The 142,085-nt window shown below is 53.1% G+C and overlaps 1 protein-coding gene and 3 long non-coding RNA genes across 6 annotated transcripts; 2 read left to right on the top strand and 2 right to left on the bottom strand.

Annotated features, from left to right (window-relative positions):
• Positions 1–43,592: 43,592 nt before the first annotated feature.
• On the bottom strand, positions 43,593–87,391 carry Wnt7b (Wnt family member 7B). Of its 3 annotated transcripts, none has more exons than XM_005067058.4 (4): positions 87,073–87,391; positions 65,228–65,454; positions 51,456–51,727; positions 43,593–46,000 (listed from the first exon to the last, which is right to left on the bottom strand). In XM_005067058.4, the coding sequence occupies exons 1-4, from the start codon at positions 87,141–87,143 to the stop codon at positions 45,521–45,523; spliced, it is 1,050 nt and encodes a 349-aa protein (XP_005067115.1). In that variant the 5' UTR covers positions 87,144–87,391; the 3' UTR covers positions 43,593–45,520. The 3 variants fall into 3 exon arrangements, with proteins under 3 accessions (XP_005067115.1, XP_040609964.1, XP_040609965.1); XM_040754030.1 differs by lacking the exon at positions 87,073–87,391 and adding an exon at positions 83,033–84,899; XM_040754031.1 differs by lacking the exon at positions 87,073–87,391 and adding an exon at positions 79,034–80,057.
• Positions 78,607–79,481, top strand: LOC121142919. Its single transcript, XR_005880081.1, has 2 exons — positions 78,607–78,729; positions 78,830–79,481. It is a non-coding gene; the product is annotated as an uncharacterized LOC121142919 (long non-coding RNA).
• An 18,608-nt stretch (positions 87,392–105,999) lies between the features above and the next one.
• Positions 106,000–135,094, bottom strand: LOC121142918. Its single transcript, XR_005880080.1, has 7 exons — positions 134,825–135,094; positions 131,378–131,533; positions 130,449–130,596; positions 117,745–117,921; positions 111,324–111,558; positions 108,386–108,516; positions 106,000–106,428 (listed from the first exon to the last, which is right to left on the bottom strand). It is a non-coding gene; the product is annotated as an uncharacterized LOC121142918 (long non-coding RNA).
• Positions 115,136–128,001, top strand: LOC121142917. The gene is made up of 3 exons (XR_005880079.1): positions 115,136–115,734; positions 122,025–125,518; positions 126,001–128,001. It is a non-coding gene; the product is annotated as an uncharacterized LOC121142917 (long non-coding RNA).
• Positions 135,095–142,085: the final 6,991 nt, after the last annotated feature.

Below are 142,085 nucleotides of genomic sequence, written 5' to 3'. Positions count from 1 at the left end.
AAAGAATTCTAGGTCAGGCAGTGGTGGCACACACCTTTAATCCCAGCACTTGGAAGGCAGAGGCAGGTGGATCTCTGTGAGTTCGAGACTAGCCTGGTCAGCAAAAGCTAGTTCCAGGACAGGCTCCAAAACCACCAAGAAACTCTGTCTCAACCCCCCCCCAAAATTCTACATAAGTCCTCAAAATATGAAAGAAAAATGTATTTCTTAGCTTATTCCATGACACAAAACCATGACAAGAAAAGTAAAGAACGAATTCACTAAGGAACATAAATGAAAAAGTCCTAAAGGAACTTCAGCAAGTTGAACCCAACAGTGTGTAAATGCGATAATGACCAAGTGGAATTTATTTCCAGAATGCAAGGTTGGTTCTCCACTAGAAAATTAATCATGTAATCTTCTATATTTATAAACCTAAGACATACGATCATCTCAAGAGTCACTGAAAAATCATTTGACAAAATCCAACATCCATTTTTTATAAATACTGCCATGAACATATAGCTAGCTATAAGGACGCTTCCTCAGCCTGAGAAGAAGTCTATACTCTGTGGCTAACATCACAATTAAAGGAGAAGATCAGGAACTGGGCAAGGGCATCCACACTGCAATCCACCATCATATTGGAGCCTCTATCCAGGCAAGTCAGACAAGATGGGAAAGTAGAAGGAATCCAGACCAAAAAGAAGTGAAATGTATGTTACTTACTTACAGATGACATAATCATTCTGCAATAAAGCTACAAAAGATCATCTAAACTAACCACAGAATTGAACAAGGTCAAAAGACTGTGGTATTGAAGATAAGTAGATTGCTGAAAAAGACAGGCCCCAAACAGTCACACATCTTTTTTACAAAGACAATTTAAACTACAGTGTGACAACTTAACAATTGTGCCTTCAAATATTTGCATGCAAAATGCTAAAGAGCAAACTTCAAATTATACCTAGCCCCATGGCCAAAAATTAACTCACAGTGGACTCTCAACCTCAATTAGAACCTAAAACTGTTGTGGTTTTTGATCTTGGTTTAAATGGTTTCTTAGGAGTTTGTGCTTTGTTGTTTTAAGGTGTGCGTGCATGCATGCATGCATGGGCACACGTGCGCACGTGCGTGCCTCTGTGTGTGTGTGTGTGTGTGTGTGTGTGTGTGTGTGTGTGTGTAAGTATGTGCAGTATATGCTCAAAGACACAAGAAGAGGGTGTTGGATCCCATTGGAGCTGGAGACATTGGAAACTGGGCGCTGATCCTCCGCCGAGCAGCAAGCACACTTAGTCAACTGAGCCATCTCTCCAACCTCTGGTTTCTTAGTTTTGACACCAAATTCGAAATTTAGGAAGGAGTAAACTAACAAATTTGACCTCATCAAAATGAAACATTTCCATGGCTTGAAAGCCATTGCTAAGAGAAGGAAAGGATATACCACCACCATGGAAGAAACTAATTTTGAAGCATACATCTAGTGATGTCAGATAAAGGACCTGTATCCAGAACATATAAAGAATCTTCAAAGTCCAATTTTTTAAAGTAAACTATTTGACTAATGTCACAGAAGAAAACACACAAAGAGCCAATGAGGGCATAGAAAGATACTCAATAGCACTAGTCATTGTGGTAATGAAATGGACCTGTCTGTCCATTTATTAACAGCTCCACGTCGAGCTGACAAATGGCAAGTGCTGTCAGGGCACGGAGGGACTCGAACTCACCACTGACAGTGAGTACAAATGTAAAGGAGTAAGGACACGTGGAAATCTGCTTGGAAGGTGTGTTAAAAGTTAAACATACACTGGCCATATGATGCAGGTATTCTAACCTTATATTTACTCAAGAGAAAGAGCACCAGGTGTCCCTACAGAGACTGGGACATGAATATTCATACCAGCTTTATGGGTAACCAAATACTGAAACAGCCTTAATGTCTAAGAACCTGAACATCTGTCTTCTATGTAAGGGGGAAAATAAACTGCAGCATAGCCTCAGGATTGTACACAGCCCTAAAGCTACACAATAGACACACTGCAGTGTAGCACACACCAGACACAAGGCACACACTGGTGTCATAATGAAGTAGACATACCATGATATAACCATGTCCACTGGACAGCGAGAAGGCTACACTGGAGGCTAGGGAGAGACTCAGTGGGTAAGAACGTTTGCAGTACAAGCATGAACACTTAAATTCAGATCGTTTGCAGTACAAGCATGAACACTTAAATTCAGATCCCAGAACCCACACAAAAAGCCAGACCTGGCTTCGCATGGACCTGTAACCCCAGTGCTGTGGGGAACAGGGACAGGAGGATCCCTGGGCCTCCCTAGCTCCAGGCTCAGTGAGAGACCCTATCTCAAAGAAACAGGTGGAGAGTGATAAATTAGGATACCCAGTATCCTCCTCTGACCTCTGTTAGCATGCACACCTTCATACGCATGTGCACATGCGTCACACTAAGAGAATGGAGGTTGGTTGGGAGGGAGGGTAAGGAAATCGCTGATACACTCTAGGACATGATCTAGAAATAATTGTTCTAGGTGGGAAAACTAGGATTTACTGAAAATCTAAGGAACTACAAACTCCGGTGTGGCAGAAAGCAGGTAGATGGTTGCTTAGAGACAACGAGGGGCAGGACGGTAGGAGTGGGGGTTGTCACAAAGGGCCCCTGTGGGAAGACGAACCGCTCATTATCCTGAGTTAGTGCTGGTGGCTTCAGGGATGCATACGTGTCAAGACTTATCAAATGGTACACCTTAAAATGCACGGTAATTGCTTGGCGATTGTACTTAAATTAAGCTGCTTTTAAAGACGAGCAAGAGGAATGTTCCAGAAGTGAGGACTCCCGTCTTGCACAGGCTTTAGCACAGCCCGGACACAGGGAAAGGGGTGGGGATGGTCCTTAAGGAATGACTGCTCTTCCGGGTCTGTTTCCCTGTCTACAGGGTCACTGGAATCCAGGAACTCCGGGCTGAGCTCTAACTAAGTGAGTCCCCCTGAACCAGGTGGTATGGGAGGACCCTGCCCGCATGGAAGCCCCTGGGACTGGGAGGAAAGTCACTTAGAGCCCAAAGGGTGTGCTCAGGAGCTTGCTGCAGGTGCCGGGCTACCGCCTGGGAAGGGGACTCCAAGCTGGTCACAGCCATGTGCCCGGCAGACGCCTGAAGCACACACCGCTCCTCTGTGTCTGGATAAAGACACCCAGGCAATGTCCTGAGCAGCTCCATTGACCAGGCCCAGGCACCTGGGGCACATGGTGATGAGGCCCAACATGGAAGGCCTCACAGATGCCTCACAGTAAGGCAGGGCCTGGACTAGAATATCTGCCCTCAGGCTCCCTGGCTTCCTTGAGTGGGTGATTCCCTTTCACCTATCATCAGGAACATCAAGGTCCCTGGTTATATATGCACATAGTGCACATTACACACGGTGGGCTGAGCCTCTGGGAACAGTTGTGGGGAGGTGGCGACACTGATGTCACTGGCACCAGGAGTCCAGAAATGGAATGACTGACAGATCCCAAGGGGAGAGGACATGGTGACAGGTTGAGTGCTCCCTTGCAGTGCGGACATATGCTATGTGCCTTTTATGTTGGTAATGGCCACATGACCACAACCTCCCTCAGATGGGAGAGGAAGTTGTCATCATGGTTCCCTCAGCAGAGGCTGTGGCTCTAATGGACAGTCCATTTTAGTCACTGAGTTTATAACCAGTCCTCCCTCACCCAGAGGCCCTTCATAGCTTTGCCATTTTGCCAGGAGATATCCCACAGTACCATTTTTAAGAAAAAGAAAAAAGAAAAAACTTCAAGCCCACCAGAGATCAAATCAGAGAAGCCAGGATGCTGCCCTGAGAGAGGCCTATTTGATTGCCACTGATTCCCTGAGACAGCTTGGTGGGGAGAGCAGAAGTACACCTTCCAAAAGGACACTAGAGACCCACTAGCAGGATGGGCAGTAGAGGTGACGTCTCTGAGGCCACTTGGTCCCGTGGTGGTACGTTTTTATGCTTAAAGGGTTCATCTGTGGGCGGGGGTAGGGGGACAAGGCCTTTCTGTGAGCATTCCTGAAAAGGAAGGCTCCATCCCCAGCCCGCCAAGCACCCAGGAAGCTGGCTCCCTTGCAAGGCTACCCAGGTCTAACAGTGCCCATGGGTCAGGGCTGCTGGCTGGGGCCCCCTCACAGGAGGGTGGAGAGAGCAGATACACCTCACTCCTCATGCCTGCCCAATCTACACAGAATGGGAGCTGAGGCTAAAAGGCCATGCCTCACTGCAGCGATGTTCCGTCGTTCCTCACCTGAACCGGGGAGAGGTGTTGGAAGAACAGGGACAGCCCAGGGGTCAGGCCATGCTCTTTGACAGCAGGGCTGGGGCAGCTGTGAGACACATAGATGATGCTTGGCTCCATGCAAAGCCTGACCTGGTCCTGACCACCCAGGAGAGAGGCACTCAGAACAACTGTCTCTCAGGCCCATCAGACCCTCCTTGCAGCTTTGTCGTAGGCACCGAGCCTGTTCTGATCAGGGGACTGCTTGATGGCTTGTCCCCCTTCCCCACATGCTCCTGTGCACTACAGAGCAGGGCCCGTGAGGTCCTGAGTCTCTTATGTTTTGAAAAAGAATAGTAAGGAAAGCAGAGAAAGATGGGCCAGTTCTGGTGGCCAGCCAGTGCAAGCCTGCCCAGTTGTGCTGGCCTGTCCCTGCTCCCGCTGGCCATGGGGTCTCGGCTGGCAGGAGGTAGCCCCTGACACCATGCTTGGTGAGGGCTCTTTGCAGTTGCTATGGGCACTTCCCTCCCTGAGGATCCCGCCATAATGTTGGTTGTAAAGTACTACAGTTGGCTGAGCACAAATGGGATAGTTCCCCCTTTTGTCTAAATTATTTTAATAATTTTATGGGTTTCATTATGTTTTCATATATAATTTTATGTTCATAGTATTATACTTTGCTTATATTCACTCCCAAAGCCTTCTCCTGCCCCATCTGGTTCTATTTCTCCCCCAGACAGTCCCCCTTCCATTTTCATGTCACACACATGCACATGCGTGCATGCTCACACACACACACACACACACACACACACACACACATACACACACACACACAAAATCCAACTTGGAAGAGTAAAGGATTCTTTTTGGCTCATTCTTCATAGTTCATAACTGAGCGAAGCTGAGGCAGGAAGCCAGGGCAGGAACCTAGATACAGGAACTGATGCAGGGACCCCAGCAACCTTTCTTACACAGCACTAGGACCACTCATCCAGGAGCGGCACCACCTACAGTGACCTGAGCCCTTCCATGTCAGTCATTAATCAAGAAAATGCGCCCCCAACTTCACGTTCTTTCTCCCTCTTAAAAAACAAAACAGGCTGTACGCCTTTAATCTCAGCACTTGGGAGACAGACGCAGGCAGGATCTCTGAGTTCAAGGCCAGCCTGGTCTAAGAGTGAGTTCTAGGACATCCAGGGCTACATGGAGAAGCCCTGTCTCAAAAAATAATAAGATGAACAATAAAAAAAGACAATGCAAAAAAAAAGGAAAAAAGACACTCCACCATAGGTAGGCATGTCTGAGGAGGCAACTCCTCGGTTGAGGTCTCTTCTTCCAGGTGACTGACCGTAGAAACTGACGAGAACTAACCAGCACACTGCACAAGGTGGGGGGAGCTGTGGCATCTGTCTCCCTGAGTCTGACTTAGTTCACTGATACAATCTCCACTTTCACCAATTTGCCTGTAAATGACATGATTTCGTTCTTTATGGCTGAATAAAACCACTATAGATGTATAGGCCCCCATCTTCTTTGCTCATTGGTTTGCTTGTTTATTTGGTTGATGTTTTGAGACTGGGGTCTCATGTAGACGTAAAGTCTTGTAGACCTGAGGTCACTATGTAGCTAAGGACGGCTTCGAGCTCCTTGATTCTGCTTCTGCCTCCCCAGTGCTAGGCTTTCTGCACATCTGTGGATGGAAACCAGATTCCGCATCTTGCCTATTAGAAACAGATCACTTCTTCTGGCTTTTGGTCAAGGTGAGTCCCTTTCCCTTGCTGACTCTCAGTTCCCTTCACCAAAGTAGAGTGTGTTTGGCCTGCAAGCCACCAAAGAACTCAGCGGGCTTGGCGTCCACGTCTGCCTGGTCACTGTACTCCCCGCCTTTGCTCACTCATGGTGCTGGGACACCACTATAGTCTTCAGCCATGACAGACTTTCTCACCTCTGTTACCAGCTCTGCCTCTTCCTGGTCCCCTTGTAGCCCCCAGCACATTTCTTACGCTCTCCAAGCTTCAGTATTCCTACTTGACATGTCAAGATGGTGTCGCTGACTCCCAGAGCTCACAGCTAAGTTTGGAACAGCCTGTGTGGGCACATTTCCCACCTTGGTGGCTTAGGCTGTGAGCTCAGGAAACCTGGGCCAGGCCTCTAGGGGAGTCAGTTGAGCTGAGGCCTCGCCCACTGTCTGCTATGGGACAGAGACTGGGTTCCAACGTACCTCTGTCAATTCCAGTTCCTTCTCCAACCCTCCAGAAGCCTGGGCAGGTCTGTGGCTGCCTGCCCTGGAGTGGGTCCCAGGCTGAGGGAGGGAATGGGTGAGGCAGAAAGGATTCAGGGTGCTTCCTTCTGTCCTTCGCACCCTAATAGAATCCCTTTCCAATCAGGAGGCGTTCCCATGGCAACGCTGTTGGGCCTCTCTGCCTGCATAGCTCCTTTGGTGTATGCTGCAAAGGAAGAAGCCATCGCTGGCCTTGCCACCATCCCTCCTCACCTCGCCTGGCTTTCCAAGGCGTGAATGTCTCTTTTCCCCTTAGAATACAAGAACACGTTTGAACAGGGACATACCCCAAGCCCGCACAGAGACACCCATCCCCCAAAGCTACCTACTCGCTGCTTGCTTCAGGACTGGTCCCCGCCTGCCCCAGCAGGACAGATTGCCTTGGCAAGGCGATTTGATTATAATTAGCACTCATTAGCACCTCAGCAATCTGCGAGACAAGTCACCTGTCGCCAAGTCCCCTTCTCAGGAGCTGAAATGATCCCTGTCAGTGATTCCTATGGGCTCAGAACATCAAAGGGAGATGAGCTGAGCCAACCACCCTCTGCAGAAAGCCATCCAGGCAGTGTCCTTTGTGTGTGTCCTCCACCCTTCCTGCCCGCGCACTGGAAAGTTCTGCTTGTAGAACACCACGAGGCAGAGAGGTTGCAGGAACGCTCAGGCACATCACTCTCCATGGGCCCACAGGCAACCCCGGCACCAGTTCCATGTGCAAAGGAAAGCTGGGCTGCGGGCTCTGCTGAGGGACACCTGCCACCGGACAAGACGGCCAGCTCTGAACAGGCCCAGGAACCTATGGCTGGTTCCAGTAGAGAGAACCGTCCATCACCTGGGAGTTCAGAGCCTATGAGAGAAGCAGAGTGGTCCCTTGCAGGCTGAACACACTCCCTTCAGCACCTCTAGGAAAAGAATTGTGAGGGCTGAGGCCTGGAAAGACTGGCCAGTGGCCCCAAGCAGGGGAAAAAACCAAACCAAAACAAAACAAAAACCCCAGCACATACAAAGGCCACCAGCAGGTAGAGAGGTATTGTCTCCCAACAACTGACTCCCTCTCTCCTTCATGAGACCTGGTGGGTGAAAATAGAGTCACTTTAGAGACAAGTGTGCTTGATCACCAATGCTGTGGGTTTTAGGCCCAACCAGCCCATTTCCCAGATAGGAAAGTTTTGCGAATGTCAGAGTGGCCCCTAACTCCCCAGCCTGTGATCTGGTATGTGGCCTCTGCCGAGGACCAAGCTCAGAGAGCTAAGCTAGTTTTGTTTCCCTTCTGGCCTCTGCTGACACTCTGGGGTTGAAAAGCTCCACCGGCTCCACACACAGTGAGCCATTTAGAGCTACGACAAACAGGACAGTCATGAAAAGAGACCCGAGGAGGAAGGAGAAGGACCTTGGGCTCTCCTAGCTTCTTTGGGTGGCAGTTACTGCTGCAGAATGGGACAGGAGCTGTCCTGAAAGGAGGGCAGGTCAAGGAGCCTCACCTCAGCCTCGGATGCAGCCTGAGCTGCCTGTACCTGTTTAAGAGTAAGCAGCTCAGCCCTTGGGGCTCTGAGGACAGACGGAAAAGGGCTGCCTGCCTTGGACTCAACCGTCCATGGTGATTTCCTATGTAATAACAATAATAATAATAATAACAATAATAATAAATAGAATAGAATCTGGAGCTTTAAATCTGGGCTCTCAAGTCCATGCACTCAGTGCCACTCACCCTGCCCAGCTCCCAAGCTTCTCTCCTGATTCCTCACCCCTGCCTGCCATTCCTGGGTGTCTGTCTGTCACCCATCACTGCTCTATAGCGGGAAGCCCCCGCAGAGAGGGGTTATCCTACTTAGAATTACTATTGCTATGATGAAACAGCACTGCCAAAAGCGACTCAGGAAGGGAAGGGTTAATGTGGCCTATGCTTCCACATCTCTCATCAAGGTCAGGACAGGAACTCAAGCAGGCCAGGAACCTGGAGGCTGGAGCCAATGCAGAGGCTATGGAGGGGAGCTGCTTACTGGCTTGCTCAGCCTGCTTTCTTATAGAATCCAGGACCAGCCAGGGATGGCATCACCCACAATGGGCTGGGCAATCCACCATCAATCGATAATTAAGAAAATGCCCCTAAAGACCTGCTTACAACTCAATCTTTGTTTATTTATTTATTTTTATTTTGTTTTGTTTGAGACAGGGCTGTTCTGTGTATCCCTGGCTGTCCTGGAACTCATGGAGCTCCTGCTGCCTCTGCCACCCAAGCACTGGGATCAAAGGCATGTGACATCATGCACAGCATAAACATTTTTTTCTTAATCAAGGTTCCCTCCTCTCTGATGTCTTCAGCTTGTTGTCAAATTAACATAAAACTATGCAGCACAGGGGTCCAGTCCATTCTTTTCCTTACAGCTTTGTGTGACTCTATGGAAGTTAGTCAACCTCTCCATCAGTGACAGCAAGGCCATCTTCCTAGGGTAGTTGGTAACCAGGTGACTCCATGGGTACTCAGGCCAGCACTGACAAACCTAGTCAGGCTGGTGCTAGGGAACCCCCTGAGGTAGGTTTTCTGATATGTTACCTAGGCTAACACAGGGTCACAGGTGAATAGACAGCAAGCCAGCCAGACGTAGGATCCTTTCTCCTTGGGCCCCCAAGGGACAGGCCCCAAGGACTGGAGGGAGTGTGTGATCCTTTCTCATACTGGTTCAACTTCAGGGTGCAGCCTGAGTTAGTAGGGCCAGGAGAGGCATGGAGCTGCCTGCAGGAAGCCAGTCACCACCCTAGCTGCAAAGGACTGTCTACATGAGTCCATGCTCATGTCTTGAGTGGTCTTGGCCAACGTGATTTTCACAGGGCATATCCTCAGTAAGGGACACCAGACACTAGGGACCTATGTCTCTGGGGGAGGGCCCTCCACCAGCCACAGGCCCCTTGAAGGGCCTGAAGCTCAGCAACACGGTCCTTACTCTTTTCACCCAAGGAGCCTTCACATGGGCGGGTCTCTAAGACACCAGAAAGATCCTGTAAGACTCTGTGGACATGGAAGCTGGTGGCTCGGCCTCTCCTAGACACTGTAACCTCATCAAAGCCTCAGACACTAAAGACACCCATGAGCTGCTATGAGCACAGGCTGTCAATCACTGCTGTCTCTGCTGGTGCAACCAGAGTGCTAAGGCCTGGACACTCCATGACTTGCCAAAAGCTATCTTCAAACTGCCTCCTGGCGGGCTCCTGGAAGCCACCAGCAGTCAAGTTTAAGCAAAAAGCTCCCTTCTTGCTTCACTGGCTTTGGTGACAAAAGCCCAAAAGAAGATGCCCCTCCCATGAGGGCCTCTGTCAGTAGAATCATCTGACTCACTCTGGGACATCTGTAGCCTCCCAGGCAGAGGACTCAGAGAGAACAAGGGCCATGCACTGAATAGGTATTCATGCCCAGTCGTCCACATTCATCAGGGTCCCACAGCCAGCTTCTTTTGGGCACCACCCCCTGGACCCCTACTACCTTCCACATTCTTCCCCCAGGGGGTGGTCCCCAGCTCTCCATATCCAGTGCCTGACACTGCCCTGGAGGCCTCGGGAATTGTCCTGGGGACACCTGCCCCATGCTGGCCAGCTGCAGGCATACAGGGTCATGGCTACTGCAGTTTATTCACACAGGCCTGAAAGGAGGCCCTTCGGGAGGTTGCCCCTGGCCTCTCCCCCTTCTCTGGACTGCACGGAGGAGGGGCTGGCCCAGTCAAACAGTATTTTTTCTGTTCTCTCCTGAACAAATAGAATTCAATTAGGAAAGAAGAAACCCAAGCCCAATCAAACAGAAAAACCCCTGCAAGAAAGCAACATCCTTTCGCATCCAGAAAGTTAGTGGGATGGGTGGTCCCTGCGTGGTGTCCTCCCTTCCTCCCTCCCTCCCTCCCTCCCTCCCTCCCTCCCTCCCTCCCTCCCTCCCTCCTTCCCTCCCCCTTTCCTCTTTCCTTCCAGTCACACACGGGGCACCCAAGGGCAGGCAGTGGAGAGAACCCATGACTGAAAGCAGTTCACTCTATTGCTCACTTTATTCCTGCCCCTCAGAGGACAAGATTGCCTCAGAGACCAGGCGGCCAGAAGAGGAAGCCGAGCCCAGGCTCCTCCTGCAGGCCCTGCAGGGTCAGTGAGCATCTCTGAGTCCTGCTTCTCCCCACAGCCTTGGGCACCTCTATCAGGCTCATTCTGTCCGCTTCTCCTTGGAGACCTGGTTTACTGCCCAGAGCTATCAGGATTAGATGCTGGTGACCCTGGCTGGGCTGGACCTCACTATCTAGACCAGACTCTAGTCATACCTAGAAAGATCTGCCTACCTGTGCCTCCTGAGTGCTGAAATTAGAGGCATGCACCACTACACCCAGTGCTGGCTACAGAGTACTTGTGTTAAAGAGGGGTGGAGCCTTCTGTGGTCTGGAAAGAGCATCTCACGAGCATTAGTGTGCATGGAACTGGTCATGGGATGCTGGGAATGGGATGCTTCTCATCTCCACCTTCCAATTATAATGCCGAGTGGACACTGGATTCTGTGGTGCCCTTGCCCTTCAGGTGAGTCACCCACACTCAGTGGATGTGAAGATGTAAAGGGAACCTCAACACTGATGGCTGGTGTTTGCAGTGAGCACACAGTTTGTGTATTGGAGCCACTCAGATGTGGCCCCGAGAGCCTGACTCAGACACCCAGATGTTCTCTGCGAGTGCCAGGCACAGTGCTTAGTGAGTAGGCTCCTCCCCAGGCCTCACTCCTCACCGTAACTGAGAGCCCAAGTGCTACTACTACCCTTATTGTAGACAAGAGTGTGGCATTGCTGATAGTCTCTGGCACCATTTTGGGGTGTCATACCCCGGCCTGCCTCTGGGCTACAAGGCACGGGGCCTGGGCTTGCTACCTGCTGCCCTCCACTCCTTTTCACAGCTCCCAGGGGTACGTGTGCAAGTGAGCTGGGCGTGTTTCATACGTTCTTGCTATTGCTTGTAGCAACCCTACCCCCGTCTTACAAATGATAAGACAAGGTACAGAGGGGCTAAGAGACCTCTGGTCCTCAGGTGGTCCTAAACACCTGTCCTTTCCCTGGAAGGCAACACAAGAGTCCCTCCCCATGCAACAGCCCCTCCTGGGCTGAGTGGCTCAGTCTCACTGAACACTTCCTCACCCAGCTGTGGACACTGGTCAGGCTGGGGACAGTGCTCTGTAATTTCCCATGTAGCTGGGCATGTGTGTGTGTTATCGGGTGATACTTAAATGGTAACCTTTTCCAAGGCAAACCCGAGTAAGTACGTGTTTGGGAGCTGTAATTCCAAGCTTGGAGGCCTCCCTCGGGCAGACGGGGAGTGTGGCGAACCAGTCCCTCCTCGGCTTTGGTTTACAGCGTGCAGCTGGGAGGTGGCCGCCTGGGGCCCACACCAGGGTCTGTGGCCCTCCTCCTGCCCATGCCGCTTGACGGGATTTCTAAGGTGCCTGATGTCCATCCCAAAGCAGGGCCTCAGCTGTGGTCACAGAGCTAGACACCAGGCCCAGGACTCCCCCCCTCTGGGGGGGGGCACAGACTTCATCCTTGGTGAGGCTTCAAGAAGGGAAGGCTCAGCCACATTAAGCATAGGGACAGGGAGCTATGGGAGGCATTTGAGGGAGGGGAGCGGGCATGTTTATAGATGGGCTGGAGGGGAGCGGGCATGTTTATAGATGGGCTGGCCAGTGGACCCGATGGATAAAGTGCTTACTCTGCCAGCATGAGAACCTGAGCTCTGATTCCCAGGCCCCCTGTAAAAAGCTGAGTGCGGTGGCAGAGCCTGAAATCCCAGCAATGGGAAGGCAGAGACAGTAGGACTCGAGAGCCAGCGCAGCCAATCAGCAAGCTACAGGTTCAGTGAGAGACTGTCTCAGAGAACAAGGTGCAAGTTTATAGACAAAGACATCTGATGTTATCCTCTGGCCTAAACACACACACACACACACACACACACACACACACACACACACACACACGCACACGCGCACATGCACACGCACACACGCACATGCACACACGCACACGCACACACACATGCTTGTGCACACCTAAACACAGAGAGGGAGGCAGGGAGGGCGGGAGGAGGGGGGGAAGAGAAAAAGAGAAATGGGATGATCTCAAAGAAATGCTTTCTGTTTGGCCCCCTGCTCAATGACAGACGATGTTCTAGGGGTGGCAGGAGGAGGAGTCTTTGTGGCCACACCGACGGGCTTAGGGCTTAGGAGCCAGCTGAGATTAGAACAGGTCATAGAATCACAAAGGAGCAGTGAGGAGAAGGCAGAGTATTGACCCAGAGCACAAGAAATCTTAGAGAAAAAAACTGAGCTGGATTCAAATGTGTGTGGTATGAAGGGATTCACAAAACTAACTCAAAATGGATCACTGACTAAAATGAAAGAACTAAAAGTTTTAGTTAGAAGAAATCTTCGTGGTATTGGATTTGGCAAAGATTTCCTAAATTGTACAAAAAAAACACATTGAAGTATAAATACATCAGTACACTGATCGAAACATCACCAACACTTGAAACAGGAGTGGAGCATGGTGGCACACAACCCTTAATCCCAGCACTCAGGAGAGGCAGAGGCAGGCTGGTCTCTGTGTGTTTGCGACCAGTCTGGTCTACATAGTGAGTTATGAGTCATCCAGGGGTACAAAGTGAGACCCTGCCTAAGGTTTAAAGTTGGGCTGGCCAGATGGCTTATCAGGTAAGGGTACTTGCTGTCAAGCCTGATGGCCAGAGTTCAATCCCTGAACCCTACATGGAGAGGTTGTCCTTTGGCTTCCACGGGCACCCACAGACACACACATACAAGACCCACTTGCATGGACACATACACAGACATACATTTCAGCTTTTCTCTCAAAAAATAAGGTTGAAATTGACTGACAAAAACGTTACCCTCTGCTCTCGTACACACACACACACACACACACACACACACACACACACACACAGAGCACCTTTGAAGGTTAGCATATACTATCTACACAAACCATTGGGTGCTTTCAGATGTCCCCAGCTCATCCAGTTACAGGCACCTTAGAGCACGTTCACAGGCCTGGCTGCTGAACCACGGGATGAGGGTGGGGCAAGCTATGGGACCTCAAGGGTCTCAGTGACGTTTGCTGTACAGAGTGACAAGGGGAGCCTACTTACGACAGGTCAGTTGGGAAACAGCATCCATGGGAATTATGGGGACCAAGTGAGGGACAACAACTATCCTGCCCAGGAGGCCAGGGGGAACAGAGACACCTGAGTTCCCTAGTGTGTGTTGAGGGGGCACCGGAAGGCAGTGGGGTAGCGATGGAGGGTGATGGGATGGCCTGACTCCTTCCTGTGTCTTACTCCCAGCTGTCTCCCTGCTAACTGACTAACAGGTACGTGTTTGAACCGCAATTTCTGGGAAGACTGTTGAACGCCATGGCCTCTGAAGAGGAACCAGCACATACCATTCCTACACGTGGGGAAATGGAGACCCCACAGGAGTCCCACTGCCTCTTCACCGTCTGACACAAGGCTGCCCTTTCCAGGAAGCCATCTTGCCTCCATTTACCTTCTATCCCATCCCATGCTTCATGCAGTATTCTGGTCCACCTCCACAGACCTCTTGCATTCTTTCTAGACCAGTCTTTGGCCCTTCGCAGGATCCCATGTTCTTGGAATCACCCAAGGGACCAACAATGGGTGGCACCTGTGAGCTGCTGGCAGAAGTATGGTACCCAGCTTGGGGTGAGCACTTCCCAGCTAGCTACCAGTTGGCACCCCATTCCCACAGGGGCAGCACAGGCCGCTCTTCCCAAAGGGGACTTGTGGTCTAAGGGATAGAGGCTATGACAACATGGTATGTTCATCCTGCTATGACAACCCCACCCTGTTATCTCTGTTCCCCACATTCCCTCCTCTGTTTCACATGCTCAGCTACCGGGAGTCCCTGACTGTACCACTGCCTGCCTTGCGACCCCGGTCATCATGACGCTCCCCCTCCCCCACTACCACGAGGGTTTCTCTGTCTGTTGTAAGCCAGATACCAACCTGGGACCAAGTGGCCGACCTCTTCCTGTGCTGGGAGGTGGGGCATAATGCCCTCCAGCCCGAATGGGGCCTGCCATGGCAATGGCAGAATCTAATTCTGCTGACTGTGGTGACATCACGTGACATTCAGACTACAGTGCCCGGAGGCCCGGAAAGAACAAAGGCTGTGAGCAGTGGTGACCATCAGTGACTGAGCATTGCAGGCCGCTCAACTGCTCTTTCCAAACACATTAGAGAGCTTTGGAGACTGTGGCTCCCTCTGGTTTCATTACATGTGACATAAATGCCATTCCCAGGTGGCAGCAGGCTAGAATGTCTACCACCTGGGTGGCACCTGCCCTCAGCCCTGGGAGCCACCCTGTGTGTCTGGAAGGGGCAGAAAGGGCCCAACACATCATTCAAACAGCCCAGCAACCCCTCTCTGAGCCTAGCATCTCAGCTTCCAACTTGTAGGGACCAATCTATCTACCGAGCCACCTACCATGGACCGCTGGTGGTGACAAGAGCAGCTCTGTGTTGGGTTCTGAGGAGGAAGGCCACGGAGGACCCAGTGTGCCCTGCCTTGGGGTTTTCTGGCCCTCCTTCCTGTCACCACCTAGCTCAGGTCATTCCACTGCATGAAGACACTGCCCTGGGCCACTCTTGCCTCTGCTGGATGACACAGACTTTGTTCATACATTCAGGTCAAGTATATCTTCCTCCATGAAGGCTTCCCTGACTGAATCCCAGTTCAGCAAGCCTAGAGACACATCAAACTTGGAAGTAAGGTCAGCTACCACACAAAAGAACATTAACCTGTGCTCCCAAAGGGCAGGGACATTTCTCTTGTCATCTTGGGACCCTAGGCTTATGGTGGGACCATGGGAGATGTTTGGTGAATCTGTAAAGAATGTGGGAACCTGGGATTGGGAGATAGCTCAGTTGGTAAAGTGTTTACCTGGTAACAAAGAAGCCCTGAGTTCAGGAGTTCAGTCCCCAGAACCCAGTGAAAAAGCAAGCACAGACTGGAGAGATGCTCACTGGTTAGAGCACTTGCTGCTCTTGCAAGGGAGTGGAGTTCTGGTTCTAGAACCTGAAATGGACAGTCCATAACTACCTGTGGCTCAAGCTTCAGGGAATCTGAAGCCCTCTTCTGGCCTAAATGCCTACACACACACACACACACACACACACACACACTCTCTCTCTCTCTCTCTCTCTCTCTCTCTCTCATATACACAGATACACACTTGTACATGTGCACACATGCACAGACACATGCACACACTCATACACACTCATATACACAGATACACACTTGCACACACTCATACACACACACATGCACAGACAGACAGACAGACACACACACACATCAATCTTTTAAAAAAGCACCTACATGGTGACTCAGCACCTACATGGTGACTCACAGCTATCTGTAGTTCCAATCCCAGGACATTCTGATGCCTTCTTCTGACATCTAGGGATGCTGCATGCACAGACATGCATGCAGGCAAAAGAATACCCATACATATTAAATAAATTAATATAAATTAATAAAGTACTCAGGAAGCAGAGGCAGGGAGTTCTCAGTGAATTCCTGGCTAGATTAGTCTGCATAGAGAGTTCCAGACCACCTATGGCTCCATAGTGAGACCCTGTCTTGAAGAGGGTGGGGTAGCAGATAGGTGTGATAATGAACCCTTGTAATCCCAGCACTGAAGAGCTGGAGACAGGTAGATCTTTGGAGGCTCCCTGGTCAGCTATCCTAACTATTCAGTTACTCAAGTTAAGAACCAGTGAAAGATCCTGTCTGAGAAAAAAAATGGGTGGTGTCTGAAGTTGTCCTGTGGTCTCCACAGGCGTGTGCACGTCTTTGCACCACACACACAAAGACCCTGAGACTTGTATGTAAGTTTACACCAAGCGACATCATATGAGCATCTCAGGAGAGCAAGGGGGAGTCTCAGGGTGAGCTGTGGGCGAGGTCAGTCCAAGTGGCTGCCTGACAGCTGAGCACGCCCTGATCCAGTACTCTGGGGTCCTGTGTCCGTTCCTCTGGGTGTATGTGGCACAGTAGCGGCTGGCAGTGTTTATAGCTTCCACAGCCAGGTTCCTGGAGGGTCCTGGTTCCTGGAGATGGGGGTGAGTTGCTATGTATTGAGCAACTGTTATGGCCTAAGGGCTCTGGAGGATCTGTGTGGTAGCAGCAGCATCACCCACCCCGGAGAGCCAGGGAGCGAGCAGTTCAGAAAGAGCAAACACCTGACTCCTGGCCAGAGTGTCACCCTTCTCCTCCCTGTACACACATGCGCTCAAATGCCTGAGCTTCTGGGTGCCCTAGCACCCCAGCCTGGCAGCTGCCCCCAAGGCAGCCCACAGGCCTTTCCTGGACTTTAGTCATATCCTGATAGAAGCCAGAACAGGGTGGTGGGGGCCGGGCAGCCTTCTCAGCACCATCTGATGGGAGCTGGATGGCCGAGCTGCCTCCTCATCAGAATTGCCCTCCCTGCTGGGCCGAAGCCAGGCCTGTCGGCAGCTGCCGGCCCCTGCGGCTGTTTTTCCTGCTCCCACGGACACCGCATACTCTTGGCCAAAGGCGAAGCTGATGGGACCCAGATGGAAGCTGGGGCAGCCTGAGAGGGCGGGCAGGGCTTGGTGAGCCTGGGGGCTCCACCTTCTGGTTTTGGGGCCCTGATCTGACCAAGGATAAATGACGCCAACCCTGGCTGTTGTCCAGGTACCTCCCGGTGGTCAAGTACTGGCTCCAGAACGAGCCATCGGTCCCTATACAACTCTATGTTGAGGGTCAGAGTGAGTGTCCTGGCTTGAGCAAGGGAAGGTCTCAGGATCATTTGTAAACAAGTTGTCAGAATGGCTCACTACCACTGAGGGCAGAGAGCATCCTGGTGTGGTACTCTGGGTTGGGGGACGGGTCTCTCCGTGCCTCAGTTTCCCTGGATGTAACTGTCACAGCACCCCCTAGCTGGTAGCTTTATGAATAAGATGGGATGATTATGGTATATGAACAGGCTGTCCCAGGCCTGGTAGGCAAAGCCCTTGACCCCAGGGCTCTCTCTTCTGATGTGTGGAATGTGTGCCAATCCGCTGGTCCCTGGCCTCCACCTTAATAAATATTAAGTCTCCGGATATACACAGAAGTCACCCCCGCAGGTCACCCTGGCTAGGCTCAGGCACTTTGGTGTCAGTCTGATCTTAAGACAACTACAAGCAAGGCCTAAATACCAACCGAGCTGACCCCTCCCTCCCCACTGCCTTCACCACGCCCCTTGTGCATTTCCCACGCAGGTGACCCCGCCCTAGCAATGTCTACTGAGGCAAAGGCCGTGTTCTCACAAGGCAGCCTTGCAGCTCCGAGTCCCACAGCCTGAGAAGGAACAGGGCACTCATCTTGATGTTCCTTGTCACTGGCCCAAGGGTTTCTATTAGCAAGACTTTCCTTCTCCTCCTCCTTCACAGACTTCAGGTACAGACCCAGGGACCACTTCCCGGGACTGAGCGTAGGGCTCAAACTACATCTCTGACCCTCAGATAACCCCGGAGCCTGAAGGTCAGGACAGGCCTGAAGCAGCTTGGAGTCAGCTAGACCTCCTGCCTGGTCCGGCCGGCGTGGCAAGCTGGCTCTGCTCAGAACCCCTTTCTTGCACGGGGGGGGGGGGTCTCCTCATCCCTCCCTCAGCCCTTCCCTGTTTGTCAGACCTCAGGCTGACCAAAGCAGAGGCAACCTGAAAAAGACCTGGCCCGCACCCAGCCTGTAGTTTCTCCTACCCATGCCATGCCCCAGGGCTGTGCTGACAACTCGTGCATGCGTAAACACACACACACACACACACACACACACACACGGTGTTAGCCCTTGCTATCTGGACTCTTAGAAGTACGGCTGGTCATCAGGAGGTCTTGCCCGCCAGCATGGTGACACCAGCTAGATAGAAGTCTGGACTGAGTGGCAACCATGTGCTGTCCCAGTTGGCGCTGATGGTGAAAGTCTCTTTGAAGGATGGTCACCCTGAGGACAGGTGGCTCTCGTGGGTGTGTGTCCTCGAGGGCAGAGGGTTCATGGACAAGTCTGTTCCACCACAGCTTGTCCCCCCTCCTGGCCGGATGCTCTGGTGGGGCCCCTCGGTCTTCTCGTGGGCCGTGACTAAATCAGAGCCCCCTGGCCCGCCCCACCGACGCGGCTTTGTGTGCCAGGCCATTCTTTCTCTGCGGACCATGGAAAAGGCCGCGTCAGCGTCCGCTTTGTCTGCCCTGTCCGCCGCCGCTGTTCTCAGGGCGGACAAAGCCGGGCCGTTCACAGCCGCCCGGGCGGACGGAGCGATTCACTGTTTGGATAATTCGACCACAAAACCCATGTGGCCCTTTCGCCTCCATCAGCTGGGCTGGGCACCCCGCCCCCTACGGCTTTTCAGGGCTCTCAGGAGAGAAAATTCCCACAGGCCCCAGGGCAGACGCAGCCCTGCACAAACAGCAGCTCAGGCCTGGGACAGCACAGAGTCTCATGGTTGCCTGGGGCCGGGCGCCCAGCCCAGCTGCAGCCAGGTACCTGCTACCCAGACCAGGACCCTGGGTCCTGGAAGGCATTCCTGGCAGATTCCTGTTGGCCCATGCTGCCTCACTCTGGCCTTATTTTCTGCACCTGGAAGCTTTGTGGGTAAACCAGGTCACGCATCCCAGAAGCCCAAGGACTGATGCTTTCACAGCTAAGGAACGAGCAAGGCTCTCCTCCTCTACCTTGCTGTGTTTCCAGATGACTCCACCGAGGACTAGGAGTTGGGGAGGTGCAGGGGTCATTGGCTATCACCACACAACACAGATGCCCACCTGCTGGGGCCCGAGGGCTAGAGGCCACCCTATCCCCAAGGGCCCTTTTGGACCTATGCACAATCACTGGCCCTCATTTTCCTGGAAAAGACCTTTCCGGACAACTTGCCTCTCCTGTCCCTGCTCTGATCCCAGGCACCCCCTCCCACTCTTCTGCCTCCGTTCTCCCCAGGCTCAGCCCCAGCCCTGCCTCTGCCCTGCCTCCTCCCTCCACCCTTAGTCCACCCACCAGCAGATCCTGTTAGCTCAACCCTCCCGAGGCAACTCCCTGTTTACAATTGCGACTCCTACCTCTGGTCCCATCCACTTCTCCTCTTCTGATGGCCAAGTGACCCTGCTTCCTCCCTGGTGCCCCAGGATACCCCTCCCCCAACCTCTGCTGCGGGCAGGTTTTACACCACTTGTACCCCTTTGCCTGGCCTCATCTGTCCACTCCCACGTCTTAAAATGTGTCTTGGGACTCCACACAGAGCCCTTACATAAAAGGTAGCAACTGTGAAAATTTGGGCAATAGAGAAGGTGTCTTCCCATTAGTTAATTGTAATTAATTCAAAATCAAACACATGATGGATTCAGGGTGCTTCTGTTGGTGTCTGCCGGTGTTGAACTATGTGACTTCACTATAGCCTTGTTTCTGAATGTACAGCATGGTCTTTTTTGCACAGTGCATGCAACCAGACTGTGCAACACTGCCTGAGACACCTTGTGTGTTAGGAACTGTGGTGTCTTTTACTGTTCATGAAAAGTTCTTATTGTTGAGTTACAGAAAACAATACCTTTACATTTTTATTCTTAATTACACATGCATGTGCTGGGGCAGGTGGTAATGTGCATGTGGGTGTATGTGCCATCTGAGGCCAGCAGGGGGCGTTGGATCCTCTGGAACTGGAATTAGAAATGGTTGTGAGCTGTAGTGTGGCTTCTGAGGACTGAATTTAGGTTCACTGCAAGAGCAGCCAGTGCTCTTAATGGCTGCACCATCTCCCCATTCCCAGAAAACAGACTCGATATTTTGCTACCGTCATTCCTCACCATAGAAGTAGCAAGTCAGTATCTTGGACTATTGTGTAAAATGGTGACTTTTGAAAATGATGTTTGTAGGGATGGAGAGACAGCAGCTAAGAGCTAGTACTGCTCTTCCAGAGAACCCAGTTCTCCAGAACCAGTTCAGTCTCCAGCATGATGCTGGGCAGCCTGTCACTCCAGCTCCATCAGATCCAACAGGCTCTCCCCATCTCTGTGGACACCAGCATACACATGGTAGACATACACACAGACATCTACACAGCTAATTAATTAATTTTAATTTAAAATTGGTGTTTGAATTAATAACTTGTTTCATTTACAAAACACTTTAACTTGGGATTAAGGCAGAATCTCCAACAATATCTGAAATGTCCATAAATACAGTTATGTCAATATAAAGCAAGTAGTCTTGGCATAGACAATTATAAAATCAAATATTAATCAGCTTGGGAAAGTTTTAGAAGTGCTCAGTGTCATGCAGAACCAAATAGTTAGCCAGATTTCATTCTTTATGTAATATCCATTTTATTATGACCCAGATTTGCTTTGTCATTAGTAAATGGCAAAATAAATTTCTCTATGGTTTATTACTAGCAAATGTTTAGTTCATATACCTGCTTTATAAATCCATGTACCAGGGGACTCGTTAAAATGTCTTGAACAGAGTTGGAGGGATGGCTCAGTGGTTAAGAGCACTGGCTGCTCTTGAAGAGGACCCTGGTTCAGACTCCAGCAGCCACATGGCAGATCTCAACTGTAACTCCAGCTCCAAGAAGTCCAACACCCTCTTATGAGCTAAATAGGCACCAGGCACACAAGGGATTCACAGATATACATGCAAGCAAAACACTCACACTCATAAAATCTGACAAATCAATTAATAACTAATTAAGATTTAGAAGGCCATGATCAGAAAAGCTCTAAGCTGACTGGTTAGCACCACACAGCTAGCTGGCTGTGTCAGGTCCTGTTGTCCTCTATTGCGCCTCACACACCCTGACTGACACCCATGATTCTCCTTCAGATCTCAGCTAAGCAGCCTTCCCAGTGAGCTCCACCTCATTCCCAGCCCCCGCCGCTGTGACACCCTCACCCTGTGGCATCCTCAGTCTCCCACTCTCTCATCTCTGCACTGGAGCAGTCAGCCTGGGAAACGTGCTGACTGGTTTATTCTGGTCACCACAGTGTCCCCGCACAAGGCACTATAGTGTGTGGCACATGCTAGCACCCAGTCCTAGCTCAGGAATGGGCTGAACGTCACCAGGTCCCAGAGGTCCTCGCCTCATGTCCTGAGAGGTCCCCCAGCACAGTCCATTCTCTGGTTACTCAGCCTGTGTATGTATGTGTAGTGGTGTGTGTGTGTGTGTGTGTGTGTGTGTGTGTGTGTGTGTACATACTCTCTACTTGAGGCTGCTGTCTGTCCTACATCACTCTAGGCATCTTGGAGATCCTTCAAATGCATTGCCATCAAATGAATGGGTGAGCACGCGGATCTCAAGGGCTCTTCATGAGCCCTGGCTTGTGGCTGGAGATAGCCCATGAGCCCAAACAACCTCACTGAGGACAGTACCAGAGGTAGGGGAACTTGGAATGCCTCCAGGCCTGCTCTGTTTGTAGCTGCTCCTTGGTTTTCTTCCTTGTGAAATGGACGATGATCCCTTCTCGGTACCTCCTTACCCAGCCTCTGGACCTGCATCTGTCATTGTTTTGCTTCTTTTTTAATTCTTTGGGCCCTCCACCTAGCTCCCAAATAAATGCATGGAGACTTATTCTTACTTATGTGTGCCCTCCCTTAGCTTGGCTTGTTTCTAGCCGGCTTTTCTAACTTGAATTATTCCATTTCTCTCCAACTATGTTTTACCTCCGGGCTTTTTACCTCTCATTATTATATATAGCTTTCTTTCCTTCTTGCTCTGCGGCTGGCATCCTCCTCTCCTCCTTTTCTCTCTCCTTGCCCTTCTCCCTATATGTCTCCTCCTATTTATTCTCTCTGCCCTCCAACCCCACCTATTTCTCTCTCCTGCCTAGCTATTGGTCATTCAGCTCTTTATTAGACCAATCAGCTGTTTTAGGCAGGCAAAGTAACACAGCTTCACAGAGTTAAGTGAAGCATTAAAGAATGCAACACATTTTTGCATCATTAAACAAATATTCCACAGCTTAAAGGAATGTAACACATCTTAAACTAGTATTTCACAGCACACATCCTTGCACTTTTGGCAGTGGCCAACAAATTCAGGGCCATCCAGACAGCACTTGGAGACAGCAATTCTTAAGCACCAGCCTGAGCCCCAGAGGAGGGATTGGCTGACCCAGGACCTCTGTGGCAACATAGCAGTCTCTTCAAAGCTTACAGTAGCATGTGGTTCGCACAGTCCAGGTCCTTCACAGACTGGGGCTCTATATATGAGGGGTCTACTGCTAAGGGGCTCCAAAGACCAGGTACTCCATAGGCCGGGGTCTCCATGGACCAGGGAGGTAGCATAGACTAGGGGGCCTTATAGACTGGGGGGGGCTCCATGCCTCGGGGCTCTGCCCCCACCCCAATGCTCTACTCTCATGACTAATTGTGTAGAGGTGTCTACACAGAGGGGAACTGTCTCTAAGCCACCAGGTCCAACCTGTACTCTTCCTTTGCAGCTGGATCTTGGGCAGGCAGGCCTCTGCAGGAGGCCTTAGCATCCTTGGCCTTGGGGCATGGTCTGGTTGGAAGATACACACACAGACACACACACACACACACATACAGACACACACACACACACATACTAGGGAGTAGAAACAAGTAGAACTCCTTAAATTTCTTACCCATCCCTTCCTGCCCCAAGGTTCTGGGCAAGTTCAGCCTCCTCATTGTGTAAGTAGGGAAATGGAGGCAGAGTGCTGTTTTTGAAGGCTGAAGATGAAGCAGTCCCTACTGCACCAGACCATGGCAGCCCCTGGAAACTGGCTCTCCAGCAATACTTAATGCAATACGTTCCAGAGAGTCCCAAACTGTGTCCATAGAACCCCACAGCTGCCAAGTGCTCAACTACAGAAGAAGGGCTCTCGGCTGAAGAGGGTCAGAGACACGGCAGGAAGCATCAAGTCCTCATCTGAAGTCACAACAGCTTGGCAGGGGATGTGACTTCCTGAGTAAGCCACCACCTCCCTTCAGGACCCTGCTGGCCACCTGTGTGCTGTAGCAAGCCACGCACCCTGTGTGACCCTTCCTTCCTGGTTGGATGAGGTGCCTGTTAGGAAGACTAAGTTTCACTCGCCTTCTTGAATCTGTGGTGAGCTGACAGAAAGCATAGTTGTCACGATGGCTCCTACTCGGAGCGTCTGGCCCTCAGTGCCTCCACAGCCCAGCGTCTGGACATGGTGTCACAGGACTTCAGCCTAGAACTGATAGTGGCAAATCCCAACAGCAGTGAGGTCCATTACCCATTCTGTCCAGGGTGACTGTCTTAGTTAAGGTTTCTATTGTTGTGATGAAACACCATGACCAAAAAGCAAGTTGGGGGAGGAAAGAGTTTATTTGGCTTATGCTTCCACATCATAGTCCATCATTGGAGGAAGGCAGGGCTGGACCCTGGAAGCAGATGCTGAGGCAGAGGCCATGGAGAGGCACTGCTCACTGGCTTGCTTCTGTTGGCTTGCCCAGGCATGGCCCCACCTACCATGGGCTGGGCCCTCCCCCATTGATCACTAAGTGAGAAAATGCCTTACAGCTGGATCTCATGGAGGCATTTCCTCAGCTGAGGCTCCTTCCTCTCTGTGTGTCAAGTTGGCACACAAAACCAGCCAGTACAGCAGCTTAGCCAAGTGGGTTGCAAATGCACCACACAGCAACAAAGATGGCGACAGAGGTGCTATGGGGAGCAGATCTCTGACTAGAGGTAGAAGACGGTGTGATGTGTATATGCGTGATTGTGTATATGTGGTATGTATATGTGTGTGTGCGGTGTGTATGTGTGTATATAGTGTGTAGGGTGTATGTGTGTTACCTTTGATGTGTGTGTGGGTGTCTATGTGTGGTGTGTGTATGTGCATGTTATGTTTGGTGTGTAGTGTGGTTTTGTGTGTGTGTGTGTGTGTGTGAGGTGTGTGGGTAGTGCCTAACATTCATGTGTAGATGTGTGTGTGTATGCCTGTGTGTGTATGTGGTGTGTGGGTAGTGCCTAACATTCATGTGTAGATGTGTATGCATGTGTATGCCTGTGTGTGTATGTATGTGGTGTATGTGTAGTGCCTGCACATTCATGTATAGGTGTGTGTGTGTGTGTATAGTTCCTGCACATTCACATGTATGTGGATGCCTGTGTGTATGATGCATATGTGTGTGTATACATGTGGAGGGCAGAGGTTAAGTGAGTGTCGCCTTAGACACTTCCACTGTTTACGTTGAAGTGGGATCTCTCACTTCAGCTCAGAGCTCACCAATCCAGCTCTCTGGCTAACCAGCTTGCTCTAGAAATTCTCTGTCCCTGCCTCCCAAGCACTGGTGGACAAGCACCTCCCCCATGCAACCACTTACCCCTACAGCTTTCTCAGAGTCCCCTAGGTGTTCCAGTACCCGTGAAAGGAGCTGACAGCCACACGTCTGCACATACAGCACACACCTGCCATTCTTGCACCTAGAGACGCCAGAGCCTATGCGGATCCAGCCAAGAGACTTCGGCGATGGATGTGGAAAGTGGGAATTTTAATAGAAATCCCATTTAAAGAATTGATCAGGGAGCCTGGGGAGATGATCCAGTGGGTAAAAATGAAGACTTCAGTTTGGATCCCAGGACCCACATAAAAAGCCAGGTGTGTCTACGTGTGCCCAGGACCCCAGTATTGGGTTACAGAGACAGGCCGATCACAGGAGTTCAATGACTGCCCAGCCTAGTCAATAGGGTCTGGCTCAGCGAGAGACCTTGTCTCCAGGAACAAGGCAGATATCTGCAGAGAAATACATCCAACACCCTCCCCCTGGTCTCTGCATGTACACAAATGTGTGTGCCATGGCATGCAGCAACACACAATAACATCATAATAATAACCATTATAACAATATTAATAATTGGTTAGGGAGTGCAGGATGGTTGCACAGCATGCACAAGATCCTGGGTTCCATTCCTAGCACTGATTTAAAAAGAAAAAAAATCAATGAGAACACTTTCCTCATCGTAAGACAGGTTGTCACTGAGGCTGGCCTCAAACTCATGGCCATCCTCCAGACCGAACCTCCTTAGTGCTGGGACCAAAGGTGTGAGCTACCATACCTGACCTTGTTTTGAAGCCTTTAATTCGTGTTTAAAGCAATCCCATACCCCAAACTGCCAGCACTGGGGGTTTTCTGCAGCATCTCAGAACAGACACTGAAATCCATTCTTCTGTAGCCCACAACAAAATGGGGTGAGACAGGGGTGGGGGGGACCACAACAGCAGAATGTACCTTGAGGAGCCATGGGAAAGAGTCCTCAGCAGGGACGATTCTCTCCACAAGGTTTGTACAAATATTTGTTGACTGAATAGAGGCCAAAGTCAGGATGTGCAGGGAGATCTGGGCTGAGATATTCACTCCAGCCCTGTGGAGAGAGGGCTCATCTTACTTCCATTCTGTCCCTGGTGAATCGAGCCCAGAGCCTCTTCACATACTCTAGGCAGGTGCTTAAAACAAATTTTGTGCATGCACGTGTGCATGCATGTGTGTACCTGTGTGCATGATGTGTATGCATATAGCTATGAGCTCATGCAGAGGACAGAAGAGTGTCGTGTTCTCACTCTTCACCGTGTCCCCTGAGACAGGGTCTCTCACTGACCCTGGAGGTGGCGGGAGGCCAGCAAATCTCCGTGACCTTCCTGTCTCCGCCTCTCATGGTGGGACGATTTGCAAGGATGCCGGTGACCTCGCCTGGATTTTTATGAGGTTGTTGGAGATTTGAACTCGGGTCCTCAAGCTTTCTCAGCAACTGCTTTTACCTGTTAGCACACTCCCTGCCTTCTAAGATGAGTCTGTGGAAGACAGCAGCAGATCCACAGTCAAAATGCAACTTTGGAGAACACTCAGGAAGATAGATGGGAATAAAAACCTCCAAGGTAGAGGGACCATATGGAAGTCACTGTGCAGAAGTGCCAGGGACATGTGGAGGCTCCAACATGTGTGCGATTAAGAATCCAGACTGTGCCGGTGACTGTGTTATGTTCAGATAATAGGTAGAAGAAGTGTGCTCTGACTCAGTTCATTTAAATTCCCTTAGAATAATTGCTTTATTGTGATAGCTGTTCAGTTTGCTTGAGTTTGAGACAGAGTCTTGTTCTGACAGCCCAAGCTGGTCTCCTCCTGCCTTGGTTTCCCAAGTGCCAAGATCACATCTATGTATCACCACACCTGGTTTTATTATAAAGATTTCATATAGCATGACTTTTATAAGTTCACCAATGTGATAAAAGTACCTTTTGGATGATGAATAAATATTCAAACAACTAGACAAATTATCTTTCAGGTCTCTGATCCTTTCTTTAAAAATTGTCCTTGTTTGGATGGCAAATATTTGTTGAGGCCACACGTGGGCCCGCCACTGCTTCCTGCTCTGCCTCCAGTGGCTTCTTGGTCCTTCTGCTGTTCTTCCTCACTCCATGAGGTGCCTGGCGCCTCCATCACTTCCTTCTCTACTCCATGTCCCCAGGAGGGGACCCAGAGCCTCCAATGCCCCCCTCCGCCATCCCTTCATGTCTCCAATCTTGCCCTCTCCACCCTCCTGGGTCTCTAGGCTTCCCCTCCCTTCTCCACCACTCCGGTCTTGCCCACTCTCTTCTGTCTGTCCCTCCAGGTCTCCCCTCTCCCACGTATCTCCATCCTTCTTCCTGGCCCTTCATCCATTCTCTAGTGCAGACCTGGGACTCTGGGGTTTGTGTACTGGGGCCAACACAGGACCAGATGGGTCTTTGGAGTATCATAATGCCCTAGGTGACAATACAAGGAAATCCAAATGACCTTGCTGCCCCTAGTCCCCTGTGATCAATGAAGAAGTTTTCCTAGCTCAGTGTCACTACGCTGGGCCCCGTGGCACCCCATCCTGGTGCTTGGGTACCATCCCTGGCTTACTAACATTCTCCTAGGGTAGAGGGCATGGAAAGTCTGAGTGGCATGCCCTAGGGTCCAACTGGAGGAAGGAGCTAAGCCCCACCCTGCTGTGTCCAAGCCTGCCTGTCACAGACTGCTGGGGTGACCTGGCACCTGGAACTCTCTCCTTTGTTCCTTGTTTTCTCACTGCTTTGGCCAGAGCCTAGGGGCCTTTGGAGGGGACTCAGTATAGTCCCTGTCCTCAAGAATGCTGGCCTTGCTTACACCCCACCCCCACCCCGAGCTTCCTCATGGCCTCCTCCAGAAAGCTCTCCCGGCCTGACCCTCATCCTTCTTTCCAGACACAGGTCCTGAGTGGCCTTTCCAAGGGGAACAGAGCTCATCTGGCCAGGGCCCTGGGGTCACTGGAGGGTCAGGGCGTGGTGGGGCCAAGAACTACAGTGTGAATGGTACTGAGGCTGTGGGCCTTCTTCCTCCAGCCTGGCCTGTTGGAGGGCCTCACAGAGCAGAGTGAGGGGCCCCAGAATCTCCAGTCTTGGTCCCACTTCATTTCCCCCAGGATGCGGTGCTGGATCTCCAGGGCCCAGGCAACATCCCCAGCTGCAGTTTGGAACCAGAGATGCTTACAGAAAAGCCCGTCCAGGTTAGTTCGATGGACAAAGCTATGAGACCGGGGTGAGGGGTGGAGGGGGCAGGGCTCATGGCAGCTTATCCATCTCACAGAGAGAATGCCTGAGGCCCCAGAGCATGGTGCCAGAGCTGCAGGCTGTGGAGAGCAGTGAGCAGAGTTCCCTGGGACTCTTGTCCTCCAGGGCTCTCTACCTTCATCCCCGTCCCCGGGGAAACCGAGACTCAGCAAGAAGTAATTGGCTTCCTGACATATCAGGAGGGCGAGTTGCTTCACAGGTAAGCCAGGTCCCTGGTCTCTAGCTACGTCTCCCATTGACTGTCCCATCCAGGAATAGGACTGGTGGGGGGATTGAGAGGCCAGAGACCAAAGTGACAGCAGCAGGCCCAGTCCCTCTGGAGAGAAGAGCAAGGAGGGGGAGGTAGGGTCCGGGCTGGCCAGACCTCCTCAGAGAAGGGAGCGTAGCTTCTTGTAAAAACTGTAGAAAAGCTGCCTTTGAACCGGTTTGGCCAGTTTTAAAGTCCTCCAGGGAACCTGAGTTCTTTCCACCCAACAGATAGCTATCCTGGACCTAGCTGGGCCTACTGTGCGCTGCGCAGCCCTCGTGGGAGGGTGGGAAGGGGAGGGTACACTGCTTTGGTCTCCATCTTCACAGCCTCTGAAAGCCCTGTGTGACTGTGTCCTAAGACCTGGACTGGACCTAAGCTCTGGAGACAGAAACCAAGAGCTCCGCTGGCCCTGCATCCCGTACCCATCAGATGCTCACTGTGCAGGGGTATGAGTAGCTTTCTCCTGGTTAAGGGAATGGGCAGCCTGGGAGGGGCTTGTAGCAGCAGAGAACCAGCCTGGACCATTTGAGTGAGCTCCCCCTTCCCCACATTCCCCCACACCCCCACTGCCTAGTGCAGGATGGCTCACCATTGCCGAGTCCAAACCCCCATGTTTCAAGCTACATCTGTTATTATTCGTCTTCTTTTCAAAAGATTTATTTTTTCTTTCTTTTTTAAAGTTATGTGTATGTGTGCGGTTATGTATACATGAGTTCAGATGTCTGCAGAAGCCAGAAGAAGGCATTGGATCAATGGGAGCTGGAGTTGCAGGCAGTTATGAGCCTATAGGGATATTTCACATCCAACTCACCCTCCTACACTGGTGCTAGGAACCGAACTCAGATCCTCTGTCATGGCAGCAATGCTCCTAGCCATTGAACCGTCTCTCCAAGCCCCATCCTTTCCTCCCTCTGTTAGTTTCTGTTGTTGTCATTACAGCACAATGAAACCTTCCCAAATAACTTAAAGGAAGAAAGGTTTATTTGGGCTCACGGTTTCACAGGGTGTTGCCCAAAGCTGCTTGTCCCTATGCTCTTGGGCAGAACATTATGGCTGCAACAACCGATGGCTAGTGAGGCTGCCCAACTTTCGTTAACAGGAAGCAGGAAGCAAAGCAGAGCCTGCAGACCCAGCGTAACCTTGGAAGGCAGCCCCGGACCCCGTGGTGACCTATTAACTCTAGCTGGGCTCCATCTCCCCAAGTTTCTAGAACCCATCAAAACCCAGGACAGTGACTGGTACCAAACTTCTAACCCATGAGCCTGTAGGGATATGTCCTATCCAAATTACACCCTTCCTCTGGCCTAGCTCGAGGATGCCCCAGGTCCCTTCTTGAAGAATAGGGGTTCTTGATTCTGGGGTGCTCAGGCTAGCATGGGAAGCCCTTGGATTTGTGCTGGATAGACTCCTGTCTTGAGATAGGGTGGCAGGTGGTCTGAACGGAGCACTTGTTCCCGGGGAGCTCAGGCCCTAAACTGGAACTCTGTGTTCATTCCTTCCCCACGTCACCTCTGATGTCATACTTGGCCACCTTCTGCAGATGGTGGACATCCTGTCTCTCCTTGAGGACTGCTACCCATTCCCAAAACAGAGTTGGCAACAAGATGGCCTGTATACAGCACCAGTGTGCTCAGGGTCAAGTTCCCTGTGGCTAGCTGAACCCTCTTCTCTACTTCCCTGGACCCAGATCCCTAGGAGTAGGAGCCATGGCTAAGCCTAATGTACCTCACTCCACAGGCCTGCCCCAGTGGTGCTACAGACAGGTTGGTGAGGCAATGTGCAGCAGGCCGGCCATGCAGGGTCACAGGGACATTGGCTATTTTTAATGACTTCTGCATGCCCCTAAGTGCAGGGGGATTCAGCTACAAAGGACAGTCACTCCCGGGCTGCAGGGGTGACATCTGGGTAGTCAGGGGGCATTCACGGGCCTGTTCAGGCTTGGGACTCTGCTACCTCTTAAGAGTCACCTGACCAGACTGGAGAGATGGTTCAGTGGTTAAGAGTACTAACTGTCCTTCCAGAGGACCTCGGTTCAATTCCAAGCACCCACATGGCAGCTAACAACTGTCCGTAACTCCAAGATCTGACACCCTCACACAGACATACATGCAGGCAAAATGCCAATGTACATCAAATAAGAATAAATAAATTATTTAAAAAAAAAAGAGTCACCTGGCCAGGGAGGGCACACTGTCCTAAGTAGGAAGGTGTTATGACATACAGAGGGATAACTGTAACATACACACACACACCACACACACACTATACAGCCACAGTTTTGTCAGTGGCTGACTGTGTATGTCACAGGCTTCCCTAAGATCACGATTGACTGGGAGAGCCCTGTCACCTAGTGATGTCATATCTCAGTACATTCGCAGTGCTTGGGGCAGCCCCATATGAACAACCCCGGTGCTGTCGGTGGGATGGAAGCTCAGTCGTGCAACACACACGGCGGGTGTGCTCAGTGCCCGTTGCACACCAGGCTGCATCCTTGTGTCACAGCTCTGAAGTCAGCCTCACCTGGCTTGTGGCTATAGCATCTCTGGGTGGCATTGAGAGTCCGTGTGGAGTAACAGAATGACGTAGCAACACCCAGGTCGGTGGGAGATGTCTGCTTCAGGGCCGACTGCCCCAGGCCTGGTGAAAAGGCTCACATTCAAACCACGGAAAGATAAGCTCAGTTTTTCTCTGTCAAAGCCATGCGTTCACCTGACCCAGGAAAGAGACTGGTCCCAAGGGAAGAAATGCATGTGTCCTGGCCACCTGACTACCCTGCTGCCCAGAGGCGGAGGCCTCCTGGGACCTAGCAAGCATCTTGGGAACTTCAAGGCTGCAGGAAACTATAGGCAGAGCCCCCCGAACCACGATAGTTTCCAAAACATGGTGTTGACCTTTTCTCATAGTTACCAAGAATGTCTCACAGGACACGCCAGACAGATGTCCCTCAGTAGGTGAACGAGTGAACAATAGTTAGAACGAGCAACACCCAAAAGCAAGACGTAAGCTAGGACTCTGTACTTCCTGCCTTGTCTTCCTGTAAAAACAGAACTGCTCTAAAGAGAAACTGATTCCAAAAAGTAAAAAAGCCTGAGATTTACCTATCCACACAGGGCAGCATTCGGGACCCTCACACAAGCGCAACGCTGGGCATCACTGACAGCAACAGGTCAGATGGGAGATAGGAAGACAGGGTCAGGAGGCCACGTCTCTCTCGTCAGGCATGGAGCCTCAAGGGGTCAGTGGCCTGAGGGTGAACGGGTGCTGTCCGCCTTCTGGGTGGACGGCTACATGGAAGACTTGGCTTCTACCTCTCTGGGCTGTCCATTTCTGCTGTGCCCCCTTCCCTGTGGGTTCCGTGTCATTAGAAATTTCCAGAAAAAAAAATAGGGTTGGTAGAAGGGAAGTGGAGATCCCAGACAGGACAAGACGTGTGTTCCTCACTTAAGAGGACTTTGTCCCTCACGGCTGAGAGCCAACTGCCGATGATATGTGGTTTCATTCACAACTCGGGTCCTGAGTCTGGCTCGGGGGAGGATCTCTGTATTCACAAAGAGAGCTGAGATCGGGGTCAGCAGCCCTCCAGGGATGAATCACACTGTCTTGGAAGGTTGCCTTCTGATTCAGGAAACACCCCCTCCACTCCGTCTCAGCTCGGCCCAGAAGTCAGGGAGACGTAGTCCTGCCGTACACTGGGGTCTCCGAAGTTAATGGCCTCAGCTGCTAGGAGGGGCAAGGGTAGGCACCTGCATTCTCCCTGAGCACCTCTTCCAGGCAGCTTTGAGCTCCCAAGGGCATGCCACATCCCTCCCTGGTGGTGACAGGGCTAGGGCTGGGCCGGGCCAGGGCAGAGCCGGTGACATCATGAAAAGAGCTTTGCCAGTACTTTCCCGACCTCGGAAACCCCAGCATCCCGCTCCAGGAACTGGCCTGCGGCACTGGCTTTGGCTGGCTGCCCCAGGAGTGTGGCAGGGAGGCCCGGAGGCCCCCCTGCTCAAGTGTCTGCTCCTTCGGTCTCTTCCATTCCGGGGCCTTCCAGGGATCCCGGGCCAGTGTGAGAACCAGCAGGGTCCGCTCCTCCATCCCACCCCTGCCCTCTCCTTTACTGCAAGAAAAACAAACAGCTGTCCTGCTGCTGGGACTGGAAACCCTGCCACAGTGTGGCCTCCGCTGAGCCCAGCTGTGGGCTGACTCATAGCCTGCCTGGGTGGGGGCAGCACACAAGGGCCCAGGGCTGCCCCAGGAGCCTCTCAGAGACCTTGGGACAGACCCAGGCCTCTGTGAGCACCACGATCTTGCCTATGCCTGGCAGGCGAGAGGAGATGTCCATTCCAGGACACCTGGGTTGAGCCACACACGCATCTTGTGTTCCCTCCAGCCAGGCCCTGACCTCCTTCCTCTCTCTCCAGTGGCATCGTGGGCTCAATCCAGAGGCCAGTGAGGCACCTCTGACTATCTACGGTGTGGTCGGGAAGGAAGGCTGGAAGAAAAGGAGCGACCGTGGCTCAGGGTCACAGCCACAGCCAGGCCTCAACGGGGCAGGAAAACAAATGAGGTACAATGACGCTTAGCAAGGGCGGAAAAGGAGCCTATGAGCCCTCGCCGTCCGGCATCAGGTGTGCTGTCTGTACTGCCATTGCTCTGGTCGTCAGTCCCTCCCCATCTCTTCTTCCTGCCTTCCTTCCTCTTCTCCACGTGCAACTTTCAGTCTCATCAGCTTGTCACCACATGGGGCAACTTTTATCCCTCGAGCCAGCCAACTCACGCGGGAGAAAGAGAAAGAGAGGGGTTTCCACTCTGCCAGAGGCGACCTGCAGCTGGCATCATTGGAGAGGTGGGCAGCCTTGGTGGAGATGACGGCACAGGACAGCATGCTTCCTTGGGACAGCGCTGCTACTCCTGTCCTGGGGGGCTGTGGGGAGCCCCAGGGCTCCCCAGCTGATGGAGGTGCTGGGGGCTCAGCAGAGGGCCCGGTAGGGCGGGGGCGAGCAGAGGGCGACAGAAGCCCCGCTGGGTTCCCACGCTGGACAGCAGGGCAGGTGTGGCCTCGGGGTCAGCGAACGGCGGGTGGTAGGGGAAAGCCCGGTGTCTGGCCTGGCGAGCAAGAGTGTCAACCAATTAACCTGTAATCGCCCAGGGAGAGGCTAAGAGGATTTGCCTTTTGTCCGGCTAATTATTCTGCACCAACACTTTCCCTTTCCTGGGAGCTCAAGCCCTCTGCAAAACTTTAATTAAAAATTAAGAAAGCCACTTTCTCAATGGCTCCCAAGGCGGAGCTGCCTGCCTCCAGCCTTTCCTGATGGTCTGAGCACCTTCTCTGAGCCCCCACCCCCAGGACTGTCTTGCCCACCCCACCCCCAATGCTGTCTGGCCCCTTAGGTCCCCTCTAGCCCTACAGCTTCCAGAATGGAACCCATCCACTAATGGCTGTCTGGTCTGATGGGGAGATGAGTTCTTAGGGGATCGATCTCCTAACAGCAGGACCATTGCTTTCTGGATACCTCAGACTTGTGGGGGAGGGCAGGTAGAATCTTCATGTTTAACAAATGATGTCGAGGTCCCGAGCAGAGCCCATAAGTCCTGGTCTCCACCAGTCCCCAGTCCTGCTGAGCACCTGGAGGACTGCATTGCTCCAGAGGGATGACACACACTTTGCTTCTTGTGATCAAAGCTGTGCTGGATTCCAAAGCCTCAGGACCTCCTGCAGCCCTGATGTTCTCCCAAAAGTTTTGCACAAGCACCCACCACTCTCCAAAGGAAAATATGGGTCCTTGTGGGTATATGCCTGTCTTCTCCATGTCCCCAACAGCTTCCCTCTGGGTTGTCAGGACTCCAGGATTGCCAGAAGCTGCTGTGATATGGGCCCCGCCCCTGCACAGGGGCTGGGGACCTATGGGAAGCTAGACTTCCAGGGCTAAAGACAGGCCTCTTGTCCATCCCTACAGGCTCCCCTGGAGATGAAGCTGGGACAACAGGAGACTTTTCCAGTCCATCTTACTAGGTTAACTGTCCTATACCCACCATTCATGAGCAGCATAGGCAGAGGTCTCCTCATGCCTCATGTTCATGAGCCTCATGCCTCCTGGGGGTCAATTCATGCAAAAGATATCCCCACTTTACAGATGAAGAAACTGAGGCTTAGAGTACTTAGAGGTGAGGGGTGACCCGGTGCTGACCTGAAGGCCACATGCTCTCGCTATGTCACCCTAAATCTCTGGGCTGTTGTTTTCAGATCCACCAGGCCAGCCTGTAGTAGCTCTTGGGGACTGAGAAGGAGGTCCTTGTTCACAGCCCTTGGAGCTCTCTCCAGGGTACCTGCTCCCTAGTTTGTCTGTAAAGCACTGGGGACTTCCTGGAGGAGGTGATGCGTCGAAATGTCTCCATGAATAAAAAGGAGTTAACTGGATGGCTACCTTGGGCCAAAGAGAGTCAGCCAGTGGATGGGGAACGTGTGTGTGTGTGTGTGTGTGTGTGTGTGTGTGTGCGCGCATGTGTGTGCACATGTATATGTATGTGTGTGAATGCTCGAGTTGTATGAGTAAGTGTGTGAATGTGTGTTGTGAGTGTATGTGTATATGTGTGTGTATGAGTGAGTTGTGAGTGTGAATGTGTGTTGTGTGAGTATGCGCACACACATGTGTGTGCACGAGTGAGTGTGTGAATGTGTGTGAGTGTGTGTGAGAGTGTGAATGTGTATTTGTGAATGTGTATGTGGGGGTACAGGTGCCATGGGGAGGCCAGAGGAAGGTGTGGGGTACCTTGCTCTGTCACTCTGCCTTCTCTTGAGGCTGGGTCTTTCACTGAACTGGAGCTGGGAGGGTCAGCAGCCTCAGTGATGTCGGGTCTCCCTCGCAGGCAGTGCTGAGGTTAGACATGCTCACATCGCATCTGGTTTTTAATTTAGGCTCTGAGGACCCTTGTGCTTACACAAGCAGCATTCTTACTGGCTGAGCCATCTCTTTAAACCGTTGGTGGTGGTTGTTTTTTGAGGCAGGCTGTAGCTACATAACTCAGGTTGACCTTGAACTCCTGGTGCTCCTCCTGCCTCAGCCTCATGAGTGTTGGGATTACAGGTGGGTGACACCACACCCAGCTCATTCTTTCACTCATTGGGAGGTCTGGGGCATTTGCTGCTGTGACCCTCTAGGAGAGACTTTCCCACAAAGGAAGCCACTAGAAGTTCTTCTTGAGGTTTGGTTTGTCCTTAAATACATTTACTTTCCCGGATCCTCTCACTGTTGAACCAATGTGTGGAAAACACCATGCTTTGGCTCAAAAATCCCACATTACTACTGAGCCTTAGGCTCTGTCTCAGCAGCAGTGATGATAAAACAGCCACCATTCCCAGTCCAGTGGAAACAATGGCTTCAAGAGCAGCCTGTGGAAAGAGGGCAGCTGCAGAGGGAGCGTCCAGGCAGAGAATGAGGGCAGGCAGGCCGGAGAAGGTCTTCTCCAGTGACAACCAAAAGGGGCAGAGGGCAAGTGCAGACCAGAAGGTGTCAGAGAGGATTCAAGGGGGTGGCTTAGCCTAGCGTCCGTGTATGGGACGTTATCACAGCCTCCCCTGCTCCATGGTGGGTGAAGAGGTCTGGCGGGGGACATGTCGCAGTCCTTGATGGAGGAAGGGAGGACCGAGCCACTAGGTGCTGCTCATACCCTTGGCCCCAACACTGTGCAACCATGATAAGCCTGGCCCGCCTCAGGGCTGTACCCTTTGCTAGTCCATAGGCCTGGAGATGTTCATCCAGCCCCGCTCTGCCCTTGCTGTGACTCTGCCCACTTACCCTCATCACTCCCCTACCACCCCACTTTCCAGGCCGTGTGGTTCAGTCATGAGCCTTGGTTTCCTCCCCAAACCCAAACTGTGGAGGCAGCAACCATGAGTGTCTGACTGGACACTCTCAGTCATTCACTAAGGGAGAACCCAGGTGGTCTGTAGGAGGCTGGGAGTCACAGCCTTCAGAGAAACACTGGGCCTGATCCCCAGACTCAGGAATGTTCCCCTGGATGGTGCTTGCAATCCTGTTCAGGATGCTGAGAGTTACCCAGCATCCTAGGTGGTTCCTGACATGATCTTAATGACTCCCATATGGAAGGCCAGAGACAGGCTAAGGGCAGGCAGTGGCGGCGGCAGTGATGTAGATGGATAAAGGGGAATGTGAGGATGTCCTTGAAGGTTGCACCAATGCAGCCACAAACAGGGACACCTTAGTTCCTGAGCTCAACAGGCAGACACACTGTTAGAGTGAACAGATTTCTGCATTGTACACAGCTTGATTTCAGACAGCTGCCCTAGGGGAACACCTGCTACTTTGAGACCCCGGATTGTGGCCATTTATCCCAGGTCTCCAGGTTCATACAAACTTCTCACACCCTTCCTGAGGCCACAGCTCCTTGGCATCTGGGGTTTGGCTAGACCCTGGTAAAGATACAGGGTGATCCTTGTTATCAAACCTCATCTGACTCTCATTTTCCTTGACTACAGCTCAGGAGATGAGCAGTGGGACAGCACTCTGATAAAGGGTGCCTGCATTCCTGTAAGGGACGATAACCATACACTGCAGGGAAGTTCCCAGCAGGCAGGCTCCTGCGGAGGAAGAGATCTGGTTATCCTTAGGGCATGGGATGCCCAGGACACAACCAGAGGAAGAGAGGCGCTGGAGCAGCAGGGGCGGGGTGGGGGCAGGGTGGGGGGCTGGGATGGGGTAAGGATAGAGGGAAAGCTTCCTGACTGCTCCAGGAAAAGTTGATCCTTCAGTGGTCTCCCACGGTCTCCCTGGAATGAGGCTGTTCCAGGCAGGCAGCCTTGGGGACAGGTGAGGCTTCTTCTAAGTCCCTGTATTTAGTCCCCAAACCAGTCATCTGCCATCCCAAGTCGTTTTAAGAATAAAAACAAATATTTGTTAGGCATGTTGTATGTGCTGGGTTGAGTTTTTTCCCCCTTGAGACTAAAAATAGAAGCATCTTGGGTCCCATCCCTGTGGGGAACCCTCCCAACCCACTGCCTGGTGCAAGGTCTGGTTTGGCCTCTGTAGCATTCCAAGCTTTGACTTCACTGTCATTGGGGGAGGGCGGGTTTTGGAAAATGGTGACAGGCTGAGGTTGCCCATCTGGGTGGTTCACAAGGGACTGTGCACACCCAGATGTGTAAGTGGCAGAGGGACTCAGGGAAGGGCTTCCACACCATATCCCAGCAAGTGATGATCTAGCAAGACCAGGAGGACAGCCTGGTAAAGGAGGGACTCTCAAAGTGTGCGGCAAAAGCCAGCGGTTATGTTGGGCTGGTGTCCGGAGGATACAAAGCCTGAGAAGTTAGGAAGCTGTGGCCAGTGGCCTACAAGGGTCTATAGCCTCAGGCTGGACACAGTGGCTCTTCCGGCTACAGCTTGGTGCATAATCCAGAGACTTCAGAGGGCCTGTGAGGGTGGGGTTACAATTGTAAACATACACTCCAACAGTTAATCCTCCTGGCGGCCCCTCTGCTGCCCTGAGTCTTAGTCTTCAGAGACAACCCTGTCCTCACTGACACCATCCAGGTCCCAGCGTCCCTCCACCATGATCTCAGCCAGGAGAAGAAATGCTAACAGAGGGAGAAATTGAGGCAAGGTGGGGCCAGTGTCACATAGTCAGCCACGATGAAGCTCTACCCCGTCCAGGGTCCCTGGTCTCAACCTGTCTTTCTCCAAAGGCCAAGTCCTGCCTTCTGCTTTGAAGGTCACAGAGGCTGAAGGAGGTCACGTGCCTACAGTCCGGGCCTCTCTCTGAGCAAGAGGCAGGCTCTCACCCTGGCTCTTCTCCATCCCCTGAAGATGATACAGACACATATCAGAGGGATAGATGGGGAACCATCAGCTTCCCTTGACTTTGTCCTCTCTGGGATCCTTCCAGAGCCTACCTATACTGCGCTTGGAAACTTCTTTGCCTGTAGAACATGCGTGGAATCCCGCTGTATCCCCTGTGGCCGCACCACACCTGAACCATTTCAGTAGACGCCACTCTTGCTGCTGTCTCACTGTCCCCTTTACCTGCAGAACAGGTCGCTTTCTTGCCCTTACAGTTCAGCCCCTGGGAGAAAAAGACCAACCCTGAGTGGGAACTTCCTGCATCTAGCTGCATCAGGAACTTCCTGCATCTAGCTGCATGTCTGCTGATTGATCCCCTCCCCCAGGCCTCAGGCCTGCCTGGTCCCCCTCCCTGGTCCCCCTGCCTGGTCCCCCTACCTGGTCCCCCTGCCTGGTCCCCCTGCCTGGTCCCTCTGCCTGGTCCCCCTGCCTGGTCCCCCTGCCTGGTCCCTCTGCCTGGTATGCCTTCTTCTCTCCTCCACGCATGTGCTCAACCCCAGCCTCGCAGTCTGCCTCCATCCCTCCCAGTTCTGCTTAATCCATCCACCCATTCAGCCCCTAGGCACCTGGCCATGCTAAAACACACTGAATGCCCCTCCTCATGCTACCCGTGCTTTCTGGGCTTCTGGCTTTATCCTGATTCCCCGTGGGATCATGGGTAAGGAGAAGAAGGCAACACCTTGCAAGGTCAGGGTCAGGGGTCATGGTCAGACTGACCTCCTCAGAGGGAAGTCAGCACTGCCTCAAGCCCTTTTCTGCCACAGGAGTGAGGCTGCTGATGCCTTGTGCTTGAGCACATAGCCTCATAGGACCTCGGAATCATACAATCAGAACACCTCTCCTTCCTGTGATTAAGCTGTGCTTGTCCCTCTAGGGATAGGGAGCCTACTCCCGCAGACTCAGCAGACATGGGAACTGTGGCCTGAGGTCATCTCCAGTCCCCTACTAGACCTCCTGGTCCATCCCAAAGTCTCCAAGATGAGAGACACCTGGTGTTACAACCCTTCCCGGTAGGATGGGACCTTACTATGGAGGGTATTTGTCATTGAGATGGAATCCATGTTTCTTGTCTGGGGAACTAGGGAGGGGATGTGGAAATGGGCCACCTTTCCACGTGTCACGGCCATTGACAGGCTGGCAGGTACCATCCTATCTTTCAGCCTGGTTGATAGCAGCTCGCAGCCTTTGACAGTGGCCTTGTTAATGTAAGGGGGCAGATAGGTCCAGCTCGGGCAGGCTGCTCAGTGCTGCACTGGGCTCAGATAGTCCTGGGGATTAATGAGATGCCCAGGGCAGGCAAAGACTCCCTTGGGCATGGAAACTGAGGCCCAAGGAGCAACATGAAGGCTACGTATAGAATGTCTTTGAGGTCCTTGGGACCCTCTAAAACCCTCAGAAGACCCCAGCCTGGCCCACAGTCCCAGGCCCACAGTCCCTCGCCCTCCAAGTCTGGTGGCTCTTAGAGGCAGGCACCATTCTTTCTCACGACAGCAGCCCATGGGCAGCCTGGGGATATAGGGCAGTGCAAAGTAAACCGCTGCCCAGAGGGTCACCAAATTGCAAGCTGCCAGGGGATGGGGCAAGCCTTTCTGGCAAATCCTAGCCCACAGGGCTCAAAGAGCCAGGTTCCTTTCTACACTTATGGAACTTTCTGGAACTTCACAAGCTCAAAGCAGCTCTCTTAACTCTCCAAACTCCACTCCCCACCTCGCCAACTCTCACTCTCAGCTCCTTATGTTCACTGTCTCCCCTCCCCCACCCTCCCTCTTTCCACCTTGGCTTCTGGTATCAGTCTCAGGAGGCCATCTCAGGGCTTCCACAGCCACAGGCTCCCCAGGCTCCCCCAGGCTCCCCTGGTGCTGTGGGAGGCTCCCCACTCTCAGGGACCACAGGGATACTCCGCCTCCCTTCCCCCAGCCTGGCACTCTCTGAGGGAAGATGCTCAACCCAGACTTAGCTCTGAGCCCTCTCAGTGGTCCACCAAGCTCCAGGTACCAAAGCCTTTGTTGACGAAGACTTGAGACAGCATGTCCCATGCTTCACAGAAAAACCTGGAGCTCATGAGCCAGAAACCAGGGAAGGGCCACGGGCAAGGCTCCTAGCCTGCTTTCTGGTACCTGGGGCGGAGCCTGCAGAGCATCCATCTAAACGTAGTTTCTGCAGGGAGCTGGGGGCTGGGCCTCAGACAGTTCATGCCAAGGGCTTCCAGGGGTTTACATAGCCCTTTACAGGGCTCATAAAAAAAATCAGGGTCTTAGGTCCCCCTTGGGCCTTAAGTGAACAGACTGTTCACCCAGGAGCTGTCTAGGAAGGACATCTGTTTCTGGCCCCTGGGGATGAGCCAGCCCAGCCGTCCTGCTGTTGAACCACTACCTATAGGTGGAGTGAGAGAGCTCTCAATCTCCTACCTGTAGCCTCCACCGGGGCTCACAAAGGTAATGGGCCAACAAAAGAGGACCCCAGGCAGCCCCCCATAACACAGGCTCCTTGTGTCCCGAGGTGGGGTAGGGCAGCCTCCAAATGAGCCCCTCACCAGTGCATTCTTCAGACAACCTGCCTCCAGGCTCTTGCTGACCCTCAGCTGCTGCATCAAGCCTATGGCTCCCTGGGACCCAGGACTCGAGTTCTATCCTGGGTCCTTCAAGTCTAAGGACCTAATGAAGGAGGACAGAGGTGTGGGTTTGGAGGCCCCCACTGGTGTCAGCTCTACGTCCTGGTTCTATGGTAGCAACTCAGGAACCTGAGTCAGGGCCTGCCACTTTGCTTGGGGAGGGACTCCTGACTTCTTGTTAGGACAGCCAGAGGCCCATCTCCATTCATTTCTCTCTCTCCCTTACCCACTGCCTCCTCGCCACTCCAGGCCCTGGAGCACAGCCCCGCCCATCCACCTAGAACACCTCTTCTTCTTCCCCTCATCAGAGAAGGTGACCCACACATACTCCCTCTTGACCTCTCCCCCGTTCACTGAGAGATCTAACCCAGATCTTGCCTGCTGCTTCTTAACCCGGCCTTTCCTGCTCTGTTCTTAGTATTTCTACTCTAAGACCTGCCTCAGCCATTCCTTTCCCGCTGTGTGGGCTTAGACGAAGTCCTTGAGCTTGCATTTCCCCGGGAAGAATATGAATTGAGAAGATCCCAGAAGAATTGGCTTTAAATCTTGGCTCTGGCTCTCCCCTAGATGCTTCCCTATAATTCCTGGGTCTTGGTTCCACCCATTTGCGTGAGTGAGAACTTGCACGGGAAGGGGTGTTGTGAGGTCTCGGGTAGCAGTAGACTCCCTAAGAAAGGCCTGGCCTGGGTGGTGGTTTCTCCATATTCAGAGGCCCCCTTATGGCTTATGAGGAATCAACCTGCAGGCTGGGGGGAAGGTCATGGTACCCCCTTGCCCACCTCTGGGGCAAGAGTGAAGACAGGGGGGTTAGCTCATTCAGGCGACCTGAGGAGGAGGCTGTGGGTGTGAGATGGGAGAGAGTAGGAGAAAGAATGTCCCGGTGGAACACGGTTGGGAAAAGGAGGCACGCAGGTAGCCCTGAGCTGGTGGGACCGCCCTGCGCGTGGTCAGGGTGTCCTCAGAGAAAGAGGGAGCCTGGGGGTTTGTACTATGGACCATTTGTCTTCTGATATGCAAGTAGGGAAGATCTGTTAGATGCCTCCCCCTCCCTGAAGGCTGCCACTATCTGTGAGCACTTCTTCCGGGGGTTCCTCCTGCCCTGGAGCTGTGGGTACCACCTGGAGTGGGGGTGGGGCACATGGCTGGAGCCCTAGGAGGTCAACTCAACCTAGCTAGGGCAGAACTACAGGTGTGAAGGAGCAGGGGCGATGGGGGCAGTGGGCTGGCTTTTACTCCAACTCCAGGCTCCCCACTGACACGGTCCCAAGTCCTTTCTGGACTCTATGTTGCTTGGAAGTCTCCGTGGTCTTGGGGTACAGAAGGCAGGCCATTGTAGGAAGGGATGTGCTAGGCATGCGAAAAGAAAGGTCCCTGGGGTGGGCTGTTCCCAGCAAGGTACAGGGTTGACTAGAACCAAGGGGAAAGGGGTGTCACTTGAAGGTTGGCAAAAAAAAAAAACTACCGGGGACACCTGGGCTGGCCCAGGTGAATGCTCTCACATTGCCTCAAGGTAGAGCCTGGGGCCAGACCCGGCAGTACGGACTCCACGCCTCAGGCAGGGCCCCCAAGGATGCGTGCCCTGGCCCTGGGAGGCCGGGTTGGGATTGAATCGCAGCCAAGAAATAAGTACAGTCTGGGCACCCGGGCCAGGGCATTCTCAGGGCTCCTTCCTCATTCCTGGTCCTGTGGGAGTAGCCGGACCCTGCGCTCTATTGCAGCCGCCACTGGGGATTTGATGACTGCCTCATGGGGACCTAGGGCTTCCTGCCAGCCTGCCCAGCCCTGGCCTGGGCCCCAGGCATGCTTCAGCCTACAGATCATCAAGCCCCAGCCTTGGGCTACCTCTTGATCTTTCCCTAATGGAGAGACTAAGGCTGTGCCTCAGGAAGGGTCATCCCAAGGCTTTCCACGCATCAGGAAAGAACAAGAATCGGATACAGGGTCCTACACACTCCCTTTTGGATAGCACATTTGGAGCCTCCTCCAGGAGACTTGGAGCTAATGTATGTTCTGTGGGTGCCTTGCAGGGCTCATGGCTGGCTGTTGGATTGGTAGTTCCACCCAATGCCAGGCTTCCCAGGACAGCGGGCAGTGGTCAAACCGGCCCCACCACATGCCTTCTGACCCTGGGTAGGAATGCCATTCACCGTAGGCAGTGCATGGTCACCACAGGCTGTGGCCAGGCAATCAGTTAGGGTTTCAAACCCCTAAGGACTCTGGGCTCAGGCCCTGCGAAAACATGAGGCCCCTAGAAGTTCACCACAAACCGCTGTGGAGACCCCAGGTCCTCAGGTCTAGGAATCTGAAGTCAGAAGGGAATGGAGGTAGAGACAGGGCCTGTACCCTCCCCCTCCAGCTGAGAGCATATTAGACCCAGCCCTGTGGTTAATTCCTGGACATCAGGCCATTAGGTCTTGAGTCCTTGCAGCCTGAACTCTTTTAGAAAAGCTTCAGGGTCTATGCATAGGCATATATCCAGGGATTCTTGCTGGCTGCTGGAGGCAGGCAAGCCTGATGGGCCCAGCTGATCCTGGCCCAGGGCCTCAAGTACAGAACGGAAGGAAGCAGGCCTCTTAGCCAATGGAGGAGGTGAAGGAAATGGGCCAAGACTAAAGGGTTCAGCCTTGGTGGGCAGTGTCTGTGCCCACCTTCAGGACAAGAATTGCAGGGGCATTCCATGGAGACTCCACACAGTCGCTTTTCTGATTCCAGCTTTTATTGGGGCCAAGTGCTCCCCTCCAGAGGAGGCAGCAACACAGCCCATCAGAAGTAGGGCACTTCAAGGACATGTGGTGCCCGGCCACCTCCACCCCAGCACACAGCATTGGGACAGCCAGTGCCCTGCCTGGGTCCACTAACCACCTCTCTCCCCTAGGCAAGGTCTGCGGCTGACCAAATGCAGGCGCAGGTGCCTGGCAGCCCAGGGACAGTGCGAATTGCCTCGGTGGCATCAGGGGCCCCCGAGGGTCTGTTTCAAGCAGAAGGAGGAGCCTGGCTTGGGGGACAGCAGCCATAGCCATCCCCCATCCCCTCCGGTACCCAGTGTAGGTCACAATAACTTAAGAGACATGACAGACGGGGAACGCTATATAACAATATAAGTTAACCAGGCTCCTCACAGGGGACACTGGGCTATGGACTTGGGCATTCCCAGGACTTAGGGTGAGGAGATGGGGCCGGGGTCAGGGTGGGACATCTCCAGCGGCCCGGAGGCTTGGAACACCCTGACATGACAGGAACACACAGCTGGATGCAAGGCAAGGGCAAACAGGGGTCACTTTCCCCAGGTCAATGTCTGGGCTGCCTGGCTTGGTGGCCACCAGACCCCACAGTCCCATGGATTTCTGTTGTGAAAATACCTTTGTCTAGGGAAGGCTGTGGGCCGCTGTGCTACTAGACCTGGCAATTCCTTACATCTGCCCCGTGCTGTGAAGGAGAGGGGGGGATAGACCCAGGTCTGAGCTCTTATGTCCCCGTCTGGAAGATCCTGAGTGTGTCAAGCCTCCCACAGACCCCTGCTTGAGGGACCCTCAAGCAGGTGTCTGTAGACAGTAGGCAGGGGGCCTGGCAGATAGCGCGCTAAATTCTGGATGCTGGTTCTCTGGCATCAGGGTCGGAATGGAAGGACAAACCACAAGACACTGGAAGAAGGTGCAGCCTCCCATCACCTTGGCTACTTCCAGAGTTTGGGCTGGATGGGGCTGAGGGATACAGTTCACAGAGCCATGGGGTCTCCTGCAAATATTCAGATTGCTCTGTGTCTGTCACGTGTGGCAACTATCCCCGACCTCTCCTGAACACGTGGGATAGTCTTGGGGATCAGGTTGGCTCCAGAATAAAGTGTGTTTGTAAACTGGGGTGGAGGCTGGCAGCGGGCAGGGAGGGTGAAGAGGCATGCCTGGAACCTGACACAAGCCACGTTTCATTTACACGACAGTTTCCAAATGGAATGGAAGATGGGCTGTCCTCTGAGGCCATCTCAGGCCTTGTAGACCCATCGAGCCCCTCCCAGGGTGCTTCCAAGGAGTCACCCCACCAGCCAGCCTTCTGGCCAACCCTGACACCCCTGGGTCTTACAAGGAGCAGAGGACCCTTGAGGGAGGGGCCGGGAGAAGTGAGTGAAAGGAGATGGTGGTGGGGCAATCTCGCAGAGAGTTAGGTCTGGCTACCTGGTTGTTAGTACTGAGTCCTCATCTGATGCTAAGAAAACATAAATAATTTTGTCAACATCCATCCACACTGCCCTGGGCCGCAGGACACAGTCCAGGAAACAGTTTTGAGTGTGACTGGTGGGTGTGGCTTTTCTGTGTCCAGCCACCAGGCAGGGAGGTGACCCTCAGAGTCTCGTGGTCACTTTGAGGTTCAATTTCCCGAAGAGAAGTAAAGGAATCTGTCTCCATTGGGTACCAGACCGTTGTGTTGGCCTTGGATGCTGGGCAGGGCAGGGCACTGCTGTGCCTCTGGAGGGGACAGAGCAGGTAGGAAGGAGCCTGGAGTACCCAGAGCTCCCCATCCCCAACTCTACCCTCCTGTGCCCACAGCTGGCAGCTCCGGAAAAAAAGAAAGATGTGCAAAATGGCGAGGGCCGCAGGGTGGGCGGGCGCCGTATGCGCCTGCACGGCAGCCTCACTTGCAGGTGAAGACCTCGGTACGCTCGCTGCATGTGTTGCACTTGACGAAGCAACACCAGTGGAATTTGCAGTTGCACTGCCACACCTTGGTGTACTGGTGCGTGTTGTAGCCGCGGCCGCAGCACATGGTGTCGCAGCCGTCGGCGCCGGGAGAGGTGCGGTTGCACAGGCGGCCCTGCGTGCCCACGCTGCCCGTGGCTGCGTCCTCCTCGCAGTAGTTGGGCGACTTCTCAATGTACACCAGGTCCGTCTCCATGGGCTTCTGGTAGCTGCGCAGCTGCTTAATGCGCAGGAAGGTGGGCTGGCGCAGACGGCTGGCGCGCACCACCTCCACCTGCACGGCGGCGTTGTATTTCTCCTTGAGCAGGTGGCCCACCTCACGGAACTTGGGCAGCGTGGTCCAGCAGGTCTTGGTGGTACACGAGCCCGACACACCGTGACACTTACATTCAAGCTTCATGCGGTCCTCCAGAACCTACAAGCAACAGAGCAGAGGCTAAGCTGGGAATGGAAGAGGCTGGGTGCACTCCAGAACTCCCTGTGTCTTCCCCATGAGCTCATCCGTTTAAGCTGCTAAAACTGGGTTCCCATGTGCACACTCAATAGAGTGTGATGTATCTGATCAGAGTTATTTGGTTAAATCCAGCCCTAACGAGGAAATGGGACCGGGGCCACTTGCAGGGCAGCAGGTAGGGACACTGTGCCGGGAGAGGCCCAATCATAGCGACAGCAGGCGATTGATAAGCACTAGCCCTCCGTGTCTCCATCTCCCTGCCACCGCCTTATGCCTGGTGCAGGGCCTGGCATGCAGTCAGGGCTTAGCAGCCAGCTGCTTAATGACAGCCTGGCGTGCCAGTGATGGAGGGAACTGGGAGGGTGAGGGCACGGGTCAGCGAGGCCCAGTCTGCCATCCTCTGGGAAGCCAGCAGCCCGGCCTAGCCAATTGTTGTTCTTTCTCCCGGATGCATGAGGACCTGGGATGGGTGCAACCCTGTGTTTTCCTTGGGCCTCCCTCTCGCCTGGGAAGGCCAGTTCCCAGAGCCAGCCCTGACCCCAGGTACTCATTTACCCAGATCGAAAGGGCCCTGCCAGCCGGCCTGATAAAAGACGGGGAATTACAGTGAGCTGCAGCCCTGTGGCTGCAGAGGGGCCATTTGTCAGCTGTCCCTGCTTCACTGGCCTCACCTCCACAGCCTGGGCCTTCCGGCATGTGGCCCCTAGCCCCACCCCCCAGGGTAGAACTCACTGTCAAGGGCACCAGTTGCCAGACCCAGCTCTACACCAGACGAGAAACCTCTGCAAATGAGCGTGTGTGGATGGATGGATGGATGGATGGATGGATGGATGGATGGATGGATGGATGGATGGACGGATGGACGGACAGACGGATGAAAACGATGAGTGAAAGCAAGAATCCCAGACTGCCTTCACCTCAGCACCTTCCGTGGACTCACAGGGGACCTCTGGGACACATGGCCCAGTGTAATAAACTGGAGGAAACACTCAGGACTCCCAGGGCCCGTGGAGCTCACAACTTTACAGGGCTCACATCGTAATCCATAACCACGAGACATAGTGAACCCTGGGGATGATGAGAGTCTTTTGAAACCTCAAAGCCTAGTGACACATCTCCTCCAATAGGGCCTCACTTTCCAACACTTCCAAACACAGTTCCACCAACTGGGGACCGATTATTCAAACACATGAACCTATGGGGCCACTCTCATACCACATCTGTGCAAAGCAAGCCAGTGTGTGCAGTTACCAAGTGGTAGCTGTGGGGGCTTCCGGGAGAAGGTGATGCTTATGGTGGGTAGGAGCGCGTGAGATAGGCAGAGGGCTGGAAGGCGCATTCCAAGAGGGCCTACGGGAAGACACCACAGTGCCGCGGAGAATTCAGGGCAACACGGGGTTCTATGCCTCTCATTGCTGGATGGACCCTGGGAGGTTATCCCCATGATTGTTCTTCAGCTAAGTGAATGATGGCCTGCAGCAAGGACCAGGGAAGCTGGTCAGGAGGAAGGGGGAAACTGAGGTAGGACTGGCCAGGTTTCATGTAGAGGGGTAGAGGAACATTGTGGGCTCCAAACTGGGTGGGCTAAAAAGGCCCTGTTCCTTACATGTTCCATCCCTCGTCCATCCTGGTGACTCTCCTGCTTTGTTTGGCTCTGCTCCCTTCTACTAATCTTCTTCAAACGAGTAAGTTCCCTGCCCAGGCCACCTGCCCACCAGCTAGCTAGACTGGCCCTCTCAGGTCCCAAGCAGGAGTAGCAGGTCACTCGGGGCCTGGTTGACAACTCTCTCCAATGACTGAGACCAGGCAGGGTCCAGGTTGGGATCGTGCAGGTCAGCAGTCAGTTACCAGTGTCGCTATGGCCTGCTGCCACCCCTCACCCGGGCCATGGCTCCTGAGACTCATTGGGGATCTGTAGCCTGCTGCTCTCCTCTGGTCCTGCCCGCCTGAGGACATCAGATCCTGTACAGCCCTGCTGGTGACAAGGGCAGATGAAGTTGATTGGGCAGGTGTTTGCAGAGTGAGGGGCCGAATCCTCGCTTGGCTGGGTCCCCTGAGCTGGAGCCTCGCCGGGAAGTGATCACAGGATTCAAGAATGTGCCGTTTCCTTCTCCAGAGCCCACACCATCAGAGTGACAGCAGCTGTGGCGCCAGGGACAGCCAGGAGCTTGGGGCACTGAGACCAGCCCAGGCACTCAGAAGGGGTTTCCTGCCTGAGGCTGACTTCTCTGCAGGCCTGGTTTCTGCCAACACATGTGAGTGTGGTGCCAACCTCACTCATGGAGGATCCAGAGCCTCAGAGTAAGCACCCCTTTTGACCAGGCTTGGGGAGTCATCAGGCTAGAGCCAAAGTCCTTTAGGAGATGTTTGGATAGCCCAGGGGACTCAACCCTCTAGCCCAGCAGGGCAGGCCTTGGTGGGGATGGTGCCTCACATTCAGTCCTGAGGTAGCTGAGGTCTTAGAGTCAGGCTGTCAGTGAAGTTCTTGTTCCCTTGTTTCCTGTGGGGGGTGGGGTGGGGGAGGCTAGCCTCTCCAGGGATCTGGGAACTGCAGGGACATGGCTTTACCTGCTGTCCTTTCTGACTCTGGGATCAGGAATGGCTGTGGGTCTTGCTGGCCTCAGAGCAGCAGCCACACTCTGGGCTTGGTGTGGATTTCCCTCCCATATCTGTACAATGGGATAATGAGCCTACCCAGAACCACTGTCAAGGACCCTTGGTCAGGACATGGTCTGTGGTCAGCTGATAGAGTGCTATCCCCCAGCTCGCAGCAACAGCTTCCAGCCTGGGTGGGTATCAATGGAAGGACCCCAGCGCTGTCCTGAGCACAGCCCTGGCCTGATATCACTATATCTGAACAGGGTAAGAAAGCATAGGTATCACCTTCTCAGGCATCCACTCCATCTGCCTATTGTCCTTGCTCCACACTATGGTGGGGACCACAAAGGGACAAAACTGTTGACCTGGCTTCCTCACATCTGAGTATCCTTTGGGAACAGTCTCTTTCTTCCCAGACACCAGGGGGCACCTCTCTCTAATGACCAGCACAGTTCATGATGTGTCTGGGGAAGGGGAGCAGGGCAGGGTTGGTGGCCACAGTAAGCTGGGCTCTGAGCTCAGCCTATATCACCCCAGCTCATCCAGGATCCCTGTCTTGAGTTCCTGAAGCCTGAGGAAAATGGGGAGTGAGACGGTTGGAGGCTGCTGCTCATGACATACCACAGGAAATCCCAGAAGGGACCTCACAGGCACGAGATAAAGGTAAAATGGAACTGTGTCCATCTAGAATAGGGTGGCCCACAAAGCAGTGAGTGTCCTCCTACGACTGCCTGCGTCTGCCTCTTGAGTGCTGGGATTAAAGGCGTATACCATCACACCTGCTGGACACTCTTTTTTGAGACAGGGTCTTATTGTTTAAAACTCACAATCCATCTCAGACTCAGTGATGTGCTGCCATGCCTGGGTACCCCTGACTCTTTACAGCCCTGTCCCATGACCTCCCTGTTCCTAACTAGCCTCCACCTATCCTGCTCTCCCACGGCCTGTTCTCCATCTTGGTTCATAGCACTGCTTTCCTTCAAACCCCTAGTATGGTGTCTGGACTGTTCATATGCCCTCATCCCTACCCCCCAACCCAGCCAACAGCTGCCAGGACTCACCCTTATCCCTCATTTGATCCCGAGTCCCACTACCAGCCTTCATCTTCCCATATCTCCAGGAGCCATTCCCGCCTCAACCCCTCCCACCCCCTTTACCAGATCTATCTCAGACCCAAGCTGGAGATAACGCTAGCTGGTCCTCAGATGGCCCTTTGCCTGGAATCCTTGTCCCCATGAACAGGGACCAGAACTCAGGCCTGAGGGGCTACTTGGCCAGCTCTGCAGCAGCCTGCCCTGGGGCTTGCTGTCCTTGAGAAGGAATGACATCTTCCTTCCAAGAGAAATAAATCTGCTAAAAAACAAGCCATTGAAGTGACTCAAGGGGCTCCTGTGAGGGTCCAGCCATGATTATCCTCCATGTTAGAGGCCCCTCTTCAGCCTCACTGGCAGGGCGGAGGGATTAATTATATGCTGTGAACTAGCCTTTGCCTGGAAATGTCTGCCTCTCTGTGAATGCGTTGGAGGCCACGGGGCCACTCTTTCCTCATCTGTTTGTCACCATAATCTAACAGTCCCCTCTGGGGGATACTCCACATCAAAGTCAACCCTCATCTTGTTCTATGCCAGCTCCTGCTTCCTTGGGTCTGACTCATCCTGCTCCTATTGGCTGGAACTGTTTACAGCGATCAGCCTTCTTGGCCTCCCCCCCCCCCCATGTCCTTCAAGACCCCACTCCTATGCCACCTCCTCCAGGAAGCTCCTGTGCCTTCCCCTGGACTCCTAGGTCCTTTATACCCTTAGGTGGTCCCAGACCCCTAGCCAGTTGGATTGCTCTCTACGGCCTGGCCCAGAAAAGGGGCAGTCTTGAGTATGAGTGAATGAGATACTGGTCTCAGCCATATTCCCTGAGCTGGAGACTCGTCAATTCTTCTTTGCCTGGAAAGGTCAGTTCATCCCAGGTCCAAGAAGCCCCCAGGCCCTGCAGGCATGGGTGCAGCCCCCGGAGTCGAGGAACCAGATCCAGTCCATGTTCTGCTCGGCTGGCTGCCCTATCTCGGGCCATCTTGCCGCCGTGGCAGCCGCTCCTCCTAGCACAGTATCTGGGGCCCTCATCTCCCTGTGGCGGCTGGGCTCACTCTGACTTCTTCCCTAGTGTGTCCTGGCCTGACTGCCTTCCATTCTTGCCCTCACGCTATCCCGCCCCTATGCAAACTTGACTATTCCTAAAGAGTCCCTGGCTGACTGTACCTGCCCATCTTGAGACTGTAATCTCCCTTCTTTCTCTGTCTTCAGTGGTCTGCGTTTTTGTTTGTTTGTTTTGGGGGACTTGAGGTTTTTTGTTTGTTTGTTTGATTAGCCTCTAGACCAGGCATTCCTGCTATTATGGCCTGTGCCTTGGCCCACCTGCAGGTCCCTAGCCAGGTCCAGCTCAGGGGGTTTTTTGTTGTTGTTTGTTTGGTTGGTTTTTGGTTTGTTTTTCGAAACAGAGTTTCTCTGTGGCTTTGGAGGCTGTCCTGGAACTAGCTCTTGTAGACCAGGCTGGTCTTGAACTCACAGAGATCCGTTTGCCTCTGCCTCCCGAGTGCTGGGATTAAAGGCATGCGCCATCAACACCTAGGGAAGCTCATGTTTATAGAAATGGTTCCACATGCCCAAATCCTAGATGTCACCCTATAGACGGGGCAAGGAGACTGCCTGGAGCAGCAGAGAGAGACAGAGGTGACACTAGGAGGATCAGGTCCAAGTACTTCTGCAGGCAGGTATCATGCCCCCGTGCCTGCCGTGCCCCCCCCATGCCCGCCACCCCAGCATGCTACCTTTCTGCCTGCCTCGTTGTTGTGGAGGTTCATGAGGCGCCTGGCGTTCTTTTTGATCTCACGAGCATCCACAAATCGTCGGGAAAAGTCAATGCCGTAGCGCACATCAGCGGAGCAGCCTCCCCACTTCCAGCCTTCCGCCTGGTTGTAGTAGCCTTGCTTCTCGCGGTCACAGCCACAGTTGCTCAGGTTGCCCTGGCTGCAGGCAGCAGTGACAGCATGTGCCACGCCTGCTGCCGTGATGGCGTATGTGAAGGCAGCCTCACGACTCCCTGTGGAGAGAGACAGCAAGCGTGGGTTGACGAGGCCTCCAAGTCTTGAGCCCGGCGGTCACAGGGCATGTAGTCCACCTACTTTGTGATCCTCGGCTCCATACTTGCCCTCTCTGAACTTGCAACTCATGAAACTGGGGCTGATGGACCCCACCCGGGAAGGGGGTAATAAGGACATTTGAGTGGCATGTGTGTCTGCAGTGACCCACCAACACATACCGCTGTCATTTTCTGTCTCCCTGTTCCCAAGGGACAGGCCATTTGTGTTCTGGGCAGAAGATGCTGTTCTGGGCTATGAGGAAGTTCATAGTCTCTGTACTCTAGTCAGGACCCCACAGAGCCCAGAGCCTACCTCCCTCTCTCTGCTCATCCTCGGTCCATTTCAAGCCTTGGCCTCCCAGATCTCCTTCTCCTTCCAGCCGCTACTCATTACTAAATGTAGTATAGTCAGGGCACCCCCTACCCCACCCCTGCCAACACCTGCTTGGCTTCCTTGGCCCTCTCCCCATCCCTTGTCAGGATGATGACTCAAGTCTTCTGGGTGTGGCTCACACCTCCTATAGATTTGCTGGTCTTTGCGGGGTAAGATTCCCTTCCCCTTTGAGGCCTGGCTCTAATGCTTCCTCCTCTGGGCAGCCTTCTCAGGATGGAAGTCCTCACTGCTCAGATGGGGACCCTCCCCACCAGGTTAGCCCTACAGAGATCCCTGGAACCTTGTAGGCTCCTCAAGTGGGCAAAGACCTGCCCTGTTTTCTTCTTTATTGACCACAGGCCCAGGCTGGGCCATCCAAGCCTTCCATCTTGGGTTCATTTTTCTCGGGTCCCTTCCTGTTTACCCGCTGTCTGTTTCCTGCAGGACTCCAGTCTCATCTGCGGACAGCAGGGCCGGTGGTCAAATATGGCTAGGGTGGAGGAAAACCCAAGACCCAGCTTAGCAAGGCCCCATGCCAGCACTTGCCTGTCCTTGGTACCAGGCTGCAGGCCCTGGTCCCAGAGGCTGTGTCTGCATTGACCCACCGCTACAGAATTAATGGTTCTGAGTCAAGTCAGGTCGACAAACCACATCAAGAACCAACCCTACGGCTGGCCTAAGTCTACCCACCTACCCACCAACCAGCTGGGGGTACATGAGGGCATCTTCCTTCCCAGGAGGTGCTTACTGGGGGGCCCTCTTCCCTCAAAGGTGAGGGCAGGGTGGAGGCCACTGTCTCAGGCCTATAGCAATCTCCACTTCACCTGCTACCCTGCTTGGTTGCACCCACCCCGTCCCACCCCACCCCCATCACCTCTCTTGCCAGAACACAGTCCCAGGGTCTGTGGGCTCTGGGCTCCAATTATGACAGGAGATAAAAGAGATGAGAGATAACCCCTAAGCTCATAGGACTCCGCACAGTCCTGTGTGGCTAGTGCTGTTCTCAGAGGCTCCAGAGCTGTCCTGTCCCTGCACTGGTGGAGGCTAGCCAGGAGCCCCAGACAGAGAAGAGATTGGAAAGGTGTAGCAATCAGTGTCCCTGGGTCACCAAGACCCTAAGGGAAGCTACCGGGTTCCCTTTTCCCTCTGATAAGGCTGGGCAAAGTCAGCTGACCAACAGTTGAGGAATGAGGAGGTGGCCAGCACAGGTGGTTCTCAGGGTGCAGGGGGACCAGATAACCACTGACCCCAGGACTGGGACTCTGCAGAGGCCGAGCTGCCTTCCTAGTGTGCACAGGTTGCAAGTGTCCAATGCTGGGGTCTAGAAATTCAAACCACTGTGCAATTTTACAATTGGGGCAGACAACACCTAGGGAAGCTCATGTTTTATAGAAATGGTTCCACATGCCCAAATCCTAGATGTCACCCTATAGACGGGGTGGGTGTTATCCACCACCCCACCCCAAGGCAGCCACCAGAGATGTTCAACCTCTTCCATTACAACCAAGAAACCTATCTGGAAGCCTCAGGCAAGCAGGCAGGTGCCCTGGCTCGCAGGTGTGTTTCGGGACGACCCGAGGCATCCCGCGTGGGTCTTGCTTCAGGCCCCAGCTCTCCTCTGCTTATGCCCACACTTGCTCTGACTCAGTTACTCAGCAGTTACTCATCAGGCTGCCACTCCTGCTAGGGCCGCTTTTATTTGGTTTTAATGAGCCAAGCCCTTCGTCTGTTGCCATGGAGACAGGGAGAGGGGGGAACAAGAGGCCAGTGGTAGTTTGTAGAGAAGAACAACCCATGTGAGCTCAAGCAAGAGGGGCTGCTTTGGGTCAAGGGTCCCTGCGACTAGCATGCCGCAATGTGTTCGCTTTCGAGTCTTGAACGAGCCCTGGATGCTGGCTCTGTGGGCTTGGTAACTTGCCCCAGGCTGTGACATGCCCAGGTGTTGAGTAGGGAGGGAGGAGTAACTCTAGGCTTCCCTATCCCTCTTGGGGCCTTGGCTGGGGCTGCCCAGGGCCCTAGCCTGCTTCCTCCAGGAGAGAACAGGGAGAACTGACTCAGAAGATCCCGACCTTTGCAGATGCAGACAGCCTGGGCTCAAGGACTTAGTTCAACAACCACTGATGGTTCCTGAGATGTCTGAGATGAATTCCAGTATCCTGGCCCAGTCCCCCAAAGTCTCCAAGGCCTGAGAGCATACTCTCCACCACCATGAGCTGCAGCCCAATGTGGTCAGGGTGAATGGTGGCCCATCTGAGGTAAGTGTAGTCACCTCAGTGCAGAGGAACTATCTGTGAAGAAAGAAACTCCCAGCTCCTTGCCTCTTGCCTGACAGGCATTGGCAACTGGGCCTTTAGTGACTCTCAGTGTCCCCATGTCACAGGCTCTGGATGCAGCTGGGATTCTCCCTGTCCCAGAGTGTTTCCTGGAGGCAGGGACAGCGTCCTCTGGGCAACAATGGGGTCATTTTTCTCACACATCTCACAACCAAGGCCCTCTCCCAAATTTCCAGACATGGGTGGATCTGGGCACTTCATTTTATCTTATCCTTCCAACAACCCCAAGGATGGGTCACATTTCTCAGATAGGAAAACTGAGCCTCCTAGTGGTAAACTATTTGCTCTAGACAGTGGCTGCTGCCTGGGCTCCGGTGGTTTCAGGCGATAGTTATGGCAGGGAGAAGGATGGAGTGAACGGTGACAGCATGAATGATCTGTCGTGCAGTCACCAGCTGTCCTGAGAGGAAACTTGGCTCATGAAGACCCAGGAGTTCTTTGGGATCCAAAACTAATCCTACACAAGCCTGCACCCTTATGCACTGGAGCCCCCAGTCTCCCTGGAAAACACCAGAGATGGGTAACTAGGGTCCCTGGATAGATATCTGAGTCTTGATGGTCCTTGGGGGACTAAGCTGGTACAGAGCCCCCTGTCCACGGTGTTTAGACACATCAAAGCAAGCACCGTAAGCTGAGGGGCCATGGCCAATAAAGGGGACAGCAATGAGGGGCATGCAGAGAGACTTGGAGTGGGGAAGGCAGAGGGACACTGGGGGTGGGGGATGGGATGGGGTAGGCAAACCACACCCCTTCTAGAAGCCTGTGGCCTTGTGGGACTAGAATGTTCTTCTCTGCCTGGAGCCAGCTCTGGGAGCAAACAGAACCAATGACACCACCCCCATCACTATGAGGGAGAAGAGGGTTGAGGCCAGTAGAGGAACCATGGGATGGCCGGCACTTCTCAGGGTTCAGTGAGGCTGGGTGTGAACACCCTCCTCCAGGGCCGATACTTTCAGCACTGCCCAGCAGTCTCCACCATCTTCATCCTAAGTAAACCCAAGCTTACGAAGGCAGCAGATTCTGAGACCACTACCACGTGGGTGAACCATGGCTGTAGAGCAGAGGCTGGCCCACTCACAGGGTGTCTGCCCAGTACAGTGCTCTCCTTTGGTTATTCAAACTCTAGTCCTCAGCGAGCACATCGGCTCCCCACCCAGCTGGCACAAGTTGGGCTCATAGGACGACAGATACGGCCCCTGCCTGCCACATGCCTACAGTGGCAGACTGGGGCTGAGTCTCAATGGCCTACTGTCCTCTCACACTGACCCCCAGAGAATACTGCTAGGCAGAGACGATGGGCCTGCTGCCCAAAGCAGAGGCAGGCCAGGGCCCCCTGCCTCAGGGCAGAGCTGGGGCTAAGCCTACCCCCAGACCTATCAGTCAAGATACCGGCCACTTCCTGGCATCAACATGGGCCATACAATACTTTTAGAACGCTATAAAAGACAAAATTGAGCTCACAGTGACCCCATGAGCTACACTGGGGAGGCTGGACGACAAAAGAGGTGTTGGAGACCAGGAGCTCAGTTCTGAGAAGGGCCTTGAAGACTTTCCAGTTACATACCTCAATCAAGGAGGCCAAGGGAGGCCTAGAAAAGATAGTATATGCCCAATATACAGCAGCTCAAGGTATGGCAGAACCAGGACTTACAGGCCAGACAGGCCAGTCACTGAAGTCAGGAGGTCAGAGGTCAGAGGTCAAAGGTCTGGAGTTACATAGGGCCTAGAGTCCTCTAGAAGTCCAGATCCTAAAACTGGCTACTTGGGTGACCCTGACCCAGACAAAGGGCCTTCCCGTATCCCTATGGCCACACACAGTCCCCCGGACAGGCTGGCCTAAGCTTTGTGCCCACATGTTACACACACAGGTCCTTTGTGATATGCACATGCTTGAGCAACCCCATGTGATTTGTGTGCATCACTGTGTCCACACACATGTATGTGGGCATGCATAAACTTTTGTTTAAACTCAGCGCTTGGGAATGCACACGAAGGTGGGTGCCTATGTGCCTGGACTCAGGACCAAGGAGGTCTCACTCATCTTTTCCCTTGCTCCCTCTTAAACAAAAAACAAACATTGTCTTCAGGTCACTAGTAAAAAAGCAACCAACCAATTAAAAATGGGCAAAGGACGGGATTTGAGCATGGCCCAGTGGCGAGCACTTGCCTAGCATGTAGTAGGTCCCAGGTTTCATTCCCAGGATTGCCAAGGAAAAAAGAAAAAGAAAAAAAAAAGACAGCAGAGGGGAGTGTGTGGGCAAAGACTCTGAAGAGACATCTCTCAAGAAGAGTATGAAAAGGGCCAAGGAACACTAGGAAAGATTCTCAGTGCCCGGTGTCCCCAGCAAATCGAAATCTCAATGAGATGTAGCTCATGCCCACCAGGGTGGCCAAAACCAAAGACCATTAATATCACACGCTGGTGAGGGCCGGAAGCCTTGGGGCCCTGGACACTGCCACTGGGGAGGTGAAACAGGAAACCACCATGGAAGTCTGGCAGGTCCTTGGAAATGTGACTGCAGAGTGCTAAGAAATGAGGTCACACCCACGGAATCACACACACACACACACACACACACACACACACACACACACACAAAGTAGAAACAGCCCAAGTACGAATCAATGACGGGTGAAGAAAGTGCAGCATACCAGGGCCACAGAGATGGTTCAGAGGTTTAGAGCCCTGACTGCTCTTGCAAAGGACCCAAGTTCGGTTCCCAGCACCCATGTTGGGCAGTACAACTGCCTGTGACTCCAGCACCAAGCTGACACCTCTGGCCTTCCTGAGCACCTGTACACACACACACACACTAAAAAGAAAAAAAGAAAGTATATCTACACAACAGACTACCATTTAGTCTTCAAAGAGAAGCAATGCTAATGCCTTGAAAACATATGAAATGAATGAAACCAGACACAAGGTCCCACGTTGCAGGAGCCCATTTGCAGGAATGTCTACAGCTAGCCAATCCACAGAGAGGAATTGGACCAGGGAACGGTAACTCAAGGCACAGACTTTCTTCTGGGGCTAAGAAAAAGTCTAAGGTTGGTAGTGGTGGGGGCCCTGCAGAGACTCCAAACCTGCAGCGCCACCCACAGAGCTGTATGGTATAGCATTTGATGTTCTAAAGGGTTCCACACACCTGGTCCTACTCAGTCCCAGTTCTCATGGGGCTCCATCAGCCTCAGCTGGGTCCTCAGCTGTCCAGTAAGACACAGAGCAAAGAAGGAGCTGGTGACTAGCGTGAGGGCACGCAGCGGATGAGTCACTGAGCTGGAGTCTGACCTGGGAACCCTGAGTTCTCAATGCCCCTGAGGTCTAAGTGCCAGACTGGAAAACCTGTACCCTCTGCCTCCCTCCTGCCTCACACTGGGACCCCATACACCTGTGTCAACCTGACATCTCACTCTCCCCATCACATACTATGTAACAGTCTGTGTTCCTACACCACCAAATACAGCCCTGCTCCTGACCAGACCACCGAGAGCCCTGGAGAGAAGTCTATAACCGCCCCCACCACCACAAAATCCGGCAAAGCTTTTCAGAAAGCCAAGTGCAGCACGGAAAAGCATGGTGGCAGGGAGTGCTGATCCAGGGCAGACAGGTTAGGTGAGGCTCCTGGGTGCTGAGGCAGAGAGCAGCATCAGCCTGTGCAGGAAGGGGTCAGCTGGAAGGCAGTGGAGGGATGAGGAGAGCCAGACAGGAGATGATGCTGAAGGTAAGTCCTAAATGGTAGAAAGGAAAGGCGAGCAAAGACACAGGGGACAGTGCCTCGGGCGGGTGGACCCTCGGTGCAGGAGTTCATCCCAAGAAAGCAGGGATGGTTCTCAGGGGCCCCACACCATCTGCTCCTTTAAAATATTCTTCAAAAGGTAGCTGTACTCTTCTGTACCTTCCAGAAGAATTCCTAGGCTGCAGTGGGCTAAGATGGTGGGCCTGGGTAGTGAGATATGGCTGGTGATCTCCTACCCAAGATCCCTTCCCTCAACCAGCCTACCAGGTCTCCAGTATCCTCCTAAGGCTAGAATTGAGCAGGGAGTATATCGTCTCCAACAGGATCCATCTACACATCAAGAAACTGGGACCCACAGAAATATGGGGACCTCTGGATAGCTCCACTGTCCAAGGGTATAGTGCCAAAATTTAAGGGGGCTTTTGTCTGGACAGGACCCCAAGTAGCTACCAAGCACAGGAGTTGGGAAGGGGACAGCTTGGGAGCTAGAGACAGTGCCTATATGTCCCTTATGGCTGCCCATGCCCCAGCCTGGCCCCTTAGCCCTGGCATGAAATTATTCACCGGGGTCTAGATGTAAACCCTGCCTAAGTGGGTCTCAGGCCTGCACTCAGAGCCTCAGGCTAGGGTGTGTGCAGCAGGGGACAGTGCGGAGACAGAGACAATGAGGTGGTCCAATACACTGGTACCTCTGACCCCACGGGGATCTCCAGGCTCTACCTGGTGCAGAGTTAAGCAGGCACCCTTACACCCTGCCTACTTCTGCCCCAGTAAAATGAGGTGGAACCAAACGCCCCTCGGAGAGGCCTCTGATAGAGATAGTTGGAGAAGTATTGCGTGTGCCAGGGCCTGAGTACCATGGAGGTGATGGGTGACATACTGTATATACTACAGATACCACCCCTCTCAGAGAGGGTCTGACCCTGGGCCTGCATAAGTGCTATGTATCCCACGTATGAGTGAGAAGTATGAATATATGTATGTATGCACATATGTATATATGTGAATGCATACATGTGCATATATGCAAAGAGATATATAGTAAGTTTTGTGCATGCACACATGTGTATGTAGGTGTGTACAAGTCTCTGAATATGTTTGTACATGTATACATCTATGAGCATGCACAGATGTATTTGTATATACAGTGTGCATGTGTGTGTGTGTATGTGTGTGTGTGTGTGTGTGTGTGTGTTTCCATGTGCCTATCTGTCCTCCTCTATCTCTCTGTCCCTCTGTCCCCTCTGGCTCCCACCCCACCCGGCCCCACCCGGCTTGGCTGAGTCAGTGTCTCCACTCTAAGCTCCTCGCTGCCGTTGTCATAAACAGCAGCAGGGAAAGGCCTGCCAGGTCCAAACATGCAGGCCTGCCTGCGCCCCAGGCTTTTGTTCCGACCCAGGGTGGCCCGCGCATGCTGCTGTGCAGTCCTGTAGATAGTGCCCCAATTGGGGGCACCGGGCCCGGAGGATAGGGCCTGGCTATACAACAAGGAAGCATAAGGTTAGAGTCCAGGGCTCTGTGTCTCTTTGGGGTCCTGTAGAGCTTCTGGTCTCTCGCCCATGCAGCCTTGGGATAGTGCTAGTCACCCTCCATTTCTCCCTCCCTCAGGGCTGCTGACAAAATCACCCATGGCTCCTGGGAGAAGTGGGGTTTGGGCCTCAGCCCCTCCTGACAATAGGAGGGAAAACAGAGGCCCCCAAGGACATGAGGTTATTCTCAAGGCCACCTGGGTGAGCTGGGCCACTGGCCCAGGAAAGATCTCCCCTCCAAGGCCTGCCAGACTATACTCCCGACAGGGCCTGCCAACAAGGTGAAAATTCCAGTCCTGGACACGTTCCAGGTGGCCTCTGAGGGACTGAAGGATGGCCGGGGTCACCACACCCAACCATGCTTAAGGTTACAGAGCTCAGGGACACTGACAGTGGTCCTCTGTGGGCAGCCCTCCCATCTGTGCGCTGCCCTCCAAGGAGGGATGGAGTCCAGGCAGTAGTCTGAGTTCCTGCTACATCCCAAGCCAGCAACTGACTTTCAAGCTCATGACGGTCCCTAGGGTCCTGGCTACCAGGCTCCTAAGTGTAAGAAATGAATGTTCTGTTGCTTTGGCTGGCCCTGGTGTTGGCTCAATGGGACAGTAATATGAGATTCTCAGGCCAAGTGTCTGAAAACCTCAAGGCTAAGGTCCCTCTAGCCCTGGCACCACCTGCTCATCCCACCCCACCCCCACCCCGCCACGCCCAGTTCACTGGGGATGCCCCAGGCAGGTATTCAATGCCAGCTCGTTGATAACGGCAACCACTATCCCTCACACTGCCTTGACCCATAATGCCCTGGGAAAAGGCCATCAAATCTAAGTTCAGATGTTCCCTTTGCCCTGGCCATGTGAGCCAGGTCACTTCCATCCCTTCACCAAACAAAAATCTCAAGCAAGCCATGGGTGTCTTCTGAGGTTTCCCAATGGTCACAATCAAGAAGAGTATAAAGAGTTCGAGGCCAGGCTGGACCGACAGCCTCCAAAACAATACAGAGAAACTCTGTCTCGTAAAAACCAAAAAAAAAAAAAAAAAGAGTATAAATAATGTGGGATGTCAATGTGGGTGACCTTTTATTTAGCCACTACTTCCAAACAGTATCATTCTAATATACTGTAGGATAAAGGGGGGGGGCTGCTTACTTCTGGGGTCTGAGCCCTGTTGTGTTTTACACTACGGTGCGCTCGGTGGAACATACCTGCCTACAAACCATCAGGAGGTCAGGGCAGTCAGTGTCCTCCTGGGGACAACCCTCCCCACCCCACAGGGGCCTGCTTGCCACGCCCCGGAAGGGCAACAAGTTCATGCGCTGAGGAGCCGCCCTCCCTCTCCAAGGGCCCTCCATTCTCAGATGACCTAAATGGGTCAGGAGGGCTTAAGTTGCCCTCCTGTTGTACCACGGGCGGGGGGGGGCCCTAGGGACACTGTCCCCATAACAAAGCTCACCCACAGAGCCAGCAGCCTTGGTCTGCTCACGTGAGCTCAGATTAGGGGCGGCCCTTATGCCTGGTCATGTCTGAGACCAGCACATGATGGGCAAAACCCTGCAAGCTGGAGCCGGGGACTCTGAAAAGCACAGGCCAGGCCAGGTTAGTGGGTCACGGGCACTGGGTTCAGGAGGAACTGGGCTTCACAAATGCTCAGAATCTTCTGGGTGCTCTGGGCTCTTTGGGGGGGGCCGTAGCGTTCCATCTGCCTTTTGGCACCTTTCAGCCTTCATTCTGCCACACTGCTCCCCAGCTCGCCCCACAACGCGTCTGCCCTTCAAAGACACACTTTCTGCTTCCTGGCCTCAGGGCCTTGGGACACTCTGTTCTCTCGGTCTCCTTCCCTGGGCTCTCCTCTGGGGAAGACTTTGCTGAAAGTCCTGACTTGGTTATGGTTGACTGTTAGCAGTTCCCACACTTGCAAGGGAACCCAAATTTCTAGCAGGCTTTCCCTGGTAGTTTACAGATATCCCAACACATATACTCCCATGCCTCACCTCTGCCCCTTCCCCCATCTCAGAGCAGAGCTGGGCTGTACTTAAAATGCATCACCCCAAAGTTCATTCTCAGTCAATGGAAGACACTAGTGGCTCGGAAGAGCCCTGGGCTACCACCCTCCCTGGATTGTGGGAAACAGTCCAGGACAGGTTGGGGAGCAGAGGGTGCCGAGCATGGGATGCCTTGTCAGTAGTGGGGAATCTAAAGACTGTCCTGACCTTCTCAAAAGAACAAAGCCGCTAGCACGCTCAGTGTGCCGGACAATACTAGTGAGGTGGTCATCATGGGAGCATTGAGTGTCCCGTCCATGGAGGTAATCGAGCCACTGCAAAGGCGTTGGAGGGGTAACTTTGCAGAGAGGCTTTGCTCTCTTAACAGGGTTTCCCTTCAACATTTAAGTTTTAGGACCAGCCCAAGGTCACAGGCAAGGCCTAAAGGGGGCTGTCCCACCATCCAGACCATTGCTCCTCTCAGGGACAATCATTAATTGGCCCTGCTTGAGAGGTTGCTCCCACGAGAGTGCCCCGGCTGCCTGCCAGCTCCCAGCCGGGCTTCCGGGCGTGTCCAGGCACCCAGCAAGCCTCTCAAAGTGGCCAGCTCACAGTACCGCCTGCTTGCTGCTCCTGACTCCCAGCCACTGAGAACGGAGAAGGAGCCTTCTCACATAGGCAGAGCCCCCATGGTTCCGGCCCCTGCTCCATCGGCTCGGCCTGCGGCCAGAGCTGCCCTCCTGCTTGAGTGCAGCAGGAAGCTACAGGAGGTTAAGGCAGGGCAGCAGGACCCAGGCTGGGCTCCAGAAAGCCTGCCCATCCCAGGGCAGGAAGGGCTAGGGACAGGCACAGGCTGACCCAGCTTGAGGGTGTGGAAAAGCCCCCCCAGGAGGGAGGGAGATGAGCTACAAAGATATATGGCAGAGGGAGAGGCCTCCTTAGGCTGAGAAATGAGACAGGAAGGGGTCTGGCCTGCTTGGGCGGACGGAAAAGTCAAATGTAGCCGGGGCTCCGGTGGGAGGAAAGCAAGGCGAGGGGCTCTGGGCTAGGAAGTCAACCTCAGCTCAGGGCAGTGGAGAGGTACTGCAAAGATTAAACGTTGCTAGCGTTGTTGTTGTTGGCAGTGGATTTGAGAGTCTCATACAGACTAGGTGGGCCAGTAGCTGGCAAAGGTGGGGGCGACAGGGAGCTACTGCAGCACCCTGATCTAAGGGGTGCTGGGGAATCGAACCCAGACCCCTTGGCATGCTAGGCTAGCTGTACACCCACAGAGAAGAAAGGGAAGGACACAGGGTGGCTTCTGTCTGGCCCGGCAATTCAGTAACTGAGGCTGAGGAGGCCAGGGGACACTCACAGCTTCCAGGGGAGGGCTGGAGAAGAGGTCCAGCAGGGATGGAAGGGCGGAGGGGCGAAGAGTGGAAATGGCAGACACCAGGAGGTCAAGTGGATGGGGGAGCTGGGGAGAGCGCATTTGAGGAGCCCAACACCACGCAGAAGAGCCAAAGTATCTGTGGGTCAGGGAGACTCAGGACACCAGGCGACAATGTGCTGTCCGGGTACTGTGAAGAGAGTCATCCAGTGTGCCTGGGGATGGACAATACCTTATCCAGGTCAAGGCAAGGGACAGCTAGAGATGGAAGAGAACCCACGTTGATGAGTCAAGGTGGAAGCCAAGGAACGGGAACGTCCAGCAGCACAGGCCACTAATGACCAGGAAGGGGACAGGGTGGGCTGGGGTACGAGGGAGCCTGCCGAGGACTCAGATGTTCTTGAAGGCAGGACGAAACGCCAGGTTCTCCCGAGGAGAAGCACCTGGGGCAGGAACGGTCCTCTCAAGAGCAGGGGACACAGACAGTGGGGAGTACAAACTGTTGAGCAACAGCCATATTAGCCTGGTCCCCGAGGGGGCCAGGAGCAGGAGGGGCACACAGAGCAGCCCTCTCCACCCCGCCTCGGTAGCCTCCCTTCTGTGGGCAGAACAGTGCCCCTCCCGGCTGCTGGTGGGCCCCAAGGTCACTTCCCAAGGACTAGCTATGATGTTCTTCGAAAGGTGACACTGTGGAGTAACAGTGGGACCAGCTCTGCTCCTGAGAGGACAGCATGGAGACACTGGGACACTGGGGAAGGCTTGGGCCTGTCACATGTCTCTTTCCCTGTGTCGTGTTCCCGACGTTCAAGCCCACCCACTCCTCTGAGGCTTGCCCTGATTGCCACACGAGGTGGAAGACTCTGGGTCTACACCCTGGGCAGGCTGAGTGACAGCAGATGACCTTATAACATCAGTTTCTTCCCTGTGGGTCGGGTGCTTGCAGATGCCCCACAGAGCACCTGGGGAAGTGGGTGGGAAGCCACACAAGGCGGGCACCTCTGCCCACTACTGCCCTCCCCGCCATCCCCCAGCTGGCACCTGGAGGGAGTGATCTGCACTTGGGTGGCAGAAGCCCCAGGGAGGGGGCGGTGCCACACTCCTGGCTGCACTAGGTGCCACCCACAGGCTGCTCACCACAAAGGGGCCCGCGGGAGTTTTCCCCTACACCATCCCAGCCCATGCTGGCATTTGCAGCCATATAGAGTCAGCTCCTGCTTGGGTCCTGCGGCAGCTGCAGCCCTCTCAGGTATGGGGGGCACCGCGAGCCTGAAGGTTAGGCAGCCAGCAAGTCTTGGGCTGTCCTCCCATCTAACCTACAGATACTCTACAGGGCAGCTGGAGTCACTGTCCCTGCTCACATGCAGCTGGCAGCATTTATTGAGCACCTTCTGAATTCAGGCATTGAGATCCAGCAGTAGCCTACTGGCTCATTGCTCACACTACAAATGAGGAAACTGAGGTTCAGGGTAGCCCTGAGAGACACAGCCAAGGTCACACAGCTGGATTCAGATCTACATACTTGCTGGAAATTTCCTTTAAGCCTCTTTCTAGTCCTGAATGGGCTCCTCCCTGGGCTTTATTTTCCTTATCTGTGAAATGGGCACCATGTAGCCAATGCAGTGCTTCAAGGGCAGGCACCCCCATGCAGCCCCCAAGGGCTGTGCCATGAGCAGTCACCCCACCTGACACGATCACTGTCTTCAAATGGAAGACCACCCCTTCTTCACCCAGATGTGCCCCTGCACACGGCACCCTTCCTTCAGGGTCGGAGTTGTCACTCCTGAACACCCTGCAGGCTCTGACTGCTGGAGTCCCTCAGCAAGGAGCAGGTGACATCTCATGGTCCTCCCTGGGTGAGCTGCAGTGCTCAGCCTATATCCAAAGCCTCACACGTTCTTCCCGCTTTCCAGACGACAGTCACAGGAAGTAGAGCAGGGGCCTGTGTACTTGAAGCTACGCACAGGACAGCCGCTGCACTGACTCCCCAGCCTCCGCTTCTGTCTCCCTGGGTCACTGTTCCCCCACCCCACAGCCCAGAGCTAGGATGCTCATCAGACACACCGGCTGTGCCGGCCGCCTGGCCTGGACTTGGGCTGGGTGGTGGACGACCTGGCCCCCAGCCCACAGGCCCAGAGACACCCTTACCTACTCGGAGCTCTTGCCCGAAGACGGTCTTCTCGCCCAGGGCGGAGCAGTTCCAGCGGCCGAATCGGAACTGGTGCTGGCACTCATTGATGCCCATCTGCGCCCCCTCCCCGATCACAATGATGGCATCGGGTCGGCTCTGGCAGATGGCGCGCTGCCGTGGGGCCAGGCCAGGAATCTTGTTGCAGATGATGTTGGCTCCTAGGGCCACCACGGACGACAGTGCTCTGTGGAGGCAGAGAGAAGACGGGCGTTGAGAACCCTCAGGCAGTCCGCTGTCCCCCACTGGCACTGAACCCCACCTTCCGCTGAGCCCCACCATTCCTGGAAGTGTTAGAACCACAGACCAGTTTACACCTGCAGAAGCCACGGTGCCTGCGCCTGAGTCAGACACACACGTTCTCCAGAGCAGACAATGTCCCACCTGGGATCCGACAGCCTTGGCACAGACCCCGGTTCTTTTGGAGTGACACTCCCAACTCCCAGACCACTGGGCTTTCCTATCTTCTCCTTCTAAGCCCCCAGGAACTCAGCAGCCAGCTCCTACCCGTGTGTGACCTTGAGAAGACACCCCATTCAGGGAATGGGTACAGACACCTGCTGCCCCCAGCATGCAAACAGATACACCTGAAATAGTGTGCACCCACACACACACAGACTTCCAGATGAGTGGGTGCGTTAGGAAGAGACGGGATCTGACGCAGGTGAGCACCTACTGTGTGCCGGGCTGGACTCAGAGCCGTGGCTGCCTTTGTAATGACTCCTGGCAACTCCCAAGGAGAGAGCCTCTTGCCAAGTTCACTCTGAGCCTGGAGTATTATCAACACAGTTGTTTGTTTTTGTAATGAGGGGAAATTCACATAACATAACATTAACCATTTAAAAATGTACAGCCCCGTGGCCTTTAGCACACACAGTATTGTACAACCTCCGCCTCTATCAAGTTCCAAGCTTTTCTCAACATCCCAAAAGGAAACTCTGTACCCAGGAGCAGGCACTCCCAGCCCCTCCTCCCCCAGGCCCCGGCAGCCACTAATCTGTCTCTGTTCCCACGGGGCTGCCGCTTGCTTGGACAGTCTGTGGAATCTTACAACACATGTGGTCTTTGGGGCCGGATTCCTTCCACTCAGTGAAATGCTTTCAAAGTTTATCCAAGTCACAGTATTCATCGGTGGGTGCCTCGTTCCTTTTAAAGGCTGAATAGTATTCCGTTTGCACAACGGGCCATCACCTGTTGACCTACTCCCCTGGACCGGCACCTGGCCCCATCTCTCAGGTATGGCCATGAAGGTGCCCATGTCTGTCACTGTCTGAGCATCTACTACTGGGAGATGCTGGCATCTGGCAATCCTCTGACCTCCTGAGGAACCGCTAAAAGGTTTTCCTGATTCCATTTTACTGATCTTTTGGTTCTAGGTACTTGGAGAAGGAATATCAAGAGGGAGCAGGGAGCTAGTCTTCAGGCTAATGGCCGGGGCTGGGCTCAGCTGGTGGAAATCTGGCCTTCCATGCACGAACCTCAAACAAGGTAGCATGTGAACTACATGTGGTGGCTCACGCCTGTAATCTCAGCACCCTGGAAGTGGAGGCAGGAGACTCAGGGGTTCAAAGTCATTCTTAGCTACTTCAAGTTTGAAGTCAGTCTGGGCTACAGGAGACCCTGTGCAAAAACAACAACAACAACAAAAAACTTTCCAGCTTTAAAACAACAGACTGAGTCAGGCGATGGTGGCACATGCCTTTAATCTCAGCATTCTGGAGGCGGAGGTGGGTGGATCTCTGTGAGTTCAAGGCCAGCCTGATCTACAGAATGAGTTCCAAGACAGCCATGGTTACTTGTAGAAACCCTTTCTTGAAAACACAAATAATAATAGTGATGATAATAATAATAGTGATATTGAGGGTGATGATGATGGCAAAACAGAGTTGGGTTGCTTAGCATGGGAGCAGTGGTGAAGAGGGACTGCCAGGGGCCCCCAGAGCTGACAGCTAGGCCCTGGGCCCTTGAGGGCCCTTCTCTGCCTGTGGCAGTTCTTGGAGAACTCTGTGTTTTTCCAGGCTACCATATTTCCCAGGCAGCTGGGCAGTCCCCGTGTGGCCTGAGCCCCCAGCATGTGCTGCCACCTCAGTGACACTCAATCTCTGTGACCCGCCCGCCTGCTCTACCTGCTAATCTGGCCAAGAGCCCCCCTGGGTCTCCTGTGACACAATGGGGTGAACACGCCCCAGGCTGGCGTTGAGGAAGGGCATCTAGGCGGGTGGGGCTGGGAGCGGGTTGGAATCTGGGGAATCTAGCCCAAAGTAACTGTAGAATCCTCGGAAACCGAGCTGGGGAAATGAGCTGGATGGGAACTCCACCAGGCATCACCGGCAAAGCAGTCACTTTGGTACCAGACCTCAAGGGCGCTGTGTTCCTTGTTCCCAAGTTCCTCCAGTAGTAGGCATGGACCGCAAAGCCTCAACTGCCTACCTGGAAGAGAGCTCAGATCAACATGCTAAACTGTGGGGGACCTTAAAAGGACACAGGGTGAACTGGGGGCAGCAAGAAAACATTGCAGTGGCCTCGGGCCCACTCTCCAACCTATAGGCAGCTCCTTCCACCACCCAGATCTGATCACACCATGTCCCTTGCTCGAAAGTCATTCACAGCTCCCCATTGCCCTCTGCCTAGAGATATAAGCCTGGGGGATTGGCTCTGAGGATCACTCCTTTCTATGTCCACTGTCCACCTGGACTGTCCGCACATCCTTCTGTTAGCTGCTGTTCCTCCTCTCTGGCTCCATCTGGAAAACTATTCCTCCTTCCAGGCTCATCCCTTCCACAAGTCCTGGCATCGAGGAGAGGAACAGTGAGCATTTGTCCTTAGAGTCTAAATCACCCCATCAATGCCCTGCTGTTACCACCAATGCCGGGTCCTAGTTGAATTTGGGGCCCAAGAGTGACCTGCAGAGGAAGGGGCCTCTTCAGCTCCCCCAGAATGTGTGCATGAAGGAACAAGTAGACGACGCCCGAGAGGCACACAGGAAACACTGTTGGAATTCAGACAGCAATCCCGTTTTGTAAAGGATTTGACAAAGACACGGGAGAAGCAAGCAGCAGGTCCAGTGAGATGCAACCTCACCCACCCTTCCAGGAATGCAAACCACTGCACACCCACCAGGATCCCTGTGAGCACAACCGAGAAGCTATAAAACACCACGGGCTCTCGAGAGAGGAGGCAGAGCAGCAGGGCCCTCCCGCACCGCAGTCACTGTGGGGCCACAGTTTGGCAGAGAGTTAAAAGTCACACACAAAGCTGCCCGGAAATTCCATTTCTTGGCACAGATCCAAAAGAATTGAAGACAGGTGTCGAAACAAAACCTTCTGTACAAAGCTCCCAGCAACACTATTCACAGTAGCCAGAGGATGGAAATAACCCAATTCTCCGTCGACGGATGAGTGGCTGAAAACAAAATGTGGTATGTCCATGCCATGGAATATTATTCAGCCATAAAAAGGAATGAAACATGCATTCATGCCCCAATATGGGAAAAGTTCAAAAACAGTATGCCATGAGAAAGAAGGCAGACACAGAATCCCAGATGTCACCTGAGTCCATTTTAAAGTAATGTTCAGAATGGGCAAAGCCACAGAGACTGAAGACATGTGGGGAGGAGGGGATGGAGACAGATGGCTGTGTAACCATAGGATTCCCATCTGGGTGAGGAGCTATGTAGGCTGATGGTGGTGTGGTGCTATGAAAACACGAAATGGCAGCTTTCTGTTCTTTAAGGTGAATGGAGCAGTAAATTTCATTTGGAGTGCCTCTCCACCACAATTTCTAAGACAGCTGCAATTCACACACTTCAACGTAAAGGACCCCCTGGAAGTCGGCTTTCACCAAATGTGGGCGTTGGTGCTGCCAGATCAGGAATTCCAGCCCCTCAGCCCAGTTTGTGGCTGCACACTCTCGCCAGTGTGTGGATCACAAACTATCAGGAGCGTAGCCCACGTGACCACGTACCGTCACAATCTGAAGATGACATCAAGCTTGTTTTTCTATGCACTGATCAGGAATCCCACTGGCAGTACTCAACACTACCCTCTGAGGCCAGCCTCTGTGGGGTCTCCCTACACGCCAACCCTGCAAGGACTCTGCTTGGCAGGGGTGGGGGCGAGTGCTTAGAGAGGCTGGGCAGCTTGGGAGGCCTCCAGTCCCACTCAGAGCCAGCACTCCATTTCCAGAGCTCACGGGGGGGGGGGGGCTGAACTATACACTAGGAAACCATGAAGACTTGGTAAACCCAGGGAGAGACCTGGGAGTGGGGTGGGGATCAGACCTCCTTCCAAAGGTTCTATTTATTATTTATTTAGTGTGTGTGTCTGTGTGTTGTGTGTGTGTGTGATTGTGTGTCTGTGTGTGTGTATAGAACACGTGTGGAAATCAGAGGGACAGCTTGTGAAAGTCATTTCTCCCCTTCCACCATGTGGGTCCTGTGTTGTCCATCCTTTTTTTTTTTTTTTTTTTTTTTTTTTGGCCAGGGTCTCAACTTGTAACCCAAGCCAACCCTGAACTCACTATATAATCCTGCCTCAGCCCCTTTAATTGGGGTTCTAGGAGAAAGCCACCCTATCGGGCTAGACCTGTTTGGAGTTTGTTCTCAAAGCCCAATCTGAGCCACCTCCTTGCTGAAAAGCCTTTATTCATTCATTCATTCATTCATTCATTCATTCATTCGGGCTTATGGTGTACAGATCTGGTTGTAGTTCTCCATACCCTAACCCCTGGCACTGACTGATCAGATCCCAAGATCCTAGAACAAGCTAGACCTTGGCAGATCCAAGCCTTTTGGGACAGGGGGTAGGCTACAGGCAGAGCCCATGAGTGGGAAACATGGTTAAAATTCTAAAAACTAAGCAATCAGTGCCAGCAGGAGGCTAGTGGCATGTGGGGCCTTGCCGAGGCTGTTGGCAGTGGGGTGAGAGCATGGCTGGCACCTTAGCAGGCCACCCTGCAGGTGGGCCCCGGCTCTCATCCCACATTGGGAAAACCCTCTTCCCAGCCAGCAGCTGCCTGCTCAGGTGTCCAAGTGGCCAGACCAGGGAGCCCTGTGTGCAGAGAAGCCTGGCTGGCAGCGGTGTGTGCCTTTGTGGTTGACTTTTTCCAAGGAAAAATTCTGTTCTGAACTTGTCCCTCAAACTGTTCAGGGGCCTTAGGACATGGGCAAAGGGCCAGGAACAGTGGGCCACACTGTGAGCCTCCAAACCTTCCTCACCTCTGGACTGGATCAGGCTCCTAGCAAGATAAAGGTCAGCAGAGGCCAGAGGGACATGAGTCTTGGGATGCCCAGCTCTGAGTTTAGGCACTGTGACAGTGGGGCTGCCCTGGACAAGAGAACCTTTCTACCTACCAGAAGCTTACGGGGCTGGGACTGCCTTCATGACAAGGGGCTGAAGAGGGAGCAAAGGGCCCAGGAGAACAGCTCAGCCTTGCTAATACTGCCCAGAGGCAGATAGCTGGCTACCTACACCCAGCCCTCTAATGCAGTGGCTAAGGCCACAGATTCGGGTACTGGTAAGTTCCGTGGGAACCCTGAACACGCCTCTTCATGACTGAGCAGGGAAGGTGCGGACACATTCCCTAACTTCTCTGTGCTTCAGTTTCTTCATCAGTAAAGGGAATGTGAGAGCATCCTGGACACATGACAGAGTTGATGATGAGAAGGTTCACTGTGACATATACGCACTCACACCGCAGCTAGCATGTGGTGACACTTCACGTGGGGGGCGGGCAACTTTATTCTCCAGGCCTGAGGCTGAAGTCACTCTAGTCCTTCACTCCTGGCCCCACCAGAACTTCTAGGATCATCAGGGCACTATGCCTACAGGGGGACCCTGAACCGGTGAGTGCCCACTCTAGTCTCTATGCCCACCCGAGGGGCCATCCTCAGGATCTTCCTCCCTCCAGCCCGGCCAGTTCACTCACAGTCTAAGAACCAAGGGGAAATAGTATCAGTGACCACAGCCAGTACAGTGTCCAGCCACCAGCCATGCATAGGGAGCATAGCCCTTCTTCAGGCCAGGCCTCACTCTGGGGTGTCCTCCAAGTAGCCCCCACTCCAACATCCTTGGAAAGCACCAGTCCACATTAAAGGGTAAAGAGTGCTCCCTAGGCCCAGGAATGAGGTCATCTTTTCCTTACTTGCTATGGAGAACACTCCTGCTTCCTTCAGGAAAGAGGCCCCCCAAAGCCTGCCCTTGGAGAAGATATAGGAATCTAACCTACATCCTTTATGCTGATAGAGTCTTAAAGTGCTTGAATAAGAGAAGACCTACTGTGTGCTAGATTGAGCTCAAGGTCCACTAAATGTCCCTATATGAAAACATCAAGGGTCAAGTGTGATACAAATTGATATTCTTTTCCCCCAGAGACCCACAGAGGCTCGGCTTCCCGGGCTGGCAGGCAGGCAATGAGCAGGAATGCTGCCCACCGCCTCATGCCTCAGTGGGTTAACAAATGAAGGATCTGTGAGGGGATGAAGGCCTCCAGTCAGGCATCTCAGACGCACTGACACACAGTCAGGACAGTTACCCAGCTGAGGAAAATGTGGGACACCCTCAGTGTAGCAGAGCAGGTGATGGCTATAGGAAAGTCATGGGACTCCCTCTCTTCATTCTGGGTGACAGGTCAGTGACAACCACGTCATTTGCTCGGCCTTGTCCCTTTTCACTTAAATGGCCAGAGAGAAATGGTGTCACTGCTAACTGCAGAGGTGACCAACGGGGCAGCCTCTCCCACCTAGAGGAAGCTTCTAGCCACCTTCAAAATCCACGGATGTGTCCTAAGGCGGCCACAGAAGCAGACGTCTCCACTCCAGCATTCCCTTTAAATCTCTACCACCACAAGAGCAAATAATAGCAAATACCCATAATAGCAGTGACCTCTGCAGGGCTCTTCTCACTGGCCTGAGCCCTTTCAACATGGGACCAGGCTGCCCCCAGGCTGCTGGGCTGGGACAAACACACAGGAGGGAAGTCATGGAATGCAAAGTCTAGCGCAGGATCCAAAGACTGCTTGGAACCACTTAGCCCATCCTGGCCTGAAGACTCACAGGGACCTGGGCACTCCTCTCTTAAGAAACCTCCCCAGGACAGACCCCCTTGGCCTTCTCGACCCACCACAGGTCCTGGCTTAGCCCGGGGCCCTGTCTGCACTGCACTTAGCCTGCCCCATCTCGGGACCTGCCCCAGCCCCCCCAGCCTCTCAAACAGCCTTCTTTACTCCCTCCTGCTTGCTCTGTTTTCAGATCTGCTCACCCACTGCAGACATACCTCCTCACAGGCATCATATCGCCCAGCCTCCTTGGAGTCCGGGGCCTCAGTGTGTGACCCTAAGTCCTGTCCAAAGGTCACCTGCAGCAGGCTCTGACCTTTGCCTGCTGCTGACTCCCGATGGCATGGATTCCCCATCACTGCCAGGTAACTGATTAGTCCTAAAATAACACTGGGTTTGAAACACCCATTCCTCATGTTCTCCAGCCCCAGTCCCAACTCTGGAAGGTAGGGACAGGCTGGTCTAGCTTCCCTCCGGGCCCCCCAGACTTGGCCCAGCCAGCTGCCCAGCTGCCCAGCAACTCCAGCCCACGCTCCTGGCCCAGGGCGCTTTGTAATTCTTCCTTCTTGGGCATCCTCCGGCAAAATATTTGAAGAATGTTCTAATTATCTATGATCGGCCAGGAAGGCGGGCCTGGGTCCACTCATCCAGGAAGTAACTCAGCAATCCCCTGGAGGGTGGAGCTGAGCTCTTCCTCGGGTGGGCAGGTGTGTCCAGGGCTTTTCCGGGTAGTGAGGGGCCCAAGGGCTCTTCCCAGGCTCTGGAGCACAGAGGGGTACTCAGGGGTTTGGTTGAAAGACACGGCTAGAAGACCCTCAATGTTCTTGCCAGGTAAATGGGGATAGAAATGTCTCCCCAGTGTAGACTGGCCTGAGCCCCCCATCAGAGACCACACACACACACACACACACACACACACACACACACACACACACACACACACTAGCTACACTCTGAATTAGATGAGGCTGACCAGAGAGAAATCACCCAGGCCAGAACTGAGCACAGCAGGTCCCCTTGGCAGCCGGTCTTTAGGGCAGAGCTGGTCAGAGAGGAACACAGTCGGTGCAAGGCCCCTGTCTTCAGGCTACCTGTCCTCCCTCTGTCTTTTTTCCTTTGCTGCTAACTCCAGCTCAGAAACATGGGCAGAGCATGTGACTCTGGAGTTGTGTTCTGTCTCGCCCCATCTCCTCTCTTGCGGGGTCTCATGTAGCCCAGGCTAATCTCAAAACCACTAAGTAGCCAAGGATGACAATGAACTTCTGAAGCCACGTACTTCTCAAAAGGAAGTACTTGCACCCAGGTGAGGCCCGGAATGGAGTGTCAGAGGGCAGGTCCAGCCTGGCCATCCAACTGGACTGTTAGCCCTGACACAGAACCTGCCCCCAGAGACGCAGAGCCGAAAGAGCCACCCACCCAGTTCAGTTCCCTACCTGTTCTACCCATCTCCGGGGGGCTCCTCATGGTGGACCTTGAAGCCTAAACTTACAGAGGGGAAAACAGACTGAGAGAAACCTGGAGGGCCTGGAGGTAGCCAGGGACTGTAAAGGGCTGAGCGCAGGCACCTCTCGGGCTCTGCTTGGGAATTCAGCCACCATAAAGCACCTCCCTGACCTGCCCGGGCCTCAGTTTCCCATTTGAATATCAAGGGGTTGAGGTGAAAGTCAGGGTACCTGAGGCTAGATCCTAAAGAGGGCCTCTGCGGCTGTGGGGACTAGGTCTCAGTTCTGCTCAGACTCTGACCCTTTCTGACCAACCCGGACCTCAGTCTGCCCATCTGTCAGGAGAGAGAACCACCTGCCCATGATGAGCTCTCCGACAGGCAGCCCCTCCCCTCCAGGATGGGTCCCACTTGCCCCGTCTTTCCAGGCCACTGCTCCCCTCAGAAGCTCCTGGTGTTCCCAGGCAAGAGAAGAGAGATTCTGCTAGAGGCTTTCCCACCCTTCCACATAGCTGGCATTCCATCCAGGCATCCTGGGACCCCACCCTGGAGGGAAAGAAGGCAGTCTGGGAGAAAGCAGCGGTGAGCAGGAGGCCTGGGTAGGTTGGAGCTGCCGGAGATGAGAACGCCACAGGCGCAGAGTGGCACAGAGGCATGGGCAAAGGGGCCAAGGGGGCTGATGGGCTCACTGAGTCCGCACGGCAACCGTTGCAATTCCACTGACCTCCAGCTTCAGAAAGTTCAGGACCTCTCCTGGCACACAAAGCCCACCATAACACGCCAGGTCCTGGCCCTAATGGCCCAAATCTTTGCCCTCCAGCAGTCAAACAGGACTCCACACCCAGCTAGCTCCCTGCCTCCACTTCCAGGAAGGAAGTCTGCCTGACCCTGCTTCACTCTCACTGCAAGCCTAGCACAGGAGGTGAGGTGGCTTCCCTCTGCCCTTACCCCTGGCTTATCTCTTTGCTTCCCACAGTACAGATGGAGATCACCACATCCAGAGGTGCCAAGGCCCCCCAGACTGTGAGCCTGGCCCAAGTACAACTGAGGCTGATACCCTGTCAGGCCAGCATGGCACTTACCACACAACCTATGTGATATGGGGTGCCTTGAAGGCACCAACCTGAGACCTAGTGACAGATGGACAGGCGGCTGTAAAAGGTGGGAGGGACTTGGCAGGCTCCACTGGCCTATCGCCAGTTTGGGAGTCTAAACACTGGATGGCTGAGCCGGCACTTCCTGGGGGCACTCTGAGCATACTCTGAGATGTGAGTTTGGGGACCAAGTCCCCCCCCACCACACACACAGAGGATATCGAGGCAACATCTCTCTACAGACCTCAAGGCAGAGCTGACCTCTTACCCAGTATAAGATGAGAGATAAAGCCTAGAGAGGACTGGGCCTGCTGGCCACACAGCACCCAGGGCAGTGTGAGCCTTAGTCAGGGCCCAGACCCATCCCTGCTATCTGTGTCATCACAGTTGGGGACCTGTCTTAGTCAGAAGCCCCCCTGGGCAGTGCTTCCTGGTCCCTCACCTTATGGCTTTCTGATATGGAAAGCCCTGGGGAAGGAGACACTCAATCCTGGTGGCCAGCCTGGCTAGGAGTCCATTATTCCCATTTCCCAGATGAGGCTCGAAGAAGGGACATGTTCTGTCCAAGGCTTAAGGGCAGCTTGGCACAGTTAGAGCCAAGTGCTTGGCCTCTGCCTCTTTGACTCACTCCCCACTGCAAGTACGGCTACCCTGTTCCTTTCCATTACAGGAATCCCCACCTTGGAAGGCACACGGGAAGACAGGGCTCAGTTCTGGGCCTGTAGACCTGCCTGTATGCCCTGGCCCTGCACTGCTCTGTGAGGGGTCCGGTAGGAAACACTGACCGGCCTCTCAACCTATGCTGCTTCTCAGGCAGGGCTGGAGCACGAAAGGAGGACTTCCCTCAGGTGGAGTCATTGCCACATACTCTACTGTGAAGACGCCGGAAAAGCCACACAGAACCTCAGGCAGGGCCAGGACCCCCCCAGCCCCACCCAACTCCCGTACCACAGTCCCAAGGGAAGCTGTCCAGCCCTTTGGACCTCCTGTTGCAGAAGGACAGGGTGGAACTTCAAGCATTGTCTTTTGTCTTCCTGGCCATCTTGGGAGCTGTGTCCCTGGAGTCCCTTATGCCATGCATCTCTGTCCCAGAGCTCAGGCAAGATAAAGAGCATCTAGACGTGTCAGGCCCTGGGCTAATGCTGTCTCCACACCGCCTACCTGCCCAACCAACCCCAGGTTTTCTCACTTCAGTCTTAGACCATGGTGCATCTCAGCCCATCCCATGGTCCCAAGTTCAGAAGGTCACTCTGGGAGGGTGGCATGCTTAACCTGGTGTTCCACCCTGTGGCAGGGCCACCAAAGGGAATGCCAGGCTGCTTGGTCCACAGGAAGGCCGTACACTAATACTCTGGCCCATGGGGGCATATATGGTGGCTTAAATTCATCCCTCCCCGTGGGCCAACCTGATCTATAGGGACACAGCATGTCCCAGGAAAGGAGAGTGGGGTGGGGTGAAGTCACCCCTGGAAAACCTGAGTCCCCTCCCAGAAGTGTTCAGCCTCAGTCCAGCCCTCAGCCCCTGCTTCAACCTGTAACCCTCAGGCTGGTAGGGATGACTTCTGGGGCTTCTCGGGTCACCCTATTCTGGAAGCCTTTCCTGGGTCACCCCTACTGAAGGTGGTCAGGGGTCCCTTCTGTGGGAGCTGCAGGGCTGTGTGTGAACTTGGAGACGAATTGAGGCTGTGTGAAGAGTCGACCCAATGTAGAGGGACTAGCCAGAGGACCAGCTCTAGAGCCTCCCTCAGATGGGAAACCAAGGTCTAGAGAAGCCAGGAGTACCACAAATCCAGGCCCAGGCACATCCGTCCGTGAGTATATCATATCAAGCACACACTGAACCTATGCACAGGGCCCAGGCTGGCTTGCTGGACCCACTTTTCTTCCGGTTGAAAGCTGGCCTCAGAGCTGCTGGAGCAGAGCCAAGACAAGCCGGGCATCTCCATATCCTCCAGGGTTAAAGCAAAAGCTCATCCCCCAAGTTGCTGAGGAAGGCTTTGCTCAGGGCCCAGGAACTCCTGGTGCACAGATAACTGCAACAAACTGACCTAGTTGGGTTCTCAACCCTGATAAAATGTAACAAACGTTGATAGAGGCCAACAGTGTTGGTTAGATGCTAGAGGAAGCATGTACCTCAGAGTCATACAAACCTGGGTTCAAATCTAGCTGCAGACGCCCTGACCTGAGACACGCCTGGCCCTGACCGCCCCACCCTCACATTCCTATGCCAGAGGTGGCTTGGTTTAGCCCCGGTGCCAGCAGCCAGGGAGGAAAGAGACTCTAGAGCAGACTCTAGATAGGCTGGTCATGCCAGGCCCACAGGACAGGTCCTTCTGGAAACGTGAACCCTGGGGCCTATGTCCCCAGTCTGGAGTCAACAAGACAGCTGGTTCATTCTCAGTCTATAGTCTTTCATTTGAGACAGGCCTCAATATGAAAGAAACCCAGGCTAGCTTCAAACTCATGATCCTCCTGCCTCAGCCTTGAGTGCTAGGATAAGAGGTGTGCAAACCCAAAGGGGCTTTTAAAATCTGTTTTACACCCAATGGCCTGCTCTGCTACTGGGAGCAATCTGGAACCCCATCTGTCCTCTTCCTTCCAGGGACCTGGCCGTGTGTAGCAGCTTCGCCCGGGCTTGGTGGCAGACTTCTGAGCACCAAGAGGGGTCAGGCAGCACAATGACAGAGGGTTCTGGAAGGTGATGAGGCCCTTAAATATCAACTGATGGGACTCCCGGGGATCCTGGCTTTCCCTGCACCCATGTGCTCCGTGCACTCCCTGGTGATCACCGTTGTGCCCAGCTCTGCTCCAGCCCTCGGAAGGCTTCGAAACCCATAGCTGTAGTACCAGCTAGTTTTTATATCAACTTGATACAGGCTAGGGTCATCCAAGAAAAGGGAATCTTTCTTGAGAAATGCTTCCATAAGACTGGCCTGTAGGCAAGTCTGTGAGGTATTATCTTGACTAAGGATTATAAGGGAGGGCCTATCCCACAGGGAGCGCTCTTAGGTACCGTAAGAAAGCAGGCTGAGCAAGCAGCGAGAAGCAAGCCAGTGAGCAGCTCTCCTCCATGGCCTCTGCTTCAGGTCCTGAGTACAGTCCTTGCCTTGGCTTCCCTCAATACACTGAGCTAGTATATGCAAGCCAAATCAACCCTTTCCTCCCCAAGCTGCTTTTGGTTACGGTGTTTGTCACAGCCATATAAAGCCTAAGAGAGCTGCCGTGACCAAGCAGAGGCCATGGCACTTGGACATCTTCTACTCCCGGCCTCGGCCATGGTTGCAGCATCTCCGCACTGGTACAGTGGCTGTAGTCACACACCTAACTGCGTACACTGTGTGCCCAGAGCACCAGATTCCCTGGTCTAGCAGAGTCCTTCTTCAGAATCCCTGGTGTCATGCCTACATCTACTCGGATGCCTCCAGGACCAGGAAGCTCACTGCCCCCTAGAGAGCAGTAACGCTGGCTCAAGCCTGGGGATCCATATGCAAGGGCAAGGTGATCCTGGATGGGTAAGGGGCTGGGGGAGGGGCAGACTGAGCTAGAAGACAAGGAAAGAGAGGGAGCCCCCGAGTGCACCTGTACCCACCCCCACCCTTCGGCCAGCCTGAGGGGAGGCCCCTAGCCCCACACCAAGGAGAGAGGACAAACGGCCGTTTTGTCCTTGGCCAGCGGGCGGCCTGTACTACACAATGACCCTTTCATCAGGCTGAGGGAGCCCTGGGCCGGGGTTTCATCTGACAAGGGAGGGCGCCAGCCTCTTGTCCCCTTGGGAGGGGAGCTGAGCCCTATCCCAGCTGGACTCAGGACCATGTAAAATGGAGGCCTCCAGGGAGTCTGCTGACGCTGTTTCATCTGCCTGGGAGATGGAGAGGTTAGTGGGCTGGCTACGGGCTGCGCAGAGGGGTCCTGTGCCGGACACTTCCCCCTGACCCCTCTGCAGCCTGGGTACAAAATACTAGTTTCCTTTGCAGCCTTCCCGCCACTACCGTAATCAGAAGACTGGCTCAAACCCCAGCAGGGCATCCATGCCCACCAGGACACCTGAAGCAATAGAACCCTGGTTCATGTGCCCGTCCAGGCCAGACTGAGGCTTGGAGACTCTGCAGGAGAGCTGGAGGACCAACAGGCAGAAGCAGGAAGCATCATTTCTAGACCTCGCCCTCCGGGGTACTCACCTGTCTCATTGCACTAGTGACAGCTGGCTGGGCCACCTCTCCCCTCTGGGATGGATCGCCGCAGGGAGAGCCATGTGGGGTGCTGGAGTCAGGAGGGCGTGAGGATGACTTGGAGTCTGGGTGACCTTATCTCTCAGGACTCCAGTACTCTGTCTGCCTCTCCATCTCCATGGGGACCCTGGGTGGATGTGTCTCTGACAGCCAATTTTTCTCATTCAGGAGTCTCTGCTGTGATCTTACCTAGTTTGGCCCAAACTCCTTTCCATCCTTAAAAAAAATCCTGTTTAGATCCACCCACAGGAAGCCCCCTAAGACATCCTGAGAGTACACCATTGCCTTCTGAGTGACAGCTCCCTTTACACTCCCCTCTGTGTCACTAGCGCCCAACCCCACGCTACCCAGAGCCACCTGTCTCCTGAACTATGCCTAACATCAGGATCTGAACTGAGAGCACTGGCCCTGAATCTTCTCTGGGTGCTCCAGGCTGCCCTGAGGTTTCATGCCCCATAGAGTCTCCCTGAGCAGAGGTGTTACCTAGGGTCAGCATACAGCCAGGCAGGAAGAGGTGGAGTGAGGATGAGACCCCAGATTTGGCATGCCTCGTGGTCTCCACAACTCCAAGGAAACCAGGTTAGAAAGGGCCCCACCCTCCGGCTTCCCCCACAGCCAAAGACCAAAGAGGCAAAGCCCTTTGCACACACAGGGCCTGGAAGAAGTCCACCCCAGACTGTACCCCGTTCCTCTCTCAGCTGGTGAGTCGTACAATACCACAGTGGGTTTGGGGTAGTTTTCTGTGGTTACAGGGGCTCCAGCTGGAAGGTTTCCTGGGATTTAAGCTGTCCCCGGGTGTTCCAGCTCTAACCCTGTTGTGCCAACAGTCTAAGAGCTGTCGCATGCTTTCAAACCCAGAGGCAGCTGGGCCTGACCTGAGACGTCTTTCCCCTGAGACTGGTGAGGAGACCTAGGCCCAGACAGACACCACCCTCCAGGTGACTTGTCCACATTGAAGTCTTGTGACCCACACTGCCCCCCTGGACTATGATGCCACAGGAGCAGCCTGATTCAGCGCCCATCTCACCAAGGGTCATGCCCACAGGGCTTTTAGGACTGTGGTCAGCACCACCGGCAAAGCCACAACAGGAGCCAGGAAGAGGCCTGACTGGGCCTGGGGAGGACAGTGGTGAGCATCCTCTGCACCCCCAAGCCAGGTGGTCGGTGAGTAACCACCCTGTCACCCATGACTCACTCAGCTCCACAGAGCAGGCGGTTACCATGACAGGCTATACCGGAAGACATGGCGGGGGGGGGGGGGCGGTTCATCACAGCCAACTACCACATCTAGGACAAGAACGGAAGGGACCTGCCCTTACAGTAGCCCAGGCTGGTTCTGGCTCCAGGCTTGGGTCAGACCCTCACACCAGCTGACCCAACACTCCAAACCCTGCTTGTGGCCTCGGTTCCCATTTGCCTTCCCTTGGTCCCTTGCAGCGTTCCCCCCCCCCCCCTTGGCCCCCACTCTACAACATGGGTAGAGGCAGCCGGGGCTGCTCTCCTAGCTGGGTCACACTTGGAGTCTGATAGGGGCCCAGGGCCCTTCCAGGCCAGCACACCCGTCCAACGCGATCAGCAGCAGGGGCCCAGGCATGTGTCTGGGATTCACTGTGTTCAGATGATAGCCCAGCATGCGGAGCCGGGAGAACAGCCCAGTTGAAAGGGGCAGGATCAACTGTTGGCTAGTGTCTGTGGTCCCAGCAATGGGATGCCTTCTGGAAAGTTCTCTGGAACAGAACACAGCCTCCACTCAGGGCCCCTCCTCGCTGTGGCATCCTCTGGGACATTCCTGCAGTGCTAGGACGGGGGTGTCTCACACTGACCCCTGCCACCTTCCACATCGGCCATCCAAACCATCGCCTGGTCTCACCAAGTTCCGCAACCAGGGAGCCTGACCCAGGGCAGGCTAGCACACCAGGCTTTCATTCCAACTGTAGAGTCCATTCCCTCCCAGGCACCTCATGCAGCCAACCCTGAGGAAGGCGAGGAAGGCCCAGCACTAAAATCATTAGCCCCCCCTCTCCTAGGAACAGGGCTTATGAAGGGCCAAAAGGCTCTTCCTCCTCACCCCTCAGGGCTAAACATCAGGCAAGACCAGTGATGTAGAAGGGATCTGCTGTGTCTTACCACCCCCCCCACCTGCCCCGGCTACCACCACTCATATTGGCTCCAACCTTGGCCTGGACACACTTGAAAAGCTGCTCCCTTGAAAGACTTTGAGCCCCCAGAGCTGGCTGTGTAGTCAGGGACAAACCTATGTAGGTACAGACCCTGGAGGTCATCATAAAGCTGGAGTGGTCCCTCCAGGAGGAAACTGGGGACCTCGGAGGTACACTGGCTACCATCTGCCCTGCAATTGTTATGGGGGCAAATCAACCTTACCAGCCTCTTCTCCCAGGGCTCCTGGCCTCTGCTCCGGACACCTCCCCCAAACCTCAGCTGCTGGTGTCCCCAAACGATTTCTCACACAGAGTAACTGCAGGCTCTTCAGCAAGGCTTAAAACTGGGGTGGCCAGGATCTGGGGACAGGGAGGCCTCAGAAGCCCCAGTACCAGGAGCCCTTGGAGTGCTTGGCTGATCCATTTCAATGAAGGACAGCAGAAAAGCAGGATTCTCTTGGCCAGGTCCCCACTGATCAGGCGGTGCCCATGGGCCCTGCGCCCTGCCCCGGGAGGCCTGCTACTCCCCACCCCAGGCGATGCCTCCGCAGCCAGGGCTGCCCGCCGGGCCTGGAGCGCTCCCTCTGCCCGGACCTTGTAATTATGTTCCACAGCCGGGGAAACCGCCGGCCTCGCAGCATCTGGCTGCGGTTGCGAACTTTTGTTTCAAGATGCGCGACTATTTATAGAAGGAAAACTGGTAGGATAGTAATTTCCTAGGAGCTGGAGAAGAAATTGGCTGCGTCTTTATTAAAAGGGGTGGGGGCGGGGCAATTTATCAGGACTGTGGCCGCGGGGCGGGGAGGGGATGGTGCAGAGAGCGGGAAGGCGGCTGCCTCTGGCCGCGTTAGGCGACCCCGGACGTGGCCCGCGTGTTAAGGAGGGGGCGGGGGAGGGGAAGAGAGGGAGAGGGAGAGGGAGCGCTGGTTCTGAGGTTTAATCAGTAGCATCCAGCTTCAATTCTCCCAAACGGCGGTTCCATAAATCAAACTTCTTTTTAAATCGGAGGCCAGAGCATATGCGTCCCATTAGGAATCGGGCGAAGCCACCGCTGTGCGGACGCGCCCCCTCGGCTCGAAGGGCCGCCTTGGGCCCATAGCTTCCCGTAGCATGGTGGGCGCCCTACCCCTCTCCCGTGCGCCCTGCTCTGTGCACTCCCTAGGCCTTGATACCTGGGTGCTCTGCGACCTAAGAGCACATAGGGCGCGTCAAGCAGGACAGGGTTCAAGGCCTCCAGGAGTGTCAGGATGGCGCAAATGACCAGAGACTTCGGGCAGGGGGGGGCACGACAACCTGGGCACGCTATCTGGTGGGGCGCAGCGTGCACGTGTCTGCCAGTGAGGGTGCTGGGAAGCAAATGTATGCGTGTGAATCTCCTTAGAGCGGCACGGCCGTGCGTGCTGCGTGGGTTAATATGGCCTAGGGAGAAGATCTCTCACTGATCCAGGATCCTGCTGGGACGCGGAGGAAATCGTAGCTCTGACAGGCTAGCTCCGGTCCCTGTGCTCGGTGCACACACCCGAATCTGAAAGGGCAGTTGAACTGCTCTCGGGCCACCTTTTTTCTGACCCTAAGCTAAAATTTCTCATTGCCACAGCTGCCCCCCAGGTGTTCTATCTCGGTGGCTTAGACCAGCAAAGTGATCCAAGGGCCCCCAGCTTCTGTACACGCAGGATACCCAGAGCCCCACCCCGGGACCCTCTTGCCACCTCCCCTGCCCTCCCTCCTACAGCAGTAGTGGCTAAGGGCTCCCCTCCCGCCCACTCCACCCGCCACACGCGGCACTCACAGGTAGCTGCCGCTGGACAGAAGGAGAAAGATCTGCGGGCAATAGACGGAGACCAGCGCGCTGCGCGGCGACAGGAGGAGCATGATGGGCCGGCGCGCCTGGCTGGGCTGTACAGGCCCCACCCGCAGGGCTCCTGTGCCAACCGAGGCGGGGGTCTCTGCGACCCTTCCTGATGCAGGGCAGTAGCGCTGGGCGCTAGGGGCCAGGTCTCGGGAGCCCGGGGACATTGGTCGCCCGTGTCTCGACGCCGGGACCGTGCATCGTGCTGTATCTGGGGCAGCAGCAGGCGCTGGGGCTGAAGTTCAGGGCGCCGGCCCGGCGGGGGACAGTGGGCGCGCCTTAGCGGCTCTCTGGTCCTCTGTCTGTCTGTCGGTGCGAACAGGCTCTGTCGCTCACTCTGGCTCAAGTCTCTAAGTCTCCCGAAGCGCGCAGCTGCCATTGGACAGGCCGCCCCTACATCCGCCTCCTCCGCGGGCGGGTTTTTTTTTTAAGGGGAGGTTGACCAGAGTGTGCAGCGGGTGCCGCCCCCAGGGTTTGCCCAAGTTGCCTTGGCCAGTATACCCTCGCCACAACCTTTGGCTAGAAACACCGCTATTGAGAGCGCATCTCCGGGAGGCACTGCACAGAGGCGTGCGCGCCTCTTAGGGGCTGTGCTCAGCAACGTGTGCTCATGTGTGCATGCATGTGCTTGCATGTTCCTGCCGGTGCATGGGCGGTCTAGGAGCCCGCAGGTGTGTGTACACAGATGCCCGGTGTGTGTTGTCCCTCTGCCTGCCTGCAGCCTGGCTAGGGATGGCTGGGTGCGGGTCCCTCTCAATGCACCTGGGCCAGCCCTGTGCATTCTGGTTCAGGTCTGGTGCCTAAACCTCCTCCTCCATGCACCTCTTTGGATAGGAAGGCAGGGGAAGGTCCCCAGTTGCTGCTATCATCATATGGGGCCCTCATGTCTATCACCTTTTGCTCTTCGAGGAGTTGGTTGGGGTGGGTGAGGAGAGACCCTTCTAAAGAACTCTCCCTTTCCTAGTAAATATTTTTCAGAGCCTACAAACAGATTTTTGGGTCCCATCCCCTATTTCTGCTGAGCCTGACTTATTGGAATGTACTTATATAGAGATGAATGTCAGCTAGGGGAAGTCTCAGATCGAGGGGACAGCAGGGAGTCAGGGGGCTGTATGTTGTACAGTCACGGTCCTAAAGAGAGGATGGTTGGCTCCTGGGCTTGGCAAGGAGATTCTTGGGCATCCAGGAAGCAGGAACCTTCTTGACTTCAGACCTCCCTGTCCTTTTTTATCACGTGCTTCTCCTGCCCACAGCAGCATGAACAAGCCTAGGGAGGGCTGCTCCTGGCATCTCAGTGACCTTGGCTGCTCCCTAGCCCACCTGGGCCTCCCCCAGAACAGCAGCTCCATCCATAGGGACCTTAGGTCGGGCACTGATTCCCCAATGCCATTGTGCTTGGAACGAGCTGAGAATCCAAGGCACTTTCGTTCTGGGATTTTGAGGGTTGGATTCTGACTCCTGCTAGTATAGGAGGTATGTGGGATGAATGCACTCGGCAGGATTTTTGGAGGCCCCATTGCACATTCAGAAAGGTGCAGGAGAGGCAGGCTGGGGGGGATCTGAGATCACAAAAGACCCTCTCCCTGGAATAAACTATCTGGAGGAGTCCCCGGTGGGTGCCACATGATTCCACCATCATTTCTTAAGGTCAGGGCAAAAGCCATCAGAAATAATGCCCCAGCAGCCCCCCAAGAGCGTCTACCATCACTCTACTACTCTCAGATGAGGGTGAGAGACTGCTCTAGGGTAAGAGTTCATCGAGACATCTGCCAGAAGTGGTGTGAGATGCCTGCTCCAAAGAGATCTCAACCCACTAGGCTTCCACACCACCTATCCCTTTAGGGTCACATGTGGGCGCAGCTGTCTTTCCTGCCCACCTAATGGAGGACACGGACACACATACATACACACACACACACACACACACACAGAGAGAGAGAGAGAGAGAGAGAGAGAGAGAGAGAGAGAGAGAGAGAGAGAGAGAGGGAGATATTACAAAGCGGTCCAAGCCCCCACGTTGCAGGTACCAATGTGAGTCTCTGCCTTTCCTGGTGGTCATGCCACGAAGACTTGGAATCTTTTTTTAATCTGGAGGGGGGGCAGTTTCTGGAGGGAAAAGAGTTCCCCTCTTGGGCTCATGGGCAGAGCAGGAACCATGCAGGGGAAAGTTTGCTCAGTCCCAGAAGGTAGTGGTCATGGACACTAAGAGCCCAAGCTGGGCTGGACAGAGAAACCTTTTAGGGTCTCACTTACCCATTCTCTCCTCAACACTGACGGCCATGCTGTTCAGAACAGCCAGAGCCAAAATCCTACTTCCAGAAGCTGAAGGAAGAGGTACAGAGATGAAACCCAGGAACCACTCCAGGGGGAACCCCAGCCACGGTAACCCAGGTCCTTCTTCTGACATCCTTTTCCATTCGCTGGGTAGGAGGCTTTTTCAGAGGCCTCTTGTTGAAGAGCTGGTGCTAAGGAAAGCTGGCCAGCGGTGGAGGTGGAAGCCAGAGCCGGTGGAGTCAAGCACCTAACTCAAAGGCCTCGGCGCCAGAGCCAGGTAGCTGGGACCAGCCTGGAGCCTTGTCCCGAAGGGATCCCTTCGCAGGCCCAGCAGGATCATTGAAGGCTGCTGAGAGTACGGGAAGCCGCGGCCTGCCCACCCCGCCCCCACCCCCAGCAGGCTCAGAGCCGGCACCCCTCACCTTCATAAACAAACACCCAGGGACACAGCCTACCCACACAAACCTACAATAAACACAACCACCAGCAGCCGCGGACACTCCCGCCCAGGACTGCAGGAATAAGGCTAGTAAGGGACTTCCAACCCTGCCTCTAAGGCCACCGGCCCTGGTCCCTGCCCCTCTCTGGGCCTCAATTTCTTCACCTGTAAGATGGCGGAGGTGCAAGGGCTGGGAGAGGTGCTGATCTTCAGCTACTGTTTCTACCTGTCGCCTGGAAAGCCAGTCTCCCAGGTACCGGAACCCGCCCCTCCTACAGGTCTGGTCACTGGCCTTCCCCGGGCCAAGATGAGGCTGGCCTCCGAGGCCGGGTGGCGCATAGTAGGAGCACGGGGCGCGGCGGGGCGCAGATGCCCGCAGGTGCTCGGGGTGAGGGTGGGGGTCTGGGCCGGACCGCCAAGAGTGGCTGACACCCGCGAGGTGCACTGCGCTCCGTTCGGTCACACTGCCCCTCCACCCCCAATCCGGGGAGGCCGAGACAGATTCCGTCTAAAGGAGATCGCGGCTCAACAGGTAAGGACTCGGCTAGGTTCAGGAATGTGGAAATACGACTCGGAGCAGCTACGGCGGCGAGCAGCGAGCGCGGCCCGCCTGGAGCCCGCCCGCCCGGCCGCGCCAGGGGGAGCGCGGCGAGAGGGGGCCGGGCACAGGGCCCCAGGCGGGCGGGGGCGCGGGCCCCGGACGGAGCCCGAGACTGCTGCACCAGCCCCGCGGCCCATCCTGAGCCAGCCGGACGAGTTGTCAAGGTAATTTCAACATGTCCGGGTGATGGATAGAGACGCAGGCCCGCGGCGGGTGCGGGGCCTGCGCGCTCGCGGCGGTGCACGCTCCGATCTCCCCCGCCCGGGATGCCCCCCGGCCCCCGGCCCGGCGCGCCCTCCGAGCGGCGAGCGCTCGGCCCGGGCTCCGCGCCCAGCGCAGCCCGGGGGAGGGAAGGCGCGTCCCACCCCCGGGGCCTGGAGCCCAAACAGGTGAAAGTACGCGCCCGGCACGCTCGCCGCTACCCGCGAGCCCCGCTGCGGCCGTCCGCGGGCCGCGCTGTTCCTGCAGCGTCCTGGGCTCCGCGCCCCTCGGGAGCACTCCTGGCTCCAGGGGCTCGGATGAGTCTGCGAGGCTGAGGCGAGGACCGGACACACCGGCCACTCGGAGAATCGCCCTTCCCCCCAACTCGGGTCCCCAGGTCCGCTGGAGGAGGCTCTCAAGGCTGCCGGCTCCCCTTCTGCCGCCCCCGCCCACAGGAATACTCACCCGAGCTTCACGTAGAGGACGCCAAAGCAGAGAAACACGTAAAAGATCCACTTTCGAAAGTTTCTGTGCATGATCCAGGGAGGGGGGCTGCGCCATAGACAGCTGCGGCCGGAGGGGACGCGCTGGCGGGCAGGGGCCAGGGGGCTGCGAGAGGACCACGCTCAGCCGGCGCTTCGACTCGGGCGGCGGGCGACGCGCGGGCACTCGGCACGCGTTGCCACCATGGTGAGCCCAGGGCGCCGCAGCCGCCCCGTGCGCCCGGGGGAGTGACCCGGGTCGGGAACCGCGATCTCGGAGCCCAGCGAAGTGACCGTGGGGCTCTGCGAGCGCAGGACGGGACCGGGCGCAGCGGGCGGGTGGGTGGGCGGGCGCTGCCTCCACTGGGCTCAGCCGCCTGGGGCCGTGCGCGCCTCGCGGTGCGCCGCGGCGGCCAATGTGTCCGCACTTGTCCGCCTCCCCAGGTGACTCGCGGCCCCGGCAAGCGAGCTGCGAGCAGGCGAGCGCGCCCCAGGTAGAAGGATCCGCCTCCCGCCCGCCCTCCTCGCTCACAGCGCGCTCTCTCGCGCGCGCTCCCTGGCTCTCCCCTCCCTTTTCTCCTCCCTCCCCCGTGACATACGAACGCATCTAACCCCGCGCCCCCCCTCCCCAGGCCAGCTCCCTTCCGATCGCCCTCCCAGGACTGCGTGGGAAGGGGGGAGGGAAGAGGAGGGTGCGGCCCCGAAGAGACACCTGCGCTCCTCCGAACCAGTGAGGGTGGGGGTAGGGGCGAGGGCTAAGAAACTACTCATGCAGGGCCTGGTGGTCACTTGGTTTCCAGTTTCTAGTCGAAGAGGGAGAGACCACCCACCACCATCTCCTTTCTAAGTGCAGACATCATCTCCCTAGACATTACCCACACCGGGGCTTCCAGGGCCACACCCCCCCAGATCAGGCATCGCTGCCTGCCCGGCAAACTCCAGTGAAAGATCATTCCAACGCAGGCACTGCAGAGCGCAAGCAGAGCATGGGACTTAAAGACTGGTAGGCACACTAACCTGTCCACCATGACAGAAGGCGTCCCCGGAGAGTCCCAGTCTCAGGACCCACTCTGCTGGGTTGTCTGATGCGGGCCTCGGATCTGGTTCATGTTGATCAGCCAGAGTGGGAAGTTAAGCTGGCCTCTGTGCCCGGCACATCCTGTTGGACTCTGGTTCGATTCTATCCTGTAGAAGTGGGTGCCAGGGACCCTGCCTACCAAAGCTAGATCTGTCCTAGCTCAGCGGACCAGCTAGTAACCAGATACCTGCTGGTGTGGCCCAAGCCCTGTCCAAGTGTCTTCAGCCTCAGACAGCATTAAATGGAGCCAGTATGACAAGGGAATAGACAAAAAGAGCTCTAAGTCTTTAAGGTCTGGCCGGTACCTAGTTGCCTGGTGTGGAAATAAGGAGTGCTATGAGGGGGTTCTGTCCTCAGGCTTACCTAGCCCAGCCTGGCCAGGAACCTCGAGCCCAGAAGCTTTCTTCCCTGTCCCTAAACCCCTTATAATCTCTCCAAATACTCTGAACTTTTGCCATGACCCAGGAGAGAGCCACTCCTGGGCCCCAGGTTCAGAGGCAGGCAGGTGCAGCTGTGCAGCATGTTTTGGGTTGAAAAACTCTGTAGAAAGCAGACTTTGGACCTCACAAGCAGGCAAACTGAGGCACAGACATCAAACAACAGTAAGAGTTTCACACCACTGTCTCTTGAAACCAAGAGCCCTGAACTTCGCACAACTTCGTGGTCAGGGAGCTGAGCTGGGCCGGATGGTGGGAGCGAGCAGAACAGTCCAGGAGCTTGGCAGGCGGATGCTGCCACCGCGTGGCGACAGGGAGCTATGCTTGCAGCTGGAACTGGACTTGGGATACTTTGAAGTTCCCCACCAAGTCTGGGGACCATTCCACGTCGCTGCCAACAGCCTCAGTCTTGGGATCGGTTAGCGAGACAAAAGATTTGTGTGGCTTTAGTGGGGGGCTGGAATAGCAAGAGTCATCCCCACGCGCCCTCTGCCTGGGGTTTGGGATTCCCACCCCACCTCCAGCACAATCAGATCCAGAGGCCCAAGATAGTGTTGGCTCTGGGATTCTCCAGGAGGGATATGGCCGAGGAAAGTGGATACTTCTGTTGGTAGGTGGGACCCGACCTGCTTTTAAGCCTTAGTTTCCTAAAACAAGAATGCAGGGTTGCTAAACGAAGCGCAGAGGGTCTGCGGCACAGCGTCGTGCTGCCCTCTGCCGGCTGCAGGTGGAAAGCGACATCGCCCAGGCATTCTAGGGGGCCTGTAACCACATAGCCTCCTACCCACCATTTGACCTTGTGGTTCGAAGATATAGTTAAGGTTTGGCTCCAGGATCCCTCCACAACTATTTGTGGGACAAGGTGGAGACTTAGTCTGCTGGGGGAGCTTCTCTCCATAGGACTGGGTTGGGATTGGTATGAAGAAGGTAGAAGTCTCCAGAACCAGGACTGCTTGATGGCCTGGTTATCTGTGGGTTCAGCCAAGCTCAGCTGTCTTTGCCTGTGTGACTTGGGGCACAATTTTCAACATCTTCAACGTGAAAACCCTCCTCTTCCTCCTCATCACCCTGATCATCATTCCTATACTCCATGGTGTTACTCTGACGTGCCCACTCCAGTGAGTAAACAGTGATGGGTGCCTGTGGGGATGAATGGGCGTGCGGGTAGGCGGTGCACAAGTAGATGAGTGATGGGTATATGCATACATGAATGCATGGGTGAATGGACTGGTGGGTGGGTGGGTGCGTGGACACACGGGCAGGTGGCATACATTTATACATGGATGGTGTCTTATGTGGTGTTTCTACTGTGGCAAAACACCAGAACCAGAACCACCTTGGTGAGGTTTATTTCAGCTTACCGTAGCACATCAGAGCCAGCCATCAAGGACATTAGGGCAGGGATTCAAGGTATGAAAGAGTAGAAACTGAAGCAGAAGGAGCACTGCTCACTGGCTTGCTCCCCTTGGCTTGCTCAGCCTGCTTTCTTATGGAACCCAGGACCACCTGCCCAGAGTGTACAGGCACTGCCCTCGGTGAGCTGGGTTCTCCAACAGCAATCACCAGCCAAGAAAAGGCTCCATCGGCTTGCCCTCAGGCCAGTCTGGTGTGTGTGTGTGTGTGTGTGTGTGTGTGTGTGTGTGTTTTCTTAATCAAAGCTCCCTCTTCCAAAATGACTCTAACTTGTGTCTAGCTAATGTAAAATGAGCCAACACAGTTGGTCCCTTGTCAGCTTGACATACAAACACATTGATGTTGGGACTGGAATGTTCCCTTTCTCATTTGTCCCTAAGATGGTATAATATTAACACCACAATATAAAACACTCTGGCTTTGTGAGGGGTTGCTGTTTGTTTGTTTGTTTGTTTTGCGATAGAGTCTCTTTATGTAGCCCTGGCTGGCCTTGAACTCACAAAGATATGCCTGCTTCTGCATTTTGAGTGTTGGGATTAAAGGTGTACATCATCGTACCTGGTAAACATTCTAGTTTTGAAAAGTTCTACAGTCCTTAAAAATTCAAATATATTACAATTTCAGTCTCTTTAAAATAGCCAAGGTTTCTTTAAAAGTCCAAAGTCTCTCTAAAATATCTTTAAAATGTGAACATTTCTCTAAAACATTCAGAGTCTCATGACTGCAGACTCCTGTAAAATCAAAGACCAAACTAAACCAGGGCACAGTCACAATCAAATTCAAGCAAAACCAAGGTCCAACACTGTAAAAATTCAACAGAATAAAGAGTTCAGTGCTTGACATCTGGAACTTACTCACGATCCCCTGGCCTCCAAAGACCAGCTAACCCGTGACACTTCTCTGGCTCTGCCATCCAAGGCACACACAACTTATCTCTTAAACTTAGACCAGCTCCACTCCACAGCTTTGTCTGTCCTTGGTGGTCATCCCAAGATACTGGCATCTCCGGAATGCTGGGGTCTCCTCTGCAACTGGGCTTCACTTTTACCAATAGCCTCATTTACTGGTTCTCCTCAGGAACCGTGACCCTGCCCGTGATGTCAAGCCTCAACTCTCCATGACCCCTTCAATCCTGGGGCTTCAAACCAGCATGGATAGGTGGGTAGATGGATGCATGTATGGATGAATGTATACATTGATGAATTTATGGCATCTTCTGGTCTCTTGTGGTACCAACCTCCTTCATGCCCTCAAGACTAGTACCACTTGGGAGACTCTTACACATTATCAAAGCCAGCTACTAGCACAAAGTACTGCTTTAGCTCCCTCTGGACCATAGTTTCTGTGTACTGACCTTGAGGAAACGTTTCTCAGAAAATTCATCCTCAGTGATGCTTGTCTCTTAATCACAACTGATTCTTCAGCTCCAACAGACCAGCCTCAATTGTCCTAGCAAACCAAATGTTTTGCTTTAGTGGTTCTTAATCCAAAAAAACCACATGGATGACCTTGATAGAGTCTTCGTTTCCCTCAGAAACTTCGCAAGCCAGACTTCCATTGTCTGCACTGCTCTCAGCATTGTGTTCCAAGTTCCCACAACTGAGCTCTGAGCACTCAATGGCTTTTATAGCCTAAAGTTCCAAACACCTCCCCATTCCTTCCTAAAACATGGTCAGGCCTCTCAGAGCAATACCCCACTCCTGGTACCAATTTCTGTCTTACTTAATGTTTCTATTGTTGTGATAAAACACCATAACCAAAAGCAACTTGGGGAGGAAAGGATTTATTTCAGCTTATAGTACCACATCGCAGTTCATCATCAAAGGAAGTCAGGGCAGGAACTTGAATTCAGGAACTGAAGTAGAAGCAGAAGCAGAAGCAGAAGCCATGGAAGAATGGTGCCCACTGGCTTGCTCATCCTGTCTTCTCATAGAACCGGGACCACCAGCCCAGGATGGTACAGCTCACAGTGAGCTGGGTTCTTTAACATTACTCATCAGCCAAGAAAACACCCTACAGACCAGCCTGGTGGGGGGCATTTCCTCAATTAAATTTCCCTTTTCTCAAATGTCTCCAGCTTGCGTCAAGCTGACATAAAACTAACTAGCAAGATGAGTAGGGGATGGATGGATGGATGGATGGATGGATGATGAATGGATGGATGGATGATGGATGGATGGATGGATACATGCATAGATGGATGAAATAATACATGGATGGATAGGTAGGTGAGACATGGATGTGTGCATGCGAGGATGAATGAATGGGTAGGTGGGTGGATGGATAAATGAATGCGTTGACTGAGGAATGAGCTGGTGGGAGATCGGATGGATGGATGGATGGATGGATGGGTATGTGAATGAATAGACACGGGTGGATAGACACAGGTGGGTGAGTAGATAGTTAAAAGGATGGATGGATGGATGAATTCATGGATGGATTTGTTGTGGGATCATGCAGCAAGCCATCCCCATGTGGACCAGTGTGGGCTATGGAGATGAATTAAGTCTAGGTACTTTGCCTGGGACATTCCCAGATTGTTTGTTTTTATCTGTCTGGTTGTTTTTTGTTTTTGTTTTTGAGATAGGGTCTCTCTACATAGCCCTGGCTGTCCTGGCACTTGCTATGTATACCAGGATGGCCTTAAATTCACAGAGATCTGTCTGCCTCTGCCTCTTCCTCTTGAGTACTATAATTAAAGGCATATGCCACCATGACTAGCAGATAGTTTTAAGCACTGAAAGTTCCCCGTCTCAGGAACTCATCAGAACACCCCAGATCTAAACTAAAAGGAAAGAAACCAGAATTCTCAAGTAACTGATTTCTCTGGGACCCTAGCAAGAAGTGCCTGGGAATGGTCTCACAGGGCTGGGCATATAAAGGTAATGGGGCTCACATTTAATTGACAGTGTGCTGGGCTCCGTATCTGCACAGCTCCTCTGAGTCCTCACAAGACACCACCAAACAGGCTTTCCCTTATGCCCACACTCTGCAGTCATTTGTCCTCCATCGCTGAGTCAAGTCTAGTTCAGGCACAGTCGGGGAACATGGAGAAGCAGATGGACGCATGAAGTGAATGAATAAAACCCCACCTCCTTCTCTCCTGACATCTCTGTCCTTTGTGTCACTTTGACACTCCAGACTAGTTTCTGCCCCAGGGCCTTTGTACATGCTATCCCTTCTAGCCGTGCTCGTCTTTCAGTTCTATCTGGCCTTAGCTAAGCTTTCCACATTAGAAGCCCCTCCCATTCTTCCTCCCAAATATACCCATTGGCATTCTTTAATCTGACACTCAATACTCCTCTCGAAGAAAGACGTCATGGTTTTATCTGTCTGCTTCCATTTGCATATAAGCTTCGCAGGGCCCATTCCGACGCCTTGTTTACTGCTCTATCCTGGAGGCATAGAGTAAGTGTTCTATTAAGTAATTATTTGAATGAATGAAGGTGTGAATGAATGATTTTGCAAGAAGCAGCAGGCACATGTGACCTGCAGTGTTCCAGGCTGGAAAGAGACCTGATTCAACTCCTCGGAACCCTGAGGTTAACCACCCCCATCTCTAGCATCAGACACACCTGGTTATTACTGCGTCCCCCCCTCACCCCGGCTTCTGTGTGGCATCCTGAGAGTGACGTGTGAGTGATGTAATCACTGACGTTTCCAGAAGTTCACCTTGCTGGGGTGACATATTGGCTGGTTTTATGCCAACTTGACACAAGCCAGGGTCATTTTGGAAGAAGGAATCTCAACTGAGAAAATGTCCCTATCAGAGTGGCCGGTGGGTACACCTGTGGTGCATTTTCTTGATTCATGTTTGACGTGGGAGAGCCCCGTTCACCTTGAGCAGTGCCGCCCCTGGGCAGGTGACCTCTGATGGTGCAAGAAGCAAGCTAAGGAACCCATGGGAGCAAACCAATAAACAGAGTTCCTCCTCGGTCTCTGCTTCAGTTCCTGCCCCAACTCCGTCAGTAATGAACATGGTTGGGTTGTGTAAGCCAAACAAATCCTTTCCTCCCTCAACTTGCCTGTGGTCATAGTGTGTTATCACAGCCGTAGAGAGCATAACTAAGGCAGGATGCGGGGTTCTCACCCACACCTGTCAGGCAGAGAGCTAGGCTCTTGCCATTGCATCACTCAACCTCTTCATGGGGCAGAAGCAGAGGGGAAGTCCCGGCGGCCCCTGCTGGAACCCCAGGCCAGTGAGGGGAGGGACACCAAGGATGGCCAGAGGTACGCAGTAAGGTGTTGAGGGGGGTGGGAGGAGCTAGGTGACCCTCAGAGGGGCGGAGGCAGATGGAGACAGGAGAAAAGAGAGGGGCTGTGGTGGCTTCTTCAAGATGCCCTGCCCTAGTTCCTGTAGTGCCCAAGACTGTGGTAGCCTGTGAGACAGGCGTATGTAAAGTCACAGTCTTTTGATGCCATCAGAGCTGACCCTCACAGGCTGGGTCTGAGTTCCCTAGTGTGATGCTATTTTGCTTGTGCTCTAACAAATAAAGCTTGCCTGAAGATTGAAAGGCAGAACTAACCAGTAGTTAACCATAGAGGCCAGGCAGTGGGGGCACACATCTTTGATCCCAGCACTTGGGAACTCATGCCTTGATTCCAGTACTTGGAAGGCACACACCTTTATGCCCAACACTAGGGAGGTGGAGACGGGGAGTGGTGTGGCTGGGTGGAGAGGAATATAAGGCAGGAGGAAACAGGAGCTCAGCCCATTGCAGGCTGAGGAGGTGGCAAGGTGAGAGGTGACTGTGGCTTACTCTTTTGTTTCTCTGATCTTTTAGCATTAACCTCCATATCTGGTTCCAGATTTTTATTATGAAGACCAATTAGAATTCAAGCTACACCCAAGCTCCTTACAAACTAGGTTTTCAGCAGCTATAGCTTGAGGGGCTGCAGGAGAGACCCTAGAGACAAAGTTTGATTGACAGCAGCCTGGAGGAGCCATGGTCTCCTGAGGAGAAGGCTCAGAGACTCGAGATCGAAAGCTATTAGAAACCTGTAGGGAAAATGGGAACCTCAGCCCTCAGGCAGCAGCAATGAATAGAGTCCTGTGCCTGCCTCCAGGACTATCCCAGAGGCCTACCCCTGCAAACCTCCAGGTGGCCCCCCCTGCCCACCCCATCCCAGTCCCCAGCCATGTGAGGCTGGGCTCCCGGGGGGGGGGTGGTTAGAAGCCACACACTTTGTGGTAGACATAAAACCAATGTGGCAGGGTTTGGACACTCAGAGAAGGAAACAGAAACCCAAACCCCAAGGTGGGTAAGCAATGGCCCCCTGGCATCGACAGAGTGAAACACAGCTTAGGGAAGAGGCCAGGCCCCAGACATGGACTGCATGCTAGGCTGAGGAGCGGGGAATTCCTTTTCTGGCACAGGGGAGCTACTGAAGATTTCTGGATGAAGTGCCCCCCCCCATGCTTACCTGACCAGTCAGGTTCTGGAATCATGTCTCAGAAATGGGGGAGGGAAGGTTTTATATGCATGCTGGGGGCTTCTGGAGACAAAACTTGATTAGGAAGGAACTTGGGCCATGGCGTCAATGGCTGGTGCTTGCATGGCTGCCCTCTCCTGTGCATGCATGCGTCTGTGTCCTGCTCCTACCCCATAAGGCAAAGGGCAGACCCTCCAGGGAGAGACAGCCAGTGAAAGTAGGGGAGCCTTCATTAGGATACACAGGCGGAGGTACTTGAGGGATGATGAGTCTCCCCTGGAGCAAGCCCAGGAGTTTGACAGGCCAAGAGCAGGAGAGGGAACCAGCCCCTAATCAGGATTGTAATCTTCCGGAGCCAGCACTCCTGCATTGCATGGACATAGCCACCAGGGGGTGCCCTATACACAGATCTGCTGCCTCTTTGAAACAGATGACCTCTGTTTCCAACAGAAGTCCCTTCTCAGGCCTACAGGGCCAAGAGCAGAGGGCAGGCCACTGTCTATTGTACCCTGATCCTGAGCCCTGGTGCAGCCTGATCTGGCACGAATTGAGAGGCCTCTCTCTTCCAGTGCAATGCAGATCAGGGCGCTGGGGTGTTTTCTCTGAGTGGGAGATCACAGGGCCCTCCAGGCATGGCCTATATTGATAGAGGAGTGTGTCTGCTATGGCTCCTTGCTCCTAAAGTCCATGATGCTCAGCTCAGACCTCCTGTCCTCAACTTCCTCCTCCTTGGCAAAGGTGACTAGGTCCCACCCTTCCGTCCCCTCCCCTTGCCAGTGATGGTGGCCATGGAGATACTGTGTGCAGAGGTTGCAAAGGAACAAAAGCCCCTACTGGCCCTGCTCATCCCAGCCCTGGAGAACACCCTTTTTAATCTCCTACTGGGCTCCCGTGTTGTTTGTTTGTCAACTTGACACAAGCTGGTGTCATCTGGGAAGAGGGAAGCTGAGAAAATGCCTCCATCACATAAGCCCATGGGCATCTTCTTGATTAATGATAGCTACGGGAGGGCCCAGACCTTTGCAGGCTGTGCCCCTTCTGGAGCGGGGTCCTGGAGTCCTGGGTTGTATATAGAAAACCAACTTGAGAAAGCCAGTAAGCAGCACTGTTTCAGTTCCCGCCTGCAAGGTCCTTTCCTGCTTCAGTTCCTGCCAGGACCCCCCCCCCCCCCCCCAGTGATGTGCTGTCTGTCCTGCTTCAGTTCCTGTCCTGCTTCAGTTCCTGTCCTGCTTCAGTTCCTGCCAGGACGCCCCCCCCCCCCCAGTGATGTGCTGTGACCCAGAAGCCAAGCAAACCCTTTCCTCCCCAGGTTGCTTTTGAACATGGTCTCCATCACAGTAATAGAAATCAGATTAAGATGGCTTCTCAGAGAAAAGAAACAGTTATGAAAGGCTAGACCTGAGCATTCTGGAGACATCCTCTCCAACAGAACTGGAGGCATCCCTTCCTGTCAAGTGTCTGCTACCTAGAAATGCTATCATCCAATGACTGGTCGATCGATCAAGACCTTAGTGCCCAGTGCCTGGGGAGAAGGCTGGATCCAGGCCTGAGGGCACTCACACAGCACTTGGCTGCCTATTCAAGATGGATTGTTCACAGCACCCAGAATGTTTCTGCTGGATGGTTCTTTGTAGGAAGAAGTTGTTTTGTGCTGTGGAATAATCCTCTTGTACACTGTAAATATTTGTCACTCAGATTGGTTTAATAAAATGTTGATTGGTCAGTAGCCAGGCAGGAAGTACAGGGAGGGTGACCAAACTAAGGATGACAGAAAGGAGAAGGACGGAATCGGGAGTTGCCAGCGAGATGCAGAGGGAGATGAACATGTCATGATAATAAAGGTACTGACCTGTGGCAGAGCAAAAATAAGGAATATGGGTTAACTTAAAATGTAAGAGCTAGTTAGTAATAAGCCTGATCTATTGGCCAAGCATTTATAATTAATATTAAGCCTCTGTGTTGATTATTTGGAAGCAGTCAGTCAGGACAGGAAATGTCCCATTATAGTTTTGTGTCCTGTGTCATTCAGCAGGGTCCCTGAGCCCTGTCTTACCACACACACTTGTAGCCCCTCCTGTGAGGCATGACAACCAAAAATGTCTGAGTACATTGCCAAATACATTCCTGGGAGACAGAACTTGACTGTTGAAAGTCACTTATCTAAGATATAAAGAACAATATTATGGGGGTGGGGAACCCAGGTCAACTGTGTATGCCCAGTATTTAGACATAGTCAGCTTTCCAGTTGCACAAAGCACAGACATCCAAGAAAGCAAGTGACACCCCTCTGCACCTCTGGCATCCCACTGGTGCCAGCTTGGTTTGGGCCACACCTAGCTGCAAGAGAGGCTGGGAGCTGGAGCCTAAGTTCAGCTGCTGGTTAGGACCAGCTACACTAGGTGACCAGGGAGGAAGGAACAATAGCGTCTGGAGGTTATCTAGTGTAGTTGGGTTTTTTACACCCAGCTCCCAAATAAATACATGGAGACTTATTCTTTCTTAGGAATGCCTGGCCTTAGCTTGGCTTATTTCTAACCAACGTTTAAAAAAAAATTATCTTTGTCTCTTCTTCTATGTTTTGCCTGTGGGCTTTTACCTTTCTCTATTCTACACACCTTGCTTTCCTTCTTATTCCATGGCTGGGTGTGGCTGGGTGTGGCTGGGTGTGGCTGGTTGTGGCTGGTTGTGGCTGGTTGTGGCTGGTTGTGGCTGGGTGGCTGCCCCTGGTGTCCTCCTCTACTTCTTTTCTCACCCCCCTTCTTTCTTCCTCTCCTGTTTATTATTCTCTCTGCCTACCATCCCCACCTGTTTCTTTCTCCTGACTAGCAATTGGCTGTTCAGCTCTTTATAAGGTAAATTAGGTGCTGTAGACAGGCAAAGTAGCACAGCTTTACAGAGTTAAACAAATGCAACACAAAAGAAGACGTCACATCTTTGCATCGTTAAACAAATGTTCCCCACCATGACCTTGTGCACTCCCTCTGCTGATACCCTACCCTACTCTTTATTATGTTCCCAGGGGCTCTTCTTAGCTCCTAGCCCAGAGAGGATAGACAGCCCCAGCTCTTGTATGTAGTACAGGACACTTTGAAACCCTGTCATCTTCTGTACTAATTACCTGACCTCTGACTCAGGCAATCTGTATGCCGTTCCCCTGTGACTCTCTCAAAGCTCTCTTATTCTTCACTGTAACACTTCTGAGCCAGTCCCAGCTCACAACAGAAGAGTTTAAACAGAGAGCAGGCCATTTTCCTTCTCATAAGAGAAATTCAGTCGTAGATACAAACCAGAGCTGGTACAAAGGCCACACATAACATCAAGGACTCAGTTGCCATCCTAAACTGAAGCTAATCGCCTCAGAGTTCAAAATGGCCACAAGAGAGTTCCTCCACCATATCTGCCTTCCGGGATGTTGGATGAAGTAAGGCCCAAGGAAGGTGTGTGGTTAATCTTGGCTGTCCACCTGGCTGGATATGGAATTAACTGAGAGACATGCCTTGAGGTAGGTCTGGGAGGGTATTCCCAGGGAGCATTGACTGAAGGTAGAAGGGCTTCCCATGAGAGTGGGCAGCACCTGTGGTGGTGACCCAACTATGAAGAGGTTTGAGAGAATGTAATTCTGCCTGTCTGCCTCTGCTTCTTGCTGGTGGGTGCATCTACTCTGCTGTTGCTGCTGCTGCTGTTGCTAATGTTACCATCCTTTGTTGCCATCAGAACCCAGCTCCTTTGGCCTTCCTTTGTTAACTGAAGACCAGCAGTTCCCCAGAACGCTTTCCAGCCTATTCCCAGCCTCTCTGGTTGCAGATGGCCACTGATGTCCCTCCCAGGTCCTGCCATGGAAGTCACTCTAATAAATCCCTTTAGTGAGGTGAATTCATTCTGTTCCCTGAGAGAGCCCTGAGAAGGACAGCCTCTCAGATACTTCCACATCTCAGTGGCTAGTAGTTGGCCAAATGGCCACATGAAGCTCTAAACCTGTTTGGAATATGTTCCCTTATAGCTGAGCTTGATAAACCCAGCAGAAACTAGAGCTGTGACAAAGGAGGATGGGAAATATGGGGTCATGCATGGAAATGCCTGCTGTGTTCACTTCTCTGTACCCTATAACTTTCCTTGAAGTCATGGTCCTGGATCCCAGGCAGCCTGTGGATGACTGTTCTTAGACTTCCCTGCTGGGGACCCTGCCGAAGCACTGAGGGAGTAGAGTGACACCAACCTCCTCTGTCATCTCTGACTACGGAGGTCAATGCTGTCAACATGGACCTTGTGGGTAGGGGTGCAGCTCATGGCCAATGCTAGCACTCCTCTTCTTCTGTAACTCCATTGACTCTCATGGTGTTTCATGCCTCTTCAGTCAAGTGTGATTGTGTGTGTGTGTGTGTGTGTGTGTGTGTGGAGTGTATGTATGAGTGTGTATAGAGTGTATGTGTGTGTAAAGGTTATTTGTGTGTGTGGTGAGTGTGTGGGGAGTGTATGTGTGTGTGACTGTGTGTGTGATGAGTGTATGTGTTTGTGTATGAGTGTGTGTATGTCTCCGGTGTGTGTATGTGTATGTATATGTATGTGGTATGTGTGTATGGGTGTGTATATATATGTGGTATTGTGTGTGGTGAGTGTGTGGAGTGTATGTGTATGGTGTGTGTGTGTGGTATGTGTGTGAGTGTATATGTGAGTGTGTGTGTCTTGCCTGCATGTATATTTGTGTACAGTGTGTGTAGTGTGTGTGCAGTGTCAATGGGGGACAGAAGAGAGCATTGATCTCCAGAGACTGGAGGCACAGACACTTGGGAATTGAACTCAGGTCCTCTGGAAGAGCAGCCAGTGTTCTTAACCACAGAGCCATCTCTCCAGCCATTAAAGTGATACATCTTCTACTGACCAAATCCATCTGACACAGCTATTACAGGCCTTTCCTGATGGATGTTTTCTAATCAGGAGAAATGAATGCAGACTCCTCAAAGCCCATATCATGCCCTGGCTGGAGGAGGCTGGGGAAAATACTCTGAGAAGTGCTACCCACCTCTTCAGTGGGCAAGAATGGACACACTTTCAGCTTTTCAGGGGAGAGTTCTTACTCATGTAGACCTGGGGCCTGGTCCCCATCCTGTGAGGACCACATGAAGAGGGAGGAAGGCAGGGACAAAAGCCCTGAGTTTGCCTTGAGGGCCATGCTGGCTGTGATCACAGAATCAGAAGCCTCTGGAGATGCCCTGAAAACTGACAGAAACCAGGCACTGCCAGCCCCGAGGAGGTGCATATGGGGACAGAAAAGTTACTCAAACTCTGGAGAGTGAGTCAGACAGAAGTCTTCCTGGGAGGGATGGGACAAAGGCGAGCTTGGCCAATACAGAGGACATAGGCCTCAGCCCCACTCTGGTGTTAGTGAATGACCTCCACTGAGCAACTTTGGTCTTGTGACTTGCAAATGGGCAGAAAAGGCTGCCCTGTCCCACATGACCCTTGCATACTTCCCTGGGGCGCCCAGCAACACAAAACCTCTTACTTAGGCCCAATCTTATGCCCTCAAGCCACGAAGACATCCCGCAGCGTCTTTTATTCTTTGTTTCTTAGAACATTGTCTAGAGCACCTGTCACAGAGCTGGAGGTGCCTCCCTGAGAACCCCACCAAAGCAGCCTTTGATGGTCTGCCCTTATCTCTGCACCCCACCTCCCTCCTGTCTTAGCCCTTCTGAAGTTCCCAGGGAGCCTTAGGGATGGTGGCCATATATACAATACCTTGCTCGAGTCTCATATTGAGTCAGAAAGATATAGCATGGCTTCCTGGCTAGGGTGCTGTGCACTGCCTACTGCTGGCCTCTGGCGGTGGTGATCATAGGATGACATTGGTGGTGGTGACAGAGATGGTGGAGGTGAGGTGGATTGTGAAGGCGATGGTGACTTTGGTGATTAATATCGGTGAGTAACTTGACTGGGAGGTGACTTGGGTGTGATGATGTCAATTTGACACATCCTAGGATCCCTTGGAAGAGAGTCTCAATTCGGGATCATTTAGATCAGACTAGTCTACAGATATGCCTGTGGAGGACTTGTTAACTGCATGTGGGAGATTCAGCCCACTGTGGGTAGCACCACCCCTTAGGCAAGGGATCTGGCCCGTGTAAGTGTAGAGGGGAACCTGCGCACACGCTCCTTCACTCTGCCCTTACCTGCGAGTGTGAAGTGACCAGCTGCTTCGGGGTCCTTCTCCCTTGACTCCCTTGCAATGACGAACCATGACCTGGAATTGTAATGCATTTTTCCTATAAGTTGCTTTTGTCACAGCAACAGAGATGAAACTGGAATACTTGATGAGCAAAGCACCATCCTGGGTGTTTACAGAGATGAGTAATATGTGGAGCAGAAATTGAGGGGTATACACATGCCCTGAATGTAGGCAGTGCCTTCTTACAGGCTAGGAGCCTGGAAGGAATAAAAACAGGAAACGAGGAAGCCGATTAGTGCATCTGTCTCAGGTGAGGGTGTTTCTCGTGGCTGCTGTTACCCATGACATCAGACTCTGGCTTCTTCAGTTTTTCAGTACAGATGGATCATTGACTCCAGGGAACTTCCAGATCTGCAGTCTTGGTCTGGGGCTGGATCATTGGCTCCTCTTGTTCTGAAGCTCCCGGCTTCTCTGGCTGAGCGGCTACTGGGTTTTCTGGTTCTCCTGAATGCAGAAAGCCATTGGTGAACCATCATCCAGGCTTGCTCTTGAAAGTCAATCCAGTAACTGTCTTTTATATTCAATGCATGTTTTACTGGTTTTGCTCTTTGAGAGAAGCTTGACTAATGATGGTTATGGTGGAGGTGATGATAGTGGTGGTCATGGTGATAGAGATGATGGATGACAGTGCCGGTGGTAATGTGTGATGATGTATGATGGTGGTGGTGGTGGCGATGTGCGTTGATGGTGATGTGTGATGCGTGATGACAGGTCATGGTGACGATATGTGGTGATGACGGCATGTGATGGTGAGAGTAATGATAGTTTATTAGTCACTTTTCTCACCTGCGTGACAAAATACTTGATAAAAAACAATTTAAGGGCTGGAGAGATGGCTCAGTAGATAAGAAGACTAACAGGTCTTCCAGAGGTCCTGAGTTCAATTCCCAGCAACCACATGATGGCTCACACCCATCTGTAATGAGATCTGGTGCCCTCTTCTGTCATGCAGGGATACAATCAGACAGAACACTGCACACATAAATAAATAAATCTTAAAAAGAAAACTTAAAAGAGGAGAAAATATTTTTGCCACAGCATCTTGTGTGTTATTTGGGGACTACAACGTGGCAGAGCCCAGGCGACTGGCGGGGGATAAACCAAAGCGGCTGGCAAGGAAAAGGCTTCTCTCTACAGCAGTGTCTTCTGTGGAGTCCAGTTTGCAAGCTGGTTCTGTCCTCACCACACCATAGTCCCTGGGAAAGACCCACAACTTGGACCCATTTTCCATGGACGTCAGGGAGAGGATTGGGTGATTCAGGCAGTTCTAGCTCCTGGTCAGCCTCTGCCCTGTGACCCTACAAATGTCCTTGAACTTCATGAATCTGCTGAGTTCTCTATTCCTGGTCTATGAACTGACAACTCTCAGTAACTCCACCAGAGGGCACTCTGCAGCCGGGAACAGGCACACTGGGTCCTGGCAGGCTGTGAATCTGGAACCCACACGCCTTAGACACAGGAAAGATTGCAGATTCTGGGCTCTTGAGGACCTGGCCATGTGACCATCAAGGCCTTTGCCTCTCTGTCATTGTGCCTACCTGAGGGCTCTAGGAACAACGCAAAGGGACCAGGTTGGTGCCAACCTGCAAAGACCCAAGCAGTGATGTGATTTCAGGAATAGGGCTGGACCCCCATGGTAAGGTATTTGAAGCTACAGTCATAGGGAGCTGAGGGGGTGTCAAAGATATGGCACCACCCCTGAGGTTCAGGGAGCAAGAATGGGAACAGCAGCGGCTAACCCAGCCCCCGGGGTGACTACCTAGGAACTGTGTAGCATGGCCATCCATTCATTTGTTTCTGGTCACCCAGGCCCTTTTGGCTGCTGTGCGCCTGGTACTCAAGAGCCTGTTCCTGCCCCTACCGTCACTTCTCCAGGACTCAGGTCTGGAAGTGGGCTGGCTGGCTACATAGTAGTGCTCCATGCTGACCTTTCTGAGGGGCTTACCGATGTGGCCATTTCACAGTCTTGCAGTCATATGTGAGTGTCGTTCTCTGCCTTTTCCCCTGCTAGCTTCCTTTCTTTCTATTGTGTTTTATTATTGTCATATCGTTGCTATTGTTATTATAACATCGAAGTATGTGGGAAGTGGTATCTTACTGTGCTTCTCTCCTTTGTAAGGCTAGGCAAGTGGGGTGCATTCTTTTTTTTTTTTTTTTTTTTTTGGTTTTACGAGACAGGATTTCTCTGTTTTGGAGGCTGTCGGTCCAGCCTGGCCTCGAACTCACAGAGATCCGCCTGCCTCTGCCTCCCGAGTGCTGGGATTAAAGACGTGCGCCACCAACGCCCGGCGGGGTGCATTCTTTCCTTGAGAGTTCATAGCTGGGGTTTGAGGGAAGACCTTGCAGTCATCCTCACATCTAAGAGGCCAGGGCGAAAATGGCAGAGATGGACCCCACTGGGCAGGGCAAGCCTGGCAGGGAGAGTCCAGCACATCCTGGAAGCTGCTGGAACCCACTTATTCAGCAATCTGTCAGCCCTCTGTAAGGACCTACTAAGTACATTGGTTTTATGCTAAGACCTACCTGAGCAGGTCCTGTCCTTCCAGATGTTTCTGAAGGACAAGGAGACCAACAAATAAGCAAGCACTGTGAGATGTGCTATGTGGGCTCAGAAAGTGCCTGTACCAGGCAGGTGGGCAGGGACAGACAGCACTTGAACAAGAATGCCTGGACAGAAGGGACTCAAGCAGGGAGGAGAACAATGTGGACCACAGGAGATCTGGATGGGGCAATCTCAACAGATGAAGTACAGAGGGCATGGCCATGCAAGGGCCCTGTGGTAGGGAAAGCTTGCACAGTCTGAGGCTGAGCTACCAAAAGAGATGAAAGACAAGGCCGAGATTCCTGAACCCCTCTACTCCCTTCCCAGGCACTGTTCCAGGGTCCTGCTGGGTTCAAGGCTGGAGGAATCAGTTTGCTTCACCCTTGAGGCTCCTCCTACTGGAATCTGAAGTTCTAAATCACAGTGCCTGGGCAGTGGGTTCACTCGGGGACACAGTGGCTCCTCTTCTGTGCTCCGTCTTCCTGTGCTGCTGGGGGATGGATGGTCCTGGCCCTGGGCCACCCGCCAGCACATTGTCTGCTTGTCTGGCCGGAAGCAGCTGCTGCCCAGGGCGGGTGGGGCCTGCGGGAACCATGGACTGGGAGGCTGCAGGGTTGCAGAAGTAGCCTGAGCCCTGAGCCCTCCCTAGTCGGTCAGCCACGCATGGGGTCTGGGATGTGGAAGCTGGAAGTGGGGATAGGGGGCTGGTCACTGTCCTGTCCTTCCATTTACTCACTTGCCCAGTGCCCTGGGTACCATCCCATCACCCAACCTGACAATAACCAATCAGAGGATTTTGGTCACTTCTCAGCCGAACACAATAGAGAAGGCCAAGGAAAGCAGCCAAGTCCTAATCTAAGGAAAAATGACTCCAGTCCTGGCCAGCTCCATATCATGGTTCAGCCACTGGCCCCATGGGAATTTGGACACTCTGCCCTGGGGTGAGGATGGTAGGATGTAGAGGTCCAGCCTGGGAACTTACAGGTCTCCTTAGCCCATGACTCCTGCCCTGAGTCAGGTCCCTGCCTCTCATCCTCGCCCCCCCCAGTCCCATGGACCAAAGCTTTAAAGAACACTTCCTGTGTGGACAACTATAAAGAAAAATGGTGGGTCTCAATTTAGTCACCATGCCTGTTAAGGGGCCAGGATGCTCTGGGTCACATACTTATGGTCATCGCCACCGAAAATGAGGATCCAGGTTGCTAGGAAGATGGCATAACCACCAACGAGCAGGCTCAGCCCTGCACAGTGGTGTGCATCTGTAATCTCCACACTAGAGTGATGGAGACTGGATAACCCTGAGTCCAAAGCCATCCATGTAACACGAAAAATAAATAACCCACAGACTGATACCGGGGTTCATGCTTCAAGCAAAGTAGCTGCCACTGGTTTCTTGTCTCTAGCTCAGACTGAATGGGCTAATCCTGTCTCCACAAGATCCACTAAGCCTCAGACTGTAATCTCTCGTCAGAGTGGCTGGAGAATGAATGCATCTCTGAGACCTTGCTTCTGTCTTATATACTTCTCTAATGTTGGTATTAAGGTGTGAGTTATAAATCTCTTTTAGACTGATTCACTCTTGTGTAAACCTGGGTGGCCTTGGACTCACAGAGATCCATCTACCTCTTAATCCTGAGTCCTAGGATTAAAGGTGTGTACTACCACCTCCTAGATTCTGGCTGCTGGGATTAAAGGAGTGTGCCTGGCTTCTATGGCCTGTGGCTGACTTTGCTTTTTTTAATCCTCAGGCAAGCTTTAATAGATCATAAAAATATATCACTATACATCCACAACTATGTAGCAAGTTTGAGGTCATCCTGGGCTCCATGAGACCCTGTTTAAACAAAGCGAATTAGGCTAGCCAAATCCGTGAGAATTTGTCTCAGAAAAGACAGAGAAAAGTGACAGAGGAAGATGCCTAATGTTGGCATCAACCCAGGCTTCTACATACGTGTGCCCACGCATGCATGTGCACACCCACTCACATCAGAGAAAGAGTCACAGAGAGAAATTACAGAAATGCTGTCCCTGCCATGTGAGGCCTGTGGGAACAAGTCTTTTCCATGTGAGCTTCCTCTGTTCCCTCAGCCTCACAAGACAGTTTGCCTACAGATGCCCCTGACTCCAAGATGAGTAGGCACTCTGAGTGTGGATCTTAGTGTTCCCCAGGCACGTGCAATCCACTTCTGGAAGGTGGTGGAATTCTACAGCACCTGTAAGGGAGAAGGCATGGAAAAGTTGGAAGGATAGACAATCCCATCGGAAGGATGCAGGCTTACTTGGCTCAAGAATGGTTTGGATGTAGCAAAGAAAAGATGCCACAGGATGAGTATTTAAAACAAATCATGCCTGGCGTTGGTGGCGCACACCTTTAATCCCACCACTCGGATCTCTGTGAGTTTGAGACCAGCCTGGTCTACAGAGCAAGTTCCGGGACAGGCTCCAAAAGCTACAGAGAAAAACAAACCAATAGAACAAAGCAAAACAAAACAAACAAACAACACATAAGTCAGGGAAAGAGGCAAGGATGCTGGCCAAATTGCTCACAGGTTTTACTCAAAGAACTTTAGCAGCTAAGGCAAAGGGGGAGGTGGTGGCTTATGGGTTTCTATTCACAAGGTTTTGGTCCTGAAACCTCCATCTTGAGGAAGGTGCCAAGGAGTTGGAACATCACAAGGGTGACATGAAGCCCTTTGTGTGACGGTTTCTCTGGTTGTCAACCAGTCTGGGATAAGAAATCCCTAGGGGGCTGGAGCAATTCCTCAGGGTTAAAAGCACTTGCTGAGGACCAGGGTTTGGTTCCCAGCACCCACATAGCAGCTCACAACCATCTGTAACTCTAGTGCCCAGGGATGCAACACCCCCTTCTGGCCTCTTTGGGCACAGGATGCATGTGCTACATATACACACATGTAGGCAAACACTCATTAAAAAAAAAAGAGCTGGGAGACTGGCCTAAGACTTGTGAATTACACCTGTGTATCTGTGGAGCCCTTTGAGAGAGGATTGACATTCAGGAGTGTGTGTGTGTGTGTGTGTGTGTGTGTGGCAGGGGCGGGGGGATGCCCTTCTGTGAACAGGAGCAGGACCTTCAAGCTAGGAAAGGGCTTAGGTGAAGAAGGTGGTTGAGTCGATGGTCTCTTTCTGTCCCGGGGAGTTGATGAATCACTGCTGTCACCTGCTGCCACCAGGATCCCGCCCCCTCAGCCCTTCACCTGGGCTCCACCCTCCACCTCCTGGGAGGGCCCAAGCTTTCAGCCTTGGGTGGGGTCTGCTCGGGCGCTCTGCTGCCGGGACTGAGTTCTCTGCTTGTCCGAGTGCAGGAGGCCACTATTGGACTACCCAGCCTGTCTAATGTAAGCCAGTCCAATAAATCTCTTTCTAAAAAAGTTTATTAGCACATGCTAATTATAATAATAATGGGGTTCGTTTTGACGTCTTCATACATGTATATACTATGTCTGGATGATACTCACCTCCTGTTACCCTCTCTGCTTCCATGCCCACTGGGCCTCTTTCTCTTCTCAGCTAGCGTCCCTCTGCTTTTACTTTCTTTCTTTAGTGAAAATCAGTGAGTTTCATTGGGGTTGTTTACAGACGCATAAGCATCTCAGCAGCGGCTACATCACGGAAGAAAATGTCTCTTTCCCTGTCCCTGCAACCATTAACTGTATGGAGACCCGGGAGAGCCCCTTCCTCTCTCTCTCTCTCTCTCTCTCTCTCTTTCTCTCCTCTCTCTCTCTATCTTTGTCATCTATATGTCTGTTCATCTCTACCTACCTATCTATCTATCTATCTATCTATCTATCTATCATCTATCTATCTATCATCTGTCTGTCTGCCTATGCTTTCTGTTCCTCTAGGGCAGCAGTTCTCAACCTGTGGGTCTCCACCCCTTTGGCAAGCCTCTATCTCCAAAAATATTTACATTATGATTCATCAAAGTAGCAAGCTATGAAGTATCAGTAAGAATAATTTTATGGTTGGGGGTCACCACAGCATGAGGAACTGTGTTAAAGGGCATTAGGAAGGTTGAGGGCCACTGGTCTAGCAAGCCCTTTCGTGCTGAGCTGATGGGGCTGGCCTGGGGCAAAACCCCAAATCAGACTTGCCAGGCCCTCAGCCCATGCCCGCCACAGGGCCTTTTCTATCCCCACACCCCCTGGGCACCTGCTTGAGGACTGAGGCTTCCGCTGCTGCTCTTCCAGCCGACAGATGGGGTGATGGGGAGGCAGCAAACTCTGCAGAGAATGGCCGTGTCGTCTGTTCCCACATCCTGGCCGTGGATTGCTCCTCTGACCCTGTGACAGGAATGTGAGGCCCTGGATCACATCTTTGTCACCTCCACAACGTCAACCAGATGTCTCCTGAGCTTATGCTGGGAAACTTATCCCTCTGTCCAGGTACCACCACCACCTCTGTGTCCCCCAGCCCCGCTGTGGTCCAGGCAGCTGACGCATGAGGCTTCACTCAGGATGGCTGTCCCCGCCTGTGCAGTGGTCCTAACAGTGCTGGAAGAGCCAAGGGCTCAGGCCTCTCCCACTGCTGCCGACAAAGGATGCCATTCCACCCCGCCCTTCCTCCTGATGCCCTTGCTCCTTTCTCCCTTAGCAGGAGATAGCCCCGTGCAGGCCAGGGACCAGGTCACTGGCAGGGTTAAAGCTAAGGCTCTGGGCTCTGCCTGGAGCGTGGCACACAAGTTAGGCATCCAGTCTGCCCACTGTACTCACTGAAGCTCAGCTCACAGTAATCACATCTCTCAATATCTCAATAGTGGCCAAGATACCTGGCACCAGTCTGTACCCTGGGGTCTGCTTCAGGTACTGAGCCTGCCATGTAAGAGGGATCCCCTGAACAGCCTTACAACAGCCAGTTTGTGTGTGTGTGTGTGTGTGTGTGTGCGCGCGCGCGCGCCCGCGTGTGTGACTACAGGCAAGTTCATATATGTCCAGGTGCATATGTATGTGTGTGCGTGTAGAGGCTAACGGTCAGTCTTAGATGTCATTCCTCAGGAACTATTCCCCTCACTTGAGCAAGAGTTCTCATTAGCCTGGAGCTCTCCAAGTAGGCAAGGGTGGCTGGCCAGCAAGCCCCAAGGATCCTTCTGCCTCCACCTCTCCACTGCTGGGGTTACAGGCTCTGGCCACTGTGCCCGACTTTTTACCTAGGTTGTAGCGTGTGTCAAGCACTTTACCACAACAGTGACACTTCCAACACTTATGACCCCTAGGGTTGCAGCAGAACTCCCCAGCCCTCCTGGCTGGGGGCGGGGGGACTCAGCTTCAGGTGTCCAGGGCTGGAGTCTGGGAGCGTTCTTACTCAGGACTGGTGAGCTTGTGGCCCCAGAGCGGTGACTACACATGAGCTGGATTCCCACAGTCCCAAACTGAATCCAAACGTTCCCCCAGCCCAGCCCTGACCCACGTGGCACCTCTGTGGGACCGTGGAGCTGCCATAGCCCCTACCTGGGGGAAGGGGCTTAGAAGATGAATAGTGATTGGCAGAGTAGATCCCCCTGGTGTGGCTTTGGTGGTGTGCCCTCTGGCTTCTGTGAAGAATAACCTTGATGCCTGTTCTCCTGGGTGAGGGTCATCCTAGTGACCAGGCTGGCTTCTTCAGGGACCTGGCAACTGCCTCTCTGGGATTTCCAGGTCCATTTCACCCACTCAGGAGGCTCCCAAAGACTGACCCTGGCAGTCCCCAGGCCTCTGTATATGGAATTTTGCTTAGTCCTTGCCAGTAGGATAGGTTAGCTGCTCAAGGTTCCTCTACTAAAGGCTGCTGCACTTGGCCAATGCCTGACTCTCTTAGTTAGCACCCCAGCCTCTCCATCCCCCCTACCCCAGGTCCCCAGCACAGTCTCATCTACAGCTGTGCGCTGTCTTGCCCGGGATGACTTCTGTAGAAAATGCTGTCTGCTCAGGAGCAGTCACTGCTGAACAGGCTCTGTGAGGACAGGGGTGCGTGTGTTAACTCCAGAGAGACCAGGTCCTGGTTAGGGCGACGGCGCCAGCCCAGCAGCTGAACAAACAGTGTCAGCCTTGTTTCCCGGCACCCTGCTGTCTGGCTGCCCCACTGGACTGGAGGCCACACAAGGCCAAGGGCGACCATGTCCCTCTGTGAGGATGACAGCCCCTCCCCCTGATTTCCCAGTTCCGCTCCGAGGTCCCACAGCCAGAGTCTCAACTTGACACACGGCTGAGGGGCTAGATGCCCTTATGGTCCATTCAGACTTGGCCCCAATATTGCTGCCTTGAGACAGTCCCCCTGTCCCTCAGTATTTCCAGTTGTAGAATGAGATGAGAACACCCATCTTTGTCCAGAGAACACACAGGGCAGTTGCCAGCAGTGAAGGACCAGGCTGATGGAGTCCAGAAGTTCCGTGAAGGCCTGGCCGCTCCGGTGCCTGAGAATGGGCCTTTTATAATTTAAGAACACTTGGGCTGGAGGGTAGCTCTGCAGTAAGACCATTTGCTGCTCTTCCAGAGGAGCTAGGTTCAGCTCTCAGCACCCACATGGTAGCTCACAAATCCCTGTACTTCAATCCCAAAAGTTCCAACACCCTCTTCTGGCCTCCCTAGGAACCAGGCATGCATGCTGGCAAAATACTCACACACATAAAAAATGAAAGCAAAGAAGGACAACACTCAAAATGTTTATTTAAAAAAATAATAAATGGAAGTCAGGTGGTGGTGGTGCATGCCTTTAATCCCAGCACTCAGCAGGCAGAGGCGGGCAGATCTCTGTGAGTTCAAGGCCAGCCTGGTCTACAGAGCGAGTTCTGGGACAGTCAGGCCTACAAAGAGAAACCCTATCTCTAACAACAACAACAACAACTAAACAAAAAACTAATAATAATAAATGGGTTGGAGAAACAGCTCACTGGTTAACAGCACCCGTTACTCTGGCAGAGGATCCAAATTTGGTTCCCAGACCACATAGTGGCTCACAACTTCCTATAACTCCAATTCCAGGGGATCTGATGGCCTCTTCTGACCTCTGCAGGCACCAGGCACGAGCATGGTGCACATACATGCATCTAGGCAAAACTCTCATGCACACAAAATAAAATTTAAAAATCACAAAAATGAAAAAGAATATTCCTCACCAAGTGTGGAGGCCACAGCAGGAGAATTCCAAGTTTGAGGGCAGCGTGGGGTCCATCCTGAGGCCTTGTGCTGGTTAGTTTTTGTGACACTGGCACACTGGAAAGAAGGGATCTCAGTTGAGGAACTGCCTCCATTGGGTTGGACTGTAGAGAAGTCTGGGGCATTTTCTTGATGCACGATTGGTGTGGGACAGCCCAGCCCACTATTGGTGGTGCCATCCCTGGGCAGGTGGTCCTGATTTACATAAGAAAGCAGGTTGAACAAGTCACGAGGAGTGAGCCAGTAAGCAGCCTTCCTCCGTGGTCTGTGTTTCAGTTTCTGCCCTAAGCGCCTGCCCTGACTTTCCCTCAGTGATGCAGTGTGACCTTGAAGATGACCCAAACTCTTTCCTCCTGGAGTCATTTTTGCCACTGTTTTATCACAACAGAGAAGCAAACGAGGACAAACCCTGTCTCAAACAAACAATTGTCTCTCCACTGATGACCAAGTGGAAATGTGGAGCCTGGGGAAGGAGCCAGGGTAGGGGCAGCCAGGCCGTGGGCTACCCAGTAGCAGGCATTACCCGACTTGGTAGGAGGTGAATGAACCAGCTCTCCAAGATAGGTAAAGTCCTCCCTATTCACTCCTTTCAATTTGTAGAACACAAGGATACTGATTCTTTGTGCTCAAGGATCTGCATCACAAAGATGCCCCCTTAAGGGGTCCCAGTCATCATCTTAGAATTATGAGATTTAATTTAACCCCCAAACAATGACTTCTGGGATTTTGGAATTGCATCTAGCATCTCAGGACCTCTGACAAGCTAGGTAGCACCTGTTCTGGTGGGCGGTCAGGGCACAGTAATACATACTCCACATGCTGTCCAGAGCCCAGACATCTATCTGCACCAGGTCCATGGACCAAAGCTCACAGATATATGGTCCCTCTCAGCCACCAACTCTCAGACTACTGAGTGCCTCTCCTGCCCGATATAGCCCATGCTAGTGCCCTGGTGTGCTCCACTGGAGAGAGCCCCCTTCCATCTCCTATCCTCACTGGTAATGCCATGGAGGCCTAGGGACTCTATCGCCAAAGCTACTGGTGTGAGTCACTTCTTATACCAGGTTTCCCAGGAGGTGATATGTCCACTCCTCAGCTCAGTCACCTCCAAGAGCTTGGGCCATATCTCGTTCACCTTGACTCCCTATCCTCACCGGTAATGTCAACATCAATGACAATAGCTTCTAGAATCGCTAGACTATCCCCCGCCCTTTCCCTGTGTGTGTTAATCCATTGTCATCTAGGAAGCAAGGACTATAGTAATGAAGGACATAGAAGTTGGGACTGCTGCTCATTGGCACACAGCTTACATGGGCAGAGACCTGGAGAGGAGTTGACAGTTTTCCTCATCACTGTGCACCTTGCCCTGGTACACACTGGATAATCTACAAGGCCATTGGGCCACCAGTCATGTAGCCTATTCCTTCTACTGGCCATACCATGCTGTCTATCTGTGCCAGAGCATCTTGGGGTCATGGCTTTCCTCATAGACCCGCCTCATGACATACTCCTCAAGTATTTTCAGAGGGGACATCAGACAGGGGAGTGACATAAAAATTCACTGTTCTATGGGCCCTCAGAAACAGGTCTTCTGTACCTGTGCATGGAAAGCTCTGGACCTCCACCCCAGTCCTCTCCTTCTACCAGCCTAGTCCTGTCTCATCAGTCAGACCAGTACGATAGGGCCGGTCCTCCCCTGCCTCCAAGGTTGGGGGCCTGGTGATGTCCCAGACTGGTGGTGGTCCCAATCCTCCCCCTGAGGATTCAGTGCCACAGACTCTGGACTGGTGAGGTCTGTGTCTGGCTAGTCCTGGGCCTTGCCAGGTCCTCTGTTGCATCCTCAGTTTACCTTCCAGTGCAACTGATACTTGGTCCCTATGGATGATGAGTGACCTTCCTAATTCTAATGTGATGACATTCTGTGGGACCCTGTTATTCCCTGATCCAGGTTCCTGGTAAGGGTCAGGGATGGGGAAGAAGTTCGGCCATAGGGCCCAGACGGGATTCTGGGGTTGGGGAGTGGAAGGAGAAGGCTCCTGGAGGGGGGCACTCTGGACAAGCTCCTGACTGGTCCTACGGAACTGTTTTATGTGTGTTGATGTTTTGTTTGCATGTGTGTAGAGGTTTGCATGCCCGTAGAAGTCAGAAGAGGGAGTCAGATCTCCTGGGATTGGAGCCCATGGGAGTGCTGGGGATTGAACCCAGGTCCTCTGGAAGAGATTCTCTTAACCAGTGAGCTCTCTGTAGCTCTCTGGCACATCCTAAAGACTGACCAGCCCACCCTAACCCTGATGGTGATATTGGAGGCGTCATGCTGCTCCGCCCCAGCATCGTATCTGTCCCCAGACACTGGGAAGATCCAGTAAGCTGAGCCCTTCACGTCACCATCACTGTTATGAACTAAAAGACAGGAGCCTTGGGCTTCTCTGTCCGAACCCCAGTGCTACAGCCTGAAGCACATCGCTCGACGCTGTGTGACTTCTGCGGGCCATACCCATCGCTCAACGCTGTGTCACTTCTGCAGGCCATACCCGCTTCTGACCCATACTGCACACTCCTCCTGTGTGTGTGTGGGGGGGTGTCACTCACAACCAGAGCTCCTGGAGACGCCACCCTAGCCCTATGGGTGCCCACCTTGTGGCTGCCCAAGGTCCTGTAGATGGCTGTGGTTCTGTCAGTGACCCTGTAGGTTCCCAGCACTGTGAGTTCTTGTGGCTCCGTGTATTCTTGTGACTCTATAGGTGTCTGACTCTGTGTGCGGGATGATGGTGGCCACAAGGGTGACACTGGGTGGATGATGCGCCCCCCCCCCCCGCAGTGTCCAAAGCCCTGACTGAACTGCCATGTGTCCTCATAGCCACTAGGGGGCAGAAGAGGGAGCAGGCCCACCTTCCAAGGCGACTTGTCTTCTTCCCTTGTAGAGCTAGGGCTTTGTGCGCAGGGGGATGGGGGGTTGGAGTGAGCAAAGAAGACTGAGCAAGGTCACTCCAGGCCAGCAGAGAAATCCTGGCTCGGATCCTGGCTCTGCTGCTACCTCCCACATGACTTCACCAGCCCAGCCCTCATCTGAACATGCAGAGAGCTCTGGGCCTGCTTAAGGCATTGCCTCCAACGCGGAAATTAACTTCCTGCCCAGAGAGGCTGCGCCCACACAGCTGCAGGTCTGGGCCGTCAGACCTGGGGAGCTCTGGGGTCCAATTGAGGCCTCTCCTGCCCTCCCCCTGTCTGCAGATGGGAAATTGAGATGCAGCCAGGGCAGGGGGGCTTGGATGACATTGCACAATAAATTTAAGTCGGGGACAGGACCAGCTGGGCCTGCAGACAGTGGGCCTGCCTGCTTCACAGAATCACCTCCCAGCCTGTGCCCTAATCCCAAGGGCTGGAATCCTGCAGGACGTGGGTCCTGCAGGGCTGGGGAAGAAAGCTGTTGTCTAGCCTTGAAGGTCTTCCTGTGCCAGCCCCAGGTGCCAGGCACCGTGGCCACCAGTCTCAGAAGGCAGAGGCCTGAGGTGCGGGTGCTTCTGGGCTGTGTGGGTATCTGGGACCTCATCACCAACGCAGGCCTGGCCGCCATGGGGTGATAGTGGGTGAGGGAGCAGGCCTCCTCAGGACTTTCCCAGTACAGTGTATCTCTGCAGTTTCTCCCCCACCCCCAGGATGAAGGGAGGAAAACCCAGCAGTTGTCCTCTGGGCCAGCATCCCCCCCCCCGCTCCCACACAGAGGATAAGGGTCAGCCTTAGGTTCGGCCTGAGTGCTGGGAGAATGAAGTCTGGGAGGTAGAGCCAAGTCCCCTACTACTCCCGGACCTGAGAGCGTGGCACCGCCAGGAGGCTTTCCTTGGCCCGCAGAGTCAGGTGGGAGCAGCTGTGGACTCTTGCTGGGACTTCGAGCGTGGCGCCCTCCCCACATCAGGCCTCGGTTTCCCCATGTGTTCAGCAGCTGCTGTGTGTGCAGGGCAGAGGTTCTGAGGAAAACCGTGAGGCTGCAGGCTCAGCCCAGGATGATCCCAGCTCAAGGATGAGAAGTGGATGAAGGTCTGGGGTCTTGGGCCTGGTTTTCCTTTCAGCCACAAAATAGGGCTCATTTTGAGCTCTGGGCAGGTCGCCCAGGCAAGGCGGCCACTGACCGCCTGCCATTCTCCAGCAGCTCCTCCCGTCTGCAAGTTGCATTACCTCATCAGGAAGCCATTCCGGAAAGGAGCTGCAGAGTCCCAAGAGTGGGAGTGAAGAGGGCTTCCCAAGAGCCTCCTGACCACCCAGGAGCCCAGCCAGGGCAGACAGCATAGCCCCGGTGGTGTTTGCCAGTGACCGCTGCAGCAGGGAGGTGCCCAGGCAGGAGGGACTGTCCGGCCTGAAGCCAGCAGCTTCCAGGTAGGCAGGGCAGATAATTCAAGAGCTGGAACCAAATGGCCAGACATGAGAGGAGCCAGGGACAAATGAAGAGCAGAGCTGCCAAGTCCTGACCCTCTCTAACCTATGTCCCGTCCCGCAAAGTGCAGAAGTATTAGGCACAGTGAGTCTGTGACTGTACCCTGATGCCTCATGTTATACATCCGAAGTCCAGTGCTGCGGCCAGCCACACGACCAGGGCTGGGGAGGGAACTGCAGGGACAGCTGGAGGTGAGGGGTGGGGTAAAGGTGACCAGGAGAGCTCTATAGCCTCTGGCTCAGCAGCAGTGTCAGATAAAACTCTTGAAGCCTTGATTGTTCTCATCTGGAGAATGGAACAAATAAGCTTCCTGCCCCAATGACTGAAAGATCTGAGAATACAGATACTGGCGGACTGGCGCTTAAGGGGGCATACGGGTAGGCCCTCCCCTGCCTGGGCTAGGGGTCTCCTCCTAACATGAACTCCAACTTCTCTCCCTGCCTCAGGGGGAGTGAAACTGTCCTCCAACCCCACTCAATCACAGAGCTTCCTGCAAATACCACCTTTCCCCAACCCTGCCTGGAGAACGCCTGTGCACCTTGCACAAATTCTGGAAGAGGTTGTCCTGTGGGGATGAAATGAGAACCAGGTCCAAGGTCAGATCCACCACCTTGGTGGCTGTCCTGGTTACTTAACAGAGAATAACTTAGGACACACTAGTGGGAAGGAGGTATTGTTGGGGACGAGAATGATATGTTTTGTGCCTGGGGCTTCAGACTTACTTTAATGAATGGTTAAGAATTCCAAGAGGACAGGAGAAAATTAGAGGCCTGGGTGGAAGGGTTTTGTTTGTTTGAATGATTTTGTCTGCATGTTTATCTGTGCACTATGTGTGTGCAGTGCCTGTCAAGGCCAGAAGAGGACGCCAGATCCCCTGGGACTGAGCTACAGACCATTGTGAGCTACCACATAGGGGCTAGTAGTTGAACTTGGGTCCTCTGGAACAGCAACCAGTGTTCTCCAGCCCCTGGTGTAGCAGTTTTAATGCAGCTATGGAGCCCTTGATGAACCCTACAACCTTCCTCCTGAGTACAAAAAGCCTAGTGAATTTTGAACCCCAGAACAGGACAGAGCTGTCAGTTGATGGTTCGGGACGCACGCACGCGCTTCTGCGCCAGAGTCCTGAGTTGCTGCCTGTGCAGGCAGAAGTCGTGGGTGCTGAAGATGCCCGCGCTGACCCCAGGGTCTGTGTGACTGCTGGGCACCTGGAACCCTTGGTTGTCTCTGCAGCCGGCCCAGCTCGTGAGGGGGTGGGACGGGGCCGCTGGGACGGGGCCAGTGCAGCGGGAGGTCTGAAGAGACTGAGAGAGCAACTGGGCAGAAAGTGGGGCTGGGCAGGACAGGTGGCCTGTGCTGTTTCCATGGCTCCCAGGCCTCTGCCTGCCCAGCTCGGCCTGGGAAAAACAAGCCGGGCACTGAGCAAACAGTGCCTGTGGCTGCTAGGACAAAGGCAGGGCTGTTTAGGTGCTCGTGGCAGCCAAAGGGCCTCCCTGGCGGAACATCAGTTTAGACTAGGCCAGTCAGGGCTGAGCCGCCACACCCTGTCTCTTAACCTCTGGGGTGCAAGCTGTGGACTGGAGGGGGGATGGGGCAGGCAGGACCCTAGATCTGCATTCTGGGGGTACTGTCATCCATCTGGTCTTTCAGGGCACTGAAGACAGTCGTGTTGTGTCCCTGGGTGAGGTGCTAACAGCCCTGTGGCATCACATGAGTTCCCCCCACCCCCAGGGGCATCTCTCAGAGTGTGGGAAGTGCACTTTTCGCTGCCACTGGGACAGATGCGCCCTGGGCACCGAGCCAACTGCACTGGAAGAAAGCACCCTTAGCTGAGACAGCCCTCCCAGCATCCTGTGGCACTGTCCCCACCTGCCCTTGGACAGACACTCTGCACTGGCAACAGCCTCCCTTCTCCTGCCTGCTGGAATCCCCTCCCACGAGAGAGCCCAGCTTACATGTGAGCACCTGTGCTTCAGGGCCGGCTTGTGGGAAGATGGAAGCAGGAAGGAACTCATCCACAGCAGGCTGGTCTGTGGGTAACCCCAAGCCTTCCTGGGGTTCAGGAAGGCTGACCCTGTGCCATCTTGTCTCAGCAGGGAACTGTGGCAGAATGATGCTGAGGCCGGTCGGGTCTGGAAGATATACAAAGGAGTAGGGTCTGGACCTGTACGAAGGAGGCCTATAGTTGAGCATCGAGGGTGACCAGAACAAGGGGGGATGTGTGTGCTGGGAATCTCCTCTCCAGTCTCACTGCTCCCATTCCAGACCCCACCCCTCAGAAAGCCCATCAAGGGTCGGCTTTTCTTCCCCAGAGCTGACCAAGACCATGCCTTCAGGGTACTTAAGGCCTGGTCGCCAGACCTGTCACATGATCTCTCTCCTGCCTTCCAGAGAGTCACCCAGGAATTGCTTCACTCTGCTTTGCTCTCTTTATCAAAATCTGGTCTTATTAATTTGGTTTGGTTTGGCTTATTGCATTGGTGGAAGACACTCAATAACTAGGGACCCAATACTTACCAGGGGGGTAGCATCAGAGCCCCCAGACCCCACAGACACTGTCTGCCCCTTGCCTATTCCCCCACAGGTTCCAAGACTCAATGGCTTCTTGTACCTTCCCCGTTCAGGGTTAGATGATCTTCCAGCAGGATAGCTGGGGCTACAGCTGATGCAGCCACAGTGTGACATAGTGTGACTGAGCCAGTGATGTCCCGAGCAGGGAGATGGTCAGGGATAGCAGCAGGATGGATGCTGGATGGACTCCATGGAACTGACCCTCCAAAATGACCCCAGAGCTGTCCTCAGCCCAATAGGAGGCCCTGGCTTTATTCCTGCTACATCAGTCGCTGGGCAGACCTGACCCAGGGACCACGGCCTTGTGCCCGGGTTAGCTTCGGCAGCTGGGGGACTACCCTGCCGTGTCCACAGTCAGTCGGGGCTGTATGCTAGAGGAAGGCTTGTGGCTAGGTTGGGAGGCTCGTGGCCCTCTGCTGAGGCTCTTCTCACTGTCTGGAATGCAGAGGGCCACAACCTCCTCCCTTCACCCACCCTGGATTGCTAGAAGCTTCCCCGTTTTCACACCCTCACCCTGGCCTTGAGTCTCTGTGGTCACCTGGGTCCCTTCCACTCATGCCCCTCTCCGCATCCGCTGCGTTACCGTAAGCCCTTGACCACATGTCCCTTCCACTCTGCCTTCACACCTGGGCCTTCCCGATAGCCCTCAGCAGAGCCTCAGGTTCTGCCCAGCTCTCCCAAGGCTCCTTCCAGCTCAACCCGCCACACCTAGCCAAGGTCCCACCCACTTCAGCCATCTTAGGCCTCTGCTTATCTCGCTCAGAGCCCCATCTGCCCAGTTTAGCCCTAGGTTCTGCCCAGCTCAGGGCTCTGTCCAGCTGTGACCCTGCCCACACCAAAGCTCTGTTCAGTTGTCCCAGGGCACCACCCAGGGTACCACCCAGTCTAGGGTTTCACCAGTTTGGGACTCTCCTCTCCCCTGCTCTGTTGCCTCTTAGGCTTTGGCGGGTAGCCTTCCCTGTTGCAGGGCAGAAGGTACCTGGGGACCCAGCACCTTGGAATGACTGTGCAGATGCAGGAATAAATGGGCCAACACATAAATCACACCGGTGACAGTGGAGATGGCGGAAGAGACTCCACCCAGGCCTTTCTGTAGCCTGCCCTTACATTCCACAAGGGGTGAACCCCTGTGCTCTAAGGACATATGTAGCATCAGGTCAGAAGCCTTTGAGCTCGGGAGACCGTCGAGCCCCCCACAACGATAAGAATCACTCCAGAGCAATCCTAGCAAAGGAACCCTCAGGGAGGACCTGGGCAGGTAGCACTCTGCAGGACTCTGCCTGTCTCCAGGAGGGCACGCCTGAGTTAGACCTGGCATGCTACTGTCCCCGCAGAGACCAGCAGCCACTGCGCCCTCGGTCAGGAAGCGGCTCCGCTGAGCCTTGTTGGAACTTGTCATGTGGGGAACTCGGGTGTCCTTCCAGACGCCTTCCCACGGTTGCCACAACCCATCAGATTGTCACACAGATGAGTCACGGTTGGGGGGGGGGCTGTCCCTCTGCCTTGGGCAAGTCGCTGCATGGCCTGCCAGCCTCAACACAGCTTCTCCACTTTTGCCACAAGCCTCCTAGCCCATGTCCTCCCTTGCACATTCACGCCTGTTCCCAGGGCCTACCTCCCTCCTCCACCTTCCTTTCCCAGCACCTCCTGCCTCCCCCTTCCCTCTGCAGCCTAGTAAGGGACACACTCCTGAGGCCACACCTCCCTCCAGACCTAGCTACTTCCCCATCCTGCCACCCCAACCTGTATTCTAGACCGCTTCGCTTGGGATAGGTGCTGCTCTCCTCGTGATGGCCCCAGTCAGGGTCAGCAGCGAGCTCCAACCTGCTATAGCCAGCCTCAAATCTCCCCCTTCTGTGTGCCCCTGCCTCTGTCCCTGCTGAGCAATTCAGCCCCACACTTCATGGATCACATAGGCCTTGGGGAGAGCTGCGTGATGATACCCAGCCCCTGTAATGTGGGGAGAGGACACAGAGAGTTACAGGAGGCCTGAGCTCCCAGAACCCTGATGTTAGCACCTCAGGCTGGCTCCATTAGACCTGGGTCCACCCAGCCTCCAGCATCCTGGGATTACAGCTGTCACACATCTAGGAATGAGAGTGTGCCCTACTCCAACCCCACCCCAGGGTCCCACTCCCTGTCATGAGTGCTTCTTGGAGTTCTAGATACTCTAGAACTAAGGGTTACCTGCTGATCCCTGGTCTTCGACTCACTTGGTGACACGGGAGACTGAGTTACAGTCCAAAATGGAGGTGTAGACAATGGCATCCTGGGTCACCACTTCCATATACTCAAGTCATCACCTACCCCCCTCTCAAGGATCAGTCTGATAACACCCAGACCTCAGCCCCCATCACCCTCTCCTGGCTACTGCTAATATCCCATACAGCCTCCTCCAATCCCCAAACCAGCCCAGAAGGCCCTTCTTAAGAGAGCCAGCTGGAGGAAGGGGATAAATCTGCCCCAGTCCAGCCCCTTGGGAGCAGAAACCAGAGTGTGAGCCAGTAGGGACCTGCTGAGAGTGTGCCAGTCCTAGTGTTGATTTCCCTTCTCTCCTCGTCCGGGCAGGCCATTTCTTTTGTTTAGAAACTGGGCTTGTGGTTAATTGGGTTTTTTGTCTTTTCTTTTTGCACTTCTATACCGCATGCTGTGAATGCAAATTCTTACAGATGCAGAGTGATTTTTAGAGGTCAAATCGTGATTCTCATGCAAATAGAAAATAAATCCACCTAAGCTTTGATTAAATTCATTAATCAATAAGGGAACCAAGAAGAGGCTGGAACCAGTTCATAGGGGCACTGGAAGGATAGTGTATAGGCTGCCCTGATGTACCCATAGAACCTACTACTTTCCTGGAGGGAGAGAAGGTTTGCTGTCAGGGGTGACAGTCTCTCCACAGAAGAGAATAGGGTTGGGACTTGATGGAAAAACTCACTTGCTGCTCTGGCCAAGGTGGCAGCTGCCTCCGTCTTCCAGAGCTGCACTTTCTGCAGAGCTGTGAAACTGCCTTGCCAGTGGTGTAGAGTAAGAACACACCCATGGAAGAGGAGCATTTCCAGAGGGTCTGCTGGAGAGATGTCAGCGCCCCAACAGGACAGCCAGCAAGGTTATTTCCAAGTCTGTGACATCTCTTCCTCCAGACTTTTATATTGTCTTTCGTCACGAAGAGGTTTCAGTGTCAATCTTTATCCTGGCTTTAATGTGTATCCCTTGAAACTAGACTTTATCATAACTACATTGGCAATTGGAGTTTTGTCTCTTATTAATTTCCTTCCTGAGTCCTTTAGAAACATCTTAGTGGCCAGCAGAGACATTCTTGCATATTCAGTCACATAGCCCCGCCCCCACTGTCTTGGTTCTGCTACCCACCTCCCCAGTGGAAGGTGAATCTACATTTACATGCTCACTATTTCTTCTATAGACCCTGAATAAGCTCCATTGCTTAGCCATGTATTTCTCAATCCCAACCTTTTGTTGCCTATGTATTTCCCTCATATATTTATGGTTTTCTGCCACAGTTTCACCTCTTCCTAGTTCTCCATTCTGATTACAGAACCACCTCTTCCAGTGATTACTCCAGCAATCTTTTTTTAACTTTGCTTTAAAATTCACTTTGTTATTTGGTAACACATCCTTTGTGACATGACCTTCTTTCGTGGTCTAGTAGTTCTCAGGCTCGTCTTCTGAGGCTGGAGGACCAGCAATGGGTGAGGTGGACACCAGCACCGCCTCTGTGGACTTTACAAGGTGCTCAGACTTCATTGGCTCATCCCTTCAAGCTTCAGTGAACAGTAAGCAACAGCCAATATTGTGGATGCCAAAGGGTGGGAAGTAAGTCTTGACCTGTGCAACTGTGTCCTCATGCGAAAGAACTGTATAAAATGCTATGACCAAGGCAATTTATAAAAGAAAGCATTTCATTGGGCTTACAGTTTCAGAGGGTTAGAGTTCATGATGATGGAGCAAAGGCATGATGGAAATCACAAGCAGGAAGCAGAGAGCACACTGGACTGACATGAGTCTTTGGGAACCTCCAACATACCTCCAACAAAGCCACACCTCCCAATCCTTCCCAAACAGTTCCACCAACTGAGAATCAAATATTCAAGCATATGAGCCCATGGGGGCCATTCACAATCAAACCACTGCAAGGACCAAGAGGGTTACTTAGGTCCAGGAATTACTATTGACTGGCTCCTCTAGCCATCTCTACATCCTTAGGCTTTGTTGAATGTGAGGTTCCAGTTCTAGCAGGGGGATTTATCTACCAGGTTATAGTCAGTCCACTCATCTGAGGTCCCAACTACAGCCACACAGATGTGTCTCGTGTGCTCAATTCCACTATAGATGACAAAAGATGAGCTTCGAATTTAGATAACCTTAAGTGTCATGAGGAAAGCACACACTCTGATGTGACAGGGGTGTCTAGTCCACAATGTCTCTTGATCATCCTGGCCTCCTGGTTCTTGCAATGAGAGAGGCAGAAACGAAAATCAACACATAGGATGCTGAGCCTGATTCTCAAGAAGAGCTGGGCTTGTGGGCAGGGATGAGTCAGACACAGAACCAGGAACTCACACCAGTGCCTCTTGTTTTCAGCATAGTGATAGGTATGAGCAACCATGGGTAGCCAAAGTAATGAGACAGAGAGCTCAGCATCCCCGAGACAGAGAACCGGGGCCCCACAGCCCAGTCAACAGACAAGATCCCTATGTGATAAGGGGGGGCAGAGTCCTGCAGCTCAGCCATTAGATTGACTCTTCCTGGAATAAAGGGACAGGCACCCACAACCACTCCCCCAGAACAACTGAGCTGCTTGTCTGGAATATATGGTGTCCATCACGGCCTCTGATCTGGTGTCATCATGGGAACTCTAGCTGCTGGTCACTACCTCCAAGGTGGCACAGTGCCTCCCAGAGGCACAAGCAGATAAGACTGATGAAGGAAGTGGCTTGCAGTGGACAGCTCATGCTCACTTAGGCCTTTCGATCCCAACCCAGCTACAACCTCCACAATCAGTCCCACAGGGACTTTAGCTAGTGAGGGCCGAGTGCAACTAGACTTTCTTCCCTTGGGCCTATGGTGGCCATCTCTGACTTCCCGTCCTGGTGACCCTCCAAAGACAAAACTGAAATGCTGGTAGGATCTACACTGCACTTAGACTCACCCAGCATGGAACTGTAGGGATGTCAATGTGTATGTACATGTGTTCATGTATGTGTTTACATGTGTTCATGTATGTGTATGTCAACATCAGTGTATTCTTCAATCTCTCTCCACCTACTTTTTTGAGACAGCATCTCCTACTGAACCCATAGCTTTTAGTTTAGCTAAATTAACTGGATAGCAAATCACTAGTATCCTCCTGTGTCTGCCTCCTCAGGGGTAGGATTACAGGCACAAACTACCATACCCCCATTGGTATTTGTTTGTTTGCTTTGTATGTGGATATATGTATGTAGGTGTGTGCAGACTTCAAAAGGTATCAGATCTCCTGAAGCTGGAGTTAGAGTCAGCCATATAGGCACAGGAGTTGGGAAACAGACTTGGGTCCCCTGGGAGAAATTTTAACCTCTGAGCTGTCTCTCTACCCTCCCCCATCCCCAGCTTTTTACATGGGTTCTGGGGACCTGAATTCAAGCCCTCATGTTTCTGTGGCCAACACTTTGCTGACTAAACCATTTCTTCAACTCCTTAAGTTGCTTTTTGCTGGATGTTTGGACAGAGAGATGATTAAAAATAACCAATATAAGGGGTAATCCTCCTGCCTCAGGGACTGACCTAATAAAGCATCCTTGATTTGGTTTTCCTTGGACTCTCACCCCTGACCAAAAGCCCAAAGGCTAGTCTGTCTCAAGCTGTGCTTCCAAGGAAAGATGTCTAAGGTGTGTGCCATCCTAGAAACAACAGGAAATGAAAACTGTCATCAGTGTTGGGAAGGGATGGTCTTGAACTTGTACCTGTGCTGTTCAGTAGGGTAGCTATTGGCCAGGCCATAGGTGGACTTCAGTGTGATGGTGATTTACATTAAGGTAAAATGAGGGTGGAGGGGATGGCTCAGCAGGAAAGCACTTATCACACAAGCCTGATGACCTGAGATCGATGGCCTGGAGCCCATGCACAAAGCTGGATGTCGTGGCATGCATCTGTAATCCCAACACCCCTGGTAAGCTGGGAAGCAGAGACGAACATAACCGGGAAGCTCTGGAGTCAGCCAGGCTGGAGTGTAGCCTAGAAGCAGGAAGACAGGAGAGACCCTGCCTCAGTCGACTCTGTAAAGTTGTCATCTGACATCTACATGTGCACTCTGGCCCACGAGTACACACATACACCATTTCCATTCCCAATCTTTGCTCTTCCCTCCCCTATTCCCCCCTCTCTCACACACACACTCACTCACACACACACACACACACACACACACACAAATTTTGGTTAAAAGTGAAATGAAATAAGATAAAAAATTAATTTCCCTGGTCATACATTTCATGGATTTAGTAGTCATATGAGCTGATAGTGGCTGCTTTGGGGGCAGCAAAAAGAGCATTTGGGTCACCACAAAACACTCTTCTGGATAAGTTGCTCTGGACTATTTGGACCAGTGCCTGTTGCTTCATGCTGGATTGCAAATACTAGAGTCACTATCTGTCAAGTTTGATTCTCTGTCCCCTGAAAGGGGCACAGATGCCAGATAGGAAGTACAGATACTAGGAAGAAGGAAGGGAAAAGGAGACTGGCATCTGACTGTGTGTTAGGTAGCTGTTGGCATTTGCGGAACACTTACTGCATGCCTGATGCCATCCCAGACCCTCACCCTGTTGCCTACTAGTTCCTCACCAAGCTATGGCTGTCATCTGAGTCTACAGAGGAGTAAATCAAAGCTGGGGAGGTGAGCCACTTGCCTAGGGCTAATCACGGTTCACTAGCTACAGCACTGGTTTCTTAGTCTTTCCTGACAAGGGCAAAACATTGTGTCCATGCTTCCTGCACTCTCTCCTGGATAGGAGAGGCTCCCAGGCCTTGCTGCTGTTACCCCTGGGACAACTGAGCCAGAGACCCAGGCCTATGGTGTGGCAGCTAAGGGAGATGTCATGCCGTTGCCTCCATAAGGCTCGCCAGTGGTGTCAAAGACCCAAAGTGTTACGTGAACTGGTCCAGGTAACATAACACAGCTCCTCTGCATGAGATCCCCAGGGTTCCCCCCCACCCCACCCCAGGTGCTCACCCGGAGCCAGGATGGAAAGAGTGACTCTCCCGGAGCAGGAGTGTGGGATGACTTTTCCATTGCTAATTTCTGAGGAATCCGGTGAAGTAGTGGAAAGACCTAGAAGGCGGGAGGCTTGGTTCTCGTGCTAGTCTGTCCTGGCTTCAGACCAACCCCCCAGGGCCGTGGCTGCCACTTTATCTGCTAGAAACTGGAGGTTGCAATGCGCAGGGTCCATCCAGTTCTGCCTTGTGAAAACTCAAGTGTCAGGAGACTAAGGAGCATTGGGGCAGCTGTCATGACAGCGTGGTCTCAGCCCTTTAGTGGCTGGCTTACAGTGAATGTCTTGGGGAGGGGCTTACAAATTTCACTTCTATTAAAATGACAAAGGACCTGCGAATCCAAAACTCAACTCCACTCTCTATCTACCTTCCAGATGAACCAGCCTGTCAACACACTGAGGGCTTGAGCGACCAACCCCCTAACCATGCTTGGGGGATGCTTTTCAGTTCTAGACAGGTTGCAACATGTGTCCAGCCACACTGGGGCTCCCTGTTGCTTTGATGCTGTGCCTACTGTGAGCACTCAGCCTGGCACCTGAACCAATCAGGCACACAGCAGTCCCTACACAGACTATGCTCTATACGCCAGCTATGTTGGATGTCACAAGGACACAGACAGAATCGTGCTCGCAACTGCTGTGCCGTTCACCGGACTCTGGCTTTGGGAATCAGAATCACACCGCCTGTCTCCCAAGAGGCCAAATGCTCCTCAAAGCTGAGACTCTTGAGATTGAACTCATGTCTCCAGGGAAGCAAGCCACTCACCTGTCCCTTTTGCTTTCTGTCTCCTATCCCAAACTTGTCCTGTCCCTGAGCCCCACAGACCCTTGTTAGCACTGCTGGGGATGGAAGCTAGGGCCTTGCCAGAGCCCAGTGCTGACTCCACACAGGCTCCATCCATGATGTCAGGACCACTGGAGTCCTCAGAATCTATGCGATGTCCTGGGTCACATAACCCAGCTCCTCCTCATGTGAGATCTCCAGGCATCCAAGCGCCCAATCCCTGTGCTAGGGTTAGAGGTAGGGTTAGGGCTGACTTTAGGTTAGGACTACGTTTGGAGTTTATTTTAGCATTAAGACTAGGGTTAGAGCCAATGTTTGGGTCATGTTCAGGGCTTTGTTTTGTTCTGGGGTTGAGGTTATGGATAGGGTTAGAGCTAGGTTTATGTAATGGTTATGGTTAGCACTAGGGTTGGGATTATGATTGATGCCTGGGCTAAGGTTATGGCTAGGATTGTTGTGTGGTTAGTTGTAGGTTTAAGGTAAGGTTAGAGGTAGTCCTAGGATTAGCATTGGGTCTAAACTTACACCTAGAGCTCAGGGATTATGATTATGGTCACAGCAAAGGTTAGGATTAGAACTGAATTTAGGAATAGTGCCTGATGCAGCATTGTGGTGTGAGATACATTTGGTTTATGGTTAGTCTTAGTCCTAGTTTTAGTGTGTGGGCTAGATGTAGGATTAGGGTTATGGTTTTGGGTAGGGTCTGATTAGGGTCATTGTAGTGTTAGGGTTAGGACTAAGCTTAGGTTTGGGATTGGGTTTGTGCAGTGTTCCCTTTCCTACAGATCCTCTTTTCACAAGTACTCCTCCTTCCTCTAGAATGCTCGCTGTGCTCCCTTGCAGTTTCCCCTCAGATGGAGCATCCTCAGTTCTCTTCTATCTTGGTGGAATTTACTGACCCTTGCAGGAAAATTCCTGGGCCATCCATCCAGTGCTGGCCACACTCCCCACCGCACCATGCCTCCTCAGCTCACTAGCTGCCCTTGTCCATTCCTCTCCACCTCTTCTGCCCCTTCGCAAAGCCTGAACCCGCCAAGGGCCATGCCCACACATGAGTCTTTCATAATCCCTGGCCCCAAGGATACCTCAGCAAATCATCTACAGGAAGCCAGGACACAATGCCCTCACTAAGGTGACCTGACATGTGCAATCCCGTCCCTAGAAGCTCGTAGGGCCATGTGTGGTGCACGCCTTTAATCCCAGCACTTGTGTGGCAGAAGCAGGCAGATCTCTGACTTTAAGGCCAGTCTGGTCTACATAGAGATTCTCAGGTCAGCTAGAGTCAGATAATGGGGCCCTGGATGGCAGTTTGAATGAGGATGGTCCCAATAGGCTCATATGTTTGAATTCTTGGTCCCAAATTGGTGGAACTCTTTGGGAAGGATTAGAAGGTGTGGCCTTGTTGGAGGAGGTGTGTCACTGGGGGGTGGGCTTAAGGTTTCAAAAGCCCCTTGCCATTCCCAGTGTGCTCTGTGCCTGATGACCATGGTTTTGAAATGTGAGCTCTTAGCCTTGAATCTCACACCCTCACTCACCATCATGGACTCTAACCCTCTGAAGCCATAAGCCCCAAATAAACTCTTTTATACATGGCCAGGGTCATGCTGTTTTGTTACCACAGCCATAGAAAAGTAACAGTATATATCCTGGAGAGAGAGAGGGGGGAGAGAGAGGGAGAGAGAGGGAGAGAGAAAAGAAAGTTAATAGGGTTCTCAGACTTTATGCAACCCTCACTCAATCCTGGGGAAGCTGAGACCTGCTCAAGGGCAGCTGCTGATCTCTTACCCTGCTTTGGCCATGGCAGAGCAGAGCAGGACTCCCCAGCACATACTCCCATCCACATGTAAGTGCACACCAGGACCTTACTCCAAGAGCAGCCTGGTAGCCCCAGGGAGCCTGTCCTCACACTGTGTCTCTGTAAGATAGGCAGGCAGGGCTCTCAGACCCTTACCAGACAAGGGCACTGAGTTTCTGAAGGACAAGTGACAGGTCACCAGTCAATTGTAGGATGAGCTGGACTGAGGCTTGATCTCAAATCAGTGGAATATGCTGGAATCTCTTGGCCAGGAATGTGTGCATGAACATCAGGCAAGGCGTCCTCCAGTTAGTCACGTGACTACAACAGTCTGCCTGGAAACTACTGTAGAGCTTGTAGGGGATCTTGGTACAGCTTCTTGGGCTATGCTCTGCAGCTCTGGTGAAGTCTGTTCTCTGTGTAGCCACTTTAAGGACTGGGAAGAACCCGTTAACTTTTGTACTCAGGACCTCCCTCACAACTCCATGTAGGGCACAGCCCAAAAGAACATTAACCTGGGCCTCAAAACCAAGACTGAGTGCAAAGAGAGAGGAAGACCTAAGGAGAAAATATGGGCAGAACCCAGGCAAGACCTCTCTGTATGAGGTAGGTAACAGCCTTCTCATTTGTTAAGAGTGTGTGCCCATGTGCTCATTGTGTGTACAAGTCAAGAGAACAACTTCCAGGAGTTCACCCTGTGGGTCCCGGGGTTCGAACTCATGTTCCCAGGTTTGGTGGCCAATGCCTTAACCATCTGAGCCATCTCTCTGGCCCCAGTCTTTATCTTCTTATTGATCATTGAGAGAATTTAAGACACCATTCTTATTAAATGAAAGTGGACAGGGCAGGAGCAGAACCTGGTCTCAAACTTTTGGATTTGCTCCGGATCCCGCGCAATGCGCGCTGGGGAACAAGGCGTGCAGGGTTGAGCGGCCAGCTGGGCGGAGAGTGGGCTTGAGTCCCCGCCCTGAGCCCACGCAGCCGGCCACGCATACGAGGGAACAGTGCGGATCGGCATCGGCATTCCCCTCGGCACTGCCCGAGCCGTTCCCAGCCTGCGGCGCAGCGCGGGGACAGCGGCGCATTGTTCCCCGGGACACCCCGGGAGGTGCAGCGCCCTCGGGGCTTGGCGCGGCCCCGCCGCGATTTGCATGCGCTCCAGTCACAAAGGTTCAAGGTCAGGAGCGCGGGGCGGCCAAGCCCCGCCTGGCCCAGGCGCTATTCTTCGCCCCGGCGGCGGGAACCCCTCGCCCGGCCGCCCCAGCGCGTGAATGGCCGAGCGCCGCCGCCGTCTGAGGCGCTTTGTGTCTCGGCCCGGCCAGCTGGGCCCGCGCGGGACGTGCCAGCTCGGCCGGCGGCGCCCCCGCGCCAGCGCCCCTCGCCCATGCTAATCAGCCTGGCAGCGCGTCTGGGCGGGCGGCCCGCCGCCGGGAGCCCCTTGCGTCTCCTGCCAGGCCCCCTCCCCCAGCCTCTCCCTGCTGCCAGGAGCCCCCGCACCCCTAGCTGCCAGATGCCCTCCACCGCACTCCTCCTCCACGCCTTGTGCCAGGAGACCTCTGGGCTGCCAGGAGTGCTCCGGCCCCGTGGGAAAGGCAGGCCCACGACGGGGGAGCCGCAGGCCGGGGAGCAGAGGGGGCCTGACATCTCTCCCATGGGGCCTGGGACGAACCTCAGCCTCAGTTTCTGTTAAATCCTGAGGTAGCTTGCCCTCCAGTCTCCGAGGCACTCTGGATCTAGTCTGCCTCCCAACAGACGACCTCCACACAGGAGGCCCAGGGACAGGGACACCAAAATCAAGGCTTGCTATAGATGGGGCTGTGTTGAGGTCCTACTATGCTGAGCGAGTGTTTACTGTGGCAACTGCCCCAGATCATTTCAGTCATTCCTCCCACTTCTGCTCTGTTCCCAGGGTGTTGGGACCATCCCCACTGTCCTGGGAATCCTCCCTGCACCCTCCCTGGGGCTCAGCAGAACTCAGGACAGAAGCACTGATTTCATAATTGGATGGGTGGATGCTGGTCATGCTGGGTGGTAGCAGATGGGGACAGGACATGACATTGGGTGTTTCCAATACTTGGAAAGAGACTGAGACTTTCTGGGGGCAGGAGATGAGGGTGAGAGTGGGCCTCTTCCTGGAGGGTGCCTTTGGGTTCCCTTTTGCCCAGAGGAAGATGCCTACCACCCCTGAGCCCCTGGAGGTGTCAGGAAGCAGAAGCTCTGGGTGGACAGGAGGGTGGTACCCACCTGATGCTAGTGATCCCCGGTGCCTGCAGCACCTGTCAGTGCGTACATATGAAGCCAGTGGTTCCCAGGGGCCACAGCACATGCTCTGGGGTGATGTCCATGGACTTGCTGCTACAGCCAGGGTCAGGGCGAGGACTAGTCCCGGACTCTGGAAGAAGGGTCATGGTGGGCTGGTGAGAAAGAGCATCACAGAGATGCCACCCAGCCCCAGACCTTCAGGTACTAGAAAGTCTGGCCTAGAGTCAGATCTAGGACTTCCCAGCCTCCCCCACCAAGTGACTTGAGTATGGGATCTCCCTTCCTGGAGCCTTGCCCATAAAATGCACACTTTGGAGCCTGGACATTGTACTTAGTTTATTTTTTTAAATGTTCCTGGTCCCTGCAAATTGAGTGCCCTTGCACTCAGTGGTGAACAGGAAGCAGAGAGACAGAGACAGAGACAGAGACAGAGACAGAGACAGAGAGACAGAGACAGAGAGAGACACGGTGGGGGGGTAGTTACAGGCTTTTAATCTCAAAATACTCTCCCAGTGACATAGACGCTCCAGCTAGGTTGTACGACTTAAATCTCCTCTAAATGTCGCCACTAACCAGGGACCAAGTGTTCAAATGCCTGACACTGTGGAGGAGGGAATTTTTCTTATTCAAACCACCACTGATCTCTAGACAGGGTCCCTCATACCTACCCACCCCTTGCCAAGGACTCACATGCTAGCTCTTTGAAGGTAGTAGCTCCCATCCTGTCCTCCCTCTTCCTAGCCTAGGCTTTGCTTATGTCCTCTCTAACCTATGGCTTTGCAGCCATATTAAGGAATTTAGCTCTAAATCCAAGGACAACAGGGAGCCACCACAGACTCTAGACAGGAAGCAGTACCTCCACGGTGTGTGACAAGTGGAGGGTGGTGAGTCCTTCTGGGGTCTGTTCCTACCTGGTGCAGTGGCTTTCAGATTCCCAGGAGAGCAAGTGAATCTTTCGACTGTTTCCTGGCTCCACTGTGCCCACCAACATGGCCATTCTCAGAGAATGACCCAGATAGGAACATGGCTGGGCATTGTAACTGAACAAGGTAGCGGAGGATGCTGGCCTGTAAGAAGGAAGGTATGTGTGAGATCAAGAGGGTCAAATTCTGAATTCCTGTGACCTGGCTGTCTGTACCAGATGTTGAAAGGTGTGTGTGTATGTATGCATGTGTGTGCATGTGTGTGTGTGTGTGTTTTCTGTATCCCACATGCTCATCTTGAACATGAAGCTCTCCTGTCATAAGCTGGTGGGCTCTGACTGTTGAAAACAAGTATTCTCCAGGAAACACATAAAGAAAAAAGTAACAAGACAAGGCAATTTCTTTTTGTGGAAAGGGTATGCCACAACCCAAACCAGGCTCACAAACTCAATCTCCGGGAGAGGGGGGTGTTGGAAGACAGCTCAGTCAGTAGAGTGCTTGCCTTGTAAGTATAAGTACACAAATTTGATCTTCAAACCCCATGTACAGAGCCAGGTGTTAGCTGAGCCTGGTGACACATGCCTTCCACCCTCTAAGCATTCAGGCAGAGGCAGGTGGATGTCTCTGAATTTGAGAACAGCCTGGCCTACATAGCAAGTTCCTGAGTTGCTATTATCATTCTCAGGGGGAGACGGGACTCTGATCTCCAAGAAGGAAAAACATCCCCCAAAGGAACATTGAGGCAAGGCCCTTGGTTCTCTGGCAGTCTCCGCACTGGGGGGACTTGCTGCTGGGTATGGGACATGGTGGTGGTGAAGAGACCAGGGGGAGAAGCAGAGACCAGCCTACTTCAAAATCCTAAACAGAGGATCTTAGAACAGACAGGGGCCACAGGTTTGGTGCATGGTGTGTGTGTGTGTGTGTGTGTGTGTGTGTGTGTGTGTGTGTGAGTGTGTGTCCTTCAGTCTGATGCTCAGAGGAGGCTGTGGAGGGAGAGTGGAGAGTGCCCCAGCAGGAGTGGAAGAAGTGGCCACACTTTGTTCTTAAGGGTGTCCAGGGCCTTGAGCATGGTCAGGTTGGACAGATATCACAAGCCGGGGAGCATCTGAACTGCCTCACAGGACTCCTTGGTGCTGTCCTGATGAAGAAAGATGCCTTCTGGCCACACCCACTCTTTTAGGGGCCTTGCCTACCAGCCAAGATATAGCCAAGACTTGCCTGTGCCACCCTCCAAGTGAGAGTAAGAACAAGGTGGGCCTGGGAGTGTAGGAGAGCATTGCATAAGCCAGACCTGAGAACCAGCCCAGCCCTGACTGACAGTAATAGGGACAAGCAGTGACAGGCTCAGTAGCCTTGGGGGAACCAAGGAGTGGAACCAAGTGCTTTGAAGCTCGGAGCCCCAATGCTCCCTGGCCACCTGCCTTCAGGATTGCTTGGCAAAGGTAAACCTGCAGGGTCTGTAGTAGGTCACAGCCTCAGGCAGGACCGTTCTCCAATGTGCTGTTCCTGTCCCCAAAGCTCTCCCTATAGTGAGATACTTCACACATGCTCAGTTGACATGGAAGTCCAGCACTGGGGAGGCAGAGGAAGGGGAGTCCCTACACGTTTGAGGTCAGACTCATCCATACAGAGATTTCCAGGTCAACCAAGGCTACATAGAAAAACCTGTCTCAAAAACAAAATGGACTAGAGAGATGGCTCAGTGGTTCAGAGTATTGGTTGTTCTAAAGGACATGGGTTCATGTGAGCACCCACAAGGCAGCTCACAACTATATGTAACTCCAGTTCCAGAGATCCAACACCATCTTCTGACCTCCATGGGGCACCAGGCAACATGTGGTACACAGACATACATACATGCAAAACACCCAGACACAGAAAGTTTAATTTTAAAACAAAATCTACTGTCACATGCTATACTACTAAAATAATTTTTGCCCTTCCTGGTCACAAGCTAGTGATGCACTGTAGAGTTTTGAAAGAGCTGATTCTCTGTGAAGTTACAACTACTGTAGGGGCACTTTACGGGAAGCAGTAAGGATGCTCACTGCACCCTGAGTGTTAATCACCCACACAGACAACTGCGGAGAATTAGGTATGGAAGGTACATAAGGGACATCGAAACAATGGATGGCACAGAGTGGTTAAAATGTGCTGCAGAAACACCAAAACGTGAGGATTCTCACTGCCTGTTAGTAGAGATAAAGATAATGCAACAGGACATAGGGTCATAGTGGGTTAAATACGTGTTGTGAATAGAGAAGGAGGTCTTGACAATGGTGGCTCCTCCGACTTGGAGGTTCTGTTTGTTATCTCCTCATGTTTCCATGTTTGCAAAAATTTCCAACAATTAACATGTATGGTGTTTGGAGGAGAAAAGTGTGTGTGTCTTTGTAGGTGTGTGTGTATTGGTGCATGTGTGTGTATTGGTGTGTGTTGGTGGGTGTATTGGTGCATGTGTGTGTATTTGCAAGTGTGTGTTGGTGTATATGTGTGTGTTGCAATGTGTGTTGGGTGTGTTGGTGTATGTATGTGTTGGTGTGTGTGTGTGTGTGTGTGCGCGCGCGCGCGAGCATGTGCATGTGTTGGCGGGCCAGACAGAAAAGATCAAGTTCAGGTAAAGATACCAACGATTTATTGCTTTTCCAAGGCAGGCTTCTCTTTCATGCTTGGAGATTATTACAGAGAAGTCTGGAGGGGCACCCCAATGGGTCTGATTCACATATAGGGATTTGCATCCTAGAAAGAGACCCTATCCTTCCCCCAGGTTTGGGGATATAGCATGTAATCCCAGCACTGTGGAGGTAGAGACAGGAAGATTCCTCAGAGTCCAAAAGTTGAGCTCCAGTTTTAATGAGAGACCCTGTCTCAGAAACTAACCTGGGAAAAATGAAGCAAAGAATAATTTAGGAAGTTAACTTAAGTCTACCTCTGGCCTCCACGTATACATAAACATGCACACACACAATGTGTCAAAATATTTGTAACAATGTTACTACAGAGGCTGGCTTAATGGCTCAGCAGATAAAAGTGCTTGCCATGCTAGCCTGACCACCTGAGTTTGATTCCTCGAACCCACATAGAAGCCTGGTGTGGTGGTGTGTGTCTAATCTCAGCACTCCTGCTGTGAGATGGGGGTCAGAAACAGGAGATTCAGCCGGAAGTCTATGGGTCAGCCTGTCTGGAGTATACTGTGCTGCAGAAATAGAGGCCCTGCCTCAACAAGGTGGAAGGAGTGACTCCTGAAAGTTGGTGAATAGTAATAGGCTTTTAAAATACACTGTTTCCACAGCATTAGGCACCTTGCCTAGCAGCCATCATTATCCATTCCCACACCATCTCATTATCCCAAGCTGAAACTCTGATCAATAAGAACTCCACTCCTCCTGCAGCCCCCAGAGCCTGGTAACCACCTTCTCCAGTCTGTGGACTTACCTGTTGCAGGATCCCATGACCGGATACTTTGTGTTTGGCTTCTTTCCCCTAGCAAGTTTTCAGGATTCAATTCCGTTGTAGCTGATTTGAGAACTTCATTCCTTGCTAAGCCTGATAATGTCCCTTTGAGTGTACTAATGACAACAGCTTTATCCATTCACCCATCCTTGAATTTGGGGGGATGTTTCCAGTTCTTCCTTGTATCTTCTCTGAGCAGGAGTGAACAGCAGTCAGCCTGCCAATATTCCTGCTGTCGAATCTTTGGATCTATACTGACAAGAGGAATGGCAGAGTTATGGTAGCTCTAACTTTTGAGGCACTGTTATAAGGTTTTCCATAGCACCTATGTCATTTTTCACTCCTGTTAGCAACATGAAAAGATTTCAGGTTCTCCACATTCTTGCCAACACTTTTTAAATTTTTTCACTTTTTCAAATTGTGTTCCATATATTTATATAATGAATTTTAGTTGTTTTTCGTCTCAATATTTATTTTTAATTTCTGTACCTGGTACCTTAGTGTGAAGCATTACTTTGTGAATTTGGCCTGTTTTTTTCCCCCTGTTAGTTGGCCTCAATGAGCATCTTGTTGACTAGTGGGTGTAGGGAAAAGGGACCAGCCAAAGAAACACACCCTGAGCAGAGCCAAAGAAACACACTTTGGCTCTGGAATCAGAGTCAGTGAAAGAAATGCACCCTGGCCCTAAAATTGGAGCCAAAAAGCTAAAAAGGACTAGAGAAAGAAACACACTTTGGCTCTGAAACCAGAGCCAAATGTGACCCTAATCCTGTGCAGAGAACTAACCAATCCTTGAGCAGAGCTCTAGCCAATCTGAGCTCAGCAGTAAAATCTGACCAATCCCCACCCTGGAAGCTCTATATAAACCCTGTGTCTGTTCAGCTTGTGTCTGGTGTCTGTTCGCCTTACCAGGCTGTCCTCTGCCAGAATGGCAGCCACTCTCCTGGATTCTTCCCTCCCAATAAACTCCTTGGATGAGCTTTGGGTGAAGATCTTCTTTTGCGGCTGCGGAGACTGAGCCGAGGCGACCCTGGGCAGAGAGAGCAAGCAGGGCTGTAACACTTTTGCTAGGGAAACCTTCCCTTGGCAGATCTGAGTTGTTACACTCTGTTCTCTGCTCTCCACTCTCCTGGAGCAGAGCTGAACTGTAGCAACTTCGCCCTAGAAACCTCCTGAGGAGCAAAATAGCTGCCCTGGGCAAACATCCCCAGCTGGAAGACCCTGTCCTGCTGGAGCAGAGCAGATATACTGGGGAAGCCTTTCCCTGAGGCAAGGCTGTAAGCTGCTAAGCTTACAACAACCTGTGGTAGTCCTTGGCTCCTGAGCTCCAGGATACCTTTCCACCTGAGCTGACTCCCAAGTGACTGAATACCCATCCCATTCCCATCCGACCGAAATGCCAACCGTGGGCCTTAGACGGCTATGTAGTCTTTGGCTAAATTCAAGTCCTTTGCCCATAATTGAATTAAGTATTTCATTGCTTTGGTCCTTTATATAACCTGGGCACCAGGTATCTATTTGGGGATACAAGTGACTTATCCCTTGTTGAAACATTTGCTACCTTTTAAATTTAGAAAATTCACCCTAAAAGGATGGAAACAATAAAAGACCTAGTACTTGTGTCTTTGACAAGTGCCATTCCACTTCTAGGCATGTCACAGACCTGAGGACAGGAAGAGATGAAACTGGCAAGGCCAAGGCCGAATAGTGAGACGTGGGTTAAATAACAAAGGAGGTCCCCAGTTAGGACTGTGTGTAGCCACAAATAGGGTTGCCATCAGACCTTCATAGTAACACCAGCCACAAAACGACAAAAGGCAAGCCAGTACTTAAAATGCGTCCCCATTTTTGTTTCAAATATTCATAGAATTGTAAACATAGAAACATGCTAAAATGTTGACACTGGTGATCTTAAATGAGAAGGCTTTTGTTGTTTCTTTTGCTTTTTTCCAGAAGGGTTTCTCTGTGTAACAGCCCTGTCTGTCCTGGAACTCTCTCTGTAGACCAGGCTGGCTTCGAATTCACAGAGATCAAAGGCGTGGGCCACCAATGCCCTGCTGATCCGGCGGTTTGTTGTTGTTCTTTGTTTTTGTTAAAAGATATTCTCATCAAGTTCCTAAAGTTTCTCCAGTAACTGTGTGGGTTTTTTTGTTTTTGTTTTTGAAGATGGAAAAACTACCAAGTTGTTGTTGTTATTTGTGCCTGGTCTCATATGTGCCAGGAAAGCATTCTGCCAACTGAACTACATGCCCTGATCAAGAACGGGACATTTTAAAGGTATTCACAAGTGTTATCCCCATCACGCAAGAATCTCTATACCGTGTAGGCAGCCTCGAAAAATCTCCTAGGTGCTTGGCGTGGGGAGCTCAGAGAGGTTTCCCTTTCTCCGTCCGCGCTAAGCTTTACGAATTTCCAACAAACTGGTGGTTTTGTCTGGTTTCAGAGAGGAAGGGTACGAAAGCTTTCATAAAAGGCTAACTTACATGAAAATCTGACTCAAGTGAAATACAGCCCTACGGTCAACTGCACAACGCCACGCGTGAAACGCAGGCTCCGCCTTCTGCTTGAGAAGAAGGAGAGGGGCCGCCAGACAATGCAAACTCAGTCTTGGCCCCGCCTCAAGCCCCGCCTCGTTCCGCCCCGCCCTCACTCAGGTTCAGAGTAGGCTCCACCAGGTCCCGCCCACACGCCTAGGCCCCGCCCCACCTAAGCAGGCCTCGTCCCGGAGTCACTGCCCGGCCCAGCCCGTCTTTTGCATTTAGAGGAGGCCGACCCAGGGCCCGCCCACTCGATGTCTCATTCCACACGCACCACCCGCGACCCCGGAAATCGGAGACGGTGGCCCAGTGGCTCCACCTCCAGCTGTGCAAAGGTCCCGCCTCCAGACAGGGCCCCGCCCCTCAGTTGAGAGCCGCAGCTGCGGGGCCTGCAGCACCCGGGACTTCATTTCCGGTGCAGGCCTCTTAGAAGTCACGCCCCCGGGCGCGAGAGTCTACCGCGAATCTGCTTCCGGGGTGGGGCGTGAGGCTTGCACGTTATGTCCACGGTCTGTCCCCGCTGTGGGCGATCTTCATTCTTTTCCTCTCCCGCTATGACACCCCCACATCCACCCCAGGTGTGAGCGCGAGGCCCTCTGGGCCCCTAGGGGAAGGCAGCCCATGACATTGTGATGGCAGCGGAGTTGTGGCACCTGGAGCCCGAGGCTCCTCATGCTTTGCACTGTAGCTCCTTTTACAGGGTGCGAGATGACCCTCCTGGGGGTGTGGTGGCCCCTTTAGGAGGTCCTAAGGCCCAGGGATGAGAGCAGCTGTTTGTTGACAGTCACTTGCCAGGCAGGCTTGCACGTACCCACGATGTGCTGTAACAGTGCTCCTCCGAGCAGCTGTGGCCCGCACTGTCCCTCCACAGAGCGCTGGAGCCCTGCTTGGTGTGAATCACACCCTGATCTTGAATCTCTGCTTTAACCCGTTTTGTTCATCTGGGGCCTGTAAACGCAGTTCCTTTCCATGGTCACCGCTGGTCGCCAACTCTGCACTGTTCTTTGCTGTTTCATCCCTAGCTGGAAGACCCTCGCTCCCTAAGCACCCTGGAGGTGACTGATGTCCCCACCCACCTATTCACCAATATCATCAAATAGAGATGCCCTTTAACGATGGCTCATACCGACAACCCATTGTGACTTGAAGACATCGTCGGGTGCGCCTAATCTACCAAATGTCTTGGCTTATCAGTGCAGCGCACAAGAGTGTGTGGTTTCCCCTGGTGCTGGCCGGCGTTGAAAAACGGGTGTTTCTATGGCATTATCACCAGCAGACTCAAAATCCCAAGTACTGTTTCTGCTGACTCCTGTCACGTCCACACCATTGCAAGCGCATCCCCGAAACGAACCATTGTAGGTTGCGCGCTATCTGCACACTGGCACTGTCTCTCTTTCTGTAGGAGTCGGGGCGGGGTTTGGGGACGATGGTGTGTGAAGCCTTTGAAGTGAGGACACAGAAAAGTAGGTGATTTCCAAGCATCCAGTTTGTTGGACCAAGTTTGCCAAGACACCTCTCATGGACAAAAATGTGCATGAGAGAGATGACTCCTGTGTTCTCATTAGTGTTGAAGAAACCAGCCTTATAGTGCACTGAGGTTGCCTCTCCCATCTGTACCTACTGCTCCCCTGGGATGTCCTGAGCCATCTTATGGTTTCCATGGTGTCTCTGCAGGTCTTATGTACTGAGTATTGGCCGCAACAGGTACACAGGATGCCTGGCCCTGGGCTTGAGGCTCTGCCTAACTTGTCTGCAACAGTTCAGATTTTCTAGTCTAAAGTGTGTTTCAGAGAGGCAGCTAGATGGTGGGTTTTGTTTTGTTTTATTTTATTTCATATTTAAAAACAAAGCTTGGGAACTGGATAGGCACCTCTGTGAACAGAAAACTCATGTTTTCCAAAAGAATGGCCTCTTGGTTTCTTGGGTCCACCAATTGTGGACAGAGGCCCACTTGAAGCACAGGGAGTCTAGGACTGTCTCAGCTCAGAGACCAACAGCCCCCTTCTTATGAAGAGGCTGGATAGGTGTGGGTCAAGGAAGAAGAGGCCTTTTGGAGCTGAACAAGACTTGGTAGATAGTCTAGACCACTTCTGTCCTCAGGGAATTGTTTCAGGTCCCATCTGAGCCACTTCCAGTGGGAAGGTGTCCCTCAGGAGCCTGCTAGCCACACATGTAGACACCTCTCTGATTTAGGAGAATCTTTGGCAGCAAATCTGTAAGGAACAGGTTCTCTGGAAGTTCAAACTACTCTGAGGCCTCAGGAAAGCCCTACTCTCCCCTCCCTCGATCCCTCCCTCTCCCTCCCTCCCTCCCTCCCTCTCCCTCCCTCCCTCTGTCTCTCTTCCTTTATTTCTCCCTTTCTTGTTAAAGATTTATTTTTAATTATGTGTAAGTGTGAGTCTGCAGGTGGGAATGTACATGTGAGGGTAAGTGCCAAGGAGGCCAGAAGCATTGGAGCCCCTAGAGCTAGAGCTTCAGACAGTTGTGAGCCACCTTGGGTGCTGAGAACCAACCTTGGGTCATCTGAAAAACCACCATGTTTTCCTCACTGCCAAGCCTCAACCCCTCGTTCTTTCTTTTTGTATGCACTATGTGTTTCTGTGGTCACAAGTGTGTGTATACGTGCATGTGTGCATGTGGGGGCCAGAGGGCGGTGCTCAGTGTTTTCCTCGACCACACTCTTCTGTTTTTTCAAAGAGTTTCAAAATTCTGTTTTATGTGTACACACATTTTTCCTGTATGCATGTATGCATCTATACACGTATGTATTACTACTGTGTGCATGTCTGGTGCCCACAGAGATCTGGAGTGACCATTGGATTTTCTACAACATGTTACAGTTGGTTCTGAGCCATCGTGTGGGTGCTAGGAACTGAACCTGGGTCTTCTACAAGAGCAACAAGTGCTCTAAACCACTGAACCATCCTTACAGCCCCTCCACTTTGTTTTCTGAGAAAGATTCTCTCACCAAACCTAGAACTTGGAGGTTTGGCTAGGCTGGCTGGCCAGCAAGCCTGGGGAACCTCCCGTCTCTGCCTCCTCAGTGCTGGGACTGCAGTGCTACCATGGTGCCCAGCTTCCTTATGTAGGTTCTAGGGATCACACTCAGGTTCTCATGGTTACACAGCAAGCACTTTACTGGCTGAGGAATCTGCCCAATTCTAGTTTCTTACCTTCTCTGAACCTCAGGTTTCTCCTCTGTTAAATGTGGGGAGCCATCTTTGGTTGTGGGGGATTAAGTAAGATAAAGGGATGGAACCAAAATACATTGTAATGAGTGTTTGAATTTTTCAAAGAATAAATACAAAATGTTACAGGTCCACTGACCAGGCGCCTACAGTTATTTTTAAAAGATAAAGGGAGTCTGGAGAGATGGCTCAGCAGTTAAGAGCACTTTTGGTTCTTCCAGAGGACTTGAATTCAGTTCCCAGCACTCAAATCCTGTTGCTCACTGCTGCCTGTAACTCCAGCTCCAGGGCCTCCAACACCCTCTTCTGACCTCCACAGACACCTGAATGCACTTGCACATATACATAATAAATAATAAAGTAAATCATTAAAAATAAAGATTTATTTTTATTTTATTTTTAAAATTTTAAACTTTTTTATTTTTTAAAGGGAAGCTCTCTCAGAACTAATTAATTCAGGAGCAAAACCCAAACTTGGTCCCAGTTCTAATGCTGAACTCCTTTTATGCTGTCCAGGAATTTCTGGAGGAACCCAGGGCCCCTAGAGTCTAGACACATCTGAATTCTTTAGTGACCTCCTCTTTGTCCCGTTCCATGACTGGACTCTGTTAGCCCCATGTTAGCTGTGATAATCTCTTTAGAAGCAGCCACCTCAGTGACTCATCATTCAGGAAGTCCCCAGAAGCCTCGTCTATGTCCTCATGGACAGACTGAATTTGGGGAAGCGACTGGACATTTCTGGGCTGAGTCTACTGAATGGTTTTGCAGCAGCTAAGTCCAGGCCTCTTGTCCAGGGTGAAGCTGTGCCAAAACTGTAAAGCCAGGACTCCTCCTGCCTTCTGACTCTAAGGAAGGACAGTGTGTCCCCTGTGATGTTGGTTAGGGTGTCTAATTGTTCTCACAAAATTCCAAGCTTGGTGGAGGAATGAAACTGAAACAGCCTGGTTAATATGAAGTTGCCTTTGTGTACTGTGCAGTTTAATTTTCACAGGATTTTGTCCTTGGAGGAAAATTGTGGAGCATTTTTGACCAACATGTGAGAGGAGACATCTGTCCTATTGATGGTGGGATTTTGAGATTTTGAAGCTGGTTTCCTCCCAGCCCATCCTGACCCACTCACTCTGAGGCTTCTGGTTTACTCGTGCATCTCTCTAGCCCTCAGTTTCCCCATCTTGGATGCTCCAGGGAGGAGAGACACAGGCTGAGGCCACACTTGTGACACAGTTCATTTATAAGCTTAAAAAATTCACCTGGTTCTGTTCACAGCAACTAAAATCAATCAGTCAATCAACAGAAACAACCCAGTGGTCTGCCAATACATGAGCAGATAAACTTCGGTCAGCATGCGATACTGACTAATGAAAAGCCACAGGCTGTGGTAGACTGTATAACAGAGGTGAATGCAAGTGGGTCAAGCAAGAGTTCATACTAAGTGGTTCCTTTATATTAAGTAGGCAAAGGTAAAAAACACTTGTTCAGTGACAGGGTTCAGAGAGGTGACTTGGGGGCCTGGGAGTT

The sequence above is a fragment of the Mesocricetus auratus genome, unplaced genomic scaffold, assembly GCF_017639785.1.
Source record: "Mesocricetus auratus isolate SY011 unplaced genomic scaffold, BCM_Maur_2.0 Super-Scaffold_100010, whole genome shotgun sequence".
In the NCBI taxonomy this organism is placed as follows: Eukaryota; Metazoa; Chordata; class Mammalia; order Rodentia; family Cricetidae; genus Mesocricetus; species Mesocricetus auratus.
This window is presented reverse-complemented; position numbering and strand designations above follow the sequence as displayed.

Coding starts and splice junctions, on each gene's coding strand:
- Wnt7b (XM_040754030.1), bottom strand. CDS start 83,259: ATGTCCCCGGGCTCCCGAGACCTGGCCCCTAGCGCCCAGCGCTACTGC. Junction 51,728..65,227: donor CGGGCAAGAGCTCCGAGTAG/GTAAGGGTGTCT, acceptor CTCTCTCCACAG/GGAGTCGTGAGGCTGCCTTC. Junction 46,001..51,455: donor ACAACGAGGCAGGCAGAAAG/GTAGCATGCTGG, acceptor TGTTGCTTGTAG/GTTCTGGAGGACCGCATGAA.